Source organism: Rhinoderma darwinii, chromosome 3, assembly GCF_050947455.1.
Source record: "Rhinoderma darwinii isolate aRhiDar2 chromosome 3, aRhiDar2.hap1, whole genome shotgun sequence".
Lineage (NCBI taxonomy): Eukaryota > Metazoa > Chordata > Amphibia > Anura > Rhinodermatidae > Rhinoderma > Rhinoderma darwinii.
This window is the reverse complement of record NC_134689.1, coordinates 303,346,720-303,490,898: the sequence shown is the minus strand read 5'-3', so window position 1 is coordinate 303,490,898 and position 144,179 is coordinate 303,346,720. Positions and strand designations below refer to the sequence as shown.

The 144,179-nt window shown below is 42.6% G+C and overlaps 2 protein-coding genes across 5 annotated transcripts; one reads left to right on the top strand and one right to left on the bottom strand.

Annotated features, from left to right (window-relative positions):
* Positions 1-61,409: 61,409 nt before the first annotated feature.
* On the bottom strand, positions 61,410-82,539 carry PEX11A (peroxisomal biogenesis factor 11 alpha). 2 transcript variants are annotated; one of them, XM_075858168.1, is made up of 4 exons: positions 82,284-82,539; positions 81,206-81,298; positions 80,510-80,625; positions 61,410-63,887 (listed from the first exon to the last, which is right to left on the bottom strand). In XM_075858168.1, the coding sequence occupies exons 2-4, from the start codon at positions 81,262-81,264 to the stop codon at positions 63,325-63,327; spliced, it is 738 nt and encodes a 245-aa protein (XP_075714283.1). In that variant the 5' UTR covers positions 81,265-81,298; positions 82,284-82,539; the 3' UTR covers positions 61,410-63,324. The 2 variants fall into 2 exon arrangements, with proteins under 2 accessions (XP_075714283.1, XP_075714282.1); XM_075858167.1 differs by having other exon boundaries at positions 82,314-82,539.
* On the top strand, positions 82,368-129,979 carry WDR93 (WD repeat domain 93). 3 transcript variants are annotated; one of them, XM_075858165.1, is made up of 17 exons: positions 82,368-82,571; positions 82,669-82,764; positions 84,763-85,091; positions 86,356-86,551; positions 86,663-86,727; positions 86,832-86,910; positions 88,106-88,221; positions 89,440-89,524; positions 89,934-90,117; positions 106,363-106,430; positions 114,067-114,153; positions 119,672-119,806; positions 119,892-120,087; positions 120,461-120,521; positions 124,590-124,746; positions 128,546-128,708; positions 128,799-129,979. In XM_075858165.1, exons 3-17 carry the CDS (start codon positions 84,825-84,827, stop codon positions 128,899-128,901), a joined length of 1,962 nt encoding a protein of 653 aa, XP_075714280.1. In that variant the 5' UTR covers positions 82,368-82,571; positions 82,669-82,764; positions 84,763-84,824; the 3' UTR covers positions 128,902-129,979. The 3 variants fall into 3 exon arrangements, with proteins under 3 accessions (XP_075714280.1, XP_075714279.1, XP_075714281.1); XM_075858164.1 differs by having other exon boundaries at positions 82,669-82,768; XM_075858166.1 differs by having other exon boundaries at positions 82,669-82,827.
* The last annotated feature ends 14,200 nt before the right edge of the window (positions 129,980-144,179 follow it).

Genomic DNA, 144,179 nt, shown 5'->3' with positions numbered 1-144,179 from the left:
AAGGGGTATAGCATTCTAGGAAAACTAACCATCTTGATCAGATGACATCTTCCCAAGAGGGACAACGGCAATTGGCCCCATCTAGTGAGTTCCGCTTGTATTTTTTTAATTAACGGGGGATAATTTAGGCCATACAGAGTGTCTGGTACCCTCCCTATTTTGATACCCAGATAGGTAATGCAGTGTTCCACCGGTGATATCCCGCAACCCAAGGATTGCCAAAAGGTCTTTGGCAATGGCCTGCCCAACTCCAGCAGTTCGCTCTTAGCTATATTGACTTTGTATCCCGAGCACTGCCCAAATTCCTTCAAAAATTGAAAAACCTTCCCTAAATGCTCCTGAGGGTTTGACATAAAAAGTATGACATCATCAGCGAACAGGGCTAATTTCACTGCACAAGATCCCACTTGAATGCCTCTGAACATATCCGATTCCTCCAAGAATCTGGCCATAGGTTCCAGTGCTAGATTGAATAGCAGGGGCGACAAGGGGCAACCCTGCCGTGTTCCTTTATGTAATTGGAAGGGATCTGATAGGAACCCCGAGGAGTGAACACGTGCTTGCGGGCTATTGTAGACTCCCTTCAGGAAGACCCGGAAATCTCCCTGAATGTTCATTTTGTCTAGCACCATCCCCAGCCATTCCCATTGTATGTTATCAAAGGCTTTCTCTGCGTCTAGCGCTAAAAGTGCCGGCCTGGTACCTGGCTGGGGATCGTGCCTGACTGTTTCTAGCACCGTCAATACCTTACGTAAATTTGTCACTGCAGCCCTGCCCTTTACAAAGCCTACCTGAGATTTTCCCACCAGTATGGGTAGATACATAGCCAGTCGATTGGCCAAAATTTTTGTGAGCAATTTCTGATCTTGATCTATCAGCGAGATGGGGCGGTACGACCCCGGGTCAAGAGGATTCTTCCCCTTCTTGGGTAGCACCTTTATATGCGCTACCTTGGCCTCTGCTGGTAGAGCTCCCGTTCCTAGTAAAGTATTATAATATGCCACCAAGGTAGGGCTGATTTCTTCTCTCAGAGATTTGAAAAACTCCCCTGTGAATCCATCCGGACCCGGGGCCTTTCCGTTAGATAATGTTTTAATGGCGCTCCAAACTTCCTCTAGTGTAATCTCCGCGCTCAAATGACCATTCTGCTCCTGGGTAAGCCCTGGCAACTTCACCTTCTCCAAAAATTCCCTCCCTTTTTGGAGATCTATGGGTGTTTCTGAGTAAAGGGCTTGGTAATATTTACTTAATATGGTATTGATTTTTTTTGGGTCCGAGGTAGGAGTTCCGTTTGATTCTTTAAGTGTTGAAATGTGTGACGGTGCATACCTCCCCTTTGCTAACCGCGCTAATAATTTGCCCGCCTTATTGCCGAAACGCATTAAATCAGCATCAAATTGGGACCGGTAAATACTCTCTCTTTTGTCTAACCATTGATCAAACTGTCGCTTGGCTTCCTTCCATTCCTCCCCCAATAGCATTGATGGCGAATGTAGGAATGCTGTGTACGCACGCCGTAATCTGTCGCTCGCTGCCTTGTATCCTTCGGTCGTCCTACGTTTAAGATTAGACATATACTGCATGATTTTCCCTCTTATTACCGCCTTGGCTGTACGCCAATACAATGACGGTTCCGAGCGATGCGCTACATTATCCCCATCGAATTCCATCCACCACCCCTTAAGCTTCTGTGTAAAGCCCTCATCCTTTGCCAGAAAAGCGGGAAACCTCCAGATAAAATCCGTTCCTCTAGCTACTGTGTCGGCCAAGGTAATGGTAACCGGAGCATGGTCCGAAATAACTAAATCTTCAATTGTCGCTTCACGTAAACGTCGCGACATTGCGTCACTAACTAACAAATAATCAATACGCGACCATGACTGATGAACATGAGAGAAATGTGTATATTCCCGCGCATCTGGGTGTAAACTCCTCCACGCATCTATTAGGGCCGTGTGTCTTAAAAAGTCGGGCAAGATCTTATCTCTATTTCTCTGCGAACTAGTCCCTGCGCTCCTATCCTCCTTTGAAGACCTTACAGTGTTAAGGTCTCCCCCTAAAATCAAAAACCTAGTGCGATCCTGCTGGAGTTGGGTTTCCAAGTGACCAAAAAAACCAGTGTTAACCGTATTTGGGCCATACACATTATAAATACTGATGGTTTCCCCTGCATGCTCCATCACTAGATGGATCCAACGGCCCTCGTCATCCCGTTCCTGGGACACCAGCGTAAACGCAAAGTTTTTATGTACCAGAATTATAACTCCCGCCTTACCCTCCCTTGCCGACGAGCCAAAAACCTGACCCACCCAGAACTTTTGCAAATACTTAAACTCCGGCTCGGTTAGGTGAGTTTCCTGCAATAGGGCCACATCAGGATGCAATCGTTTCATGTGCCTTAAAAGTTTGGTCCGTTTCTGTGGGGATCTCAGCCCTTTAACGTTCCAAGAAACTATTTTCATGTTATTGGACCGTGTTTAAGATGAGCTAAAGTGCCTAAAAGTCGTGTGGAGTCCAGGGAGTCAGATCCGTCTTTTCCCAAGAGCCATGTACACACATTAACATTAACATCATAACCAAACCCTGGCTTGTAAGCCAGAACCAACAATGCCAACCATCCCTTACCTAACAAAATCATAAAATCACCTGCGGCAAGGGTTAGCATTCCCTTAATACCCACTGGTGTATGTGACTTCACTTTTTTCTGTTATGCCAGAACGCGCCCCTCCCTCCCCCTCAGCCTGCCTATATGGCTCCTTCCATGAGGAAGTAACACCTGCCCTTGCCCCCTCAGTACCTCTTTGTCACCTGCGCACCCTTATGTACCTTCCCTTATCATTACTTTAACAGCCTAGAGTCCGTTAGGATTGCATCCTCACATTTCCCTATGAACCTTGCTTCGCTTCAAGGTTTCCCTACCTCCGTGCCCCCTATCTCCTACCACAATGTCCCTCAGTCTGTCATTGTAACAGATAACACTAATCCCTTGCGTGGGGGAGGCATTGTATAACTCCCGTTCAATCCCGCCCACCAGGGACAATCTCAGATCCTGATCTAACTCCCTCACAAATATCTTGCATTGAAAAAGCAGGGAAATATCAGAATGCATATACTTCAACCTTGATAACATTGTAACATTGTAACAATAGGTCAACTATTGACCGGTACATAGTGCTGTTTAAGACTGCAAAATATCCCCCTCAATAACTTTCAGATTATCTGTAAACTTATCTGTATCTGGTCGGAATCTGCAATTGGTCTACAGCGTCCACAAAATCACATCAGCTTAAATAAAATGCGCCAAAAAGGACTTCGTCCGTCAATCAGGAGACGTGGATCGGGTGCGGTCCCGTGTTCGCCTCTGCGGCTTCGGAGAGTCCCCTCTATTTCCGGCTCGACCCCCCCTGGATCTTCCAGGTGTGGGCATTAAGGCTTCTGCCCAGGTACGCTCCATATTTAGCCGGTGCCTTTTGTCTTCTCTTGACTTGCGTTGCGGACTATGTACTTGACTGTGACGCTCCTCTTGCTGTGATCTGTTCCCACAAAGCTCCGCAAGTGCGTCCTCCGCTTCCTGTGGAGTGGTGAAAACCTTGTTCCGCCCGTTCTCTTGAAACACCCGCAGGGTGGCTGGGTACTGCAGGCTAAAGCGTATTCTCGCTTGGAACAGCGCGGTGCAGATCTTGCTGAAAGCCCGCCTTCGTTTTGCAACCTCCGCCGAGAAATCCTCAAATAGTAGCACTTTCATGCCCAGTATTTCCAAAGGACGCGATCTGCTGCGGAAAGCTTTCATGAGTGCCACCTTGTCATTGTAATCCAACAGTTTGAAGATCACTTGTCTGGGACGATGTGAATTATGGTCAGCTGTTGCTGGGAGGTTTCTGGGGTCCGGCCCCACTCTATGCGCCCTCTCCACCCGGCAGGGACGGGGGAGACCTAAGGCTTCCGGCAATGTCCTCTCACACACTCGCTGCAAATCAGCAGATATCACCGCTTCTTTCAGCCCCACCAGTCGCAGGTTGCTCCTCCTGGAGCGGTTCTCCAGATCCTCCACCTTGTCTCCCAACTGCGCAGTAACAGACAGCACCCCTTTGAGTTTGGATTGCAGGCGTTCATTTTCATCCTCCAACAGCGTCATACGCTGTTCTAACTCATCAGCTCTGATAGTGACTTGTGCCAGCTCCGCATGCACGCGGTTTAGAGAATCTTGCACCGTTTTTTCCAGCGCCTTTTGCAGGTCTGGCGCTATCTGTTTGGCTACTTCACGGGCCAGGGTTACATAGTCAATGGCTACTGGAAGAGCGGACAGTACATGCTCTGCCGGGCTTGAAAGCTGGGACTGATGGTGCTGCCGCTCATCTTCCTGTGTGTATAGCAGGGTCGCAGTGGCGGGAAGCGCCGCCATCTTACCTCCCTTTACCACGGCCGCGGCTGATTCCTCCATGGCTGGCTTCTGCGCGCTTCTGAGGAGGTACCTGTCCATACAGGCACCACCGATGATGTTGCTGTGTGCAAGGCTGGTGACTTCCCCGCTGATTATCGTCGCCGTAGCGACTATTGCGAGCTTACAGGCTGGAAGGGAGCGGGAGCTCAGTCACTCGCGTCCTGCATCCCCAGCGCCGGAACCGGAAGTCGAAATGCCAGTTTTAATCAATTCCCCCCAATTAATTGAAAGGCTATGTAAACCTTTAAAAGAGATTTTCTTATTTATTTATTTTTAATTAAAAAAAGGTCAATCGGTGTGTTTGGTGCAACTTTATAATTAGCTTTTATTAAAAATAATTTTTACTTTTTGAGAAACAGCTGCTCTTTATTCTGCATACAGAGCAGCTGTATCTTTCACTGAATCCTGTACCCTGTAATCTACAACATCTAAATTCATAATTCATAAGGGCAAACGATACAGCTGCTCTGTATACAGAATACAGAACAGCTGTATCTCAAAAAAAGTAAAAAATATTTTTCATAAAAACGAATTATAAGGTTTCACCAAACCTTTGTTTAAAAAAAATAAAAAAAAATCCCTTTCAAAGCTGTACATAGCCTTTAAACATGGAACTGTCATAAGATGCTACGTTTACCAAAAAATCAGTTAGGGCCTGTTCACATCACCGTTTACTTTCCGTCGGATGAACCCCGCAACGGAAAGTGAAAGTGAAAGCACAGCTTCTGTTTCAGTCACCATTGATCTCAATGGTGACGGAAACATTGCTAATGGTTTCCGTTCGTCTCCATTCCTGCTGTTATGTAAGTGCTATTATTGTGAAGTGGAAGCGTCTAGGAGTAACAACATCTCAGACGCGAATCGGTAGACCACGCAAGCTTACAGAGTAGGACTGTCAAGTGCTGATGCTTGTGGAATGTAAAAATTGCTTGTCCTCTGTTACATCACTCACAGAGTTCCAAACTGCCTCTGGAATCTGGAAGTGACATCAGCGCATGAACTGTCCATCAGGATCTTCAGGAATTAGGTTTCCATGGTTAAACAGCTGCATGCAAGTCTAAGATCACCATGCGCAATGCAAAGCGTTACATGGAATGGTGCAAAGCACACCACCACTGGAGCAGTGGAAATGTGTTACCTGGAGTGATTAATCACATGTCACTGTCGGGCAGTCTGATGGATCTGGGTTTGGCGGATGCCAGTGGAACGCTACCTACTGGAATGCATAATGCAAGATTTGGTGGAAAAGGGATAATAGTCTGGAGCTGTTTGTGACTGTGACCCTGTGTACAAAGCAAGGTCTATAAAGACATGGTGCGAGGAGTTTGGTGTAAAGGAATTTGAGTGGCCCGCACAGAGCCCTGACCTAAACCCCACCCAACACCTTTGGGATGTATTGGAACTCCACTTGTGAGCCAGACCATCTCGTCCAACATGAGTGCCTGTCATCACAAATGCTCTTTTGGTTTAATGAGCACAAATTCCCACAGACACATTCCAAAATCTTGTAAAAAGCATTCCCAGAAGAGTGGCAACTGTTATAGCCACAAAAGGGGGCCCAACTCCATAATAACAATCATGGATTTGGAATAGAATATTCTACAAGCTCACATAGGTGTGATGGTCACATGCTTTTGGCCATGTAGTGTAAATTAATGAGGCCCCTAAATAAATAGGATTTGTACGTAACCATAATATACTACACATTTTTCACGTTGCCCTTGTAACATCCCTGAAACTATAGGATGCATCTCCAAAACTATATCTGTCCGCATTTATATAATACTGCCATAGTGTCCCCAAAAACAATAGTGCCATAGAGATAGGAAAACAGATCCCCCAATAATAATAATGCCACACACACAATGTCCTCCAAAATAGTGTGACACAGATAGTGCCACAAAAATAATAGCTTATAGGGCCCTACTAAAATAGTGTTACACACATGGAGCCACTCGAAAATGGTGCCATACATATAGTGTTCCCAAAAGATAGCGCCACACATATTGTGCCACAACAAAAAGAGATAATTACTTATATGTCTATGTTCCCATGCCTGTGGTGCATGCCACAGGCCTCTTCAGGCCTTTGGTCTGGGCAGTCTGAGGCTTTTTGCAAACAATTGTGATGTGATCATTGCATTGGGCTGGCCTGCGTTGGGTAGCAGGAGGGAGAGAGGGTGCCTCATAGGCTGCAGGTCAACGGTGGCCTTCGCGTGAATGACAGGGCAGGGAGCCGAGGGAGCCAAACTGTCTGAATCATATCCCTGCTTGTGACCACAGTGTTCCCTCCATGTCACAGGCAGGCACAAAAACAGCTAAAGCAGGAATACAGTGTGATTCCTATGACCTGTGAATACGACACAGGGGGAGACGGATTTTTGGGTTAGGTTTAGTCATATTCGAATTAGGGCCTGTTCACATCAGCGTTGGCTTTCCGTTGAGGGGTTCCGTTGGAGGTTTCCGTCGTGGAACCCCGCAACGGAAAGTCATACGGAAACCTTAGCTTCCGTTTGCATCACCATTGATATCAATGGTGGCGGAAACATTGCTAATGGTTTCCCTTTGTCACCGTTCCGGCAGGTTTCCGGTTTTCAGACAGAATCAATAGCACAGTCGACTGCACTATTGATTGCGCTATTGACTCCATCAAGAAAACGAAAACCTGATGGAACGGTGACAAACGGAAACCATTAGCAATGTTTCCGTCACCATTGATATCAATGGTGATGCAAACGGAGGCTAAGTTTTCCGTTTGACTTTCCGTTGCGGGCTTCCATGACGGAAACCTCAGACGGAACCCTTAAACGGAAAGCCAATGCTGATGTGAACAGGCACTTAGAAATGCTTTAATACTGCATGATTTGCAAGTCAGTGCAAAAAGTCATTACCATCATGGGAGCAATTTTGTGATGCTGAAAGGGGTTGTCTTAGTTTCATCCACAGGGGTATATTGGGGAACTGGTGTAAAGTATTTGGTCCCAATTCAAGAACATGAAAATAGCATCTCAGGGTTTTATTTTGTGGAGAACGCACGCACGCACGCACGCACGCACGCACGCACGCACGCACGCACGCACACACACACTTTAAAGTTAAAACAATTGCAAATTGTAATTATTTGAAAATGTGTCTAATGAAAAGTTTACCATTATCACAATAACACACCGATAGAGTGTTTCCTTGGCAATATAGTGCCCCTTCAGTGGTATGCAGTGCTCCAGGCCTCCTGCCGTTTCAGACAGTGTGTGGGGCTGTAGGCGTATTTTACATTGCATATAATGGATATATAAATAGTCTGAAGTGTTTGGGCCATTCTCATAACAAGACTTTGTGGCACATTAAGCTAAGGCAGGTTACAATGCTAGTTGAATTTATTCGAAAGGAGAAATAAAACAAACTGTGTTCATCTGCTGGGAACAACGTTTCATTCCTGCTGTTAGATGTAATGTTTTATACTATAATTGAAACTAAATGGATGTTAAATAGTGTCCCAGTTTAGTTGAACATTCCTATCCCTAGAGATTTACCTGTATGGGATCTGGTATAATGTCATTGGCAGAAAAAATAGGTCCCTCTACCCTCAATTAAAAAATACAGTTATGAACGAGCTAAAGTATTTGCGAAGTGTCCTTCTTCTACAGAGACATGCATGGTGGACACTGCTGGCTCTAGACTTGTCTGGAATTTTACTTTATGAAAACTCCTCAATTTTCACTACGGTTATTCGCTACTAGAATATTTCATTCATTTTGGCTTTACTGCTACCAAGCTGCCCCCTGCTATATGCATGGCACCAATGCAGTTTTGAGCGGAACAGCTTAGTCCCTGACTGGTTGCTAGGGATACATTGCCTAATAGCTACAGCCTTTGAAACAGGGTTGCTAGGCAGCACTCACCTAGAAACTAGTCTGTCTCAGATTACAAATGTCCTATGCTCAGGTTTGCACTTTGTTGAGAAGAAAGAAGGGTCAAGGAGGCTTGTAAGCACGTACACCATGCTGGCATGTTCACTTTTTTTTTATATCTGTTTGCTTCTAAAGATGTAAATGGATTCACAGTTTTTAGTATCTTGTAGCACAAAGGAAAGGATCAATGTAAATGAATAAATGAAAGTGTTGTAGAATACATTATTAATAACAATTGGGTGTACTTGTTTTTAATACCCACAATAAGGCTGTTTTCAGGGCTTTGCCCAGAGGTTGGTGTAAAATAAAATTGGCATGATTAAGTAGTGGTTGTTAGCGGTAACATATAGCTGACTCCGATCCCAGATGTTTAACAAACAGGCTATATAACACACTGCAATACAGAAGCACTGCAGCGTGTTACTGAAGAGATCTGCGGATCGCACATTCAAGTCCCATAGTGGGACTAAAATAAATAAATAAAATAACTAAAGCATATAAATAAAAAAAGTTGAATGTAAAAAACCCCCAAAATTTTTCCTGCTTAATAAAAATGAATAGTGCAAATTTTTTAAAAAGTAATCATATTTGGTATCACCGCATTCATAACGACCTGTATAATGAAGTTAAAATGTTATTTATACTGCGCGGTAAACGGCATAAGAAAAATGGTGTCGGCATGGCTGGTTTTACCCATTCATTTCGCCTAACAAAAATTATAAAAAGTTAATCAATGAGTTCTATGAACCCCAAAATGGTACCATTGAAAAATATATCTCGTCCCATGAAAAACTTCTGCAAAAATAAAAAAAATTTGGCTCTCGAACTCTAACGATGCGAACATTTTCTTTCTATGAAAAATGCTTTTAATGCGCAAAAGTAGTGAAATATAAAAAAAAAAAAAAACTGCATATCCGGTATCGGCGTAAATTACCTGTTGAATAGAGTTAAATTGTCATTTATACTGTACAATAAAAAGTGTGAAATTTGTTCATCACTGAATCATTGAAAATTAAATGTATCATTAAAAAATATAACTCCCCTAATGAAAAAACGAAAAACTAAAAATCCGCTGCATCCCAAAGGTCAAAATTGTCTGTCTTATTTAGGGTATGTTCACACGCAGTAGCAAAATACATCTGAAAATATGGAGCTGTTTTCGTCTAAAAACAGCTCCTGATTTTCAGAAGTTTTTTTAACAACTTGCGTTTTTCGCTGCGTATTTTACGGACGTTATTGGAGCTGTTTTTCAATGGAGTCAATGAAAAACTGCTCCAAAAACGTCCCAAGAAGTGAGTGACATGCACTTCTTTGCTGCGGGCGTCTTTTTACCTGCCATCTTGAAAGCAATGGGCAGATGTTTGTAGGCGTAATGGAGCAGTTTTTTCAGGCATAATTCGAGGCGTAAAACGTGCGTGTGAACATAACCTTAGAGCAAATTTTTTCAAGCACCCAATTAGGTCATTCTGAGTTGATAGATGAAGTCCCTCATTCTAGATCTACATCTACAAAAAATGCCTTTCTTTCTGGAGGACCCGGCCTGTCTGTGCACTACATGGACAAGCTACTGATTTCAATGGGCAACATGCAATGCCCCTGAGTTGGCACTGCAGTGGAATTGAACACTCCCTGCTAGGTTCTGCCACAGATTACTGCTAATTTCTGGGACACCCTCTGATCAGCTTTTTTTTTTTGGAGGATCTTCTTACTAAAAGATATTTCTTAAATCAATCAAGCCCTTTAATAAATATTGAGATAAACGTTGAATAAAAATTGTTGACTTTCGAGAATATCACATACAGAAGCAGGGATACCAGCAATAAACAAAGTTTTAAAGGAAATTCTATGTCACTCCGAGTCACAATTTGAGATTACATCCATCATATTCTTGCCCAGTTCATTTTAATAATACTTTTTATAGCTACTTTAGGCAAAATCGACCAGCCTGCCATTTTATCTTCAACTCTAAGTATATGTTATAATTTTCTTTCAAGCTTGCTCGTCGTTTAAGATTGCCACATAAGAATTAGTGTGTCACGATGGGTGTGTGGACCCACTGGGCCGTACCGCCGTAGCGGGATAGCAGCTGTCCAAACAGGATACCAAGGCAAAGTCAATAGTTCAAATAAGGGTACCTGTGGCAATACAGACAGTAGCGATGGCAGGCACGGATGGGCTCTTGGCAGCAGGGAGACACCAGGAGTGATGAAATACAGCAGGCGTAGCATACGACACAACACGTCTCCAACTCTCAATGGCACAAGAACAAGGTAGCACGGGATACAGGTTACAGGTAGCAGGAACAGGAACACTGGGAACTGGAAAACACTAAGAGACAATTTGCAAAGACTAACATGGGTAACACAACAAAGCTCAGACAATGAAGGAAGGGGCATGGCCCTTCTTATAGTCCAGGGTGATCATGGGAACAATCAGTCAATCTAATAAAACATGTGTGTGCTCTGGCACATTAAGGCCGGGAATGAGCTTGAGCGCACACCCGAGTGGTCACTGCAGGACAGGACGGCCGCATGTGCTGGCATCTTCGGAGAAGGAAGACGTCTGCAGGAGGATAGGAGTCTGAGGTCTGCGACCGCGGACGTTACATAGTGATACATCAGTGACCTATTAGATTCTGTTTGTTACTTTGCCACTTGGTTGTAGTAAAAAAATATTCTATTCCAAGTCCTAAATAAAGCATCTGATATCCATTAAGTAAGTAAAATATTGCCAGCCGCAGAAAATACGGCTGAAATTGAAGATAACTGCATCAGACATTCACCTTTCTTTAATTTTAAAGAATTCCCCTTCTGTTTGTGAAAACAAAATTGTAATAAATCTCCCAGCCTAGGTCTATTAATAAAGGAGCAGATAAAAAATACTGCAGGGTAATAGATTTCAAAAGATGTAAAAATAACTCCAGAAATAAATGGACCCTAAATCATAGACTATTGTGTAGCTATTTATACTGACCCAAAGCAACCTTTCGATAAAATCTCAAGCATAAAAGAAGAATGACGCAGATGGTGAACAGGTTTTTGGTTTTTTTATAGAGAAAAGAAACACACTGAGCAAAGTGGATTTCGAATTAAATTTTCATGTGGGTTGGTAGGTTGATGTAGGCAATTTTCTTCTCTGAATTTGTTATGGACTTATGGCCTCTGCAAAAAAACACCTTGTATTTCTATTTACCAAGGTTTATTCTAAAATTTGTACCATATATGTATTTTCTTTATATGTACAGTATTGAAAAAAACAGATGCATAGAAAACACAGTAGTAGGCTAAAAATTGTATAAGGCCAAAGCTACATGGCTTGGTGACCTAATTCATTTTAGAAAGTTGCTGTGACATAATGACATGCTGCTATTAAAATGTGACTTTTTAGACCATTTGTGGTGAGGATTTGACAGAGTTACTGCAGTTTTCTAGATCCATTTCTTCTTCTTATAAATTACAGCAGACAAGTTAAAAGATTTTATCCAGGTGGTACAGGACACTGGATAGGCTCCATAGATTCTTTCCATCTGTTTCTCCGATGTATTGTAGATTTCATTCTACTATTGGGTCTATGGAGCATATCTGGTGGAGTTTCCCTGGAATAAGCTCTCTTTGGTTAGATGTTTTTGTGCTTTATAACAAGCTCATGTCTGCCAGTGTTGTTGCGTCGCCAGAGAAGGCCCTCCTTTACATATTTCTTGGGTCTCCCAAGCTCTTCAAGAAAGGTATTCTTCGACATTTTGTTATGGCTGTCAGGTTGATAATGCCCAGATTATGGAAGTCACAAACTTCACCAATAAGGTTCAATGGGCTGATACCGTAAACAATATCATAAGAATGGAACTAATGGAAAGTGCTGAGTCAGTCCGTTCCTACCAAGTTGAGTTACAATGGTTGCCATGCTCTAAATTTAGAGATTCTCCTGAATTTAGCTCTTGGCTAGCCTCTTCTTGAGGAGTTAATTCCGAAATAGTTTGATTCCTTTCCGACATCGGTCCTTATATCATAAGGTTAACTTGACAATTGTCAATGGGGGATTTACAAAATTTGTAGCCGGCCATGGACCCCCGATGACAGTCAAGTTGTTTTATGGCATGCCCATTTAGCTTTCTGCTATGGAAAAGATACGACTGCATGACATCCGGATACATTGCATATGGTGGTAGACATGTTATCTCGAGTACTGTACGCAAATGTGGTGTTGTAACTGGTATATTAAAAAGGTTGTCTGGTTTAGTAAAAACATTTTTAAATAGCCTATTAGGGGGTTCCCGTTAAGAAAATGAGCCAGAGCAGAAAGTAGCTTAAAAAAAAAAAAAAAAAAAAAAAAAAAAAAAAAGAAGAGTACTTCTCTCTCTGAAGTACCCAGCACATCTCATTCAATTGTTTTTTTTATATATATAATTGTTTATTTTTGGAAAATATTTTTTACAACATGTAAAACTCAAAAAAGAGAGGTTAAAGCAAAATACATCCATGTTAAAAGAGACAATCAAGGTAAATATTGGTAGGAGTTAGTAACGGACAGCAAAGTCATCTGTAAGAACCAGGTATACTTCCGCTTATAAAGATAACAGAGATGCAGGAACTCTCGATATTTCAAGCATACCAAGTTAGTATATAATTTATCTCCTAGCCTTATGCTTAAATTATATCAAAAGACATATAACATGAAGACATAACAAATAAGACAATATACCAATACAGAAGGGTAGTGGGGGAGGCAAATGCTCTAGTCATGTGTGGGTCAAATAATAGAAGTCTGATGTATATATTTAGTTAACTCCAAGGTGGTTTAGAGTCATACATATCCCATGGTTACGAAACTGAATTGAAGCGACCTATCTGGTTGTTCATAGAGGCTGTTAAATATTCCATTTGTCTGACCTCTCTAATCCTATTATGGAGATCAACCAGCGTGGGGGGATCAGCACATTTCCAATAGGCTGATATGAGACATTTAGCAGCAGTCAGAACATGGAGAAGCATCCGGGCTGGTAATTTCCCTAAACCTCTAGGCGGAACATTAAGCAAAAAAATGTGAGGATAAAACTAGAGGATACAGTGGATATAAGAAGTCTACACATCTCTGTTAAAATGCCATGTTTTTGTCATGTTACAAAATCAGTACAAGATGAATCATTTCAGAAATTTTCCACCTTTAATGTGACCAATAATCTGTTCAATTCCATTGAAAAACAAACAAACTGCAATCATTTATAGGGGAAAAATAAAAATAAAAAACAAAAATAATGTGGATGTATAAATATGCACACCCTAAGGCTATGTTCACACGGGGTCTTTTGCCGAGTTTTTTGACGCGGAAACCGCGTCGCAAAACTCGGCAGAAACGGCCCGAGAACGCCTCCCATTGATTTCAATGGGAGGCGTCGGCGTCTTTTTCCCGCGAGCAGTAAAACTGCCTCGCGGGAAAAAGAAGCGACATGCCCTATCTTCGGGCGCTTCCGCCTCCGACCTCCCATTGACTTCAATGGGAGGCAGGAGAAAGCGTGTTTTCTGCCCGCGGCGCTCAATGGCCGCGGGCGAAAAACGGCGCGATCATTGCTATTCACACGGAGTATTTTGGGGGAGGAATATCTGCCTCAAAATTCCGTTTGGAGCTTTGAGGCAGATATTCCTCCCCCAAAATACTCCGTGTGAACATAGCCTTAAACTAATATTTTGCTGAATTACCCTTTGACTTTATGACAGCATTCAGTCTTTTTGGGTAGAAGTCTATCAGTATGGCACATCTTGACTTGGCAATTGTTGCCCACTCTTCCTTGCAAAAGCACTCCAAATCTGTCAGATTGTGAGGGAATCTCCTGCGTACAGCCCTCTTCAGGTCACCCCACAGATTTTCAATGGGATTCAGGTTTGGGCTCTGGCTGGGTCAATCTAAACCGTTGATGTTCCTCTGGAAAAGCCATTCTTTTGTTGAGCAAAAAAAAGAGACCAAAAAAGAGAGAGAGAGCAAGAAAGAGGGAAATAGCAAGAAAGAGCAAAAAAGAAAGAGCAAGAAAGAGAAATAGAGAGCAAGAAAGCGAGAGAGAGAGAAAAAGAGAGAGAGAGTGAGAGAGAGAGCGAGAGCAAGAAAGCGAGAGAGAGCAAGAAAGCGAGAGCGAGCTCGAGAGAGAGAGAGCGAAAGAGAGAGAGAAAGGAAGGCACTGTAGCCAAAAGACCTCTCAGCGAGTGCAGAGCTTCAAAAGAGGTGACCTCTCCTCTAAGTCAGTACAAAAGATGAGCAAGGAAGCAGCACTCCAAAAATGTAAAAGGATTTCGATTATATATCATAATGATCTATGGTTACTGCCAATGTTTCCACACGATCAGCAGCAGGAGTGCGGCTGTTATACACAGCTGGGGTCTTGCAACAACTGCCGGGATCAGAAATAACTCCAATCCCGGGAGTTTATCCCTGTAGATGCTGCGATCAATAGAGACTGCAGCATCTAAATTGTTTCACAGAAGGAGAGGGCTCCCTCTGTCATCCCATTGGCACCCCACAACACAATCGCGTGGGCGCGGATAGATTACCATAGCAGCTGAGAACCTAACAAAGGCCCCCAGGTCTGCCGTTGGTGAAAGCCAGAGCCACGGCCTAATAGATTGCCTTTAATGTAAGGCAATAATGCTTTGGAATAATTCTAAAGCAAAAGATCTCAGCTTCAAGTCCTCTAGTGGGACAAAAAAAAAGTAAAATTGAGATCAATAAAATAAGTCTATCGTGGTGAGTATATAAAGAGTAGGAGAAGGAGGGGTTTGGGCTGCGTGGATGTAAAGGAGTTTAGAAGAAGAAAAAAAACCTCCCAGTGACCCCCCCCCCCCACTTAATTGGCCCCAAAACTGAGGAACAGAGTTCAGTGGTCACGTGACCGCCACTGAAAACAGTGGAACGGTGCATTTGACCTATGTAGCGTTCATCTATAAGGGTATGTGCACACGTAGTGACCAAAAACGTCTGAAAATCCAGAGCTGTTTTCAAGGGAAAACAGACCCTGCTTTTCAGACGTTTTTTGACCAACTCGCATTTTTCGCGGCGTTTTCGCAGCGTTTTTTACGTCCGTTTTTGGAGCTGTTTTCATTGGAGTCTATGAGAAAACAGCTCCAAAAACATCCAAAGAAGTGTCCTGCACTTCTTTTGATGAGGCTGTATTTTTACGCGTCGTCGTTTGACAGCTGTTAAACGACGACGCGTAAATAACAGGTCGTCTGCACTGTATTGTAGCCCTATTTTCAGACGTAAAACGAGGCATAATACGCCTCGTTTACGTCTGAAAATAGGTCGTGTGAACCCAGCCTCAGAGGTACTCAGTTGTCTTTTAAAGCCGCAAAAAACATTTTTTCCCCAAATAACCTGCAGTAAATGTTTCCCCTTAAACCACTCAAATCCAGTTTAAAATCTCTGGCAGACAAACAGGTTTTCCTCAAGAATGGCCCTGTATTTACTGCCATCCATCTTTGCGTCAATCCTGACCAGTTTTCCGGCCACTGCGGATAAAAAGCATCCCCACGGAATGATGCTGCCACCACCATGCTTCACTGTGGGAATGGTGTTCTTAGGGTGATAGGATGTGTTGGGCTTGTGCCGCACATAGTGTTTCCCATGATGGCCAAATCGTTAAAGTGTAGCTAAACGTTTGATAAACTTCTGACATGTCATAGTGACATGTCAGAAGATTGGATTGGTGGGGGTCCGAGCACTGAGACCCCCACCAATCGCTAGAACGAAGCAGCTGAAGTGCTCGTGTGAGCGCTCAGCCGCTTTGTGTCTGTTCTGCTTTTTCCGGAAAGTCGATGTATCGGAGTACGGGCTCATAGACTTTCTATTGAGTCCGTACACTGATACATTTATTTCCGGAAAAAGCAGAACAGACACGAAGCGGCTGAGCGCTCACATTAGCGCTTCAGCTGCTTTGTTCTAGCGATTGGTGGGGGTTTCAGTGCTCGGTCCCCCACCAATCCAATCTTCTGACATGTCACTATGATATGTCAGAAGTTTGTCATACTTTTAGCTACACTTTAAATTTAGTGTCTGCTGAGAGTAGAACCTTATTCCATGTGTTTGGGGAGTAACCACATGCTATTTGGCGAACTCAAAACGTGTTTTCTTATATTTTTGTGGCAATACAAAATGTTGTTTTTTTTCAGTAAAACATGTTTTTATTCCACAAGAGCAGTAAAATTGTTTAAAAAACCTATACATATTTGGTATTGGCATAATTGTAGCGATCCATAGTAAAAAAGATTAACATTTATACCGCATGGCGTAAAAACCCCCCACAAAAAACAATGGTGGAATTGCTGTTTTATTCCTTCCTCCCCAAATAAATATGTGATATATTTATTCCAAAATGGCGCCACTAAAAACTACAACCTGTCCTGCAAAACAAACAAACAAACAAACAAACAAACAAGCATCATACAGCTTTGTCGTCTGAAAAATAAAATGTTATAGCTATTGAAAAGCGCAGATGATCAACATCACTGCAGCCTAAAGGCCCAAAAAAAGTCTGTTCTTAAAGGAAGGGTGTTGCGAAAAAAAATTTTTTTAGATCAATTTGCTTTTAGTGTTTTATTAAAGAAAAATTTATTTATTCTAACTTTTTCTTGACTATGGGGGCTGCCATTTTTTTTTTCATCAGTGTATGTGTCGATTAACGACACATACAGAGATGGAATACGGCACATACATCCCCATAGAGAATGCGAACGGGAGCTGTTCGCATTCACTATGGTGTACGCCGTCTGTGTGGGAACCGTGCATGCGCCGCTTCCACACAGTCCAAATGGAAGGTCTTCGGCCGAGCGACATCCGGCACCATTTTCTTGTGGACCGGAAAGCCGCGGCCGGACCGTAAGAGGACTACTTCCTGTCGCGGCTTCTTGACATGTGTTCTGAAGCAAGAGGAGGGAGCAGAGGGAGCGGACGGACCGGAGGCGGCAGGAGCAGGTAAGTTATGTTTGTGTATGTTTGTGTCTTAGTGTGTGATTACCACTGTATGTAAGCCTACTACACTGTGTATTCGCTCAAAAAATGGCGGCACACAGTGTAGGAGGCTTGAACATTCAATCCCCTCCTTTCTCCCGGCACTTGCCAGGATAAGGGAGGGGGGATTCTGTGAGTTGTTTACACCAAATTTGCAGCATAAAGCAATGTGGTTGCTTTACCACATGCCAATGCTGCAATTTTGGGAATTGCTCCCTCTAGTGACCAGCACAGGGAAATGTTATAAATTAGAATCTAATTTATAATATTTCCTGACTTGTGAAAAAATGAAAAAAATTATAACAATGTCTAATCATGTATACACTAACTGTTTAACTAAAAAAAAATTCTAGCGACACATTCCCTTTAATTGGGTTATGGCTGCATAGCGAGTAGGATGGAACGTGACCGTCCACGATTTTCTGATGGAGATTCATACAAAAAAATACAAAAAACAACTACACGGTTTTATGTATGAATTCCACCTTCTACTACAACTTCGCTTTAATTGTTTCTGTTGTTTACCTTCTACTGACAACTGATGAAGAACCAGATGTGAGTTGATTCAGCGGATTTAATTTTTTTTTCTACCTTGTTTTTTTGTTTTGTTTTTTTACACACAGTAGTACAAAAAAACAAAATAAACTGAAAACAATGGACTTTTTTTTTTTTTTGGACTGGAACCCATCATAGAAACATACCAAAAAATAGATTGATGTGCCAGAGTCCACGTTATTTTATTATGTATCATTTGAATTTTCCGCACAAGTTCATCACAAATGGTGATATTGGTTGATTTCTTAACCCTCTTTTTACAGTATGTCTCGGCATTACCATGCTAATGTAATACCCCAAAACCATGATACAGTTATGATTAGAAGTTCAAACTAGTAGTAAGACTCAATGAGGGACAATTATTTCCATGTTATGATTCAACAAACCATAATGATATTTTTTATGGACAATCAATTTTCAGCAACTATTATTTCAGCAAATAAAGCTTATTCAGTATATAAAAAAAAAAAGTTATGCAACTTTATAGTATCCTTTGTGTATCAATATAACTCAATAGGAGCCTTGATTATGTATTTCCAGGGGTTGCAAATATGTCCTGGTCGTGTGATGATCACACAGGGTCAGGGCTGATTACAAGAGAACTACGATACTTGCACTGTAAGGCTTGATTCACACGAGCATGTTCGGTCCGTAAAGGACGGAACGTATTTCGGCCGCAAGTCCCGAACCGAACACACTGCAGGGAGCCGGCTCCTAGCATCATACTTATGTACGATGCTAGGAGTCCCTGCCTCTCCGTGGAACTACTGTCCCGTACTGAAAACATGATTACAGTACGGGACAGTTGTCCCGCAGCGAGGTAGGGACTCCTAGCGTCGTACATAATTATGATGCTGGGAGCCCGGCACCCTGCAGTGTGTTCGGTCCGGGACTTGCGGCCGAAATACGTTCTGTCCTTTACGGACCGAACATGCTCGTGTGAATCCAGCCCAACTGAAACAAGCCATGCACCTGTGTAATCATTACAAGTAGTAAACAATGAAGGTTCCCCTTTAATGACTGCAAGCAGAGATCTTAAAAGTCATAACAAATTCATACACAACGTATATATGAAAATTTTATAACTTTGCATTGCATAACAAAAACACTTTATTTGTAGAAACTGGAAAAAAACAAGACATTGTCAAAGACAGCAGACCTCAACCAAGTATTTACAAATAATATCCCGAGCATATCCATATATTTAATGGAATAAATATAACTTTATCTTTTCACACTATTAACATTTTACCATTGACCAGTCTATGGTCAGACAGGCTTCTGTATGGCCTAATTCACACAGAATTTTTGGTGCTAATTTTGATGTGGAAACCGCATCGGAATCAGCGCCAAGAACATCCCAAATCTGCCTCCCTTGATTTCAATGGAAGGTAGAGGCGGTTTTTTCCCCGAGCGGTTTTTGACATCTTGTGGAAAAAAAGTTTCATGTCCTATCTTGGAGTGGTTTCCGCCTCTAAACCTACATTGAAATCAATGCGAGGCAGAAAAAAACAAAAACACTCCCTTCGTTTAGAGTGTTTTTTGACGCTTTTTTTGCATTTAAAAAATGCCTCAAAAAACGCCTCAAAAAGAGGGAAAAAACGCTTGAATTTCAAAATCTGCCTCAAAAATCCTGAAGGAATTTTGCGGCAGATTTTTTTGTGTCTGACAAAAACCTCAGTGTGAACTAGGCCTTATTATGATACAATACGGATATTGACATGATTGCATTAGACTTTCAGACAAAATCTCAACAAAGCATTGCGAGATGCACAACCATGGGAAATCAATAATATTTGTACTCACTTGTATTGCACCACCCTTGCCACCATGTGTATAGGGGTAGCTTCGGGGAAAGGGGGCATGGTCACCGTGGTCCCACAAGTATATTATAATTTATGTCAGAAAACTGACGTTAATTATAATGGAAATCTACGTTTGCTACTAGCTAGCGCAGATTTCACTCTGTGGGGCATAACAAGGTAGAGGCCCGCATCGGAACTTGTACCGGGCCTTGTACCATGCCCTCCCCCATTGGATAGTTAAATAAAAAATACAGATAAAATAAACAAATTCCTCACAGCACCTCTTCTCACCGGGTGCCCTCATTACGACGTTGAAGTGCTGTGTCACATACAATGCATTCGGAAAGTCTTCAGATCCTTTCAATTTTTTCACATTTTGTTATATTGAGGCCTTGTGCTAAAATAAAAAAACAACTCAAGTTTTTCCCCATCACTCTGCACTCAATACCCCATAATGACAAAGTGACAACAGAATGTTAGTAATCTTTGCTAATTTATTACATAGTTACATAGTTAGTACGGTTGAAAAAAGACACATGTCCATCAAGTTCAACCAAGAGATGGGAAAAGGGAAGGGAAACATTTCTACACATAGGAGCGAATATTTTTTTGTTCTAGGAAATTATCTAAGTCTTTTTTAAAGCCATCTACTGTCCCTGCTGTGACCAGCTCCTGCGGTGACTATTCCATAGATTCACCGTTCTCACAGTAAAGAAGTATGTCGCCTCTGCAGGTTGAACCTTTCTTTCTCCAGACGGAGGGAGTGCCCCCTTGTTTTTTGAGGGGGTTTTACATGGAACAGGATTTCACCATATTTTTTGTATGTGCCATTAATATATTTATATAAGTTAATTATGTTCCCCCTTAGTCGTCTCTTTTCAAGGCTAAATAGGTTTAATTCTTTTAATCTTTCCTCATAACTTAGATTCTCCATGCCCCTTATTCGCTTCGTTGCTCTTCCTTGTATTTTTTCTAACTCCAGGGCATCCTTTCTATGAACTGGAGCCCAGAACTGAACTGCATATTCTAGATGAGGCCTCACTAATGCTTTGTAAAGTGGTAATATTACATCCCTGACCCGCGAGTCCATGCCTCTTTTAATACACGATAATATCTTGCTGGTCTTTGAAGCAGCTGACTGACATTGCATGCTGTTATTTAGTTTATGATCTACAAGTACACCCAGATCCTTCTGAACAAGTGACTCCTCCAGTGTAGCTCTCCCTAGGACATATGATGCATGCAGATTGTTGGTACCCAGATGCATAACTTTACATTTATCTACATTAAAACTTAATTTGCCAAGTGGATGCCCAAACACTTAGTGTGTTCAAATCAGCTTCAAATTCACGAACATCTTCCATAGACTGAACTATATTACATAGCTTGCGGTCATCTGCAAAAATAGTGCTATTAATCCCGTCCTCTAAATCATTAATAAATAAGTTGAATAATAGTGGACCCAGCATGGAACCCTGGGGTACACCACTTATAACTGGGGACCATTCAGAGTAGGAATCATTGACCACAACTCTGGATACGGTCCTTGAGCCAATTCTCAATCCAATTACAAACTATACTTTCTAAACCTATAGTCCTTAATTTACCCATTAGACGTCTATGAGGGACAGTGTCAAAAGCCTTTGCAAAGTCCAAAAACACTATATCCACAGCAGCCCCTCTGTCTAGGCTTCTGCTCACCTCTTTATAAAAACAAAATCAAGTTGGTTTGATTACTTCTGTCCTTAGTAAGGCCTTATTCCCACGAACGTGTCCGTTTTGCGCGTGCAAAAGTTTCATGTGCCATGAGTATTTGGTGCGTGCCTGCGTGATTTCCGCGCATATGGCAGCGTGATGACACTGTTGTTATGTTTACAAACATAAAAGCAGGAGGTGCTTTTCTTTTTTCATTCATTCATTCTACTACTGTAGCGTGAATCACTCGCGGCACACAGAAGTGCTTCCGTGTGCGATTTTCACTCACCCATTGACTTCAATGGATGCGTGATACGCGAAAAACAGCCAAGTATAGTACATGTCGTGAGTTTGAGGCAGCGCACATACGCTGCGTGAAAATCACTGACTGTCTGAACGGCCCCATTGACTAACATAGGTCCGTGAGACACGCGTGATTTTCACAAGCGTATCACGGACGAAATACACGTTCGTGTGAATAAGGCCTAAAACCGTGCTGGCTGTCACTTATAATACTATTTTTTGTCACACCTTTACCAAACGATGGATGTTAAGCTTACTGGTCTATAATTACACGGGGAAGACCTAGAGCCCTTTTTGAAAATAGGCACCACATTTTCCCTGCGCCAGCCCCTTGGCACTATATCAGTCACTAGAGAATCTCTAAATATTATGAAGAGGGGGACAGAAATTACTAAACTAAGCTCTTTAAGAACTCTAGGGTGTAACACATCTGGTCCCGGGGACTTGTGTACATTTATTTTATTTAATTTAGCTTGCACCATATCTACATTCAGCCAATTCAGTAGATCAACTGACATATTAACAGCACTGGCACCGGCTACATCAGCTGCTCTTTCTTCTATTGTATATACAGAGCTGAAGAACCCATTTAGTAACTCTGCCTTCTCTTGATCCCCTGTGACCAACTCCCCATTACCACTATCTAGGGGTCCTACATGTTCAGACCTTGGCTTTTTTGCATTTACATACACTACCGTTCAAAAGTTTGGGGTCACCCAGACAATTTTGTGTTTTCCATGAAAACTCACACTTATATTTATCAAATGAGTTGCAAAAGGACTAGAAAATATAGTCAAGACATTGACAAGGTTAGAAATAATGATTTTTATTTGAAATAATTTTCTCCTTCAAACTTTGCTTTCGTCAAAGAATGCTCCATTTGCAGCAATTACAGAATTGCAGACCTTTGGCATTCTAGCTGTTAATTTGCTGAGGTAATCGGGAGAAATTTCACCCCATGCTTCCAGAAGCCCCTCCCACAAGTTAGATTGGCTTGATGGGCACTTCTTGCGTACCATACGGTCAAGCTGCTCCCACAACAGCTATATGGGGTAGAGATCTGGTGACTGCGCTGGCCACTCCATTACAGATAGAATACCAGCTGCCTGCTTCTTCCCTAAATAGTTCTTGCAGAATTTGGAGGTGTGCTTTGGGTCATTGTCCTGTTGTAGGATGAAATTGGCTCCAATCAAGCGCTGTCCACAGAGTATGGCATGGCGTTGCAAAATGGAGTGATAGCCTTCCTTATTCAAAATCCCTTTTACCTTGTACAAATCTCCCACTTTACCAGCACCAAAGCAACCCCAGACCATCACATTACCTCCACCATGCTTGACAGATGGCGTCAGGCACTCTTCCAGCATCTTTTCAGTTGTTCTGCGTCTCACAAATGTTCTTCTGTGTGATCCAAACACCTCAAACTTTGATTCGTCTGTCCATAACACTTTATTCCAATCTTCCTCTGTCCAATGTCTGTGTGCTTTTGCCCATATTAATCTTTTCCTTTTATTAGCCAGTCTCAGATATGGCTTTTTCTTTACCACTCTGCCCTGAAGGCCAGCATTCCTGAGTCGCCTCTTCACTGTAGGCGTTGACACTGGCGTTTTGCGGGTACTATTTAATGAAGCTGCCAGTTGAGGACCTGTGAGGCATCTATTTCTCAAACTAGAGACTCTAATGTACTTGTCTTGTTGCTCAGTTGTGCAGCGGGGCCTCCCACTTCTCTTTCTACTCTGGTTAGAGCCTGTTTGTGCTGTCCTCTGAAGGGACACACCGTTGTAGGCAATCTTCCGTTTCTTGGCAATTTCTCGCATGGAATAGCCTTCATTTCTAAGAACAAGAATAGACTGTCGAGTTTCACATGAAAACGCTCTTTTTATAGCCATTTTGAGAGTTTAATCGAACCCACAAATGTAATGCTCCAGATTCTCAACTAGCTCAAAGGAAGGTCAGTTTTATAGCTCCTCTAAACAGCAAAACTGTTTACAGCGGTGCTAACATAATTCCACAAGGGTTTTCAAGTGTTTTCTAATCATCCATTAGCCTTCTAACACAGTTAGAAAACACAATGTACCATTAGAACACTGGAGTGATGGTTGCTGGAAATGGGCTTCTATACACCTATGTATATATTGCACTAAAAACCAGACGTTTGCAGCTAGAATAGTCATTTAGCACATTAACAATGTATAGAGTGTATTTCTGATTAATTTAATGTTATGTTCATTGAAAAAAACTTTGCTTTTCTTTCAAAAATAAGGACATTTCTAAGTGACCCTAAACTTTTGAACGGTAGCGTACTTGAAGAATTTTTAGGGATTTGTTTTACTATCTTTGGCCACCTGCCTTTCATTTTGTATTTTTGCTGATTTTATTAGCTTTTTACAGATTTTATTAAGCTCTTTATAATTTACAAAGGCTACAGCTGTACCCTCAGATTTGTATTTATCAAATGCCCTTTTTTTGTCATGTACTGCCCCTTTCACAGAAGGTGTAAGCCATGTGGGGTTTAATTTTAGTCGTTTATACTTGTTACCTATAGGAATAAATTTTGCACTATAATTACCCAAAGTAGATTTGAAAATCTCCCATTTATCACGTGTACCATTATTTGACACTAGTTCTTCCCAGTCTATGTCCTGAATTGAAGCCCTCAACCTGGGGAAATTGGGCCTTCTTAAAATAAGGTGTTTTTGCCCTCCCAGCCTGCGTTTGTTTTTTACAGTATAGGTAAAATGTAACTATATTATGATCACTGTTACCGAGGTTTTCACGAACATTTACATTCCCAACAAGCTCTGCATTATTAGAAATTACCAGATCCAACAGAGCTTCACCTCTACTCGGGTCTTCTACAAACTGGCCCAAAATTTTTTCCTGCGACAGGTTGAGGAAATGTTTCCCTTTTGCAGTTGAAGCTGAACCATGACACCAATTAATATCCCGGTAATTAAAATCTCCCATTATCGCTATCGTACTCACCTGTGCAGCCCGCTCCATTTGTTTATATAGCTGACCTTCCATCTCCTCATTTATATTGGGGAGACTATAGATTACACCAAAAGTAATTTTTTCAGTGTTTACCTCCCTTTGTAATTCCACCCACAAGGTTTCAACCTCCTCACAATCTTCACCCTCTAATGTCTCATTCACACTCGCCTTTATATCACTTCTCAGATACAGACATACACCACCGCCTTTCCTATTTGTCCTGTCTTTCCGAAACAGTGTAAAACCCTGTAGATTTACAGCCCAGTCGTGTGAAGAGTTTAGCCATGTCTCAGCAACACCAACTATATCTATATTTTCCTCCAGTATCAAGGCCTCCAGCTCCCTCATTTTGCCTGCTAGACTTCTGGCATTTGTGAACATACACTTTAACTTGCCTTGCAATTTTTCACTTTCAGTATCAGAATTGTGATTATTTGGTCATTTTTGTTTTCATTGCCGTTTTGTAATAAAACGATGTCCTTATCATTTTGTGTAGTCCTCTCTCCACAGTCTATTTCTCCCCCCACCAATTTAGTCTAACCCTTAACTAACCTGACTACCCCTTTATTTTCTACATTGACCTCCCTCCTAGAATTCTCTCCCCCAGCACAGTGGACCCCCTTACATTTAGGTGCAAATCATCTGCAGAATACAGGTTGCACCCCAATGAAAAGTCAGCCCTGTGCTCTAGGAACCCAAAGCCTTCACCTCTACACCAAGACTAAAGCCATGCATTTAACTCCCTGAGCTCCCACTGTCTTTCCTGTGATGCGCATGGCTTGATAGATGGAAACCGCATCTATCTGACATTTATGACATATCCTGTGGATAGGTCAGAAATGTCCCTCGTGGGAAAACCCCTTTAGGACACAGCCTGTTTTGGCCTTGTGGCACAGCCGAATTTTTCAAATCTGTCATGTGTCACTTTATTTGGTAATAACTTGGGAATGCTTTTACATATCCAAGCGATTCTGAGAATGTTTTCTCATGACATATTGTACTTTAAATTAGTGGAAAATTTGGTTGAGAAATTCAATAATTAGTGAAAAACACCAAAGTTTAGAGAAAATTTGCAAAAATTTACATTTTTCTAAATGTAAATGGATCTGCTTGTAAAACAGATAGTAATACCACACAAAATACTCACTAGTTACCATTTCCCATATGTCTACTCTATGTTTGCATCGTTTTTTTTTAAATCTCTCTTATTTTTCTAGGATGTTACAAGGCTTAGAACTTTAGCAGCAATTTCTCACATTTTCAAGAAAATTTCAAAAGGCTATTTTTACAGGTACGAGTTTTGTTCTGAAGTGGTTTTGAGGGCCTTATATACTAGAATTCTCCAATAAATCACCCCATTTAAAAAACTGCACCCCTCAAAGTAGAAAGTTTCTTAACCCTTTAGGCGTTTCACAGGAAATAAAGCAAAGTAGAGGGGAAATTTCCAAATTGAAGTTTTTTTTTTGCCGAAATTGTAATAAATTTTTTTCTGTAACACAGAAGGTTTTACAAGAGAAACACAATCAATATTTATTGCCCAGTTAATGGAGTTTTTATAAATATCCCACATGTGGGCCTAGTGCCCTAATGGACCGAAACACCAGCCTCAGAAGCAAAAGAGCACCTAGTGGATTTTGGGGCCTGCTTTTTTTTTGATTATTTTTTAGGCACCATGTCGGGTTTGAAGAGGTCTTGTGGTGCCAAAACAGTGGAAACTTCCAAAAGTGACCCCATTTTGGAAACTACACCCCTCAAGGATTTATCTAGGGGTATAGTTAGAATTTTGACTCCACAGGTATTTTGCTATATTTATTTTCCAGTTAGTCTGTGAAAATGAAAATCTACTTTTTTTCTGAAAAAAACATAGAAATTTGTAATCTTTACAAGGAATAAAGAAGAAAATGCACCAACATTTGTAAAGAATCTTCTTCCATATGTGGTAATAAAGTGATGTTTGGACCCACAGCAGGGCTCTGAAGGGAAGGAGCGCCATTTGAAATTTGGAGCGCAGATTTTGCTGTATTGGTTTTCAGTTCCATGTCGCGATTGCAATGCACTGGAGGGACCAAAACAGTGGAAACCCCCCAAAAGTGACCCCATTTGGGAAACTACACCCTCATGGAATTTTTCTCAAGTTGTATAGTTAGCATTTTGACCCCACAGGTTTTTTGCAGAATTTAGTGGAATTAGGCTGTGAAAATGAATATCAACATTTTTGTCCAATAAAATGTTGAATTTTTTCATTTTCACAAGGGATAAAGGCGAAAAAGCTGCCCAAAAATGTAACGCAATCTCTCCCGAGAATGACCATACGCCACATGTGGTAATAATTATTTTTTTTATTAGAAATTAATTAACCTTTGCAGGTCTGATCCTTTTTTGGTTTTCCATTTTAGATTTTCACTCCCCGCCTTCCAAACGCCATAACTTTTTTATTTTTCCGTCAATAGAGTGGTGTGAGGGAAAAGTTGTAATTTCTATTGACACCATTTAAAGAACCATATAATGTACTGGGAAACCAAAAATAAAATTCTTTGCGGGGTGAAATTGGAAAAAACTGCGATTCCTCCATTGTTTTTCTGGTTCGTTGTTACTGCTTTCACCGTGCGGTAAAAACGACACCTTAACTTTATTCTGTGTGTCAATATGATTACGGTGATACCAAATGTATATATTTTACTACTTTTACAAAGAAAAAACAATTTGTTAAAAAATGTTTTGTATCAACACATTCTGAGAGCCCTAACTTTTTTATTTTTTAGGTTGGTTGAGCGGCGTGAGGGTTTATTTTTGGCGGGACGAGCTTTAGTTTTTATGGGTATAATTTTCTGGTGTATACAACTTTTTGATCACTTTTTATTACATTTTATTTAGAGCTAAGGTGACCAAACAGTGATTTTGGCATTTTAATTCCTTTATTTCCTACGGTGTTCAATATGCGCAATAAATGACAATTTTACTTTATTCTGCGTGTCGATATGATTACGGCGATACCATATGTATATCTTTTTTTATGTTTTGCAGTGTTTGCACAATAAAATCACTTGTTTATAAAATTATTTATTTTTTGTGGTACCATATTCTGAGCCATAACTGTTTTATTTTTCAGTCAAAAAAGTGGTGTAAGGGTTTGTTTTTTGCGGGACGGGTTGTACTTTTTATTGGTACTATTCTGGGGTACATGAGACTTTTTGATAACTTTTTATTCTATACTTCGGGAGGGGTGGTGACCAAAAAAATAGTTATTCTGGCATTGCTTTTTGTTTATTTTTTTTCGGTGTTCACCGTGCGGGAAAAATAACATCATAGTTTTATAGTTTGGGTTGTTACGAACGCGGTGATACCAAATATGTGTGCTGTTTTTTAAAGATTTACATTTTTTCCTATATTAAAATACTTATAGGAAAAAAACAACTTATTTTTACACTTTCTTTTTTTTACCTGCAGCACTGATTGCTGCTAGAATACATTACACTACATAGTAGTGTAATGTATTCCAACTGTCAGTCTGACGTCACAGTCACTCTGACAGTAAGTCTACGAGGACCAGCCAGAGGCTGGTCCTCATAGGATTCCATACATGGCAGACCCAGAGGCCGTTGTCTGGCCTTTGGATGCCATCACAGGCATCAGCAACCCCCACAATTGCATGGGGGCTGCCGACGTGATACAAACCCCCTAAATGCGGCGATCGCAGTCAATCGCTGCATTTAAGGGGTTAATTGCCAAAATCAGCCGCTGATCGGCAACAGGGGAATGTCAGATGTCGTGGACAGCTGACCTCCCGGTTCCCGATGCACACTGTTGCCGACACTGTCACCGACAGTGTGCATTGGGAATGACACAGTGACTTAATGTCACTCTGACAGGAAGCCTATCAGGAGGCTGGTCCTGATAGGCTTCCATACATAGCAGACACGGAGGCCATTGGTTGGCCCCCGGACGCCATGCTAGCCATCTGCAAACCTCGCGATTTCATTGTGAGGTCTGCCGATGTGCTAGAAAAACCTAAAACGCGGCGATTGCAATCGATTTCCGCATTTAAGGGGTTAATTGCTGAAATCAACGGAAATGAGCCGCAGATTGGCAACAGTGGAGTGTCAGCTGTCGGGGACAACTGGCCTCCCGGTTCCCGATGCATGTCGCCGACAGTGTGCATCGGGAACCACGCAGTAATTGTACGTCCTTGTGCGCTAAGACACTGGCCACCAGGATGTACAGTTGCGTCGTGGTGTACCCAGGGGTTCAGTATTTTTCTTCAGCATTTTTTCGTGTAGTCAAAAACTGCGGCAAAATCCACTCCAAACAATCGCCGTGTGTTTTTTCTGTCTCCCATGCATTTGAATTGTAGGATTGGAGGTCAGAGGCAGAAACCACTAAAAGGAAGAGCATGCCATTTTTTTCCCCACAAGCAGCCAAAAGCCACCCAGGAAAAAAACAACTCAGCCTCCCATTGTAATTAATGGGGGGTGATTTGGGGTGTTTGTTGGCGCTTATCCCAGAACTGTGTCAAAATCAACGCCAAAAAACGCTGTGTCAACTATAGTTACAGCCTCCCACCAGCTTTCTCTACATGAGTTTCAGGACAGACCTCGTCAAAGTGAACCTCAACCCCTGTCATTGACTGTATAAAAATAACTGCAGGGCCCAGCTACAGTACGTTTCCAGGACTTTCTCTGACCCTATCATTCTGTGTAGAGGTAATCATAGATGACAATGCTCTTGATGCCATGCTACCACTGCAGGGGAACAGTAGACTTTGTGACTTTTCCTCTATTTTTAACATACTGCAATTTCATCTTGAAAGGCCTATTTATAGGAAATCTATAGCCAAACTTTATAAAATGCCACGTGTAACAAAACCATCTGATTTACCTTCCTGAATTAAATCAATATGTGCTGTCTTACATGACGTGTACTTGTTTTCCAAATGAACCAACACTGGCAAGAGTTTTTTGCACTGACAGCTAAAGTAAATTAGTTTTGGTGACAACATAATAACATTGATGTGTAAACATAGCAACATAACTCCAGATCTCTAGTCTTTATTTAGCATATGCTACGTCTTCTGGGGAAACACAAAGTGCTTTTTTTTTTGTTTCTCATGTGTAGTTTAGGCTTTTGATTTATGACATTTACATCAGGATAGCTAACTTTTACCATCAGGCGCATCCCAGAGAAGACGCTTGTTTTGTTCAAAATAAAACAATAGAAGAGAGAAATAATGTGAATTACTATGAATTCTGATGATTATAGTGTGTATGGAGACCTATGACCCGTAGAAAAGGGCAAGTGAATGAAGGCTCTTTGGGCTCCTAATCTCATGTGTGGAGCAATTGTAATAAAAGAATATATATTGCATAGAGTATCCTATCCTCCTAGTAAAACTCAATCCAGGTCATAAAAATCTCCCAAATGACCCTTGCTTTTTATTTTTATTGTAATATATACTGTATAGAATACACTATTCTCCTAGATAAACTCAAACCAAGTAATAAAAATCTCTCAAATGGCCTTTGCTATCTATTTTTATTGCAACAGACCTTGAAGTTGGGAACAAACTCTTGAAATTTACACTGCGTTCCAAATTATTATGCAAATTTTATCTTTCGCTGATTTTCCTAAATAGTCGATGCAAATGACAGTCAGTATAATCTTCAAGCCATCAACTGCTGTATAATGCGAATTTTATTGAACAAATCTCCTAATAACAGATTTTTTTTTTTAGAAGTAAAAAACTCAAAATGAACTGTTTCAAATTATTATGCACAACAGAGATCAAAACATTTTAAAGGTTGTAAAGAAGTAAAATGGTAATTTGTTGAATTTGCAGCATCAGGAGGTCATATTTACAGAAATCAAAAGCTCTTTCAATCAAAAAAAAACTGAACAGGCCAAGTTACATGTTAACATAGGACCCCTTCTTTGATATCACCTTCACAATTCTTGCATCCATTGAATTTGTGAGTATTTGGACAGTTTCGGTTTGAATATCTTTGCAGGATGTCAGAATAGCCTCCTAGAGCTTCTGTTTTGATGTGAACTGCCTCCCACCCTCATAGAGATTTTGCTTGAGGATGCTCCAAAGGTTCTCAATAGGGTTGAGGTCAGGGGAACATGAAGGCCACATCATGAGTTTCTCTCCTTTTATGCCCATAGCAGCCAATGACACAGAGGTATTCTTTGCAGCATGAGATGGTGCATTGTCATGCATGAAGATCATTTTTCTACGGAAGGAACGGTTCTTCTTTTTTTACCACGGAAGAAAGTGGTCAGTCATAAACTCTACGTACTTTGCAGAGGTCATGTTCACACCGTCAGGGACCCCAAAGGGGCCTACCAGCTCTCTCCCCATGATTCCAGCCCAAAACATGACTCCGCCACCTCCTTGCTGACGTGACAGCCTTGTTGGGACATGGTGGCCATTCAGCAACCATCCACTACTCCATCCATCTGGACCATCCAGGGTTGCACGGCACTCATCTGTAAACAACATGGTTTGAAAATTAGTCTTCATGTATTTCTGAGCCCAGTGCAACCGTTTCTGCTTGTGAGCATTGTTTAGGGGTGGCCGAATAATAGCTTTATGCACACTTGCAAACCTCTGGAGGATCCTACACCTTGAGGTTCGCGGGACTCCAGAGGCACCAGCGGCTTCAAATACCTGTTTGCTGCTTTGCAATGGTATTTTAGCAGCTGCTCTCCTAATCCTATTAATTTGTCTGGCAGAAACCTTCCTCATTATGCCTTTATCTGAACGAACCCGTCTGTGCTCTGAATCAGCCACAAATCTTTTCACAGTACGATGATCACGCTTACGTTTTCTTCAAATATCCAATGTTTTTATACCTTGTCCAAGGTATTGCACTATTTCACGCTTTTCGGCAGCAGAGAGATCCTTTTTCTTGCCCATATTGCTTGAAACCTGTGGCCTGCTTAATAATGTGGAACATCCTTCTTAAGTAGTTTTCCTTTGATTGGGCACACCTGGAAAACTAATTATCACAGGTGTCTGACATTGATTACAATGATCCAAAGAGCCCTAAGACATAATACCATCCATCAGTTTAATTGAAAAACTAATAATTAAATGTTTATGACACTTAAATCCAATGTGCATAATAATTTGGAACACGATGTATACTGCCTGTGGGAACATACCCTTAGGCCTTATTCACACGAACGTGTTAAACATCCGTGTGACGGCCGTTGAAACAAACGAACGTGAAAAACAAACGGACGTTTTTCGCATCCGAGATGCGCAACGCACGTGTGAATCGAGCCCTAAGACACAATACCATCCATGAGTTTAATTGCAAAACTAATAATTAAATATTTATGACACTTAAATCCAATGTGCATAATAATTTGGAACACGGTGTATAAATGATGAGGGTACTCCAATTCCATAGGATCCCAAAATTTGACTGACTTAATACCAGTCACACTTATGCACAACTGAAAATCTGCTCCTTGTTTGGAGAAGAATGAATCGTAGGGTCCCTAGGAGGAGGACAAACCTCTATGTGTCCGTTTTCCATATAACTATAGAATTAATGGATCAATCAGTATTAGATGTTTTACAATATATGAAATCCTGGAGAGTCTCTGATCATTATTGCAGAAAAAACAGGCCACAAAGCAATTTTTTTTTCTAGATAAGAATTGCCACAGTGCTGCTTTATTACTTTTTGCTTAGTATTGCACGTCATGAATTTCAAAATCTGATTTATGTCATACATTTAAGAAACGTATAAATAAAAACCAACAAAAATTGGCCACATATTTAACTGCATATCTATGCAGAGGATTTGAAGCTCTGTATCGGAAAAACAGAACTCTGATCGTTTTAAAGATTTATTAAAAAATTAATAGTCATAGAATTTGGGATTGAAAAACGACACTTTAAGCCATCTTCAATTCATCTCTTCCATTGGCATCATCGTGTTCCAGCTAAGATTATCATCAATTATTGAGACCCTTTTAATATTACAAACACAGTACCAAAAAGAAAGTTCCACAGGATATGCCATCCATAAATGCCTAGTAGGTGCTGGGACCCTCACCAATCAGAACAGGGTCCCTTGACCCCCATTTGCCGATTCTTGCCAGCCACCGTCCTCATAGAAGTGAATTCAGCAGTAATGCACGGGGCCTTTTCCATTAAATTCTATGGGAGTTAAGGAAAGAGCTAAGTGATTCTGTCTATATGCCATAAATGTTGAAGATGGGAATACCCCTTTAAACACAATTCCATTTAATATTTATATTAAGCAACTAAAAGTGGGAAAGTAAAAATAAAGTTAGAACTACTTTCATAAAGTGAAATATTTATATACAGTAACATGGCATAAATTATAACACTACAGGCTGAAAAGAGCTAAAAAAAAAATCCATTTGCTTTAGACAAACAGTGGGATTTCAGGAGTTTTGTGCCATGTTCAATTTTCCTGTCCATCAAGCAAACAAAACATATTTAGTGCCGGAGATATTTTACAGAACACTTCATACTGAACAGCCTGCGTTGGACTACTAAGGTTTTTAAGATCTGTACATTTATTTTTCGCAATTACTCTAAAATCTGCTTAAAATCCTATACTGTGCCTTGTATACACTTTCTTTCAGTTAGGTATTTCCTCTGGATATTTTTCTTTCTGCCCGTGGTACTTTTTTCCGAATCCTACATTCCTCCGCAAATATTTTTTTATTTCATCCCATTAATCACAGTTTAAATTTAGATACAGATAAAAATGAGATGCCTTCGTGGAACAACTTCACTTTTGTTGTCTTTAGTTACGATCTTTCCAGGAGATTGTAAAGAGGTTTAGTTACAGACCTCGAGGAGGAGGAGGTAGAGTGAAGGCCTCTGATGAAGTCGTGTTCCAAAGACCAGTCTCATTTAAGTTATTTTAAACAACAATCTTTTTCAATGTCAAGTTACAAAACAGCTTAAAGGAAGTGAGGACATGTCTTCCAAACTGGCTTCAGGAGGCCCATGTGTAGCAGACAGACTTTAATCTATGTTTAAAGAGGCTCTGTCACCAGATTTTGCAGCCCCTATCTGCTATTGCAGCAGATAGGTGCTGCAATGTAGATTACAGTAACGTTTTTATTTTTAAAAAACGAGCATTTTTGGCCAAGTTATGACCATTTTTGTAGTTATGCAAATGAGGCTTGCAAAAGTCCAAGTGGGTGTGTTTAAAAGTAAAAGTCCAAGTGGGCGTGTATTATGTGCGTACATCGGGGCGTTTTTAATACTTTTACTAGCTGGCCGTTCTGATGAGAAGTATCATCCACTTCTCTTCAGAACGCCCAGCTTCTGGCAGTGCAGACACAGCCGTGTTCTCCAGAGATCACGCTGTGTCGTCACTCACAGGTCCTGCATCGTGTCAGACGAGCGGGGACACGTCGGGACCAGAGGCTACAGATGATTCTGCAGCAGAATCGGCGTTTGCAGGTAAGTAGCTACATCGACTTACCTGCTAACGCCGATGCTGCTGCAGAATCAACTGAAGCCTCTGGTCCCGACGTGTCCCCGGTCGTCTGACACGATGCAGGACCTGTGAGTGACGACACAGCGTGATCTCTGGAGAACACGGCTGTGTCTGCACTGCCAGAAGCTGGGCGTTCTGAAGAGAAGTGGATGATGCTTCTATACACAACGCCCAGCTAGTAAAAGTATTAAAAACGCCCCGATGTACGCACATAATACACGCCCACTTGGACTTTTACTTTTAAAAACACCCACTTGGACTTTTGCAAGCCTCATTTGCATAACTACAAAAATGGTCATAACTTGGCCAAAAATGCTCGTTTTTTAAAAATAAAAACGTTACTGTAATCTACATTGCAGCGCCTATCTGCTGCAATAGCAGATAGGGGCTGCAAAATCTGGTGACAGAGCCTCTTTAAGTATTCCTTCAAATAAAGCCTTAAAAAAAAGTTTGTCCGACCAAAATAAAAACTATTATTTTTCTTTTCTGATATGAATAAACTTTGGAATATACTTCCTTTTCCAAACCTGCACGAATCGCAGGTTCTCAGTCTGCGCAGTTCGGAGCAGCTGTGACAGATCAGGGGCCTGGCTTAGCTGATGAATTGAGCCAGGAGGGGGAGCCCGTGTTGGCGAGTCACCACAAGAACGGCCACTCCGAACTTCTGGGTCCAGGCAACAGGGACTGAAAACCTACAATCAGGTTTGGAAACGAAAGTATATTACAAAGTTTATTCAATTCATAAAAGAAAAATGATAATAGTTTTTATTTTTTTCCGACAACCCCTTTAAAGCTGCCCATACACATAAATGTTAGGTACAGCATGACCTTAAAGAGGCTCTGTCACCAGATTCTCAAATCCCTACCTCCTATTGCATGTGATCGGCGCTGCAATGTAGAGAATAGTAACGTTTGTTTTTTTTTAAAAAAAAAAACGTTCATTTTTGGCCAAGTTATGAGCTATTTTATATATATATATGCAAATGACCAGGGGCGTAGCTAGGGGGGGGGCAAGCGGGGCATGTGCCCCGGGCGCAGTTCAGAGGGGGGCGCCAGCGCCCCCTCCTCCTGCACTATAATTGCACCTGTGTCGCAAGGACACAGGTACAATTAGAAGCAATGAATGACCAGGCACGTTCCGTGCCCGGCCATTCAGCGCCTTTCCACGAATGAAGCGACTGGTACCTTTTGTACCAGTGACGCTTCCGTCGATGAAAGGCGCTGACTGACTGACAGGGAAAGTCATCCTGCCCAGCCAATCAGCGCCTTTCATAGACGCCGCGTTCAACCCCCTGGAGACCTGCGCAGGAGAGAGCAGGTCTCCATGGCTGCCGGACGGCGTGTGAGCGGGAATAAGGTGAGTTTGAATACTTTTTTTTTTTTTTTTAATTGTAATAGAAGTGTGGCTGTATCTACGGGGGGGGGGGGGGGGGGTGTCTATCTACAGGGGGACTATATCTACAGGGCTGGGCTATATACAGGGGGACTATATCTACAGGGCTGGGCTATATACAGGGGGACCTATATCTGCTGGGCTATATACAGGGGGACTATATCTACAGGGGGGCTATATACAGGGGGACTATATCTACAGGGCTGGGCTATATACAGGGGGACTATATCTACAGGGCTGGGCTATATACAGGGGGACCTATATCTGCTGGGCTATATACAGGGGGACTATATCTACAGGGGGGCTATATACAGGGGGACTATATCTACAGGGCTGGGCTATATACAGGGGGACTATATCTACACGGCTGGGCTATATACAGGGGGACTATATCTACAGGGCTGGGCTATATACAGGGGGACTATATCTACAGGGCTGGGCTATATACAGGGGGACTATATCTACAGGGCTGGGCTATATACAGGGGGACTATCTGCTGGGCTATCTACAGGGGGACTATATCTACAGGGGGACTATATACTGGAGTGGGCTGTCTATAGAGCACCATATACAGGGGTGGGCTATATAGTATATAGCCCCCTGTAGATATAGCCCACCCCTGTATATGGTGCTCCATAGATAGCCCCCCCCTGTAGATATAGTCGCCCTGTATATAGCCCAGCCCTGTAGATATAGCCCCCTGTAGATATATTCCCCCTGTATATAGCCCCCCTATGTATAGCCCACCCCTGTAGATATAGCCCCCCTGTGTATAGCCCACCACTGTATATAGCCCCCTCTGTAGATATAGCCCCCCTGTGTATAGCCCACCCCTGTAGATATAGCCCCCCTGTGTATAGCCCACCCCTGTAGATATAGCCCCCCTGTGTATATCCCAGCCCTGTGTATAGCCCAGCCCTGTAGATATAGTCCCCCTGTAGATATAGTCCCCCTGTAGATATAGCCCACCCATATATATAGTCCCCCTGTAGATATAGCCCACCCCTGTATATAGTATCCCGCAAATAGCTCCCCCTATAGTGCTCCACAGAAAGCCCACCCCTGTATATAGCCCCCTTGTACATATATTCCACCCCTGTATATAGTGCTCCACAGATAGCCCACCCTTGTATATAGTATATACAGGGGTGGGCTATCTGTGGAGCACTATATACAGGGGTGGACTATCTAGTGGAGCACTATATACAGGGGTGGACTATATGTACAAGAGAGGGCTATATACAGGGGTGGGCTATCTGTGAAACACTATATACAGGGGTGGATTATATGTGGAGCACTATATACAGGGGTGGGCTATATCTACAGGGGGCTATATACAGGGGTGGGCTATCTGTAGAGCACTATAGGGGGAGTTATTTGTGGGACACTATATACAGGGGTGGTCTATATGGGGGCACTATCTACAGGGGCTCTATGGCAGGCACTATCTACAGGGGGTTCTATGGCAGGCACTATCTACAGGGGGCTCTATGGCAGACACTATCTAGAGGGGGCATGGTGTGTGTGTGTGTGTGTGTGTGAGACACGGTGTATGGTGCTATTATAATTGGAGGTGCAGTGTTTGGCGCTATTATATTTAGGGGCGTAGTGTGTGGTATAATGATAAATAAAGATAAAGTTATAGGTGCAGAAATGTTGGAAAAGTGAGAAGCTGAAGACATGTGAGCGGCAAAGTGCAGAAATGGACCGGGAGAAGTCATCATAGAGGTCTGGACCAAATGGAGAAAAAGAACTAGAATCTGAGACGTCACCGGTGAGTCACTTAATGTAAATGTTTATTCTGCCTCTAATCAGCACTGTAGTCACTGTATGATCTGCAGCGAGATGATTATGATATGATTTATTTTTTGTGAAACGGCATCTCCCAGCATATCCTTATCATAGTTTGGGCCATGCTGGGAGCTGTAGTTTTACGCCGTACACACCTATACGGCAGGGGTTGCACTAAATTGAGCTGTATTTGTTCTGGGGCTGTATATATGTACTGAGCTTGGTTCTGGTGTTGTGTATAGAACCATATTGCTTGTGAAATGTACAAATAATTTTATGCTCGCGTTACATAAAAAGAAATGACACGTCGATTGGTAGAGAAAACAAACACGGCGAGGGGGAAGGAGATGTCGGGAAAGAGGTTGGGGGGGGGGGGGCGGGGGCGCCAAACTGAATCTTTGACCCGGGTGCTGGAGAACCTAGCTACACCTCTGAAATGACGCTGACCAATCAGTGACCAGTCAGCATCACACACTCATCTCCATTGATTTACACAGCAGCGATGTGCAGCCACATAAACAGAGATTAACGTTAATCAAGTGTCCTGATAATGAATACACATGATCATCCAGCCTGGACGTCATGTGTATTCAGAATCCTGACACTTCTGAATCTTTTCTGTGAGATTTCTAGCAAGGGAAACGAAATCTCGCGAGATTACAGAGGTAAATTACAGAGGTAAATTCTCATTCATTGCCATTTGCCAAGCCAGTGTCAGTGTGTGAATACGCTTTTAGAAGGGGCTCATCCCCGGCCGTTAACATAACAAACAAATAACAATCCAACTTGCAATACAGGCAGCCTTTGTAGTAGACGTAGTACTACAACGCCCAGCATTCCCTGAGTGCATTGCGGCGTGGCTGATAGAAATTCTCATTCATTGCCATTTGCCAAGCCAGTGTCAGTGTGTGAATACGCTCTTAGAAGGGGCTCATCCCCCGGGTTTTGATTCAACTTGCTGCACTCCAGCAGTGAAATGTCTGGTAAAAAAAAGGTTGTGAAAGGACGGGGTAGAGGAAAAAACACCCATGCTGTGTCCTCTTCCAGTCCAAATGTTGGATCTGTTGGTGCCAGACCCAGTACCAGCATTTGTGGCACAAGACATGTGCCCAGTTCCACTAGTAGCAGCAGCCATGTGCCTGCTGGTAGTAGTAGCAGTATCAGCAAGCCAGACTTGTCCATCTCCTCCGGTGGGCGGGTTACTTTAAACAATACGGCCATTGTGGACTGGTTGGCTGGCTCGCGGTCATCTCAGCAGGAAGACTGACGATCTGGCTTCAAGCCAGGTTTCGTTGGATTCCAGATCCTCTACAGTTCCTTGGCACAGTGACAGTAGTAATATGGGTATTTCTAGCGTTTCCATTCCATCATCTATGTCTTCACTCCCCCTTCCTAGCGGGAAGACATCTTTCCTGAGAGTCCTAAGAGACATCTCCTCGGGTGCGAAGGAAGATACTGAACAACATAGTGATGATGATTTGTTTTCCGCGAGTCAGCAAACGGAGTGTGTTGCGGCGGTGGTGGAGGTGGAAGCGGTGTCCGAGATGCATAGCTGTGGTAGTGGGGGTGTTGGTGGTGGTAGCCGTGGTGGCAGACGCAGTTTAGAGGGGGGCATGGAGGCCGCCATGATGTCACATCACATTCACAACACAGTGACAGAAGTGGCGGGGATGATGAGGAGGGCTATGATGATGATGTTGTTTTAGACAGGACGTGGGAACCAGGTGACGAGGTGATGACGGCGTCAGAGGAGGAGGGTAGTAGTGGCGCCACTGGCAGTGATAAACAGCCAAGCCGAGGTAGGGGCAGAAGTCAATCTGCAAAACGTTGCAGCGGTAGGGTCAGCTCAGGAGCCGGTGACGGCGACACTGATGCTGGTGTAGGCTCCCGAAAAAAGCCTGCCAGACAAGGGGCAAGCTCGGGTGGTGGTGGTGGACGTGGTACTACCTCTTTACGGTACTCTGCCGTGTGGCAATTTTTCTGTACCTTCCCGGAGGACGAAAACATGGCACAGTGCCGTATCTGCAAGCAGAAATTAAGGCGTGGGCAGGGCAGCAATGTAGGAACTACCGCTCTACGTAAACACATGGAGCGGCATCACAAGGCCATGTGGGACAATCCACATGCCCCACCATCATCATGTACATCTAATGAAGACCCCCCTTCCGCTGCTGCTGCTGCTCCGAGTCCCTGTCATCTAAGTAGTAGCCAGGCCTTATCCACCATGTCGTTGTCCTCATCATCATCACTGTCATCTAGTGCTCCTCCTACGTCCCGTCAGTTATCCATTACGGAATCGTTGTCCAATAAGCAACAATATATACCCAGTCATCTACTTGTCGTGCGGCTTAATTCACACCTGGCTAAGTTGTTGGTGGTGCAGTCGCTGCCGTACCACCTGGTCGACTCCGCCGGCTTCAAGCAATTGATGGCGTGCGCTCAGCCTAGGTGGCGAATACCTAGCCGACATTACTTCTCCAAAACAGCTGTCCCTGCCTTGCACAAGCATGTGGAGGAAAAGGTGTGCCAGTCCTTGCAATTATCCGTGTGCAGCAGGGTACATGCCACCGTCGACACGTGGAGCAGCAACTATGGGCAGGGACAGTACATGTCTTTCACAGCCCACTGGGTCAATATTTTGCAGTCCGATGAACCACCGCAGCAATGCCAGGCATTACCACCTCCACGCTTGTATCTTTCTGGTTCAACTCCGGACACCAGGCGCCTACCATCCTCCTCCATTGAGGAGGGCATGGAGGAGGAGTAGGAGGAGGTCTTCCCGTCCCCGACAGGACACAGCGTATCTTCCACTCCTCCTCCCTCCTCTTTTCATAGGTGCAAGGTGAAGCGCCACAACGCTGTCTTACACCTGCTGAGCCTGGGCGAGAAAAGCCACACAGGGCAGGAGCTGCTGCTGTGCATCAAGAAGGAAATCGCACGCTGGCTGTCTCCTCTGAAACTCACACTGGGCAATGTTGTCTCTGATAACAGGAAGAACGTTGTGGCTGCACTGCATCTAGGTCACCTGACACACGCTCCTTGCATGGCACATGTGATCAATCTGGTCATAACACATTTCTTAAAGTCATATGTTGGTTTGAAGGGTGTGCTGGCCATGTCCAGGAGGGTTTGCGTTCGCTTTAGACGTTCGTATGCATTTAAGCACGCCCTCCTGGACTTGCAGCGTCAAAACAATCTCCCAGAACACAGCCTGATTTGCGACGTTCCAACACGCTGGAATTCCACCCTGCACATGTTGGACCGTCTGTACGAACAGCGGAAAGCCGTGAAAGATTTCCTGATGCAGCAGACGGGCAGCATTTGGAGCCAGTGTAATTTCGAGCTCAGGCACTGGCAGCTGGTTAGAGACGCATGTCGCGTTTTGAGGCCCTTTGAAGAGGCCACACGATTTGTGAGCTGTGATGCTAGCGGAATGAACGATGTTATGCCGCTGATATTCATTATGGAGCAAACGCTCACAGCGATGATTCAGCAAAGGATGGAGGAAGGATCACATCTGGCTATGGATGTTGAGGAGGAGGTGGATGAGGATGAGGAAACAGGACCTGAAGAGGGGATTGGATTTGGAGATGGAATCACAGGAAGGGATAGGGGACGACGCAGCTGCACAACATGACAGTGATGGTGGTGATGACGAGTCTGACGACGACCTTGATGATGGACAACCATGGCAGTATGGGGCGGAGATGGAACCAACCGGGCCCTCTGAAACGCTGGCCAGCATTGCGAGCTGTATGCTTCGTTACTTGCGCGCTTGACTGACGTATTGTTAGCATGAAGCACTGGATAGCCACACTTTTAGACCCTCGGTATAAAGCCAGAATGGGGGAGTTTTTTGCGCCTTCCGAGAGGGAGGCAAAATTGGCTTATTATCGAGAGAAGCTATGCAGCCAGCTTGTCACGGCTTTCAAACGGCAAACACCTGCTGCAAGCATGTCTGACCGGGGGGCCACTCTCCGCTCCCCACTGTCTCATCGTTCCACCGCCTCTGGCAGAGCTACCTCTGCAATAAGCGGCAGCAGCGGCAGCAGCAGCAGCCAATTCAGTTTGGAAAATATGATGACAACATTTTTACATCCAATACCCCAACCTGACACACATCGTAGTCACCAAAGGGATGTTTACCATCACCAGGTGCAGCACCTACACAACCAGGTTCACTCGTACCTGGACTGTGCCCTTTCGCCGTCAGAAATGCTGATCCCAGACCCCATGGACTTCTGGGTCAGCAGATTGGATCATTGGCAAGAACTGGCCCAGTTTGCCATGGGTGTACTGTCTTGTCCACCCTCCAGTGTAGCGTCAGAGAGGGTATTCAGCGCGGCAGGGGGCTTCATCACCCCTAAGCGAACAAGATTGTCCGCCAACAGCTTGGACAATCTCACGTTTCTGAAAATGAATCAAGCGTGGATCGGTGAGGATTTTAAAACCCCTGTGCCTGATGCCACTGATTAGATCTGGCATAGCTGCTGCTGCTGCCGCCTGCTACTGCCGCCTACTACTACGGGATTCTGTCCTGTCCACTCTTTTTTTAATGTGCCGCTGTTGGTGCTGCTACTACTTCTACCACCAATCCACCCCCCAGTGCCGTCTGCTACAAGCAGGCCTGCCCCACCACAGGGCTTTGTCCTGTGACTGTCCAGTCTCTTTTAATGCGCTGCTACTACTACTACTACCACCACCCTTGCTGTCTGTTGGCTACCTCTACTACCACCAATACACCTCCACTGCCGTCTGCTACAAGCAGGCCTGAGGCCTGCCCCACCACAGGGCTTTGTCCTGTGACTGTCCAGTGTCTTTTTTTTAATGTGCTGCTACTACTACTACTACCACCCTTGCTGTCTGTTGGCTACCTCTACTACCACCAATACACCTCCACTGCCGTCTGCTACAAGCAGGCCTGAGGCCTGCCCCACCACAGGGCTTTGTCCTGTGACTGTCCAGTGTCTTTTTTTTAATGTGCTGCTACTACTACTACCACCCTTGCTGTCCATTGGCTACCTCTACTACCACCAATACACCTCCACTGCCGGCCGCTACAAGCAGGCCTGGAGGGCTTGTGAAAAGCCATTGCTTGTTGCTTTTACATCCATGTATGGATGAACCCCGGCAGGCATCTGCCAATAAAAAGGGTAAATTTTTGGAGGGCTTGCACTCAAAAGCCATTGCTTGTTGCTTTTACATTACATCCATGTATGGATGAACCCCGGCAGGCATCTGCCAATAAAAAGGGTAAATTTTTGGAGGGCTTGTGAAAAGCCATTGCTTGTTGCTTTTACATCCATGTATGGATGAACCCCGGAAGGCATCTGCCAATAAAAAGGGTACATTTTTGGAGGGCTTGTGAAAAGCCATTGCTTGTTGCTTTTACATTACATCCATGTATGGATGAACCCCGGCAGGCATCTGCCAATAAAAAGGGTATATTTTTGGAGGGCTTGTGAAAAGCCATTGCTTGTTGCTTTTACATCCATGTATGGATGAACCCCGGCAGGCATCTGCAAATAAAAAGGGTACATTTTTGGAGGGCTTGTCAAAAGCCATTGCTTGTTGCTTTTACATCCATGTATGGATGAACCCAGGCAGGCATCTGCCACCATAAAGGGTAAATGTTTTGAGGGCTTGTCAAAAGCCATTGCTTCTTCTTTTACCACCTTATATGTATGAACCCTGGCAGGCATCTGCCGCCAAAAATGGTTAATTTTTGTACCTTTTTTAACAATGCATTAAGCATACAACATGCACAAGTGCAGTGGTTTCTGTTAGTTATCACCGTGTCCCATCCGTTTTCCTATAACCATACATGTTGGCGTAACTTTGACACTAACTTTGCCTTAAAGACAGCTCAAAAGTACTTGGATACACTCATGGGTGACCTTAGGGTATGTTCACACGGCCAAATTTCAGACGTATACGAGGCGTATTATGCCTCGTTTTACGTCTGAAAATACGGCTCCAATACGTCGGCAAACATCTGCCCATTCATTTGAATGGGTTTGCCGACGTACTGTGCAGACGACCTGTTATTTACGCGTCGTCGTTTGACAGCTGTCAAACGACGACGCGTAAAAATACAGCCTCGTCAAAAGAAGTGCAGGACACTTCTTTGGACGTTTTTGGAGCTGTTTTCTCATAGACTCCAATGAAAACAGCTCCAAAAACGGACGTAAAAAACGCCGCGAAAAATGCGAGTTGGTAAAAAAACATCTGAAAAGCAGGGTCTGTTTTCCCTTGAAAACAGCTCTGGATTTTCAGACGTTTTTGTTGACTACGTGTGAACATACCCTAAGAGTGTTATACAGGGCTTCTAGGGCTTTTAAACAGTGTTATACACGATTTTTAGGGGCTTTCTTGTATTACAGGTTCGGTCAGAACTAGTTCGGTCCGAATCGAACTTTTTCATGAAATTCGGCGAACCAGCCGAACCGAACTTTTCATAAGTTCGCTCATCTCTACTCAAGAGGCAAAGAAAAGCATAATAAACAATTCAAAGAACAACTTGCAAATAAAGAAGTTCAAAAACCACATTGTGTTACATGCACAGTGCCTGCATAATAGAGAAAGTAATGAGCCAAACAGAGTATATAGAGAGCAGAGCCCACCCACACTGGTATATGTGTGAGTGTAAGGATATAGTGACCAGGGGGTAACCGCAAATCAAATCTGCATAATCAGCCTAAAAGTGGACACCACGGTACATGCAGTATACCGGTTGGTATAGGTCCTGGGACCGGATTTGATTTGCGGTTACCCCCTGGTCACTATATCTTTACACTCACACATATACCAGTGTGGGTGGGCTCTGCTCGCTATATACTCTGTTTGGCTCATTACTTTCTCTATTATGCAGGCACTGTGCATGTACCACATTGTGGTTTTTGAACTTCTTTATTTGCAAGTTGTTCTTTGAATTGTTTATTATGCTTTTCTTTGCCTTGAGTATTATTTACTTGTTACAGCTCTTGTGTTCTCCACATCCATGCATTTTAATTGTATGTCTTATTTTAGGTCCTGATGGCCAACATGTTTTTATGTATATTTAATAAAGTATTACCATTATTACAAGTCATACTTGTGTACTTGGTGTTTGATTTTGTCCCTTTTTGGGATGTGTGATATGTCCACACATACAGTCATGGGTATTCATTCTGTGTTTTTATTTTGATATGTGTGTACGTTTATCGTGAACGTTTATCGTTTGGTCTGTTACTACATAGGTATTCATTACGGTATTGATTCTGTCAAAACGACAGAAACCCTTGCACAACTGAGACAAACAGAAACCATTGGCACTGGATACGTCACCATTGAAATCAATGGTGATGCAAATGGAAACCTATGGTTTCGGTTTGTTTTAGTCAGGGTCCCATCGTGACGGGACCCTGACGCAGATGTGAACGATGTGGTTTAAGCGTCCCATTGACATCAATGGTATAGAACGCCGTTAATGCATACGACACGTTTTGTTTAAAAATGTGACACGTGAAAATAGTAGTGTCAGGTCAATTCTTTGGCACATAAAATGCGCCAAAAATGCGCCAAAATCACACCTAATTTCTTTAGTCAACGAGAGTTCTGATTGAGCGGAAAAAACGCAATGAATACGCGTCAAAAGTGACCTGTAGTTTAAATAGAACTTTACAAAAACACTAGTGTTTTTAACCCCTTAGTGACCAGCCCATTTTAGGCCCTAATGACCAAGCTATTTTATTCGTTTTTCTATAGTCGCATTCAAAGAGCTATAACCTTTTTATTTTTTCATCTACATAGCTGTATGAGGACTTGTTTTTTGCGGGATTAGTTGTGCTTTTTAATTTTTGGGTACATATAATTTTTATATTAACTTTTATTAACATTTTTGGGGGGGGATTATAAAAAAAACCTGAAATTCCGCCATTGTTCTATGCGTTTTTAAATTGACGCCGTTCACTGTGCGACGTAAATAACATGTTACCTTTATTCTATAGGTCGGTACGATTACGGCGATACCACATATGTAGAGGTTTTTTTATGTTTTACGACTTTTTCACAATAAAAACACTTTTGAACTAAAATTATTTGTTTTTGCATCATCGCTTTCCAAGAGCTGTAATTTTTTTATTTTTCCATCAATGTAGTGATTTTTTGGGCTTGTTTTCTGCGGGACAAGACGTAGTTTTGAATGGTACTGTTTTGGGGTGCATGGGACTTATTGATTCATTTTTATTATGACTTTTTTGGGGGGCAATGGAAAAAAATTGCAATTTCGCCATGGTTTTTTGCGTTTTTTTTTACGGTGTTCACTTCGCGGTTGAAATTACATATTAACTTTATTAATGGAGTCATTACGGTCGCGGCGATACCACATATGTGTACTTTTTATTTTTTTTACACTTTTACTAAATAAAACCACTTTTTATGGAAAAAAATCGATTTATTTTTTTACTGTACTTTTTATTAATAATCTTTATTTCACTTTGATGACTTATTTTATTAGTCCCACTAGGGGACTTTACTGTGCGATATTCCGATCACTGCTATAATGCTTTGGTATACTTCGTATACCAGAGCACTATTGCCTGTCAGTGTAAATCTGACAGGCAATCTGTTAGGACGTGCCTCCGGCGCGTCCTAACAGGCATATGTCCAGGGCAGACCTGGAGGCTTTCATCAAGCCCCGGGCTGCCATGACACCACATCGGAGATCCGCGATTGCATTCGCGGGCCGCCGATGGGTGACAGAGGGAGCTCACTCCCTTTGTAAACAAAGTTAAATGCCGCGGTCGCTATTGACGGCGGCATTTAACGGGTTAAACGGCCGCGATCTAAGTAAACTTCGATCGCGTGCGTTGGAGCAGGAGCTCAGCTGTCATCAGACAGCAGAGCCCCGGCTCCAGCCTGCACGGGAGACCCGTGCAGGACTTAGACTAGGCTGACGTGAAAAGGCGTCAGCCTAGCCTAAAGCCCATTAGTGACCGACGTAAAAAGGCGTATTAGTGGTCACTAAGGGGTTAAGGGTATGTGCACACACAAAATAAAAAACGTCTTAATATACGGAGCCGTTTTCAAGGGAAAACAGCTCATGATTTTCAGCCGTTTTTTATTCAAAGTCGCATTTTTCGCTGCGTTTTTAACAGCCATTTTTGGAGCTGTCTTTCTATAGAGTCTATGAAAAATGGCCCCAAAAATGGCTGAACAAGTGACATGCACTTCTTTTTCATGGCCGTATTTTTCCGCGGGCATTTTTTATAACGGCTGCGTAAAAAACGCCCTGTCGGAACAGAATTCCGTTTTCCAGATGTTTGGAGGCGTTCTGCTTCCGATTTTTCTGCCGTTTTTAGCAAGACCTATGTTTTGGTAAGGCTGTTTTCACATTATGTTCTGCCTGTCGATTTATCATATGCGGCGGAAAAGCTCCTGGCGCATACATTATATGGACACAAAAAAACATACAGTATAATTTTTTTTTACTGAACGCCACTGCATAAAATAGCGCAGTCCCACCCGAACTGAGGCTTTTTTAACCTCCATCAGGTGTATGGGAGTGTTTACCATACGTTCTGGGAGCTTTCCCGGCGCATACATTACACGGATGGGAAGGATGGAATGTGAAATTACCTTTAGGCTGAGTTCACACGGGGCGGATACGCTGCATAAAAGAACGCAGCGTATCCACCCGGTGCGTCGCAGGGAATTTGGGGCGAAAAACCGCACCAAACTGTGGGGCAGTTTCTCGCCTGGAATGTCACTTAGCCAGCCTGCAGCGGCGGTCACATGGGATGAAGCGTCATCCCAGGAGGCCGGCCCTCTGACATCATCCAGGCCGACCTCCTGGGATGACGTTTCATCCATGTGACCGCCGTTACAGCCTGTGATTGGCTGCAGCGGAGGTCACATGAAATGAAGCGTCATCCCAGGAGGATAATACACAGATACCTAGGTAAGTATAATATATTGTTTGTTTTCTGAGTGGCGTTTTTTGCAGCAGGATCGCTGTGAACCCGCCGCAAAACTGTTATTTGTTGCGGAATTTACCTCCCCATTAAATACAATGGCGAAAACCCGCAACAAATAAGGTGCGTTTACACAAATACAATTGACATGTTGCAGAATAAAACTCTGCACCGCAGGTCCATTTTTTATGCTCAGTATTTACGCAGCGTGTGGAGGAGATTTGTTTTATCTCATCCACTTTGCTGTTACTGCATTTGCATTTGCTGCGGAAAATCCACAGTATTTACGCAACGTGAGAACTGGCCCTTACTCCGTTTACTCAAAGGCTATCTTTTGTATAACAGGTCAAAAATATTAAAACTGCTGTCCACGTGGGCAATGTTGGTACTTTTTATTACTTGTTATTTAAAGAGGCTCTGTCACCACATTATAAGTGCCCTATCTCCTAGATAAGGAGATCGGCGCTATAATGTAGGTGACAGCAGTGCTTTTTATTTAAAAAAACTATATATTTTTACCGCTTTATTAGCGTTTTTAGATTTATGCTAATGAGTTGCTTAATGCCCAAGTGGGCGTATTTTCACTTTAGACCTAGTGGGCGTTGTACAGGGGAGTGTATGACGCTGACCAATCAGCATCATGCACTCCTCTCCATTCATTTACACAGCGCATAGGGATCTTGTTAGATCGCTATGTTCTGTCTTAGGCTGGGTTCACACGAGCATGTTACGTCCGTAATGGACAGAACTTATTTCGGCCGCAAGTCCCGGACCGAACACACGGCAGGGAGCCGGGCTCCTAGCATCATAGTTATGTACGATGCTAGGAGTTCCTGCCTCGCTGCCAGACAACTGTCCCGTACTGTAATCATGTTTTCAGTACGGGACAGTAGTTCCACGGAGAGGCAGGGACTCCTAGCATCGTACATAACTATGATGCTAGGAGCCTGGCTCCCTGCAGTGTGTTCGGTTCGGGACTTGCGGCCGAAATACGTTCCGTCCATTACGGACGTAACATGCTCGTGTGAACCCAGCCTTATACTTCACATTAACAATACTGAAGTGTTTAGACAGTGAATAGACAGTCCACGGAATGTCTATTCACAATCTCTGCACTTCGTTACTCTGTCTGTGGTAGTTACAGCAAAGGATGATTACAGCAGGGTAGCCCGCTCTATGTATTATCAAGGCGTCACAAATAGGCTTCTACCTGGCTATACACGCTGCACCTCATGACTTACACACTATCCCTCCATGTTTCACACACTTGCACCCCATTATTCATTTATTTTTATTTAGGCACTTTACTCATTACTGCCCCCTATATTTCACTTACATTATTATCACTTGCACACACACTATTCATTTATTATTTTTTACTACACATCCCATGCACTACACGCCACTCCCCTCAAGACTAGTGGGAGTGGCTATTATTATTTAATGCACCTGTTAACTCTCCTTTAATCAGCGTTTCTGACCTGTGTCAATTTGTAAGTATGGCCTTTTTCTGTGTTTTTGTGTATATATGTCCCCTTGTTTTTATCGGTTTAGCTGCCCTGTATACAAACAGTGAACAGAGGTGACGGGAGCCCTCAGCGCAGGAAGGTTTGGGAGGAAAGGTAAGTACACCGTGTTCCAAATTATTATGCACATTGGATTTAAGTGTCAAACATTTAATTATTAGTTTTTCAGTTAAACTCATGGATGGTATTGTGTCTTAGGGCTCTTTGCATCATTGTAATCAATCTCAGACACCTGTGATAATTAGTTTCCCAGGTGTGCCCAATCAAAGGAAAACTACTTAAGAAGGACGTTCCACATTATTAAGCAGGCCACGGGTTTCAAGCAATATGGGAAAGAAAAAGGATCTCTCTGCTGCCGAAAAGCGTGAAATAGTGCAATACCTTGGACAAGGTATGAAAACATTGGATATTTCAAGAAAACTTAGGCGTGATCATCGTACTGTGAAAAGATTTGTTGCTGATTCAGAGCACAGACGGGTTCGTTCAGATAAAGGCATAATGAGGAAGGTTTCTGCCAGACAAATTAATAGGATTAGGAGAGCAGCTGCTAAAATGCCATTGCAAAGCAGCAAACAGGTATTTGAAGCCGCTGGTGCCTCTGGAGTCCCGCAAACCTCAAGGTGTAGGATCCTCCAGAGCTTTGCAAGTGTGCATAAAGCTATTATTCGGCCACCCCTAAACAATGCTCACAAGCAGAAACGGTTGCAGTGGGCTCAGAAATACATGAAGACTAATTTTCAAACGGTGTTGTTTACAGATGAGTGCCGTGCAACCCTGGATGGTCCAGATGGATGGAGTAGTGGATGGTTGGTGAATGGCCACCATGTCCCAACAAGGCTGCGACGTCAGCAAGGAGGTAGCGGAGTCATGTTTTGGGCTGGAATCATGGGGAGAGAGCTGGTAGGCCCCTTTAGGGTCCCTGACGGTGTGAAAATGACCTCTGCAAAGTACGTAGAGTTTATGACTGACCACTTTCTTCCGTGGTCCAAAAAGAAGAACCGTGCCTTCTGTAGCAAAATTATCTTCATGCATGACAATGCACCATCTCATGATGCAAAGAATACCCCTGTGTCATTGGCTGCTATGGGCATAAAAGGAAAGAAACTCATGGTGTGGCCTTCATGTTCCCCTGACATCAACCCTATTAAGAACCTTTGGAGCATCCTCAAGCAAAATATCTATGAGGGTGGGAGGCAGTTCACACCAAAACAGAAGCTCTGGAAGGCTATTCTGACATCCTGCAAAGATATTCAAGCAGAAACTGTCCAAATACTCACAAATTCAATGGATGCAAGAATTGTGAAGGTGATATCAAAGAAGGGGTCCTATGTTAACATGTAACTTGGCCTGCTAAGTTTTTTTTTGATTGAAAGAGCTTTTGATTTCTGTAAATATGACCTCCTGATGCTGCAACTTCAACAAATGACCATTTTAGTTCTCTTTACAACCTTTAAAATGTTTTGATCTCTGTTGTGCATAATAATTTGAAACAGTGCATTTTGAGTTTTTTTACTTCTAAAAGAACATCTGTTATCATTAGGAGATTTGTTCAATAAAATTTGCATTATACTCCAACGGTTGATGGCTTGAAGATTATACTGGCTGTCATTTGCATCGACTATTTAGGAAAATCAGCGAAAAATAACAGTTGCATAATAATTTGGAACGCGGTGTATAAGTTCATCTTTAGGGTATGATCAAACGCAGTAGCAAAATACGCCTGAAATTACGGAGCTGTTTTCAGGTGAAAACAGCTCCTGAATTTCAGACGTTTTTGCAAGTAATCACGTTTTTCGTGGCGTCTTTTACAAACGTTATTGGAGCGGTTTTTCAATGTAGTCAATGAAAAACGGCTCCAAAAACGTCCCAAGAAGGGACATGCACTTCTTTGACGTGGGCCGTCTTTTGACAGCGAAGCGTAAAATTACACCTCGTCTGAACAGAACATCGTAAAACGCCTGAATTACGTCTAAAAATAGGCCGTGTGAACATACCCTTATTTTAACTTCTCCTCTACTGCGTCAACAGAATTTCTTTTTAACCCCTTTAACGTAATGTGCACAGGGTCTAAAACGGCAACAAATGGCAAATGTGCACTATAGAGCAACTGAACAATGTTCCCATCTGCCATTTATTAACATTCGTTCAGTGCCCCCTTGATGCATATTTGCCATTTACTGCCCCTTTAGCACCCTGTGTTACAGAAGAACAATAAATGGGCAATAAATGGCAAATGGGCATCGAAGGGGCACTGAACAGGACACTAAAGGGCCAATAAGTGGCAAATGGGCACCAAGGTGGCACTAAATCCTCTGCCCATTTGCCATTTTTAGACCCTCATCAGTGCCCCCATACAACCAAAGCCCCACAGTCTGACTGACCTGCTGGGCTTCTTCGTGCACTGCGTCCGCTGATGCTGCTGGAACGGAGCCCAGGGGAAATAGCCAGCGCAGGACCGCATGGTAAGATAGTCTCCTCCCTGTCTTGCGTCCTGAGTGATGTCATCACGCCTGATCATCACTCAGGATGTAAGACGAGGAGGGGGAGAGGGTGAATGGGGGAGCGATAGTTGCGGCAGCCGGTAATGAGATCAGTGAGTGACACCTGACCCGCTGGCGCCGCGAGCAGTAGCCGCAGAGCAGGAAAAATTCACCCGCTGGCGCCCCCCTTACAGCATGGCGCCCGGCGCCCTGTGCGACCGCACGTAGCTAAGGCCGGCCATGAGGATGACTATTGGGTTTTGGCCACCTCTCTTACCAAGGCCTTTCTGCCCGATTGGTTGTTCCACACTTCTTCCATTTATGAATTATAGAGGCCACTTTGCTCTTGGGAACTTTCAGTGCAGCAAAAAAAATTTATGTATCCTTCTCCAGATCTGTGCCTTTACACAATCCTGTCTCTGAGCTCTATAGGCCGTTCTTTCCTCCTCATGGCTTGGTGTTTGCTCTGATATGCATTTCTTTCCAAATCACAACCAATCAAATGAATTTACCACAGTTGGACTCCAATCAAGGTGTAGAAACATTTCTAAGATAATCTAGAGAAATGAGACCCCAAGAGCAAGATTTCAAGTGTCATAGCAAAGGTTCTGAATACTTATGTCCATGTAAATTTTTAATACATTTGCAAAAACGTCTAACATTCTGCTTTGTCATTATGGGGTATTGAGTGCCGAATGATGGGGAAAAACTTGCATGTTTTTTTTATTTTAACACAAGGCCCCAACATCACAAACTGTGAAAAAAGTGAAAAGGTCTGAAGACTTTCCGAATGCACTGCATATGATCTCATACTATCTGTAACTCAGTACAAAATCTCGAAAATCTCCTATGGAGACCGTTAAACAAATCCCTCTCAAAAGGTCCCCGAAAATTATATTAAATACTAATATCTACATCCTCGAAAGAAATGTAGTATATAACCAACTTTTTACATGGTCTATAATTTTTACATAACCCCAGATGCAAACCTGTGAATGTGATTCTCCTGTAAGGAAAATGCCTAGTCTAGTGATTCCGTGATTTTAAAATTGAAAGTATTTAAAGAAACACTCCAGGTAAGACGCATACACTGTGTTATGCCTAGAACAGGGCCTGAGGGGTAGTGCATGACAGATAGTGAAGAGAGAATTCCTATAAGCAGAATTCTGTTATTTTGGTACCTGTATTTAGTTTGGTGAACATTGCCCTCTTGTGCAAAAATTTTACTATGGCTGAAATTTGAATAATCATTACAAACCTCCAGTTTCATTAACCTGTACCTCTAGTTGTAGATAAAATTTACAAGTAGGCAAAGCTTACAGCCATAGGGCAAGTACACACGTAGCGTAAATACTGCGGATTTTCCGCAACGAATTTTATTGCAGAAAATCCACAGGGTAATACAGCAGCAGAGTGGATGAGATTTGAACAAATCTTATCCACATGCTGCGTAAAAAAACAGCCAAATAAAACGTTCATAAATTGACTTGCGCTGCGTTTTTTTAATCTGCTGGATGACAATTTATGTTGCGGAATCGCTGTATATATGTAGCAGGTTTTCCCCACTGAATTCAATGGGGGAAGTAAAACCTGCAACAAACAGCAGATGTTGCAGAAAAAAAAAAAAAGAAAGTTATACTTACCCAGATCTCTCCTTCTGCACAGTGTGTCCGCCCTGTGTGAACAGAGCTATATAGTTCATTACCCATCTGTACCTTGCTGTTTGTTCCTATAGTGTGAGCTCTCCTTACAACACAAACTATTAAGAATCAGTAGGTGCTGTAAATCTACGAGTGCTCTTGGTGAACATGGAATCCAAAGAGGCAGAGCAACAGACGACTGGAAGAAATAGCCAGCTCCATGCACACAACCGTATTTTCATCTATCAGTAAATACTGTCCGTAAATGCGCATCCGTAGTTCAACTGTATTTACTGAAGGGTGTCCGTATATACGGATCCGTAAAAAAGAGGGATGTTGCAAATTATGTCATCAACATGTTGCCTTGCAACGCTTCTGTAAATACGGATGGTTTACGGAGTCTGTGCCGTAATTACTGACAAGAATAGGACAGGTTGTATAATTTTTTCAAACACTGAAAGGTGTCCGTGACCAATAGAAATGAATGGGTCCGTAATTACGGACCGTAATTACAGATTAAAAATACTGTCGTATTCATGGAGCCTAACAGGTGGTCAAAAACAAAAAGGTTAATTAGATGGGTATTCCACCAACTTTGTGTATTAATTCCTCACATTTTCAAGACCTGTGTTTGCAGTGATTCAATTGAAACATTACATTTTTTACTTCCAGGGGTTACAAAATGTGTCCATGGTCATGTGATGGACATCCAGGTGCTCAATACAAGACACAGCTCTGATACACATACTGTAATGTAACTATTATTATTCCTGCACCTGTGTGTCCATCAAATGACCAGGACAGATTTTTATCCCCTGGATGTAAACGATAAAAGTTCCTATTGTATGATAGCAATCAGAGATCTTGAAAACCATAAGGAATGTCATTATACAATAAAAATAAGAATTAGCCTTAACGATAATTCAGTTTCCATTAGTCCACCATGATGGCGCACTAGGAGGATGATCCCTTGACCTCTGTAGGGACAGGAATGGAGAGAGGTTAAAAGGCCCCACCCTCAGCCTCCCACCAACGTGTACCATATCACTACACCGGAAGGAACTAAATTACTTATATTTGTATGTTAACGTCACATACCACAGAGAAGGAAGGGTGGGTAAATGTATGCCGTCATGGTGGACTCATGGAAACCGAATTACAGGTAAGACTAATTCTTATTTTCCACTTCATCCACCATGGACGGCACACACTAGGAGAATACCAAATGAGATAGTTTAGCATGGGACTACCGCTTGGAGTACTTTACGGCCAAAGGCCAAGTCTCTACTGGATGAAAGATCCAGCCTATAATGTTTAGCTAGTCCAAGTAGCTGCCGTACAAATCTGGTTGAAGGAGGGCCCGCCCTTTCTGCCATGATGAAGCTGTGGATCTGGTAGAGAGGGCTTTGTAATTTATTGGTACTAATTTTCCCTCAAGAGTATAACAGTTTTTAATTGTTGTTTTAATCCATCTAGCTATGGTAGCTTTTGAGGTTTTCTGGCCTTTATTTTTTTCCCCCAAATTCGACTAGTAGGTTGGAATCTTTACGCCAATCTGCAGTAACCTCTAAATATTGTAAGACTGCTCTTCTAACATCAAGACAATTAAATTATTTTTCTTTTTGTGTCTTTGGATTCTGACAAAACGATGGAAGAACAATTTCCTGAATTCTATAAAAGTCAGACAACTTTCAGGAGAAAATTAGGATCTAGTTTTAATACGATTCTATCATCTGTTCTCCTCAGATATGGTTCGTTTTTGGATACTGCTTGTATTTCACAGGGCCTCCTTGCTGTGGTTATCGTTATTAAAAAGGCTACCTTAAAGGGTAAGTGTGTGAGGTCTATGATATCTATTGGTTCGAAGGGAGGTCTGGTTATAGCCCTGAGGACAATGGCAATGTCACGACGCGGGGTGTGGACCCACTGGGCCGTACCGCGTAGCGGGGTAGCAGCTGGCCAACAAGGTACAAAACAATGTCTATAGTTCAGAACGGGTACCTGAGGCAATGTAGACAGTAGCGGAAGCAGGACTTGACTTCCACAGCAGGTGGCAACGTGGGTGCAACGGAAGGCACGACTTGGCTTTCTCAGCAGGTAGCACCGTGGATTCAGGAGAAGACTCTACTTGACTTTCACTGTAGATACGATAGCACGGGATACAGGGTACAGGCAGCAGGAACGGGTAACACTGGGAACTGGAAAACACTGGGAGACCATTTGCAAGACAAACTTAGGTATACAACAATGCTCAGGCAAGGAACCAGTGGGCAGAGCCCCTTTTTATAGTCCAGCAGCCATTTGGGCTAATAATTGATGGGTGACAGCTGGACACGTAATGGCCCTTTAAGGCCGTGCTCACCGCCTGCGGGAATCAGTCCGAGGGCCCGGAAGTGAGTGCCGGCGTCTCCCTGGAGGGAGCGGATGCCATGAAGAGAGATGTCCATGGCCGGGGCAGTCAAGGGGTAAGCCTGAACGACGACCCCCGGCCATAGACGTTACAGCCAAGCTCCCACTGTGGAGAGGTTGGTCCAATAGTTGGTCTCAGTCCTGAGTCTGCAGTCATGAATCTTTTCACCCACCTGTGTTCTGCAAGTTGGCTGTCAAACAATGTACTCGTGGCTGAGATTTGAACTCTGAGGGTACTAGGTCTAAGACCTAGATCCCGTCCCTGTTGTAAAAAGTACAGAATCTGTTGTATGACAGGATGTATTTGGTCTGGAGGTTGGTCTCCACACCAAGAAGAAAATCTCTTCCAAATTTTTAGGTAAATTGCTGATGTAACTGGTTTACGGCTGGATTTGAGGGTTGTTATTACTTTATGAGGTAAGCCTTTGGCCCTAATTAGTGTCCCTTCAGGATCCATGCAGATAATTGAAGGTTCTGGTGTCATAGCAGTCCCTGTAATAGACGATCTTGTCTTAAAGGAAGTTTCATAGGTTCTTCCAGTGCAAATTCTTTTAGAATCGAGAACCAAGCCTTTTTTGGCCAGAACGGGATGATTAGAATTAGTTTCAGGTTTTCCCTGTAGACTTTTTGAAGAACTCTGGATATCAACGGGAACGGTGGAAAGGCATAAGCTAGATCCACGTCTCCCAAGGTTGGGAGAGAGCATCTATGCCTATAGGACCATTCTAGAGGCTTTAGGGAGAACAAAAAAAAAAAAAAAAAAAAAAAAAAAAAAAAATCGGTTTTGGAATTTAGTCTGCTCGCGAAATGGTCTACCTGAGGATATCCCCATTGGTGTGTGATCTGGAAAAAGACCTCTTGGTTTAGAGATCATTCGCCCGGATAAAGGGTTTTTCCTGCTGAGAAAATCTGCTTCCATGTTTTCTAAACCCTTCTGGTGAATGGCTGAAAGAGAAAGAAGATTCCATTCTGCCCAAGAAAATATTCTTTGTGATAGTGCGAGCAGGGTGGTAGGCCTGGTACCCCCTGGTGCTGAAGAAAGTACACTGTCGTTATGTTGTCTGACAGTATCTTGATACGGTTGTTTTGAAGAGAAAGAGACACAGTTTTTAGTGTCTCCCAGACTGCTCTGAGCTCTCAGTAATTTGAAGATTGAGCACTGATGGAAGATGGCCAAGTCCCCTGAATATATTTGTCTGGGATAAATATTGTAAGGATGCACTCCTAGTTTCTCGTGCTATTCAGGTTCGGGTTGGAGTACCCACACTATATATACACAAAACCTAAATCAAAAGCACTTCCAGAACACTTGATTGGTTTGGTTTTCAAGAAATTATTATTTTATTTATTATTTCCAAAATGAATGACATAGAATATATTTTTGAAGCAAGCGATGTATAATTTTAACGTTTCGGCCCAGCCTAGGCCTGTCTCACAATCACTGCATATAATTCGGACAGATGTAATACTGGCGCCTTCCAGAGTAATCTCATTAGTTGACGGGAATGGTTCTGGCACCAGGCAACTGAATGAATGCAAGCCGTCATCTGGCCCAGCATACTCATGTCCACTCTTATTTTGTATGAAGTGGCTTTTTTACATTTTTTGATAATGGAAATTAGTCTTACTCTTTTTTCCCCTGGGAGTAAGGATAATGGGATGTCGAGTCCAGTAGAACACCCAGAAATTTTGTTAGAGTGTGTGGAATCGGCTGATATTTGTAAATTTATAAACCAGCCCAGATCTGCTATCTGGCGTGTTACCAATTCCACTTCTGAGTGGAAAGGATTTCTTGCTGTGATCAGGAAGTCGTCCTTATAAGGGATTATATCTATTCCCCATCTCCGGAATGATGCTATTACCTCTATCCTTATCTTTATAAATACCCTTGGGGCTGATGATATTTGAAAAGGAAGAGCTGTAAACTGATAGTGGAGTATTTCACCTGACGAGACCTCTATTGCAAATCTTAGGAATTTTTGTGAGGAGGAGTGAATAGGGACATGGTAGTAAGCATTCTTAAAATCTAGGGTGCACATGTAAGCCCCTGTTTATTAGGAGAGTCCTAGATACTACCGATTCCATTTTGAACCTCCTGTAAGGTATCCATCTGTTGAGAGATTGCAGGTTTATTTTTAGTCTGTTAGAGTTGTTTTGCTTTTTTACCAGGAACAGAGAGGAGTAGTGACCCTCTCCCCACTGTGCCTGAGGTACTGGAGATATTACCCCAATTGATGTATGTGTCGGATGTTGTCAAACATCTTATTAAAAAAAGTTGAGGGCTGTGTGGTCAAAATAAATTTCTTTGGAGGAAGAGTTGAAAATTCTATTCTGTAAATGTTCTTTATTATGTCTAGAACCCATTTGTTTTGGGTGATGTCGTTCTAAGAACAGTAGAATTTTAACAACCTTCCTCCGACCCTGGCATCAGGATTTGTTCTCTGGTTTGTTGTAATTATTTGGGGTTGAATAAGAAACCTCTACCTCCTTTAGGGTAACTCCAACAACCTTTTCCCCTATAGCTTTCTCTCAGAGGTCTTTGAGAACGAAAGGGATATTTTATTTTAGACGGTTGGTCTCCTGGAAATCCTTTTTTCCTATCTGATGCTTTTTCTAGAATTTTATCTTGGTCTGGGCCAAAAACATATTCCTCCTAGAACGGAATGTTACAAAGCCTATACTTTGAACGACTGTCCCCCTTCTGCATGTACCTTAACCAGAGGTACCTTCTTGCGGCATTGGTAAGAGCCACTTTCTTGGACACAAATCTGATACATCCCGCCGAGGTGTCTGCTAGAAAACCAGTCGCTGCTTTTAGGAGAGGAATAGATTCAACTAACCGGTCCCTGGGTGTTTTTGCTTTAAAAAGGTGGTTCCCTAGCTCACCTAACCAGATAAAGTGTGTTCTGGCTAATGAACATAGATGCTTCCCAGGCCTTCTTTAAAAGGCAATCAGATTTCCGATCCATGGGGTCAGTTAGTTAGGCTGAATCTTCAAAAGGCAATGATGTTTGCTTAACTACCTTTGCCATTTGAATATCCATCTTTGGGAAATCATCCCAAATACTAGTGTCCTCTTCGTTAAATAGGAGACGATTTTTAAATTCGCGGGAGACCCCTAATCTTTTTTTCTGGGTCCTTCTATTAGTCATTTAATTAATTCAATTACATTTTCATTAATTGAAAAAACAAGTGTTTTGCTTTGATGTTAGACCACCAAACTCCCACACTTCCCTCGAACCGGAAAACCCCAATCATGACCACCATTGTTAAGGCCTGTGTAAAAAAAAGTTTTTCCTTCAACCCCCCCCCCCCCCCCAGGGTGAGAGAGGATCCTCCTCTCCACCCGGACCCTGTATGGAAAGGACATACACTGGTGGGAGGCTGAGGGTGGGGCTTTTTAACATCTCTCAGTACCTGTCCCTATAGAGGTCAGGGCATCATTGTCCTAGTGTGCCGTCATGGTGGATGAAGTGGAAATAACATGTATTTACTAATCCCAGAATATTATTTATAGTATAACAGATTTACTGTTGGAATTTTCCTCAAGCTATTATTCAACCACATTTTTACTCCTCATCTTTCACATGTAACGCTCTGTGTAAATCAGGTTTTTGGCCTACGTTTCTCATATATGCCAGGAAACGCTTCCGACGTATAGGTTGAACGTAGGCTGTGACGGATGCTTTAACAGTGGTATCCGTCACCATAGAGTAATTGTGTACGTTAAATGTATACGTTATTAACACTCATGACCCTGTTCATACCATATACGTTAAACGAATACCATTATAGTCTATGGTTGAATGATGCCACTGTTAGGCAACCTTCACCTATAGGCTATAATGGGATCTGTTTAACCTATACGTCATAAAAAGACTATTAAACCCATGACATATACGTTAAACGTATACATGTGACGTATGCCATACAGGGACATACGTCACCTATAGACTCCCATGTTAAAAAAACAAACAGCATATATACGTTTTTTTGCGAGATCCCTTTGGGATGGAAAAGTGCAGTCTATTGTCCTATTCCATCCACCCAAAAAAAAGAAAAAAAAAAAAAAAGGTATACTACTGTACACCAGCTTGACCATGGCCAAAAGGACCCTCTTTTGGCCTCCGTAGGACTTATCGAGCCCAATGAACATGTTTAACGTGTACGTCAGGAGCAAAACGTATTTCAAATAAAAAATAAAAAGACAATTAAAAGTCTTAAATATATTTTATTGCTTTATGTACAAGTCATCCCTACAATTTCAGTGTATTAGGTGCTGTGCATAAAAATACAGTAGCATTAAAGTAATTAGTTTCAACATATTTAAAGACACTACCCATTTAACTATTTCGTTTCCAAAAATATTAGAAAATGTCAAAAAACAAAAATCACACCCATTAAAATCTGTATATAGCAGTGCATCTATAAAAAGAGCACCCACGTGATCATTTGATATAGCAGTATCTCTATATGGCAGGTCCACGGTAATAGGACTCTTAGCCAACCTAGGATATAGTAAATCAGTGCATATCAGTTCCTGTAGAGTTTGTAAAGTAAGGCTATAACTATTGCACTAGAAATTGCTAATACTGTACAGTGTCCATTGGAGCAATATGAAGGAGCAGAAAGTTCTAGTGAACATAGGAACTCAATGTCTCTATGTAAACAGGAAAACGAACACAGCACCAGACTCTGGCTAAGGCTCTGTTCACACTTATTTGTGAAAAATATGTTTACTTGAGTGACAAATGAGTAAAAACTAAAATTCGACTCATGACAAAATTGGCATGCCTTCATCATCATCATCATCATCATCATCCGTTTCCCCATCCATTGACTTCAGTTAAAAAAGTTACAAGTGGAAAAAGGTTTTTGGTGTTTTTCCCATTCGTTATTTGTTGAATTGAAGTCAGTGGAACAATGGATGGAAACATTTTCCATTGACTTCCACTCTGTCATTTAAACTGAAATTAAAGACTACAAAAAAACCAAACAGATGACAGTTAATGTCGTCATCTGCAATATCAGTTATCGTCCCATTGACTATGGATGTGGTTTGCACCAGAGAGGAAATTGTTGCCTGTCCATTGTAGGAGATGTTTGTCCCCATGACAAACCACGTCGAATGCATTTGGAGGATATTTTTGGCATAAAACGGATTCAAACTAAAATCAACGGGATCAGGTTTGATTTCCAAACTTCTTTTGCTTATAAACGACAATGGAAAAAGACAAAAAACAGACAAGCGTGAACAGATCCTAAAACTGCAGGTGCTTTCTGGATTCAATTGAACTTAATAGGTACAGGAGGATTCCATTTTTTTTAAATCCTATTTGCGGAAGTATCAAAAGATGTTTTTTATTTTTGACGGAGTTATGACCTATTTTACCTTTATGCTAATGAGTTTCTTAATGGACAACTGGGCGTGTTTTACTTTTTGACCATGTGGGCATTGTGTAGAGGAGTGTATGACACTGACCATTCAGTGACCAATCAGCGTCATACAGTTCTCCCCATTCATTTACACAGCATATAGTGATCTAATAAGATCACTATATGCTATGTGCAGACACACACACACACACACACACACACACACACACACACACTAACGCTACTCAAGTGTCCTGACAGTGAATACACATTAGCTCCAGCCAGGACGGGATGTCTATTCACAATCCTGACACTTCTGTAACGTTTGTGTGAGATTTACAGCACAGCAAGCGTAATCTTGTTTTAAATGACAGGTTACATCGTAATCTTGCGACATTACGTTTGCCTTGCTGTAAATCTCACACAAACGTTAGTGAAGTGTCAGGATTCTGACTAGATATCACGTCCTGGCTGGAGGTAATGTATATTCACTGTCAGGACACTTGAGTAACGTTAATGTGTGTGTATGTGGCTGCACATAGTGATGTAATAAGATCACTATATGCTGTGTAAATGAATGGAGAGAAGTGTATGACGCTGATTGGTCAGCGTCATTCACTCCTCTGTACAACGCCCACTTGGCCAAAAAGTAAAACACGCCCAGTTGTCCATTCAGAAACTCATTAGCATAAAGCTAATATAGTTCATAACTCCGTAAAAAATGATTGTTTTTCAAAATAAAAAACACTGCTGTAATCTACATTACAGCGCTGATCACATCATGTACAAGATAGGCCACTTATAATGTGGTGACAGAGCCACTTTAAGCTTGACGTTAATGCAAATTTTGGCGCAAAGCTACACCTGCTCATAGCAGGTGTAGATTTGATTTTCTGACTTTAACATAGTCCAAAAAGCGTCATTTATTAAAAGGCGTGCACATTTTAATAAATTTGACGCAATTCACTCCTTTAGTTAAACAGGAGTAACAAGTGGCAATTTTAGTAAATGTGGGTCGTAGTGTTACTGTAATTGCTTTCAGCTGGAGCCTCGCATTATTTAGGCATGTTCAGACGTGGTGGAAATTTTCCGCTGTGGATTTCTGCTACAAATTTGCGGCAAGTACGCAGCCATCTACTGCAAAATTAGCATATTTGAGGGTTTGTCCAGATGTAGTGGATTTTGCAGTGAAATGCTGCAGTAAAAAATCTGCTGCTTCTCCACAACCGCAGAATGTAAATTCCGAACCACAAGCTAGATTCGTACTCTTGTTTACCGCGATGTCTGCACTAACTAAAAAGCCATAGAAAAAAAACAAAAGAAAAAAACCAAATACTGCAGATTTCCACAGCAAATTCGCCACGTCTGAACGTGCCCACAGGCGTCCTGCACACAACCATAAAAATTGTCCGGAATTGCGGACCTATTCACTTCTATTGTCCACGGACACCTTCCTGTTTATTTACGGGAAGGTGTCCAGGCCGTAGAAGCGTACCGCAAAAGATACGACATGTCCTACCGTTTGCTTTTTACGGACTGTGCTCCCATACTCTGTATGGGAGCACGGGCCCAAAATGCGAGCTGCTGTATGCAGTAGTCGGCGGCCGTGTGCATGAGGCCTCAGAGTGTATTAACATGTGCCAGTTTTGTGTAGTTTTTTTGCTGCAAAAGAAACATTAGATTGCAAAAACAAAAATCAACCGTTTTTGCCGTGATATTGCAAAACCTCTACATTTTCTTCCCACAATTTGGCAATAATTTTGACGCAGAGTTTTTTACTCCGAGTTTGAGGCGAAAACATTGTCGGAATTGGTGGCAAAAAACAGCCGAAACAGCCTCCCATTCATTTCAAATGGCAGGTGGAGGCAGTTTTTAGCCGCTCGTGGTAAAAAAAAGTGGCATGCTCTTTCTTGCCACGGTTCCACCTCTGATTCCTTTTTCTGAAGGAATTTTGAGGCAGATTTTTCTGCCTGCAAAAAAAAACAAAACTGTTTGGAGAGGGTCTTACACATACAGGTCACTGGGAATTTTCATGATATGTCTGTGGATACGGTGACTAGAATTATGATGGGTCATCCTCTCCATCACTCTACGAATTAATCCCCTCAACACAATTAGGTAACCCTGGCCTAAGTCTTGCCATACACATGAGATTATTTATTTTCATTTTCTTATTTAACATTGATCTCCGTGAACTTGAATGGGATAAGCTGCAGTACCGGGAAGAGACGCCTGTGTAAACACTGAAAAGGGACACTGCCTGAAGGTAGGCCATCAAGGTTTGATTTGCCGGGGTCTGACCAACGGGACATTATGGCCATGGTCCATATGTTTCATTGCCAGATGTTTGTTTTTAAAGGGCCATTTTGTAGTTTAATGCTTCCCCTGGTTGTGCCGAATAATATAAGAAAAGCTATTATTACGACTGCTTGTAGTGAATAAGAAATCATTAGATCTATGGCTAGCATTACTACAATAAAACCAGCATTATTTAGTGTATCATTTCTTCTAGATAACTAGAAGCGTCATTTGTATCAACTAGCAGCACGAGAAATCTCAAATTGCAATGATCTCCAATCAGTTTTGTAATTTTAATTGCGGATTTGCTACAGTAATAATGCCCAGAATAGAAGATACCAGGCCACAAATCCCAATGAATCCAGGGTTGGTTTTGTAAAATCCTAAGCGATCAAGAGGACTAAAAAGATCGCACACATTCTTTATTGTGTCCAATAAGATGGGAGGATGGTTCTTTAAACTCAAGCAGAGAATATCTAAGAAGTTCTCAAGACTCTTCAGCAGTGTATTGCTTGAATTCAGAGTAGGACCATTCTCACAATCTGACCCATTTTGCTTGAGTTTCCTCTCTTTCTCCATGCAGTTTATTATCACATACATATCCCTGGCTAGATGAAAGAGGAGGGAGTAGAAATAACATTGGCTAGCCCGATGTTGCCACTTCTCCTTGTTGATGTCAGAAGCTAGATCCACACTTCTCACCCACAGGACAGTGTCACAAGTGAAATAAAAGACCCGATTTAAATTGGCAGCAGTTAAGAAGTAGCACAGAACGGGATCGGACAGCTGGATAGAGGCTTTCGAAGCTTCAATTGCATGCACCATGTTTCCCAGCTGGAACACTGAAAGACAATAAATACTGTTAATAATTTATCTGTCAGATCACCACTGTGACAAATGTCAAATGATCACTAAGCACGCTCCCATCTAATAATCATTGCAACGTTCAGGAGTACTTAAAACGTAACTTTTACTTCATAAAATGCTTAAAAATCACATTTCATGATGTAAATATTTCCCAAATCATTAAATTAATAACACGCTCCAATGTTTTATACCCGAGAGGGTATTTAAACTTCCTACCATGGTTCAGATGTTTTTTCTTTTGTTTTCAAGGGACTTGTCACCAGTAGGGAAAAAGAGAAAAGCAATCCTATTTTCAAGCTAGTTCTGCCCTTACTGATAAGGCCAATCACCCGAAAAGGGGCCACTCTATGCGGGAACCTGTCCCTTATTTACCCCTATTATACCCTGTCCTCCCTACCCATTTCTTTCTTGAGTTTTCCAGAATTCCTAAGGGGAGAAAGTCTTATTGGAGCCTGGGTAAGGAATCCAAAAATGGGAGTGTGAACTTTCTTTTTTTAAATTAATGATAACATTTATTGACCCCTTGATGCACCATGCCCGTAAGTCCTGGTGTGGGGGTTGAAGTATGGAGCGGGCTCATGCGCTGAGCCCGCTCCATACATTGCGGGTGTCAGCTGTGTATTAAATCTGAAATCTCACACGAACGGCCAGTCACAGAGAGTGCTCTGATACTGGCCATTTAACCATGTAGATACTGCTCTCAATTGCGACCACGGTATCTAAGCCGTTAGAAAGAAGGGGCGGCCCCTCTGCGAGGTGAATGCGGGGTGCTGATGGTGGTCATGGCCGCCCGGGGGCTTAATAAATTAATTTCTGCTCCTGTTAAGCCCTCCCTACGGTAGCCTGTATAAATTGCAATATACTGCTATACATTAGTCCCCTAGGGGGGGGGAGTAATAATTATTATTTTTTGAAATCATTAAATGAAGTTTTCAGTAGTTAAAGTTTAAAAAAAAAAATCCTTTTCCCATTTTTCCTCTAAAGTAATGTCTAAAATATATAAGAAACAAATAGAATTAGTACTTACAAGTAATTCGGTTTCTGTTAAACCCTCCATGACAGCACATCATGTTTTTCCTGTCCCTGTTAGGGGTGGAGATTCATCCTCCGATATGACAGCACACCACATCAGCCAATGAATCTCCACCCCTAACAGGGACAGGAACACACAAAGGGTTAAATAGCCATTCCCCACCTCAGTGTATTTCAAATAACCAAATGGCATATTATCCAGCATATCTATTACCCCATAAACATATTGGTGAAGTACATATACACATTGGGAGGTCAATAACAGTGCTGTCATGGAGGGTTTAATAGAAACGGAATTACCAGTAAGTAATAATTCTATTTTCTCAAATACACCCTCCATGGCAGCACATCGGAGAGTTCCAAATAAATATTACCTGGGAGGGATTACAGTTCTCAGAACTTTCCAACTGAAAAGATCACTGCTGTGAGAAAGATCTAAACTATAATGTCTCACAGGTCTATGGATGGAGGACCAAGTGGCCGCTTTGCAAATCTGTTCTATTGAGGTGTTAAATTTTTCAGCCCAAGATGCTGACATGGCTCTAGTTGAATGAGCTTTCAATTTATCTGGAGGGGATACATTTTGATTTAGGTAAGCCTCACAGATGGCTTTCTTTATCCAATTGGAAAGAGTCCTTTTTGAGGCCTTCTCCCCTTTATTTGCTCCAAAAGGCTGGATAAATAAGTTATGATCAATCCTCCAGTCTTTTGTAGCTGCTAAGTAGGTAAGTATGGCTCTCCTAACATCCAGTGTATGGAAACTCTCTTCCTCTTTGTTCCTGGGTTCTTGGAATAAAAGAGAGGAGTATAATATCTTGTAACACATGAAAATGGGAAACTACCTTCGGTAAAAAGGTAGGATCAGGGCATAGGATGATTCTATCCTCTAAAATCTGAAGATATGGTTGACGTGTTGAGAGAGCCTGAATTTCCACTACCCTTTTAGCCGTGGTAATACCAACCAGAACGGCCGCTTTCCAGGAAAGATTTTTAATTCCGATATTTGCTATGGGCTCAAAGGGAGAGGATGTTAGACCTTTTAAAACAATATTTAGATCCCAAGGGGGAAGGGAAGACTGTTTATTAAGGGATAATCTATTAACCCCAGAAAATAATCTTTTAATCCAACAATGATTTGCTAAATCTTGGTCAAAATATGAACTAAGTGCAGAAATCTGGACTTTTAATGTATGGTCTTGGCTCTTTTTCTAGACCGGTCTGTAAAAATTCTAAGATCTGAGCTATATCTGGGTGGCATAAGTCAGGGATATCATCCTTGCACCAGGACAGGAATTTTTTCCATACCTTACTATATATAGCATTAGTGACATAGTTTCTGCCTGTCAGAAGAGCTTTAACCACTCCTTCAGATAGACGTCTAGCTCTTAAGACTGCGCTCTCAGAAGCCAGGCTGCTAGCTGGAATTTGAGAGTTCTCGTGATAGATAGGTCCTTGGTACAGAAGGCCCGGAATGATGGCAGGATAAAGGGTTCTGCTATCTTTATGCTGTGGAGCAGACCATACTAAGCCCATAGAGGAGCTAATAGGATTACTGTGAGTTTTTCTCTGAGGATCTTCTGAAGGACTCTTGGAAGAAGAGCTATGGGGGAAAGGCATAGGCTAGGGAGAAATCTCAGTAGTAAACCAGGGCGTCTACTCCTAAACTGGAATCTCTTGGATTTAGTGGAAAAAAAAAAAATCCCCGCTTTGGTTTTTTGTTGATTTGCAAATAGATCTACTTCTGGGCTGCCCCACAACTGCGTTATCTGATAGAATATTTCTTTGCTTAGGCACCATACTTGTGGGCTGAGATCCTTCCGACTCAGAAAGTCTGCCTATATTTTTAGAGACCCTTTTATGTGGAGGGCAGAGATGGATCGGACATGTTGTTCTGCCCAGTTGAAGATATGGGTTGACAGCATCTGGAGGTTTTTCCTCCTTGTTGATTAAAGTAAGCAACTGTAGTTCTGTTGTCGGAATACATTTTTATATTCGAGCCGCTTGTAAGATGTTCTGATGCCTTCAATACTTCCAGGACTGCTTGGAGTTCCAGAAAGCTGGATGAGTGAGGTCTCAGGTTTTGAGGCCAGACTCCCTGAAATGAGTGGGAGACCACTGCTCCCCAGCCTCTCTTGCTGGCATCTGTGGTGATGGCAGTCACAGGGAAAGGATGCCAGGCTACCCCCTGATTTAAATTTTTCCAGAGTCTCCACCAACTTAGTGAATGTTTCACTTTGATGGGCAAATTTATTTTTTTGTCTAAAGATAAGGGGGATTTGTCCCATTCTGAAAGGACTAACGCTTGCAAAGTCCTTGAACGAGCTTGCGTCCATGGGATTGCCTGAATGCATTAAGTAATGGACCCCAGTATAGACATTGCTTGTCTTATAGATATCCTTGATTTTTTCTGAAATAAGGATAACTTTGTGATCAGCAAAGATTTCTTCTCTGGAGGGAGAAATGACATCAGCTGATGTGAATCCAGGAGAAAACTTAGAAATAGTCTTCGGTGAGAAGGAGACAGATTGGATTTCTTGAGGCTTATAATCCATCCTAAATTCAAGAGAGTCTGAGAAGTTTAATGAAGTTGTATGGAAAGTAGTGATGATGTTGGAGCAATTACTAACAGGTCGTCTAGATAAGGTATTATATTCATACCCTGTTTCCTGAGGAACGCTACTACCGCCATCTTCGTGAACATACAGGGTGCAGAAGATATTCCAAATGGAAGGGCATTGAACTGAATATGTAGTATCTTTTGATTTTGTAGAATGGAAAATCTGATGAATTTTTGATATTGTGAATGTACTGGGATATGGTAATAGGCGTCCTGTAGATCGATGGTTGCCATGGAGTTGTTGTGACCTATTAGTGGGATGGATGATCTGATTGATTCCATCTTGAAACGATGATATACTACAAAGTGATTTAGTTGCTTTAGATTATAATTCGATAATCCCCACTGTTTTTTTGTTTTTTTTTTACCAGAAATAGTCTGGAATAGTGACCCTCCCCTATTTCCTTTATTGGAACTGGAGAAACGACTTCCATCTCTTGTAACTTCTGGATTCCCTTTATCAGGGCTTGTTGCAAAGTGCTGAAGGGGAGAGAAATGATCAACAATTTGTTTTGGGGGGGGGGGGGGGATAGGCAGAAAACTCGATCCTGTAACCTTCTGAAATAGTGTTCAGGATCCATTGGTTCGTGGTGATAGGTTTCCATCGGGGAAGGAATCCTGACAGCCTGCCCCCCACTCTTTTGGCGTCATTGCCTATCCTGCTGTCTATTTTGGTTGAAGAAAATATTTCTTCCTCCACCCCATCGTCCGGTCTTTCCCTTCCCTCTATAGTCCCAACTGTAGTACGAAAAGGATGAAAATTAGTTTTTGTCTTTGTTATTTTTTGGCTCAAAAAAGTAAAGTGCCCCAGGGTTTGTGCAGCTCTGCCCATTACATTCTGCACATGTATGGGCAGCTGAAATGTTCTCTTTAAAATAAGGTACCCCCCTCATAGCCTCACTTCCAACTCCGACAGAAAGATACAGGATTCTTAGCAGATGCATCAGCAGAATAAGTCAAAGTGGCAGCCATTGGCACTCTATCCAATACCACCAGACGCTCTCTGTGGCTTAAGATGTGGACTGGAGATCCACTCTCAAAGCAAAGTTATGTGATTTAATCTTCCAGGGAGAATATGTCTTTGGTCCTGTCCTGGACACTATATTAGAAAAGGCTGGACACAGCACTCACTTAAAAAGGGGTACGCTTCTGACTTCTCTCACTATTTCTCAAACTCTTATGGTATTAAGCTCAGCGGGGTCAGGCGGATCCTTCATACATGCTCTAGGACCACTCACTGCAATTACTGACAATCTAGACTTTTCCTCTGGCCGAGCCCACCGCTTATTCCTAAGCAGATCCAACATCCTCTTCATTTTACACATGTCCTCTCTGACTCCTCTTTACTCCTGCTAACAACCATATTAATCCGACACCACAGCCTCCACTCACCGACTGTATGAATACAACCAGTTGAAACATGCTAACCTCCACCGCTCACTCACTGACTTGAGCGACTTTGCACATCCCCAACTACCCCCACACATACTATCTCCACACTCTACCATTTGCTTCTCACCCAATGGTCACAACAGCCTCCCTCATACTGCAAAGCCTGGGAACGTGAATTAAGTGAACAATTCAATGATGCACCGTGGAATAGATGCTTCTATTTCTCCCATAAGACTTCTGTAGCCACTCGTGCTCAAGAAACCAACTTGAAAATTTTTTCTAGATGCTACAGTGTCCCAACTGTACTCCATAAACGGTACCCCTCAGTCCCTGATTGCTGCTGGCAATGTGGCGCAACTGACAGCTCTATGACACATTTGGTGGGGTTGCCCCTTACGGAGGTCTTTTTGGAAGGCTGTGATAAGAGTCATCCATGAAACCACTGGAGTCTTGGTCCCTAACTCCCCTGAGGCGACACATTTATGTTCCCCATGCCCATGTACACATATAACGATCCCTCACCAGACACTTATTACAAGCAGCGAAATCTATTATCCCATGCAAGTGGAAATCCATGGAGTCTCCCACCCTGGATGAATGGTTCCAGGAGGTTGCGTTGGTGCGGAGGATGGAGGAACTTATTGCCCAAACCCCAGAGGCAACCACCTGCTACATAAACACTTGGCTCCAGTGGGACACTTTCCTTTCGTCTTCCACATACCACACATTAGTAAGCTGATGTGGTCTATGCCGAGCTACATTTTCTCGTGGGGAGTGATTTGCCCCTAGACCCGTTCTCCCTTAAAGTACTCGGCCCCTGGCAGTTGTACTCTTCTCTTCTGTTTGATCCGCAGCTACGAGATGACAGTCTGCCTTTCATCTCTGCATTTTCGTTGCACATCAGAGTCCAGGTTCGCCATGCCCTTCCTCTTCTTTCCCTACTGTCTCTTGCATCGTCTTTTCACTCTTTCCATACAGGAAATGTTCATTCCCTCCACCAGCGGCTGCTTGCACCAGCATTTACCTGTATGACGAGCATTTGCTCAACAGCGATAGCTTTGGCATGTTCATATATCTACTTCCTACTCCGTGTTTTTCCACTACTCCTGATTGATATGTTGGACTGTCTCTATATTGGAATTACCATGGAACCCTACCTGTTCTTTAGGTCTCTTATTTTATTGTAGGATTTTGACTTTTTCACATCTGTATTTTGTTTACAACTTGTTTAACTGGTTGCCGACACAGGACGAGAATGCTCGTCCTGAGCGGCGGGAACTTTGCTTATTAGGGCGAGCATTCTCGTCCTGTGTGACAGCCGTCTCCGTGCGCAATCGAGAGCGTGGCAGAGGCTGTAATACACAGACTCGGCCCCGTTCTAACGGTGGAGAGAAGAGAAACATATTTTCTCCGGCATTGACCCCTTGAATGCTGCGATAAAAGCTGATTGCGGCATTCAAGGAGGGGGGACTGCCCTTTGATCGCGTCACAGAAAATCCCTGTGACGCGATCAAAGCCCATAACTTGTATGGTCAGACAGCCCAGGGTCCATTGAAGGACCCCAGGGCTGTCTGAACATATTTCCTGTTAGGGCATACTGAGGTATGCCCTAAAAAATGCCTGTGAACAATCAGTACACAGGCTAATGTACTGGCATATGGATATATGCCAGTACATTACAGTTAAAAAATCAAAACAAAAAATCCCTTTATGGGATTAAAAAAAAGAAAAAAAGTTACATTAAATTAATGTAAAAAAAAATTAAACAGAAATACACATTTTTTTACAATAAACTTTTTAAAATATATGTCCCAAAACATGAAATAATAGACATATTTGGTATCGCCACGACTGTACAACCTAAATAACAAATGTATAACATTTATGATGATCGGTGGGGTATGGTGCAAAAAAATATTAAAACTGCAGCGAAACTGCTTTTTTTTCTGCATTTTCGCCAAAATAAAAATGTGTATAAATTAAACGATAATGTATTTGTACCCAAAAATTGTACCTACATAAAGTACTACTCGTCCCGCAAAAAATAAAGACTCATACAACTACGTCGTACAAAAAAAAAAAAAAAAGTTATGAGCGTCGGGATGCAAAGACGGAGATATAAAAAAATTGTTCTGTCCTCAAGGCCAAAATTGGCGGTTTCCTTAAAGAGGCTCTGTCCCCACATTATAAGTGGCCTATCTCCTATATAAGAAGATCGGCGCTATAATGTAGGTGACAGTAATGCTTTTTATTTAGAAAAACAATCTATTTTAAACCACTTTATGAGCGATTTTTAGCTTTATGCTAATGAGTTTCTTAATGGCCAAGTGGGCGTGTTTTTACTTTAGACCAAGTCGGCGTTGTACAGAGGAGTGTATGACCAATCAGCGTCATACACTTCTCTCTATTCATTTACACTGCACTAGCGATATAGTTATATCGCTATGTGCAGCCACATCCTTCTCTGGAATGACAGGTCACATCGTAATCTCGCGAGATTACGCTTGCCTTGCTGGAATCTCACAGAAAAGATTCAGAAGTGTCAGGATTCTGAATAAACATCACGTCCAGGCTGGTAGTGATGTATATTCATTATCAGGACACTGCAGTAATGTTAGTGTTTGTGTATGTGGCTGCACATATAGTTATATCGCTATCGGTAGTGCAGTGTAAATGAATGGAGAGAAGTGTATGACGCTGATTGGTCAGCGTCATACCCTCCTCTGTATAATGCCCACTTGGGCATTAAGAAACTCATTAGCATAAAGCTACTTATAATGAGCCTCTTTAAGGGGTTAATACAAAATAAACATTTTGGAAAAAAAAAATCACCCCCCCCTTTCCCTAGATCACATATAAAAATAAACAAACACATTAGGTGGATATGTCCGAAAATGCCTGAACTATAAAAATATTTATCCAATACGGTGAATGCCGTAGCGGGAAAAATCAAAATGGCTGAATCCGTTTTTTTGCCACTTCATGCAAACCGGTATCAATAAAAATTATATCTTTCCCCGTATTAAAAAAAAAAACGCCTTACACAGCTCTATACACAGAAATATAAAAAAGTTACGGGAGTCACAATATGGCGATGCAAAAACTTGGGTGTGCCTGTACGTCCAAATTCTAAGCGAGTTCCCGCAGACGGGCGTACAGTCATGCCCTGCAGATAAAGCGAGCACAGGAGCTGTGCGCGCTTTATCTTCAGTGGCTGTCAGCTGTTATACACAGATGACATGCCGCTGCAAAGGCTGTTACCGCCGATCGCAGCCATTTAACCCCTTCAATGCGGCTGTCAATGACGTCCGCCGCATTGAAGTGGTTGACAGAGGGAGGGAGCTCCCTCTGTAACCCCCGGGCTCCCACGCGATGGATCGCAGGTGGCGATTGTTAATATGGCAACCAGGAAGCCGTTATTAGGCTTCCTGGTTGCCCAGGTACGGTAGCCTATTAGGCCCTGCCCGAGGCAGGACCTAATACGCTAACTGTCAAATGAAGAATGACAGTTACGATAGATTGCACTACATAAGTAGTGCAGTGCATCGTACCGGGGATCAGAAGACCAGATCTTCAAGGCCCCAGGTCAGTGTAATAAAAAAAGTGAAAAAAAGTAAAGAAAAATAAATAAATAAAAGTTAATAAATAATAAATAAATAATAAAAAAACAACACTTGCCCTGTTTCCCTGATCAACTCCTTTATTATTAGAAAAAAAATGAAAATATGAAGAAAAAAAAAAACTATACACAATAGGTATCGCCGCGTTCGGAATGACCTGATCTATAAAAATATCACATTATTTTTACCGCACGGTGAACACAATAAAAAAATTTAATAAAAAACAATGATAGCATTTTATTTTTTGGTCATTTTGTCAAAAAAAATGAAATAAAAAGTGATCAAAAAGTTGCAAGTAACGCAAAATGGTACCACTAGAAACTACAGTTCGTCACGCATAAAACAGGCCCTCCCGCAGCGATATCAACTGAAAAATAAAAAAGTTATGGCTGTCAGAAAATGGCGACACTAAAACATGATTTTTTTTAGAAAAGAGTATTTTTATTGTGGGAACGTAGTGAAACGTAAAAAAAAACGATATAAATTTGGTGTCGCTGTAATCGTATCGACCCGCAGAATAAAGTTAACATGTTGTTTATACTGCACGGTGAACACTGTAAAAAAAAAAAAAAAAAGAAACGTGCTGGAATGGCTGTTTTTTGGTTTCCTCATCTCCCAAAAAATGGAATAAATAGTGATAAAAAAAAAAAAAAAAAAAAAAAAAAAAATCGCACGTACCCCAAAATGGAACCAAGAAAAATTACAGCTCGTTCCACAAAAAACGCGCCCTCACACAGCTCAGTCAATGGAAAAATAACACGTTATGACTCTCAAAACGCAATGATGCAAAATGATGCTAAATGACGGCCCAGACTCATTTTTAGGTCCAGTAGAATTTCACTCAATACCCCACATCGTCATTTGCTGGGCCCCACTGGTGGACCCCATAGATGCAGCAGAGATGAGGAAACTTTAGGGCCTTGTGCGGCTTATAGGTCTAGTGAAGAAGTCAAAGATTAGGCAATACTGGAGCACAGATATTTTGTATAATACCCAATAAACCCGGCCTGTGCATAAAGGATTGGTTCAAAGCGTACCACCCCAATCCATGGATTATTAATTTACCCCATTATTACATCATCCTATTATGACCTGATGTACTCCGCCCAGCTTACATATCACATGATGTACTCCACCCAGCTTACATATACCATTGATGTACTCCGCCCAGTTTACATATACCCTGATGTACTCCGCCCAGCTTACATATACCCTGATGTACTCCGCCCAGGTTACATATACCCTGATGTACTCCGCCCAGGTTACATATACCCTGATGTACTCCGCCCAGGTTACATATACCCTGATGTACTCCGCCCAGTTTACATATACCCTGATGTACTACGCCCAGCTTACATATAGCCTGCAAAATCTGCGCTTCAAAAGCCAAATGGTGGTCCAACTGAGCCTGGCAGTGTACCCAAACGACAATTTATGACCAAATATGGAGTATTACTGTTTTCTGGAGAACCCACTTAACAATTTATGGGATGTGTGTCTACGGTGGTACAAGCTGGGCACAACACATTGGGCACTGAAATGGCATATCTGTGGAAAACAGCAATTTTCAATCTGCAACATCTATTGTTTACTCATTTTTGCAAAACACTTGTGCGGTCAAAATGCTCACTACACCCCTAGATCAATTATTTGAGGGATCTAGTTTCCAAAATGAGGTAATTTTTCTGGGGTACCACTGTACTGGTACTATAGCTCAATGCAACATGGTGTAAAAAAATGAAGCTTGTAAAACTTCCACTCCAAATACTAAATGGCGCTCCTTCCCTTTAGAGCCTTGCTGTGTGTCCAAATAGCAGTTTATGACCACATGTGGGGTATTTCCGTACTCCGGAGAACGTGCTTTACAAATGTTGGGGTGCTTTTTCTCTTTTATTTGTTGAGAAAATGAAAAATTTTGAACTAATGCTACGTGTTATTGGAAAATAATGTCATTTTTCATTTTCACCGCCCATTTGTAATAAAATCTATGAGACACCTGTAGGGTCAAAATGCTCACTACCCCCCTAGATGAATTCCTCAATGGGTGTAGTTTGCCAAATGGAGTCACTTTTGGGTAGTTTCCACTGTACTGCTACCCAAGGGATTTGCAAAAGCGACATGGTGCAGAAAAACCAATCCAGCAAAATCTGCTCGCCAAATGGCGCTCCTTCCCTTCTGAGCCCTGATGTGTATTCATACAGTGATTTATTACCACATATGGGGTATTTCCGTACTCTGGAGAAGTTGCTTTACAAATGTTGGGGTGCTTTTCCGCATTTATTTGTTGAAAAAAATAACAATTCTGAGGTAAAGCTACATCTTATTGAAAAATAATGTCATTTTTCATTTTCACTGCCCAATTCTAATGAAATACCTGTGTGGTCAAAATGATCACTACACCCCTAGATGAATTCCTCTAGGGGTGTAGTTTCCCAAATGGAGTCACTTTTGGGGGGTTTCCTTGGTTTTTGCACCACAAGACCTCTTCTAACCTGACATGGTGACTGAAATATAATTTAAGAAAAGGAAGGCCGAAAAATCCACTAGGTGCTCCTTTGCTTCTGGGGCCTTTGTTTCAGTCCAGTAGCGCACTAGGGCCACATGTGGGATATTTCTAAAAACTTAAGAATCAGGGCAATAAATATTCAGTTGTGTTTCTATTGTAAAAACCTTCGGTATTACAGGAAAAATAGATTAAAATGGAATTTCTGCAAAAAAAATGAAATTTGCAAATTTCCCTTCCAATTTGCTTTAATTCCTGTGACACGCATAAGGGGTTAAGAAAGTTTCTAAATGCTGTTTTGAATACTTTAAGGGGTGCCGTTTTTAAAATGGGGTGATTTGTGGGGGTTCCTAATATACAAGGCCCTCAAAGCTACTTTAGATCTGAACTGTTCCCTAAAAAAATAGCCTTTTCAAATTTTATTAAAAATATGAGAAATTGCTGCTAAACTTATAAGCCTTGTAACGTCCTAGAAAAATAAAAGGATGTTCAAAAAAATGATGCCTTCATAAAGTAGACATATGGGAAATGTTAACTAGTCACTATTTTGTGTGGTATTACTATCTGTCTTACAAGCAGATACATTTGAATTGAACAAAATGCTAATTTTTGCTAATTTTCTCAAAATTTTGATGTTTTTCACAAATAAATATTGAAGTTATCGACCAAATTTTTTCACTAACATAAAGTACAATATGTCACGAGAAAACAATCTCAGAATCGCTTGGATAGGTAAAAGCATTTCGGAGTTATTACCACATAAAGTGACACGTCAGATTTAAAAAATGAGGCTGTGTCATATGGTCCAAAAGTGGCTGCGTCCTTAAGGGGTTAAGGGTGCTAAAACATAACAAAAACTATATACATTTGTTATCACTGTGATCGTACTGACCCATAGAATAAAGGTTACATGTAATTTTTACCGTAATAGTACCAATAGAAACTACAAATCCTTCTGCAAAAAAAAAATAAAAAATTAGCCTTCACACCACTCTATTGACCGCGAAAAAAAAAAGTTATGGCTCTTGGAAAGCAGGGAGGGAAAAACAAAAACGAAAAATGACTGACTACAAGGGGTTTCAATCAGAATAAAAGAAGTCTTGTCATTTTGTCAAAAGAGGAAAGAAAATTAAAAACATAGCATAGGCATTAGTATGCAAAATACAAACAGAATGAAAACATAATTCTGCAGTATGTACGTAAAGCAAACAAAGGATGTCAGTCACATGAAGGACACAGATTGACATAACGCAATACAAATCACAGAAATATATGTCTCCGTCAACTAGGTGCAAGGCACACATTACAAAAATAATAAAAGTCATAAAACTAACAACAGTTGTTGTGTAGTGCAGAGAGTTAAGAAGTCGTGCATTCCACCATAAAGTTAAAGTGAACCCTATGTAAGGGAACTAACCATCTACAGAGAAGGATGCTCCAAAGGCGAAACTAGCATCACTTACATCACTAAAGGACCACAAAGTCAAGAGGACACAAGAGCCCAGAACTGAACTGCATATTCTAGATGAGGCCTCAATAATGCTTTGTAAAGTGGTAATATTATATCCCTGTCCCGCGAGTCTATGCCTCTTTTAATACACGACACTATCTTGCCGGCCTTTGAAGCAGCTGATTGACATTGCATGCTGTTATTTAGTTTATAATTTACAAGTACACCCAGATCCTTCTCAACAAGTGACTCCCCCAGTGTAGCTCCCCCTAGGACATATTATGCATGCAGGTTATTGGTACCCAGATGCATAACTTTACATTTATCTACATTAAACCTCATTTGCCAAGTGGATGCTCAAAAACCTAGTGTGTCCAAATCAGCTTGTAATTTACGAACATCTTCCATAGACTGAACATTACTACATAGCTTGGTGTCATCTGCAAAAATAGAAATAGTGCTATTAATCCCATCCTCTATATCATTAATAAATAAGTTGAATAATAGTGGTCCCAGCATGGAACCCTGGGGTACACCACTTATTACCGGGGACCATTCAGAGTAGGAATCATTCAGCACAACTCTCTGGATACGGTCCTTGAGCCAATTCTCAATCCAATTACAAACTATACTTTCTAATCCTATAGTCCTTAATTTACCCATTAGACGTCTATGGGGGACAGTGTCAAATGCCTTTGCAAAGTCCAAAAACACTATATCCACAGCGGCCCCTCTGTCTAGGCTTCTGCTCACCTCTTCATAAAAACAAATCAGGTTGGCTTGACAACTTCTGTCCTTAGTAAAACCGTGCTGGCTGTCACTTATAATACTGTTTTTTGTCACATAGTTTGCTGTAGTTCAAGCCTTGTTGGCTAACTACAGCAAATTAGCATAGAGGGAGCCAACACAGTGGGCCCTATCTGTGGAACAGTGGGGAGGGGTGTCCAGGAAAAGCCTATATGACCTAGTGACAGGTCCTCTAACGTCTTTATTTCTGTGTTTAAACATTAATTTTTTCAAAGGCAAAGTATCATTAACGCAGGGTATCCAGTCACTGCCATTAACGCGAGACATCTAAAATTGAACAGTTGTTTTAGAGCACGATATAGCATCTGGGAGAGAAAAGTCCAGTCAGCCATAGCCGGAAACTATTTTGAATCTATAAAAAACAAAAGACAAACCTTGGGGTCATCCAGGACTGTGACACCCATCGCGTCATGGAGAAACTTGCAGATTAGCTTACAGCACCCTCTGCGAACAGGACAGGACTACAATAAGAGAAAGAAGGAGCCAGAGGTCTCCCTACACTTTGGGCAAAGGTCAGAGAAACCTGGCCTAAATTTACAGAGCCTGCTAGTCGTCATATCGGCCCTCTGCAAAATATATATCTGCGACATGCTCTTGCTTCTATGGGGAGCATGTCTGTCTCATTCTGCTCCTGCTCCCTCCTCCTTCTCCCCCTCCTCTCTCCAAAGACTTCTAAGGAATAGACACTACTCCACTTTTTGCAGTCCAATTCCTCTGCTGTAACTAGGGAGAGATTGTGCTTGACAACAGGGGGTGGACAGCAGATTATAGGAAGGACACCTAGTGGCAGTAAGTTCACACAGAATTTGCATGGATAAAACAAAATTTTAATCGTAAGTTAATTACAAAGTTGATCTAGAAGAGGTATACTATTAGATTAGCATAAGTTATTTGAAAAGTTAGTACCTATTTCAGTTTTAAGTACTCTACACTTTCCAGTAATTATTATGTTTACATACAGTATAGCAAAGCTTTGTGCCACTTGTTTGGACAGGTGAATCCAGATTGCTCACTATTGATTTTGCATTCCAATCTAAATCATTTAGAGATTATCCCGATAGTATACTCTGCATTTCAATGTCCATTTCCCATACAGAAAAAAACAAGAACTGTTAAAGGGATTCTTCTGCTTTGACAGTCGGGAGTGGTGAAGGCCCCAGGAACGGGGAAAAAAAATAATCTATGAAAATGGTAAAAGAATACAGATAAACATCATATGGAGATCAAAGAGGAGGGTCCTGACTTTGCTCCCACTCTGGCCTGTCCATGTATTACATGGCAGGTCATTCATTTGAATAGCTAACATATAAACATGAAATTTTCCCTGCAGCGGCCATTGCAGGGGAAATGTATGGCCAGCTGAAGGCTTCAGGAGCCAGACCCCTGGCAAACTGCTGATCACCAGGCTGGCTATATTTAGAGAAGTTACACTTGGAAAAGGCTGAAAAGTAGAAAGGGCTGGACAAATCTAAGAAACAATGACACTAATAAGGACAGAAATTTGCTGCCGATTTCTAGCTTTTTGGGTTCCTTACTATTGATATTTATAAAAGCTTTTACTGCCCAACTACAAAAAAAAAAATAATCCTGCCCCCTGGAGCGGTCTGGCTGACTCCTGATGAAATCAGTAATTTGTCCAGCCCTGGTTTAGTGGATTATGGGAAAGAGGCATTCACGGTGGTAATCTGCTGAACTGGGTTAAATTTGATTAAAAGAGTACCTACAATTTTATTACATATTAAAAGAAATGAGTGGATGTAGGATTATGATAACCTTCTCAATATATTTAATTAGGTTATGGGGTTTTGTTACTTTACTACAGACCACCGATCCTATCCCCCCAGACAATTGTCAAAATCTGAGCTTCTGCTTCCTTGACTATCAATTTGACTTGTATGTAGGTGTATAAAGCATCTGCGTTCTTGAATAGAAACTGCAGATTAGACACCCTAATGAAGGAAGTGGCCGCCAGGGTATTAACCTGGAAGTAGGGGAATGGGGGCAGGGGATTTCGAATTGGTGCTCTATAGTAAAACGAAACCCTGTAACCAAATTAAGTTAAATGTGAAAATCCTTGTGGCCACGTCCTCTACTAGGCGGTCTTATTCAGGTCAACCAGAGCTCTAAACTCTCTGGTAGAAAAAGCAGATGGCAGGATTTTGGCAGGGGTTCGGTGTTCTGGGATAACAAACGAAACACCATTGCCTAATTAAAAGGGGTTGTCTCACCAAGGCAACCCCTGTCCTGCACTTGTGATTCCCTCTATGAGCCAGAGTGGAGAGTGGCTAGCAATCAGTGGCTCTTGCTCTGAATTAAATGGCCAGCATGTAATGCTAAATTTCCAAAATGTATGGCTGGGTGTCAACTTCCCCCTGTGATAACAGCTGAAGGTTGCTAAAACCAGACCAAAGGTGGTCAGCTGATCGCCAGGCCAGTTTTATTTTAAAAATGGGTTGTCCAGATGGGACAACCCCATTAAAGGAACACTAAACATAGAAAATCATGAGCATAGAAAATTCACAAAAAAAACCCAAAACAAAACAAGCAATTTCTCCCTTAATCTTTTTTGCTTGGCTCCTATTTTGTATCACATTTCAATGAATACTGAGAAATATAAAAATAAATCTTTTATTAGTGTTCCAGGAGATGAGCTATTCCCACTTTCTTCTCCTCACTGTCCGGTGTCTGGCTGTAAGACAACTGGCTGCAGAAGGAGCCTCCCCCCGAAGCCGTGAATGCAGTAGTACACACAGATCGTTCAGGCCTGCCCCTTTTCTAAACCATGGCTAAACCTATTCACCAACAGGAAATGAAACCCTGTGTTCACTGCAGGATTTCTAGACTACTGTTTATTTTAGGAACCTACAGAAGAAGATCCTGCAGAATGACAGAGTAGGAGTAAGTTTAATTCCTGCTTACTTTTATGATTTATTTCTAGGTTCAGTGTTCTTTTAAAAACAATGAGCAAATGCTGATATTTGTTGACAAAATGATGACTATGTCCTGCTTATTTCTGTAGACAATTTTATGAAGCTTAGCAGATGAATCTATAAATATGAAGATTAGGATAAAGCGGGTAGGTAGATCAGGTATAAATAGTATTAAAAGAAAAGAATTAGTAGATTAGGAAAAAAACGCAACTAAGGAAGATCATCACAGCTAGGTCTAGTACTTACATTTACGGCCGGAACTCATGTGAGATTCCACTCGTCTAAGCTTCATTACCACTTTCTCTCTGCCAGCCTTATTTTCTAAAATATAACTAAGCAACATGCATGCATACTGAGTGGCTCTGAAATGGAAAAAAATGAGTTTGATGATGGTTTAAGGGAAAAATAGAATGGGGATTCCTGGTTCTTCTCTTTTATTGTTAAAGAGTAACTCAACTTTTAAAAAACTTGACATGTCATAGTGACATGTCAGAAGCTTTGATCGGTGGGGGCCCGAGCACTGAGACCCCCAACGAACGCTGAAATGAAGCGGTAGAAGTGCTTAGGTGAGCGCTGTGCCTCTTAGTTTCTGATAGTCTTTCTTCGGAAAGCTGAGCGATCGGTGTACGGGCTCAATAGACAATCTGTTGGGTCCGTACACCGCTCTATGGGCTTTCGGTGTACAGCCGATCAGAACCGAAGCAATGCAGCGCTCAAAGTGCTTCTGCCGCTCCGTTTCAGGAATCGGTGGCGGTCTCAGTGCTCGGACTCCCACCGATTAAAACTTCTGACATGTCACTATGACATGTCAAAAGTTTTTTAAATCTACGGTTACCCTTTATTATGGAATCAAAAGGACACTCATTTAAGAGTTGAATTATAGAGACCAAAACTAAATTGATCATAAAAGTCAGATACAAGTTACTACAGGTGAAACTGTACCTGAAAAGCCGATCTCTTCCCTGACTCTGGTTAGTGAATTTCACAAATGAATCCATCATTAGTACTATCTCCCACAATGCAATGCAGTCTCACCTGTAGCATGAGAAAATAAGACATTAGATAGTTGGCATATTAATAATAAAACCTGACCTTACAAAAGAATATATGATTAAATTATCCCATATTAAGGGCTATGTCCACCTTTGTAACAAATGTTTTTATTGTCCTAATGCATTTAACCCTTTTATGACCAAGGGTGTATTGGGCCTTGATGTCCAGAGCAAAATGTCACAGTTCCAAATCGCCAGCAAAAGAATGGACGTAAATAGAAGTCGGTTCTGCAAAATGGCAAGCAAATGTGGACGTATATATTTACAGTGGTTGGTCATGAATGAAAATTAAAACAACTTTATAAATAGTCTTGATTAAAAAGATCCTATGTAGCCCTAGGCATCTTTTTATTTGCATCTGTGTATGTCACATTTAAAGACAATTTGTCTTGCTCATATATATATATATATATATATATATATATATACACACACACATACATACATACACGCGTACACACAGTCACTTGCGTTGTCCACCTCTGTCATGTTCTAATTACCTGTTTCCCCACTAGGTCTATTTCTGGAAACCATTACAGCACCCACAAGTGTTGCCATCCAGATTACCCAAAGTCCTAAACCAATAGACAATTACGGAATCTAAGGACACAGGGTGCAAACACTTGTGGACGCTGTAATGCCATATTGGTTGTCACCCAGCTGTCTCTGAAACAGATCACGAAGTATAAACTCAACAGAATCTTTTACAATGTGATAGACTAGAAAACTCAAGGACTTCCATTTAATGCATTTTAAAGGGAGTGCTCTTCAAGCAAAATAAAAAGTTTATATATATATATATATATATACCTATATATATACATATGAGAAAGTCTTTATTTCGGAGTATGACATATTTCCAAAATATGTTACAAATAAGAAAGCTGGATAAATCTCCTCCATAAAACTAGTATGAAAAAAGAACATTATTATTACGATCTGACATGACAGGTGTGTGAGGCGCTCACCTGCTGATAGAAGAGACATATTACACCCACCTCATGAGACTGGAGCTGGGTGTTAGCCGGGTACCTGATCACTGCCGATCACAGTAGTCGCCGGCCCCTGTCCATAGCAGCATGGCGATCTACCCAGCGAGTGACTGACAGGCACATGGTCACGTGACCGTACGACTCCTACACGCCTCGCGGAAACGAAAAGTCTTTAGAAAGGTTCCGTAGGCTCACAACCTGAACCCCTAACGCGTCAATCCAATAAATACAAGCCAGCCGCATGCCCCAAAATGTCTCCTTTATGTGAGTTACGCTAGCGGTAAAAAAAAATAATAGATAGAATAAAAATAACAACATCATAAAACAGAGTGTTTTCCAACTTCCGAGTTTGTTTCCCCAGGCTCTTCCTGTTTCTGGTTACTATGGTGACGAGTAGAAACGAAGCAAAGTGCAGGCTGGTGCTGGTGAACCCTGGCTTGTAGTGTCCTGGAGTGCAGTAGGTGAAGATGGCTAATAGATTTATGTAGGGGAAAAGTTCCGGGTAGAGTGCACTGGAGAGGTATACAGCTCCCTGCTGCCTGCACCTCGGGCTAAGACATTGAATGACACTACAGTCATTCTCTCCCCAGCATGATATGGCTGATAACAGGGAGCAGTAAATAGGCCTTATATTTGGTGTTCCTTTTAGACCTTGTTAAAGGCCCTACTAGGAGTAATGCTAAAGGATTTGTGAACAAAGCATAAATGGTTCTAATGAGCAATAATATTAATAACTATGATTTTGCTGTTAACATTTTGCTTCACAGAGCGGTTTTCGTTACTGCAGAGGAATCCGTAAGCCTGTAATGCTGCATCATGTCAGGTGTTATTCACACTAGCATCAAAGCTTCTATTCCTAACGCAGCCATGACCTCTGTGTCGACTCCCGACGTACCCTATTGACTGCAGAGTGTGCTATTGTTGCCGTCAATAGTACCAGAACACCGTGAGGACACCGGATACAGCTACTCAGGCCCCATGCACACGACCGTAAAAAAAACACCTTTTCGTACCGCTTCGGATAGGTGTCTGTGCCGTAGAACCGCGCCGGGAATTATGGAGCATGTCCTACTTTTCGATTTTTACGGGCTGTGCTCCCATACTTTGCACGGCCATTTGCATGAGGCCTCACATTGCTTTGCTAATCCCTATCCTGCACAGCGCTGTACATTTACGGAACTGGCGGGATGTACTACCCGCACAGCACTGTTAGGCCCCATTCACACGACCGTATTTTTCATCAGTAATTACGGACCCATTCATTTCTATTGGCCACGGACACCTTTCAGTATTTTTACTGTTGGGTGTCCGTGCTGAAAAAATGATAGAACATGTCTTATTCTTGTCAGTAATTATGGCACGGACTCTCCCATAGAAGTCTATAGAAGCTTCCGTAAATACGGACGGCTACTGATGTGCATCTGTAAACCGTCCGTATTTATGATAGCATTACTAGGCAACATGCTGATGACTTCATTTGCATCCTCTTTTTTTTTTTACGGATGGAATAAGAATGCAATATGGATCGTATTTACGAACAGTATTTCGGAATAGATAAAAATACAGTCGTGTGCGTGGGGCCTAAATGAATGGCTCAGGAGCTGTGCCCTTACCATCAGCAGTGGGTGTCAGCTGTAACATACAGGTGCAATGGCTGGGGTTAGAGATCACACTGATCCTGGCATTTTAACCCCTTAGATGCCACAGTCAACAGCAACCGCAGCTTCTAAGTGGTTTTACAGTATAACACTGACAGACAGAATACTATGCACTGTATTATGTAAGTGATCAAAGGATCTCACGTTTAAGTTCCATAGTGGGACTAAAGATCAATGCCAGACTTGCTATTTTTTGTTCATCCACGTCCCAAAAAAATAAATAAATAAAAAGCCCCCCCAAAAACGTAGTCAACGGGAACATAAAAATTGTGTGACTCTTGAAATGTAGCGACAAAAAACGATTTTTTTTTTATGGTAGACGCCATACAAATTAATCCCAAATATCAATAGCAAAATTGCTTTTTCTCTCCACCCACCCACCCATAAAATATAATGAAAGTCATTCCATACAATATACGTAGCCCGAAATACTGCCATTAAAAATACAACTCATCCCGCAAAAAATACTGCTATGTTTACGGAAATATAAAAAAATGATGGTGGCATTTGGAATGTGGTTATAAAAAAAAGCTGTGTCGATAAAGGGCCTTTGTCTATATGCCCTGTTGGCATATTGACGTCATGGAGGGGATTATTGTTACTATGCGTTAGCTGTTATTTTAGGTCGTCTCACTTTGTTGTCCTGTTTTCAGGTGGTTGGAATTCATATAAGGAATAAATAATATAAACAATATTTCACTACTTGTCTAAATTAGACCCTTAAATGATAATATCTGAACACATTCTAATACTAATAGTTATATTCACACCATTTTCTTATACATTTTGTTCCTTAGGCCTTCTGTCAACCTTTGTGAGGGCAATAGATTTTGGAGCCATCATCCGAATATCTTGCACCATGCCGGTGTATATAAGGAAAGGACCTTTAGAAATTCCTCCAGGATCTGAGAAAGACTGGGCCAATGAAGAACAAGAGGAAGATTCTTTTCTGAGAGATCCAGACCAGTCACAAGACTGTCTACCACAACCATACAGGATGATTGTGAAAGTAGTGGAGCTTCTTATTGACCAGGCTATTCAAATCATCAACATAAGGCAGCAAGATCGAGAAGTGGAGAAACTCAAGGCAAAAATTCATGTTCTTCATCCAACTGCTGAAATTCATGTAAGGACTGTCTACTCTACATTGGGGCACAGTGTTGATGGACAGCTGTTCCAGGATGGTCCAGGTTCTCTATCATATGTATCATTTTCTTCTTAGTGCTACATGTGCCAATATGGAAAGGGTTTTTGATGTGCCTGAGCAAGCAAGTTGTATGTTCTGCGCCTTATTGAGGAAATGTACTGTACACATTCACAGAAAAATGTACTGGAGATGCAATGAAAATAATAGCCATAAGCCAGTCAGTCACGCAAGATAGCGACTGGTATGGGGTATGAGGGTATGTGCACACGTAGTGACCAAAAACGTCTGAAAATCCAGAGCTGTTTTCAAGGGAAAACAGACCCTGCTTTTCAGACGTTTTTTGACCAACTCGCATTTTTCGCGCCGTTTTCGCGGCGTTTTTTACGTCCGTTTTTGGAGCTGTTTTCATTGGAGTCTATGAGAAAACAGCTCCAAAAACGTCCAAAGAAGTGTCCTGCACTTCTTTTGACGAGGCTGTATTTTTACGCGTCGTCGTTTGACAGCTGTCAAACGATGACGCGTAAATAACAGGTCGTCTGCACAGTATGTTGGCAAACCCATTCAAATGAATGGGCAGATGTTTGCCGACGTATTGTAGCCATATTTTCAGACGTAAAACGAGGCATAATACGCCTCGTTTACGTCTGAAAATAGGTCGTGTGAACCCAGCCTGAGGGTTAACTGCAGTCATACCTGAATTTTCAGGTTTTTATGGGGAGTAAGGGTATGTTCACACTGAGTGTTTTGAGACGTTTTTCGGGCCGTAAACGTCACGAAAAACGGCTGAAAAATCGGAAGCAGAATGCCTCCAAAAATCTGCCCCTTGATTTCAATGGGAAAACGGCGTTCTGTTCCGACTGGGCGTTTTTTACGCGGCAGTTTTTCAATCCATGAAAAAGAAGTGCATGTCACTTAATCAGCCGTTTTTTGAGCCGTTTTTCATAGACTCTATAGAAAAACAGCTCCAAAAGCGCCACGAAAAACACGACTTTGAATAAAAAACGTCTGAAAATAAGGAGCTATTTTCCCTTGAATACAGCTCTGTATTTTCAGGCGTTTTTGATTTTGTGTGTGCACATGCCCTTAGACTTTAGCTATTAGCTGAAAATAGTCCGTACTGTTCTTTTTCATGTGACAAGAACTAAAGTAAATATGTCTTCATGAGAAATATTATATAATATGCATTGGAATGTCTTTTTCATCATTAACCAGTTAATCTTGTTTTATTTTTGTGCATTATTAGGTGTCTAAAAGAGTTAATTGTATCGCTGTTGGAGGATCCTATTTATTTGTTGGTCTTTCCGAGGGACTGGCAGTGTACAGCTTAACTGACCGTGACTGGATTTGTGGTTGGGAAGCCAATAAAGTAGAAGTGTGTACCCTCACTGTGTGCCATGTGCAAAATCAAGTCTACTTCCTTAGCACAGTGGATGACATGGGTAAAGCATTTAAATCCTCAGTAACATTAGGAATAGAGCTTCTTTATACATGCAGATAAATGGCGCGTGCGCACAGTACTTCTCGTGATGTGCTGTTCTCTCTTTTTCCAGGTATCGCGCGCCTCTTTTATTTTTCTGATGAAAACCTCAGTTTTCTGAAAACCTTCAATGAGCCGGTAAGAGCTGTTTTCTCTCTATGTGAAGAAGCTACGCAGGCTGCATGTAATGGCGGGAATCATTTTCCACAATTGTGTGTAAAAGTGTAATACTTTCTTTACAGGAAGATATAAGTAAGAGAACCAACTGCACAATGTTTCAGCTGTCTCAAGGAGGGGAATATGCTGGCATTCTTTTAGAAGGTGGGTACAGTTTAAACTATTAATCTGTATTATTTAAACCCCCTGTCCCACATTTTGACATATTATTCACACTGAATATAAAGTTGTTAAATTATTTCTGCATTTATTTAATATTCACTATTGAGAGTTCAGTTCAGGGGTTTGACAAGGCCAATTCCGATACATTTATGGTGTGTCTATAGGATATGCCATAAATGTCTGAACGATAGTGGTCCGCCATTACAAGAATACGTTTTCTCTGGGGGTGATGGAACTTCCAGGTGCTATGGATATTTGTATCCACTTTTTAAATCTCCCGTGACTTAGGCCCCATGCACACGACTGTGCCCCTAATTACAGGCACGGCTGGCCACGGACGCATTTACGGGCCGTGCTCCCATTATAAAGTATGAGAGCACGGTCCGTAAAATAAAAAAATAGGACATGTCCTATATTGTACGGAAGGTTTCTACGGCTCGGACACTTCCCGTTAATATACGGGAAGATGTCCATCGGCCATAGAAATGAATTGATCCGTAATTACGGTAGAAATCTACGGTCGTGTGTATGGGGCCGTAGGCTATTAAAAAGAGTGCCACGCTTATGTGCCTCCACTCACCAAGCTTCCCCTCCACTATTCATTTCCGGAATGGTGGGGGTCCCTGTGGTGTATATATGCCCTAAATCTCATTCATTAGATAACCGCTTTTATTGAATGATTTTTTGATATTTCAAGCATACATGTGAGATGATCACATTAGTGGAGTCTGGGATCTTACTCTGCTGATGATTTCCAGAATGTAAGGACGCTACGAAAGGGCATTTAAACCCCTTTGGCACTGCTCATAGATTTCCCTTACCACTGGGAGCCTCACCAATCACAAGACCTGTGTATGGAGCACCAGAGCACCTTTGACTTTTACCAGACACAGCGCCAACTTCGTCTGTCTGGTATTCCTCCTCCGTTGCAACACCACCCCATTCACTTAAGGCTGAGCTGCAATATCACACTAGACTCGGATCTAGATGGCTCTGTGTTTGGTAAAAGAAAAAGTATCAGAGGTAGCCCACTGTTCAGCAGAAAGAATATACCATATTGCCATGCTGCTTGCTGGAGTGTCATGGCTTATGAGCATTCGATCCCCCCATTATATTGAAGACCTTCTTTGTATACTAATGCTGCAGTAAAATATCAGTTTGTTAACGTTTACCTCAGGTGGGGGAGATAGTTGTCTGGAGGTATATAAGCTGCCCAAGGAAATTTGGTTTAAGGAGTTGGAATCTTCCCAGGGTGCTCTACTTGCACTAAATACATCACCATCAGACACCCAGGTGAGTGCATTTACAGTATATAAGAATACGGCTGTTACACTTTTCAGAATGAGACATCTAGGTAATTGTTAGACATGTTAATAAATGCTCTAAATTTTTTTAATCTTATAAAGAAAAGCCTGAATGTGATTCTCATCTATGGAAAATCCAGTGATATCACTTGAGTTTCTGTAGGAAGGGGGAAGATACATTTCCTTCCCCCACATACTTTTAGTGACCTTTCTGTGTGACACCTTTTACAGACTATGCAGCAAATCTCCTGCATATCCGCAGCGAATCCATATTACATGCGGATTTCGCAGCAGATTTTCTGCAGAAATTCACCTATTTGCATTGCAAAGGGGGAAATCTCCTGCGGTATATCAGCAACATAATAGGTATGCTATGGTTATCAGATTCTACAGCCAGGTGGAAAACCCCATTCCATGTTTAGTACTGTACTTTACTGATGATTTTTGTATCCACAACAAATCCAAATGTCTAAATTTGACCTTAGACTGGGTTAACATGTGGTGGTAGTAGCAGTGTAGTGGTGTTTTACCAGTCAGAGTTTTGCCTCATTCTTTATTTGTATTGAAGTCAGTTGGAGGGAGATGCCACATAAAAACAAAGGAAATGGCATGTAAGAAAGAAACACAGCAATCGCTTAAACTGTGTAGTCCTAAACTGCACTGTAGTACAGGCACTGTGGCTGGCTAGATAGTGGGGGCACTGTTATGGCACTGTGGCTGGCTAGATAGTGGGGGCACTGTTATGGCACTGTGGCTGGCTAAATTGTGGGGGCACTGTTATGGCACTGTGGCTGGCTAGATAGTAGGGGCACTGTTTTGGCACTGTGACTGGCTAGATAGTGGGGGCACTGTTATGGCAGTGTGTCTGGCTCTGTATAAAAGGAGCATAATATAGCGCTTCTTACATATAAAAGGGCAATCAAGTATCTCTTTTGACTTACTTAAAGGGGTTTTCCAGGACACTTGTCAAATATCTTATTCACTAAGCATTATTGACTTTCAGACTTTGAAAACTACAGCCAAAGGAGCTCTCCAAACTGCTAAATTGACCACTGTAATGGATTACAAGCCTGCAATGCTCTAGTCTAGTATATTTGTTGCTTAGAATCGGCTTTATTTTGTATGACTCAGTTGCTGTATTGTGTATCAATGCTGCTTGTATTCACCCTGACAACTAACATTTATTTCTGTATGTTCTGTATTACAGTCTGCTAGTATACCCGTTACGACTGACCCAAAGATAACACAACCAGCACTTTTAATGAAGATTAGGCCACCTAAACCACTTACAGGTAATATTTTATGATCTCTGTTGGACATACAGTAATCTGACAGCCACATATACACTGAGGATTCCTCCTTTAAATGTTAGTGCTCCATTTATTTACTTTTGTCTGGGATACCTGCAGTGTTACAATTAAAGAAAAACTACCACTGTCATGTGGTCGTGCAGTCTCCACTCCGATGAAACACTGCATACTGTCATCATATGAAAAAAGTGGTGGGCTACGCTCTGCAAGGACTCCACAAAGCATCATGTGCATGTATTAACATTTGTTCATGCCACCATCCTGACATCCTTGGCATATAGTGGCAAAGGGTATGATCTTTAGGCATCTAAACCAGCTGTTTAAATCTCTAAAGTGTTGTTTGGGACAGATCTCTTCATGGAATACATTTTCATCACCTTTTGTCACTTAGGAAGTATCTTCAAAAGTGTGCAGGAGGCTGTGCAGAAGAACGAAGACAGCAGTGTGTTTGGAACTGGACAGAATCACTTGATCAGTTCTCATCAGTGGGATCAGCAAGATTCAATGTTCATGGGAATGTTTGAAAAGTGTCTGAGGTTAGACTTGCCAAGCACACCAGATAAAGGGACGTCAAGGTAAATGAGATGACCAATAGATATCTGCATACCTTTATGTTAGTGTTCTGAAACTAGTGGCTTTAGAGGCACATGTGGCCCCCCTTCATGTGACTCCCCTGCTGCCAATACTTTTGTGCTTCAAAGGTACCATGGATGTCACAGCACTGTTAAATGTTGCCATCAGGGTAAGAAATGTAGTGGCAGTTCATACCAAGCTAAGAATCCTACCACTAATACTCCTGCTCTTGGGTCAGAATCATATAATAAGCACTGGGCAGTGCATCCACTGTGTAGACCACTGCAATATCTTTGACACTTTCTATTTGTTTGTTTTATTTTATTTTATTAGTAAGTTGCTAAAGGGATATTCCCATCACAAAAAGTGATGGCATGTTGCCAAGATTTGCCATTACTTTGCGATCGGCGGGGGTTCCGACTTCCGGATGCCCCACCGATCGTGAGAATGAAGGAGCCGCAGGCCAGATTTAGCACTTCTAGAATACACTCAACAAGCAAGAAAAGAAAAATGGGGGTGTCAAGAAAAGTTCTGCTGATATCCAGAGGGTTGAAGATGAGGTATTTATTATTAATTGAATAAATAAATAAATAAAAGCCATAAATGATGTGGCTACGCATTTCTGGTGACTTCATCAGACCGGTGTTGAAATGAGTAGCCACATCATTTATGGATTTTATTTATTTATTCATTCAATTAATAATAAATAACTTTTATCCTCAACCCTCTGGATATCAGCAGCGCTTTTCTGGAAATCCCCATTTTTCTTTGCTTCCTTGTTGGAATGTATTCTTGATATTAAGCGGAGGTGATCCATCACCCACTGGCCGGGGATAGCAGCTGCTGACAACTTACTGTCTGAACGCACACACTAGTGTTGTACCTAGCATGTACAACCAGACAAGGTGAGCGCTTATAATCTTTAGACGCTCACGTATAAAACTGTTGGATTTATTTTGTGATGTGGCGCCCTATGTGCCTCTGTTTTTCTCCTTTAGATACTAGATTTAGCACTGCATCCCCGTTACTGTTTTTCCCTGCACAGCGGCATTGGGGATAGGTTTGAGTCCTGGCTGTCGAACATCCACCAATCGCAAAGTGATAGCAATATGCAGGGGCGTAGTTAAAGGCTCATGGTCCCCGATTCAAAAGTATAAAAATGAGAAAGCCCCACATCGTACTTTCCAATTTTTTATTTTTTATTTTTTTTTAATTGACGTGGGGTCCCGTCCATTTTTCATAACTAGCCAGATACAACACAGCAGGCTTGCATTACCAGGGTGGGAAGGGCCACTGTGTTTGACCTTTCCCAGCCTAATAGTACCAGCCTGCGGCCGCCCCAGAGCCCGACCATCACTACAGACGGTCGGGTACTGGGGTCGGTTAATAATGGGGGTTAGTATTAGCCTCTGCATCGGCTAACACTAAGCCCCACCTTAGTAATGGACGCTGTGAATCAGTCAGCGGCCATTACTAAGGCGATAGTAATAAAGTTTTAAAAAAAATACAAAGACAGAAAAAACAGGTTTATTGAAATAAAAAACCCCCACACAAACCTCATTAACCATTTTATTGATAATAAACGAAAGCCGTCATCAAAGTAGTCCTCGAATCCGACGTAGTTCAACGACCGAACCTTTAAAAAACACAAACACAAAAAAAAAACATTAATAAGGGCCTATTCACATCACCGCTGCCCTTCCTTCGGAGGTTTCCATTGGGTAACCCCTCAATGGAAAGGCAAACTGAAACCTCAGCTTCCGTTTCCCTCGCCATTGATCTCCATGGTGAAGGAAACATTGCTAAAAGTTTAGATATAGGCTTAGATACAGGGCCCATGTGCATGTGTGATACTGTTTGTTGGACCCTGTATCTAAGCCTAAGGCCTAAGGTAGGCTTAGATACAGGGTCCAGCAGACAGTAAGCTTATACAGTATAAGATTACTGTCTGCTGGGACCCTGTATCTAAGCCTATCACATGGTAGGCTTAAAAGGGGTTGTCCAGTCCCTAAACATTGATGGCCTATCCTCAGGATAGGCCATCAATAGCTGATGGGTCAGGCTCCGACTCCCAGGACCCGCCAATCAGCTGTTTTGAATAGGGTGCAGCGCTCGTACAAGCGCTGCTTCCCCTTCATTGTCCTTACTAGCTCACACTGTGAATCGCTGACACTTCCGTGTCGGCCATTCAGTGTGAGAAAGTGACCGGAATGAAGGGGAAATAGCGCTCATACAAGCACTGCACCCCCTTCAAAACAGCTGATTGTCGGACCCTGACCCATCAGCTCCAGCAGACAGTGGTATTAAACTTACCCTCCTCTTCGGCCGCAGCGGAGGTCCTGAGTCCATCCAGAGTCGGGATGTTGTGCACAGCGCATAGTGCTGTGACCTCAGGACCGCCGCTGCACTCCAGAAGGAGGAATGTAAGTACTGTCAGTTACTATAGTAACGCGGGCCCGTGTAGTTTATTACATAGGCCCCAGTTACTATAGTAACTTTTCATTGATGTGGTGCGGGGGGCCGCGGCTTTGGGGCTGCGACCCCTATAGTTACACCACTGGCAATGTGCCATCACTTTGCGTGATGGGAATAACCCTTTATAAGTAAATATTTAATAAAATAATTAATAAAGTTTTTTGAGTTTGGTCACATTTTTCTTTATAGCTTAACACCACCTGTTATCTTTGAATGAGGCTCTTGAGCTAACAAAGGTTTGGGATCTCTGCTCTACCTTCTAGATTACAGAGAAAACTGTTCTTTACTACTCTCTGTCTTTTGACTCAGTGATGTCTATAGAGCAGCTTTGTCTTATGTTTCAGATAGGCCATTTTAGGCGACAGAAGGATGCAATAAAGTAAAGCACGGCTTTTGTAGAAGTTTATATATGAAGAGTCCCTGAATGATTACATCAGGGGCCTAACTAGGAAAGACTGAGCCCCATAGCAAACTCTTGACCTGGCCACCCCCTGTGCCACACGCAGCCCCCCTTATAGATAGTGCCCCCTGTAGATTGTGCCATACAGCCCAGGCTGTAGACCGTGTCACACCCCACTTGTAGATAGCGCCCCACCTCCACCTTGTAGATAGTGCCATACAGCTGCCTGTAGTTAGCACCATAAAGCCCTCCTGTATATAGCGCCACACAGCCCCCCTCCCTTGTATATAGTGCCACACAGCCCCCCCTTAGTAGAAGGTGCCACACAGCCCCCCTTAGTAGATAGTGCCACACACAGACCCCTGTAGATTGCGCCACACACAGCCCCCTGTACAGGGGCGTAACTAGGAAAGACTGGGCCCCATAGCAAACTTTTGACTGGGGCCCCCCTCCCCTGGGTGTCACACAACCCCCCCCCCTTGTAGATAGTGCCTTTTTTACAACCCCCCCCCCCTTTTGATAACGCCATACAGCCCCCCTGTAGATAACGCCATACAGCCCCCTTTGTAGATATCTACAGAGGGGGCTGTATGGCGCTATCTACAGAGGGGGCTGTATGGCGCTATCTACAGAGGGGGCTGTATGGCGTTATCTACGGGGGGGCTGTATGGCGTTATCTACGGGGGGACTGTATGGCGTTCCCTACAGGGGGGACTGTATGGCGTTCCCTACAGGGGGGACTGTATGGCGTTCCCTACAGGGGGGGACTATATGGCGTTCCCTACAGGGGGGGACTGTATGGCGTTCCCTACAGGGGGGGACTGTATGGCGTTCCCTACAGGGGGGGACTGTATGGCGTTCCCTACAGGGGGGACTGTATGGCGTTCCCTACAGGGGGGACTGTATGGCGTTAAAAGTGAAAAAGATTGTATCTCAAGTTTTGCTCACCTCATAACCAAGTTGCGTTTTTCCAATGCGTTTTTTCAATGCGTTTTGTGTAAAGCTTGATTGATACCTAAATAAGCATAAAAATCCAAGAAGCTGTGTGTGCTCGTAGATCCTCCTGAGCTTAATCCTGTGTCGACAGCAGGTTGTGGTAACAAAAATAGTGTGTAGGAAAGGCAGATCCAGCACTCAAATGATAAAAAATTCAATTTTATTAGGTCATGTTAAAAAGGGATAAAACAACAATCCCGGGACCACGCTTACGCGTTTCAGACCGCTAGGGTCCTTAATCATAGCTTGATTAAGGACCCTAGCGGTCTGAAACGCGTAAGCGTGGTCCCGGGATTGTTGTTTTATCCCTTTTTAACATGACCTAATAAAATTGAATTTTTTATCATTTGAGTGCTGGATCTGCCTTTCCTACACACTGTATGGCGTTCCCTACAGTGGGGGACTGTATGGCGTTCCCTACAGGGGGGACTGTATGGCGTTCCCTACAGGGGGGACTGTATGGCGTTCCCTACAGGGGGGGACTGTATGGCGCTATCTACAGGGGGGGGCTGTATGGCGCTATCTACAGGCGGGCTGTATGGCGTTATCTACAGGGGGGCTGTATGGCGTTATCTACAGGGGGGCTGTATGGCGCTATCTACAGGGGGGGCTGTATGGCGCTATCTACAGGGGGACTGTATGGCGCTATCTACAGTGGGGACTGTATGGCGCTATCTACAGGGGGGACTGTATGGCGTTCCCTACAGGGGGGACTGTATGGCGTTCCCTACAGGGGGGGACTGTATGGCGTTCCCTACAGGGGGGGACTGTATGGCGTTCCCTACAGGGGGGACTGTATGGCGTTCCCTACAGGGGGGGACTGTATGGCGTTCCCTACAGGGGGGACTGTATGGCGTTCCCTACAGGGGGGGACTGTATGGCGTTCCCTACAGGGGGGACTGTATGGCGTTCCCTACAGGGGGGGACTGTATGGCGCTATCTACAGGGGGGGGCTGTATGGCGCTATCTACAGGGGGGCTGTATGGCGCTATCTACAGGGGGGCTGTATGGCGTTATCTACAGGGGGGCTGTATGGCGTTATCTACAGGGGGGCTGTATGGTGCTATCTACAGGGGGGGCTGTATGGCGCTATCTACAGGGGGGGCTGTATGGCGCTATCTACAGTGGGGACTGTATGGCGCTATCTACAGTGGGGACTGTATGGCGCTATCTACAGAGGGGGCTGTATGGCGTTATCTAGAGGGGGGACTGTATGGCGTTCCCTACAGGGGGGGTCTGTATGGCGTTCCCTACAGCGTCCCCCCCTGTAGGGAACGCCATACAGCGTCCCCCCCCCCTGTAGGGAACGCCATACAGCGTCCCCCCCCCTGTAGGGAACGCCATACAGCATCCCCCCACTGTAGGGAACGCCATACAGCCCCCCCCCCTGTAGGGAACGCCATACAGCGTCCCCCCTCCTAAAAAAAATGCGACCTACAGTGTGTCCTAATAAAAGACATGTATCCCCTATCCACAGGACAGGGGATACATGTGTGATCGCTGGCAGCGATAGGGAGAACGGGGGACTGAAAGTCCCCTGAAGTTCTCCATGACTAACCTCTGACTTCCGGGGTCTGTGTCGGCAGCTCAATAAAAATGAAAGGAGCGCTGGTCACGCATGCGCACAAGCGGGACCGGCGCTCCATTCATTTCTCCGGAGCTGCCGACACAGACCCCGGAAGTCCGAGGTTTGTGATGGAGAACTTCAGGGGACTTTCAGTCCCCCGTTCTCCCTATCGTTGCCAGTGATCACACATGTATCCCCTGTCCTGTGGATAGGGGATACATGTCTTTTGTTTACTGGCAGAGCGGGGAGATACCTCCGTGCTCTGCCGTACTGTTCAGTGGCGTCCCGCTGTAGCAGCCATAGCGGCTGCTAGCGGAGCCTCCGGCCATGGTGGGGGCCCGTGCCGGCGGGCGACACGGGCCCCCTCATGCCGCGGGCCCCGTAGCAGCCGCTACTGCTGCTACGGCGGTAGTTACGCCACTGCCCCTGTAGATAGAGCCACAGCCCTCCCTCTTGTAAAAAGTGCCATACAGCACCCCTAGTAGATAGTGCCACACAGGCCCCCATTAGTAGTGCCACATAGCCCATTGTATATAGTGCCACACAGCTCCCCCATGTGTATAGTGCCACACAGCTCCCCCTTGTGTATAGTGTCACACAGCCCCCCAAGTAGAACAAGGCAATGGCGCATCCGAGAAAATTGTATCAGCCAGGAGGATGTCAATCACACATGGAAAGGTGGGTTTGAAGGCAGGACTATGGGACTCTTCAGGATAGCGGCACCACCCCATGACCCTTTAATGAATAATTAGCATGTGCGCCATTTTAAAAGTTGATTTTATAGATTTTGCTGCATCTGAAAAAAACATACATTTGGAAATATTGACAGGTCATGTATTACCGCTTGGTGGCGGTTCAAGGGGTTAAAACTACCAGACAGCTTCCCATTAAATATACAAAGAAATGATAGGAGGGGGCGTGGCCTGGACATGGCGCTGGTGAGACGCGTGGTGTGAGAGCTCCGGCGTCCTGACTGACTTCCAGCCCGATTAACAGCGTCTAATAGCACTTTACATCGCACTAATGCGAAGGGGAACATGCGGTAAAGCTACCACACCGGCAAGAAGCGATCAAGGGAGAACTAGAAGCGGCATTCACCACTACTTTACGGACCCTGGGTCACCTGCTTCCTCGCCTCAGCAAACCAATATGGCGGTCCGGGTTGCGGCCGCATCTGCAGCGCCTTCAGGAGCGAGGTCGTCCTCTGAGCTGACACAGGACTTTTCATCTCTCCTGGTCCGGGGTGAGTCTCCCATGGTCCCATCACAGGGCACTGAGCGGGGTCCCGATATGCTGGCACTCACGTCACAGATGGCGGCCATTCCCACTAAAACAGACATGGAGGGATATATTTCCCGCCTTGAAGCGGTGTGCAAAACAGAGATACGTTCTCTGAAAGAGGACATTTATCATATTAATACTGCTGTGGCGGCCATTGAAGTAACCACGCAGACACTTCAAAAACAGCAGGTTTCCCAACAAAGTTTATTAGATCAGCATTCTGCTCACATTCAATTATTGTTTAATATGGCTGATGACGCTGAAAATCGCAATAGAAGGAATAACATCAGAGTTAGAGGTATCCCTGAAGCTACAGGACCCCAAGATCTCATTCCTACATTGATCGGGATTTTTAACACGTTATTGGAAAAACCGGTTGACTCCCGGTTGGAAATCGATAGAGCGCATCGTACCCTGGGTCCGAAAAGCACAGATCTGGCGAGACCACGTGATGTAGTGTGCAGGATACATTTCTTTCAAATTAAAGAGTCCATTATGCGTCAAGCGCGTAACAAGGGTGTATTGGACTTTGACGGTGCTTCGGTGCAATTGCTGCCAGATCTTTCCCGCTCTACACTGGCAAAGCGGAGAGCCTTGAGGCCGCTACTAATGGTACTTCGGGAGAAAGATATTCCGTATTCGTGGGGATACCCGTTTCAATTGCAAGTTCGACGAGGATCGGCTACCTATTCGTGGACTCCCCAGACGACATCCCTGAGTTCCTAGCTGCTCTGGACTTGCCTCCTATTGTTATTCCTGATTGGCCGCTCTTTCCGCAATTGCCACAGCGCCCGCCACGGCGTAACTCCAGGGTGGAAAATTACTCGGCTCCTGCTCGCCGCAGACGACTTCAGGCTCCGATGGTCCCGGAATCAACTCGGTTGGAACCATGATGCGAAATCAGCTTCTCTCATGGCCTCTTAGGACTTCCTTGATCGTGATGCTGTTTTTTGAGGCTAGGGGTAATGTGTTGAAATGGTCCCTTCCTAAGCATGGGATTTATTATGTTGCTGCTTCCTTATTTTTCTCCAGATTTTGAGCTACATAAATATTACTTGTCATGTTACAGTATGGTTTTACAGGCCCTGAGAGGGAGCAGGAAGTTACAGTTTGGGCGCGAGCATGACTTGCTCTTATTGGCTGCCATGCTCTAAGATGAAACAGTAGGTGGGGGGAGCCCGAGATGTAATGGCTCATCGCCTCGAATTTACTAATCCCTCTGACATCCTACGCCCATAGCCCGGTCTTGATGGTCCCTTTGAATGGTTTGGGAGATAGCATACGCCATAGTTAAGACCCCCTCCCCATCTTGATAGATATATGGATTTCTCAAGGAAGGGTCCCCGGAGTTGGCAGGGGACAGATGGAGAGAGGGTTCTTCATCCTTAAATACTTACCCCCTAGACCTCTTTGATAAATGGAGTACAGAAGGGGGATTTGGCCAGGGCGGGGTGTTTCTCTTGTGCTCTCTGTGGGGTGTCTATTCATTGCTACTCCCTCCACCTTTCTGACAGGGCTCGATATATTGCATTATGTTCTGGTTCCTTCTCTTGAACGTGATAATGTCATGTATTGGTGTTGTTCTTTTACAGGTGCCCTTTAAAGGCTAAACATATCGTTGTCCCGCCGTAGTTTCTCTGTTTTCTTTTTAATATGGTGGATGTTTATATCAATGTTCTCGGGCTTAAGGAAGTTGGTTGGGATCATCCTTCTTCCATAGTTCAGTCAACTCCGTACGTAGGTGGTGTTCTGCTACGCATTGAACACTTTACAAATACTTCTTTCCCCTCAACTTAGTAGTTTTGGGGCTGGAACACCGTCTGTGGTGATTTCCATAGTGTCATAAGTGTTTTCTGTCTCTCTTTGTTTTTTGTTTGCTCTTCTTCTCTCCGTCCCCGCCCCACTCCATTCCCGACTTGCTGCCGTCCTCTTTCCTGATGGAGTCCCTAAATTGCTGCTCGTTAAATGTGCGTGGATTCAACACGCCGCAAAAACGCTCTCAGATTTTGTATCATATGCACAAGCAGCGTGTCCAGATTTTGTTTCTACAGGAGACGCATTTCAGGAGTGACCATGTGCCTACTTTGATTCATAGGTTCTATATACAGTGGTTCCATAGTACCAACCCGGAAGCTAAGTCAAGAGGAGTGAGTATTGCGATACATAGATCTCTTCCGGTATCTATTGTAGAGACCCGATCTTATGCTCAAGGGCGCTTTTTGTTTGTGAAACTTCAGGTCTGTGGGAAACTGTTCACAGTGGCTAATCTATACCTCCCTAATCATGATCTGGTGCGCATTTGCAGGAGCTACTTGACAGAGCTCGCTAACTTTACAGAGGGCCTCTTGATCACTGCTGGCAACTTTAACTTTGTCTTAGACCGAGTTATGGACTCGTCTTCGGGCAGGTCCTCGGTAGCAGCTACACAGCTATCTGCTCTTAAGGCTAAACTTTTTGCAATGCAGCTGGTGGATGTTTGGAGGATACTTAACCCTCAAACAAAGGACTATACCTTCTATTCTCCGGTCCATGACATGTACAGCAGGATAGACATGTTCTTTTGTGAGTCATCACTTATTGTCCTGGGCCCCGATGTCTCGGATTGGTTCTATGATCTGGGCAGATCATGCGCCAGTTCTCCTCTCACTGCAGTTCCCGGGTGGGGGGGCGAAGGAATGGCATTGGAAGCTAAATCCTCTTCTTTTAAAGGATTCGGTGTGTCGAACGGCTGTCACCCGTTCGATCTCCGAGTTCCTAGTTCATCACGCCCTAGATTCCACCCCCCTACCGACACAGTGGGAAGCACTGAAGAGTGTTCTGAGAGGCATCTTTATCCAACAAGGCTCCAGGCTAAAAAAAGAGAGAACTTTTAAAATGAAGAAGTTGCTGTCTCGTACATAAACAGTCTCGACAGCCTCACACGTTAGCGGAATTATCAGAGGCCAGGAATTCCTTGAGAGGGTTGTTAGATCAGGCTCAGGCCTCTTTCAGAGATCGTGCTAGGGGTTTCTTTTATCAACACTCTAATAAGCGTGGCAGAGCACTAGCCAGAGCGCTTAAGCCACGGGTCCCCACCTCTTATATTCCAACGATTAAGTCGTGCTCGGGTTACATTAAACATAAGCCAGAAGAGATAGTGCAAACCTTTCGGGAGTATTACCACTCCTTGTATAATCTCAGGGGCCCGTTACAAGATATGTCTTCTGCTGCTCTGCAAGGGAAAATTGACCAGTATGTGGCTAAAACGGCTCTGCCAGAACTGGAAAGGGCTGAGACCGAGGAGTTGAGCGCGGATTTTTCCGACACGGAAATCCAGGGCGTAATCAAGTCCGCTCCGTCGGGTAAAAGTCCGGGCCCGGATGGTTTCCCGACGTCCTTTTACAAGGCTTTTCTTCCACAGCTCCTTCCCTTTATGACTAGGGTATTCAACTAGGTCACGTCGTCGATGCCCTTCACGCCGCAAACGTTAGAAGCTACCATCACGGTTATTCCTAAACCAGGGAAGGACCATTCTATCTGTGCCAATTAGCGCCCGATTTCTCTAATAAATGTTGATGTTAAGCATTATTCTAAGGCAATTGCAAATAGATTGGCACCTCTGCTTCCGAGAATCATTCATACCGATCAAGCGGGGTTTGTCCTCTGGAGAGAAGCGAGGGACAATACCAATAAAACTCTTCTCTTGATGTCCCACGCGAAGAAAATGTCCATACCCACTTATCTGATCTCGGTAGATGCAGAGAAAGCTTTCGACCGAGTCCACTGGGTATTCTTGAGATCGGCCTTACAACAAATGGGAATTGGCCCGTAATGATAGAGAGGATCCTTTCTCTATATCAGAATCCCACGGCTAGAGTCAGGGCCAATGACATCTTCTCCGCGTCTCTACAGATTGCTAACGGAAGCAGACAGGGGTGCCCACTGTCCCCATTACTATATGTTATCACAATGGAACATCTGGCAGTGGCTATCCGTAAATCCCCAGATATTTCTGGTATTCGGGTGGGTCGCGAACATCATAAGCTGGCGTTATATGCAGACGACCTCTTATTATTCATTACTAATCCTGTAATTTCCTTCCCGGTGCTCATTCGGGAATTGGAGGAGTTCAGAAGGGTCAGTAATTTCAAGGTCAATTACACAAAGACGGAAGCGCTAAATGTATCTCTTCCACAGGAGTCGGTCGATCTTCTAAGATCATCCTTTTCTTTCAAATGGCAAGCGACATCTATCAAATACTTGGGGGTTCAGATTCCTGGCACTCTGGCGGATCTGTACTCCCTTAATTACCCTCCCTTAATGCAACGCACGCTGAAAAATCTACAATCCTATGACAGAGCACAATTGTCATGGTTTGGACGTATCAATGGCATCAAAATGGATATCCTCCCTCGGTTCTTGTATCTATTTCAGGCAATCCCTGTTCTGGTTACTAGGGCATATTTTAAGACGTTGGAGGCAGCATTTCGTAAGTTCGTCTGGGGCACTCTGAGGCCTCGCAGCAGTATGAGCTCACTGTCTCGCCCTAAACTGAAAGGTGGAGCGGGACTCCCGTATTTGGGGCTGTATCACCAAGCTGTTGTTCTTTCTAGAGTGATAGATTGGTTTCATAATGGCACCAATAAACAATGGGTGGGGATTGAGAGGTCCTTCGTGGCGCTCTCTCTGAGATCACTGCCGTGGATCCTGCCAGACCATCGACCGGCCCTCTCGACCCTTCCTATGGTTACCCATCACTTTCTCACTCTGGGACAGATCGATGGTTCGAAAGGGGCTTTCCCATAGACCGGGACTCCTTAGCCCTATGTTTGATAACTCAGAGTTTCCACCGGCTGTTAACAAATCTACCTTTTTGAGCTGGACCGCTTCGGAGGATACTAGGCTGTGTCAGGTGATGTCGGATGGGGGTCGCCTCCCTCCGTTACATATGTTGAGAGAGACCTGCCCGGAGAGGACTCTTTCATGGTTGGAATATGCACAATTGTCTACCTTTCTACACTCGACCTTGCCAGATGGTATGTGCATCTCCACGACCACATCCTTTGAGTCGTTGTTGCTTTTACAAGAGTCACCTACTCGTGTGATTTCCAAGATGTATGCCATCCTATTGGAGACTTCTGTCAATCAGCCACCTGCATATGTTAGCGCATGGGAAGAAGACCTAGGTTTCTCCATATCTTTGCTTGATTGGGACAGGGTTTTCCTCCTGACCCATAAAATTCCAATGGCTTGCCACGCTCAGGAGAAAAATTTTAAAATATTGACCAGGTGGTACCGTTGCCCACAGATTTAGCATAAAATGTACCCAGAAGTGTCAGATGTCTGTTGGCGGTGTGGCAACGAGACTGGCACGATGCTGCACATTTGGTGGTCATGCCCAGTGTTGCAGACTTTTTGGAAAGCGGTATTTGACATCTATGCATTGATGGAGAGTGCTCCTATCATACCCACTCCTCAGATGGCTCTTTTATCGTTGATTCCGGGTCCTCTGCCAGGCATAAAAAAGGGCCTACTCAGGCATTTTCTGACAGCAGCACGGACAGTTATTCCTAGATATTGGAAGACTTCTGCTGTGCCTACGATTGGTGAATGGGTTGCGGAAATGGACCTACTGTGTAGAATGGAGTCTCTTCTTGCAGATGACAGGGGCTGCTATGACACGGTTCTTTCTCTGTGGAACACCTGGTCATCCTTCAAATCTGGTCCTCATTTCGCAGACTGGTTGAGCTAGAGAATCCCACATGGTGGTCTGTATAGCCAGGTCCTGATTGGGCTTTCATCAGAAATAGAGGCGGTTCAATATTCCTCTTGTGGTAATGTCTCTGCTCCTAGCACTCATTAAAATTCCTCATCTTCCTTCCCCCGCTCTTCTTTTGTCCGTCTTGTCCGTCCTTTCTTTTTGTCTTCTTTTGGTTTGTCTCAATCTTTCCTCTTTTTACCTGTTAAGGGAGGGGTTGGTCACTTTCCACAATGTGTTTCCAGTCAGAAATTATGTGCCTTGCAAATATAGAGGGGCATTCTCTACCTCATATGCCATGTGCCCGACTGTATATTTTTCTAAATGTAGGTGACAACCGCCCCGGAGTAACAAGGATATTGATGTACATAAGCGTTCGCTTCTATCTATATGATATGATATGTTATGATATGATATGTTATGATCGATTACGAAAGTATTCATGCACTTTGTTCTTGTTCTTGTGTGTTTGTAAACTTTGCAATAAAAATCTAAATTATGAAAAAAATATATACAAAGAAATGAAAACAATTCCATCTGCCCTACAATTTTGTTATTATAAATATATCATATATAATTACAGCTTCAGAACCAAGCTCATACATATATATAGTACCACAACCAATCTCAGTACATAAATACAGCACAGGAACCAAGATCTTACGTATATACGGCACAAGAACCAAGCTCAATACATATATACAGCACCAGAACAAACCTCAGTACATAAATACAAGACTAGAATCAAGCTCAGTACATATATACAATACCAGAACCAAGATCAGTACATAAATACAGCCCAAAAACCAAGCTCAGTACATATATACAGCCCCAGAACCAAGCTCATAAATGTATACAGCACCAGAACAAAGCTTAATACTTAAATACAGCATCAGAACCAAGATCAGCACATATATACAGCACCAGAACAAAGCTCAGTACATATATACAACCCTGGAACAAAGCTCCGTACATAAATACAACACCAGAACAAATACAGATCAATTTAGTGCAACCCCTGCCGTATAGGTTTGTACAGAGTAAAACTACAGCTCTCAGCATGGCCCAAACAATGATAAGGATATGCTGGGAGATGCTGTTTCACAAAAAAAATCATCCCACCCATCATCTCGCTGCAGATCATACAGTGACTACATTACTGATTAGAGGCAAAATAAACATTTACATTAAGTGACTCACCGGTGACGTATCCGATTCTAGTTCTTTTTCTCTTTTCATCTCCCTCCGGTCCAGACCTCTATGATGAATTTCTCCCGGCCACAGCCCATTTCTGTAGTTTTACGCTCCGATGTCTTCAGCTTCTCACTTTTAAAACATTTCTGCTCCTATAAACGAAGATAAAATTCTCAACACCTCTAAATATAGCGCCATACACTGCACATCTAACAATAATAGCGCGATACACTGTGTCCCTGATTATAATAGCACCATACACTGTGTCCCTGATTAAAAAAGTACAATACACTATGTCCCACACACACACACACACACACACACACACACACACACACACACACACACACACACACACACACACACATACACACACTGTGCCCCCTGTAGATAGTGCTCCCATAGCCCCCTGTAGATAGTTACCCCATAGAGCCTCAGTGCACCACATAGAAGCCTCTGTAGATAGTGCCCCACATACAGCCCTGTGTAGATAGTGCCCACATATGGACTCCAGAGCTGCAAGGCAATAGTGCTAACACTGAGCCACCGTGATGCTCTACATATAGCTTCCCCTATAAATAGTGCTCCACATATAGCCCACCTCTGTGGAACGTGCCCTACATATAGCCCCCCCCCCAGTAGACAGTGCCCCACAGGTAACCCACCCCTGTATATAGTGTCCCACATATAGCCCACCCCTGTAGATAGTGCCCTACAAATAGCTCTCCCTATAGATAGTTCTCCACATATAGCCCACCTCTGTAGATAGTGCCTCACATATAGCTCCCCCTGTATTTAGTGCCCCACAGGTAACCCACCCCTATAAATAGTATCCCACATATAGCCCACCCCTGTAGACAGTGCCCTACATATAGCCCCCCTGTAGATAGTGCCCCATTGGTAACCCACCCCTGTATATAGTGTCCCACATACAGCCCACCCCTGTAGATTGTGCCCTACATATAGCTCCCCCTGTACATAGTGCTCCACTTCCCCACATATAGACCCTCCCCCTATGGATAGAGCCCCCACTGTAGATAATGCCACTCAGTTTTTAGTAGAGAAAACCAAAAAACTTTACGTACTCACCCTGATCCCGTTCCCGCGCCATTTGGTGGCAATGCAGATCTGCTCTCTTCTGAGCAGGTCTGCTGGAGCTGAACAACGCAAGCGGCACATCGTTGAAAGGCACTGATTGGCAGGGCAGAATGACTTGCCCCGTCAATCAGCGCCTTTCAACCACGGAAGTGGCGCTATCGTCATTGAAAGGCGCTGATTGGCGGGGCAAGTCATTTTGCCCCGCCAATCAACGTCATTGTTAGGCGCTGAATGTTCGGGCATGGAACGTGCCCTACCATTCAGCACTAATGCATGTATTTGTACCTGCGTGCTATAGACGCAGGTACAATTACTGCAAGAGGGGGTGGCTGTCGCTAGCACCGGGGCCCCCTCAGGTGCTAGCGACGCCAGCGGGCATGAGAGGGCCTGTGCCGCACGGCCCATAAATGTTGGAGGCTAGGCGGCGCAGGCCCCGTACTAGCATCGCTACCACTGTAGCACCACTGGGCATATGGGGGGAGTTGTGTCGGCTGGCGGCACGGGCCCCCTCATGCCGCGAGCCCCGTAGCAGCCGCTACGACTGCTACAGCGGTAGTTACGCCACTGGATTACATAGTTAGTGCGGTCAAAAAAATACATATGTCCATTAAGTTCAACCAAAGGATGGGAGAAAGGGAAGGGATGGTAGAAATTATAGAACTTTGTTTTACCCCTATTGATCCACAGGAAGGTTTAATCAGACTGGATCAACATTCAAACTAGAATTCTACACATTAACATAGGAGCTCATATTTTTTTGTTCTAGGAAATGATCTAAGCCTTTTTTAAAGCCATCTACTGTCCCTGCTGTGACAGCTCCTGCGGTGACTATTCCATAGATTCACAGTTCTCACAGTAAAGAAGGCTTGTCGCCTCTGCAGGTTGAACCTTTTTTTCTCCAGACGGAGGGAGTGCCCCTTGTCTTTTGATGGGGTTTTACGTGGAACAGGTTCTCATTATATTTCTTGTACGGGGCATTCATATATTTATATTAGACTTTTTTTTTTTTGAACAATTTTTTTCCTTGTCCAACACTTTTTGGTGTTGGGGTGTGGGATTCAGAGTACTTTCCTTATTCCGCATGTAAAAATAGCCTTTCCCATTTTAGTACACGGACATTAGCTGTAGGCGACATCATACCTGTGCAATGCACAGACAATGCAGCCTCATAGAGTTAGGGGATGTTAACACGTGGCAGATTCATTGCAAACATTTCTGCGACTGAGAAATCCATTTTTAAACATCTGAGGTTATTTCTGCATGTGCTTGGATTTCTGCAAACCTCATTCAGATGAAATTTCTGCAACAAATCTGCCATGTGTGAATTCATCCTTGGATGGCAAATTCAGCCCTTCTGATACTGTATATAAAAATGTCTCTATATTTTGTTTATGTATTTGTTTATTGCAGCTGATATCAAATGTTTTGATTGTAGAATTCTGCACATACTACATGTGACTAGAGAAGGAATTGATAAAATTCTGTTTCTGTTTTATTAGGAACGCCATGTTTCATTTTCTTCAGCATAATAAAATGATGCACAGTGATTCAGATCAGATGAATGCAGGTAGGCATGCAATATTATGTGTATAATTCCATAGGGTACATGGGAAGAAGCTGAGAACATTTTTAAATACCTCCTTGACTCCCCAAAAAAAAATTTATAACTAAAAGTAAACAACTAATGGGTTACATGAAAGGCCTTTTAGTGTAAATGAAAAATGTGAGTTTTTTACAAAACGGGCCTATGAAACCTGTGTAAAGTGAAACTGTCTTTGTTGCCCATAGCAACCAATCACAGCGCAGCAGTGGCGTAACTACCGCTATAGCAGCCGTAGTGGCTGCTACGAGGCCCGCAGCATGAGGGGGCCCGTGCCGCCCGCCGGCACGGCCCCCCCTTCCCATGGCCGGAGGCTCCGCTAGCAGCCGCTATGTCTGCTACAGCGCGACGCCACTGAAGGGGTTGTTCCTACATAAGACATGCATCCCCTCTCCACAGGATACTTGTGTGATCGCTGGGATGCCCAGCGATAAGGAGAACGAAGTTCTCTATAACAAACCTCGGAATTCCGGGGTCTGTCTACAGCTCCATAGAAATGACTTGCCCACCGGTCACGCTTGTGTGCATGCGTGACCAGCGCTCCTTTCATTTTTATTGAACTGCGCAGACGCCGGAAGTCCGAGGTTAGTCATGGAGAACTTCGGGGTACTTTCGGTCCCCCGTTCTCTTTATCGCTGCAAGCAATCACACATGTATCCCCTATCCTGTGGATAGGGGGATAGGGGATGCATGTCCTTTTGTAGGACAAACTATAGGCCGTTTTTTTGGGGGAGGGGGGGGGGGCTATATGGCGTTATCTACAGGGGGGTCTGTATGGCGTTATCTACAGGGGTGGTCTGTATGGCGTTATCTACAGGGGGGGTCTGTATGGCGTTATCTACAGGGGGGCTGTATGGCGTTATCTACAGGGGGGCTGTATGGCGTGATCTACAGGGCGGATTTGGGCCTGTAAGACGTTATCTACAGGGGGGGTCTGTATGGCGTTATCTACAGGGGGCTGTATGGCATTATCTATAGGGGGGATTTGGGGCTGTAAGACGCTATCTACAGGGGACTGTGTATGGCGCTATCTACAGGGGGCTGTGTATGGTGCTATCTATAGGGGGGCGCCGTGTGGTGGAATCTATAGGGAGGCACTATCTACAAGGAGGGGGGTTGTGTGATACCCAGCGGAGGGGGGGCCCCAGTCAAAAGTTTGCTATGGAGCCAAGCCTTTCCTAGTTGCGCCCCTGCAGCGCAGCATTAATTTTCCAAGAGTAGAGTATGGAATGAAAGCTGTGATTGGTTGCTTTGGGCAGCAAAGACAGATTTTGTTTTACACAGGTTTCTAAATCCCCACTGGACACAGTGAAAGAACTCCGCTGTTCGCCTTGTATTGTGTGTGATACTGTGTAAACTTGTAGAGTGGTCTCGCAAATGGCTCCCAGGAAGCAGTTATCAATTGAAAAGTGATCTGCCATATTCTCTTAGAGAAATACAGGGCATTGTCTGCGGGATATTGCTTGCCTGGAGACAGTTTCTCTTGGTGGCGTGCAATGTATCCACAAGAGATACACTCTTGTTTACGGCGTATGTGATCGACCACGACCTGCACTACCCCGAGTGACCACAAAACAGAAGGACAAATTTATCAGACTATGTTCGAAAAGGGACAGATTGAAAACCGCTTGTTAGATCCGGGCTGCTCTGATGTAAACGTGGAAGAAAAGCGTGTCTATCGCAGCTGTCAAACGCGGCCTTGTATCTAGTAGCTTTAAGGGATGTGTTGCAGCCCGAAAATGGTTGCTCAGGCCCATTAATAAAAAGAAGCTATTGTAGGCTAAAAAGCACAGGAGCTGGAGCACTAGTTGGTGGAAGAAAGTTCTTTTCACAGACTAATCGATGTTTGAGGTTTTTGGGTCCAAGAGGCAAAAGTTTGTTTATCGTGTAACAGGTGAGCGCATGCGTCCTGCTTGCATTCAGTCCACAGTCAAGCATGTAGGAGGCTCCATAATGGTCTGGAGATGTTTCGGAGGTGGTGCAGTTTGTGCTTACTAAAAGTCGACGGAATCGTGGACTCCAAGAGCTACCACAATAGCCTGGTGCACAAAGCCATCCATTCCAGGACCCCTCTTATTAGTTATGGCTTCAAACTACAGCAAGATAATGACCCAAAACATACCTCCTGTCTTTACAAAAAGTATATTCAGTCAAAAGAGCGACAACAGGTGCTAAAGAACATGGTTTGGCCACCCCAGAGTCCCAATTCCAATCGAACACCTTTGGGATCATCTAGACAGGTGTGTTCGAGATGAGCAAGATACGAGACAAAATCACCTTTGGGAGTTGCTTCAAGAGAAGTGGGCTGCAGTCAGAGCTGGAACTTTAGACAAGTTGACCAACAGAATGCCCCGCGGTTGCACTGCTGCTATGGGTGGATACTTGAATGAGAGAAACATTTAACCCCTTCCCGCCGGATCACGTACAGTAACGTCAAGAAAACTGGTGTCTTACCGCATTTTCACGTTACTGTACGTCATGGAGATGAAGCTGGCTCAGGAGCTGAGCCAGCGACATCACCGCTGGGTGACAGCTGTATGTTACAGCTGGCACCCTGAGGTAGCGGACAGGACTGGAGCTAGCCTCCGATCCGACCGATTAACCCCTCACATGCTGCGTTCAATAGAGATCGCAGCATGTGAAGAGTTTATAGCCACCGGCACCCCAGCAACGTGATCGCTGGGTTGCCGGTGGCTGCAAAGGCGATCGGAGGGCTAATGCTTACCTCCCGATCAGCCTGTAACGGAATCCTCCTATGCCCCGTCGTCGGCGGGGCCCAGGAGGCTTCCGGTACCATCGGCAAGATGGCGCCGGCGTCATCAGCAGTGGGTGTCCAATGTGTGTTACAGCGGACACCCCGATCTATCGCCAGGAACCGGAGCCATCTCCGATTCCTGGCATTAACCCCTTCGATGCAGCGATCCATTGTGATCGCTTCATCCTAGAGGTTTGTAGAAAATCGGCAGCCTTGCCATGCGATGGCAAGGCTGGCGACTGTTACTATGGCAACAGGAGCCCTAACAATGGACTCCTGTCTGCCATTACGTAAGCTGATTAGGCCCCGCCCAGAGGCGGAACCTGATCGGCTTGCTGTCAGTGAACAACTGACAGTTCCAATACATTGCACTACATAGGTAGTGCAATGTATTAGAACATCAAACAAACAGTTGGACATTCAAGTCCCCTAGTGGGACTAAAAAACAGTGTAAAAAAAGTAAAAATAAAAGTTGTAAAACATACAATGAAAGTTTCAAATAATAACACAAAACACAATCGCCCTTTTTCCCTTATCAAGTCATTTATTATAGAAAAAAATAATAAAGCCATACATATTTGGTATCGCAGCGACTGTAACGACCTGAACTATAAAAATATTATGTTATTTATCCAGCGCAGTGAACGGCGTAAAAAAAAATCCTCAAAAACACTGCCATAATTACTGTTTTTTTGGTCACTGTCTTCCAAAAATTGAAATAAAAAGTGATCAAAAAGTCGCATGTATCCAAAAATGGTACCTAAAAAATCTATACCTCGTCTCGCAAAAAACAAGCCCTCACACAGCTCCATCGACGAAAAAATGTAAAAGTTATGGCTCTCACAACTTGGCGACAGAAAAAATACATTCTCTTTCCAAAAGTTATTTTATTGTGCAAAAAGTTATAAAAAAGTTCTATAAATTTGGTATCGCCGGAATCGTACTGACCCGCAGAATAAAGGTAACATGTAGTTTATAACGTACGGTGAACGCTGTATATAAAAAAAAAGTGGCACAAGCTGGGCACGACATATTTGACACTGAATTGGCATATCTAGGGAAAAATTTAAATTTGTACCTTCCGCAGCGCAATCATTTATGGAAAAGACACGTGGGGTGAAAATGCTCACTACACCTCTTAATAAATGCCTTGAGGGGTGCAGTTTCCAAAATGGGGTCACTTCTCAGAGGTTTCTTTTATTATTTCACATCAAAGCCTCTGCAATTGTGAACCAATACTTTATATGTCGCCAAATTAGGCCTCAATTTTACACGGTACTCTTTCACTCCTGAGCCCTGTCGAATGTCCAGGCAAAAGATTAGGGCCACATGTAGGGTGATTCTAAAACAGGGAAACACCGCATAATAATTGAGAGCTGTCTTGTTATGGTGGAACAAGCCGGGCACCACATATTGGCGTATCTAAGGAAAAATTCCCATTTTCATTCTCCCACATCGTGTGCACACGAATTTCTGCAAAACACCTGTAAAGTTAACATGCTCACTACACCCCTAGGTGAATACCTTGAGGGTGTTGTTTCCAAAATGGGGTCACTTCTGGGTGGGATCCACTGTTTTGGTCCCACAGGGACTTTGCAAATGCAACATAGCGACCAGAAACCAAATGCAGCAAAATCTGTACACCAAAAGCAAATGGCGCTCCTTCCCTTCTGAGCCCTGCCGAGTGCCCAAACAGCATTTTATGACCCTCGTGTGGGGTATTTCCGTACTCCAGAGAAGTTGCTTTACAAATGTTGGGGTTCTTTTTTTCCTTTATTTGTTGAGAAAATTAAAAATTTGGAGCTAAAGCTACGTCTTATTGAAGAAAAAGGATTTTTTTTATTTTCACTGCCCAATTCTAATAAAATCTATGAAACACCTGTGGAGGCAAAATGCTCACTACACCCCTAGATGGATTCCTCAAGGGGTGTAGTTTTCTCAATGGAGTCACTTTTTTGGCGTTTTCACTGTTTTGGTCCCTCAGGGGCTTTGCAAATGCGACATGGCCTGCGCAAACCATTCCTGCTAAATTTGAGCTCCAAAAGCCAAATAGCGCTCTTTCCCTTCTAAGCTCCGCGGTGTGTCCAAACATCCGTTTATAACCACATGTGGGGTATTGTTTTACTCGGGAGAAATTGCTTTACAAATGTTGTGGGCTTTTTCTCCTTTAGTCCTCGTGGAAATTAGAAAAAATTAGCTAAACCTACATTATCTTTGAAAGAATGACGATTTTCATGTTCTTGGCCTATTTCCAATAATTTCTGCAAAAAAACCTGCGGGGTCAAAATGCTCACTTTACCCCTAGATAATTTCCTCAAGGGGTGTAGTTCCCCAAATGGGGTCACTTTTGGTGGATTTCCACTGTTTTGGCACCGGAAGAGCCCTTGAAACCTGACATGGTGCCTAAAATATTTTGTAATAAAAAGGAGGCCCAAAATCCACTAGGTGCACCTTTGCTTCCGAGGCCGATGCTTCAGTCCATTACCGCACTAGGGCCACATGTGGGATATTTATAAAAACTGCAGAATCTGGGCAATAAATATTGAGTTGCGTTTCTCTGGTAAAAACTTCTGTGTTACAAAAAAAATAGATTAAAAATGAATTTCTGCAAAAAAAATGAAATTTGAAAATTTCACCTCTACGTTGCTTTAATTCCTGTGAAACGTTTAAAGGGTTAAGAAACTTTCTAAATGCTGTTTTGAATACTTTGAGGGGTGAAGTTTTTAAAATGGGGTGACTTTTTGGGGGTTTCTAATATATAAGGCCCTAAAAGCCGCTTCACAACTGAACTGCCCCTGTAAAAATAGCCTTTTTAAAAAATTTAAAAAATTGAGAAATTGCTGCTAAAGTTCTAAGCCTTGTGACGTCATAGAAAAATAAAAGGACGTTCAAAAAACGATGGCAATCTAAAGTAGACATATGGGGGATGTTAATTAGCAACAATTTTGAGTGGTATAACTGCCTGTCTTGCAAGCAGATACATTTACATTTAAGAAAAATGCTAATTTTTGCAATTTTTCACAAAATTTTCGTGTTTTTCACTGATAAATATTGAATTTATCGACCACATTTTTCCACTATCATAAAGTCCAATGTGTCACGAGAAAACAATCTCAGAATCGCTTTGATAGGTAAAAGCATTCCGGAGTTATTACCACATAAAGTGAAATATGTCAGATTTGAAAAAATGGGTCTGGTCCTGAAGGCCAAAATGAGCTTGGTCCTGAAGGGGTTAAGGAAATCAAGATTTCATTCATTTGTAAACAATGTTCAAGAGTACAAAACATGGATATTTACCTAAAGACAGTAAATCTATATTCATCACAAACTAGATTTTATTTCTAAAAAAAATCAATGATTTAGGTGGTACATTGAAATAAATGAGCAGTGCTGTATTTGTTTGCTTAATTGAAAGTGCTTGAAGTTAAAGGCCTGAAGTCCTCAGCTGTTTTACGTCTATGTCCACATGACAACACTTCCTGTCTGTGTCTTGTCTTCATAGCCTTGCTATAGAGATATTATTGTGGATCCAGATCACCATTCACATCAATGATCGCACAAACTGTATACACCCATAACAACGGCTATTTAAGTTTGTTTACATTGTACAGAGCACAAGGAGAAAGTATTATCATGAGAATTTAGATGTAAGGGTGCAGTTGGCTTCATTACTGTAACTTCAAGCATTGATAAGAAGTAAGCTATTCACATGTTAATAGGAAGATCTTGCACTAATAAGGTGTAACCGAGGATGTCTAAAACGATGTCTGTTGGGGTCCAGTTCAGTTTTCAGAAAAAGAAAATTCAGGAAAATATTGAGTGGAGATACTCATAGGGATGAAATCTTAAACTGGCCATACACATTAGATGTATGTCGGCCGAACCTGCCGATCTCGGCAGGACCGGCCTACTATCTGATGTCGGGGGAGAGAAGGGTCGGACATGTTAAATTTGAACATACCCAATCCTTTTGTTCGTTATTAGATAACGAACAAGAGTCTGGAAGTGGCTCTCTCCCAGAGAATACATGCAAGGCTCTGCCAAGACAAGCGTGCATCTATATTGGAGAGTAGGGAAGAATAACTGTTGGGCGAACGCTCTTATCTAAAATGTATGGCCAGCCTTAGCGCTACAATAACCTGCTGTCTGACATCTATTGTGAAGCTAAAACCGCCACAGTATATTTTTTGCTGACCCGATGCTGTCTTCGGTATCAGGGGATTTTCTGCGTCGCATGGATGACAGAAATCAGCTAAGTGACCTTTGGGGTGAGGTTTAATTGAAGGTATTACTAGCAAAATTTTATTTCATTTCATTTTTGGACAAAGTATACAGAAGGGTCAGAGTAATAATAGAACAGAGTTAAAATGTTAAATCAGAATATTAAACTCTAGCTAATGTGCCATGTTTTGCTGTAATAATTCTATGTACCGTGACATTCTGTTAATCTGGCATCCGATCATCTAGAAATTCTGACAATGCAATATTTGCTTCTAGTCAGATATCCAAGGTATTTTTGAATTTCACAAGACCAAAACCATTACACCAATGACAAGATTCCTCTACAAATCTGTGATTGTGTCATATTTCTTACTAGTGGTTTATTTTGGGCTGTCTTCCTTGAAGCTCACTGCTCTTACAAGTTAATTTTCTATTCTTTTCTATGACTGTCCAATAATTAAGAATATATCATTATTTGCTGCTCGTCCGGTCCGAAGAGTTTGGTTTTTGTATGTATATACCATTAATGTCCACTAGATGGTGGCACCACCTAAACCTAATATTCAATCAATGTAATGATTTGAAGATACTGGTGATCCATTCCTAATTGTTGTTCCTTTTTTCTAGCAAAACCTAATGCCATAATTGTGCACTGGGAGGGATACCAGAATCATCTCATTTACCTACTGGGCAAGCAGACAAAGGATAAAACAGGTACGCAAATATGTGCTCAATAAGGGTTTCTGTATATGTAATAAGTACAATTGAAAGTAAAATTCCAATAATCTGCCATAATAAATTAAAGGGGTTTTCCAGAGAGAGAAAATTGATGGCCTGTCCTCAGGACAGGGAGAACACAGACCCATGAACCTCACAACTAAATCCCACGTATCAATTCAAACTGCTGTAACCAGTATTTGTACACATGCCAGGCCGTCAGTACTTTTAGACTATCAAGTACTGGATATAAGGTATTCTACCTAATACACAAAAGTATTTATTTTTTTCAATTAATTTATGAAATGTGCCCATACATATTGGGTATCCCCATACTCGTAATTACCTGTTCATTGAAGTTATATTGTCAGTTATGGTAAACTGCATACACATAAAATAATGGCAGAATTGAATTTTTTATGCATGTCACCATTCTAGAAAATTCATAAAAATTAAACGTTCATTTATATGTACTCCAAAATAGTTTCTAAAAAATCAGCAACTCGTCCCGCAAAAAACAAGGCCTCAAACAGCTACTTAAACCTAAAAGTATAATGTCAGAGTGCGGTGAGGCAAAAACAGAAAACTTCCTGTGATTTTCTAGGCCATAATTGGCTCGTTTATAGGGGTGATCTAGGCTTAAAACTTTTTTTTTTAACAGAAACATGCTGGAGATTTAAAATGATCTCACTCACCAATGCAATTCTAGGGTTAAAGAACTTGCATTAATTCACTTGCTGTACCTTCCATCCCTGCTGACTGAGGGTGATCCATACCTGGCAAGGCCTGTAAATTGTACAGAGCAATCTACCACATTCTCCAATGGAGCTGCCGCTGCACTCCTACTGCACATGATGTATCAGGCCGAGCAATAATAGATCAAGGTCACGTGACCACTGTGCTGAATGCTTTGTACTGAGCATGACCCGGGTCATGTACTGTCTGACCCTTGGCCACTATGTTTACATAGTCCATAGCTTTTGCATAGATGGCTTGGCCAATTTTTTATTTTATTTTTTCAGTGAGTAGCTTAGAAGACACTGTTGCCACATTTTATTTTCAAGGGAAGGAATATGACTGACAAGTAAAATCTATGTTGGATTTATGTTTTCCCCAACCACTGCCCTCGGAAAGGGTCTTCCAGGCTCCATAGACATCGGATTGGACCCAGCAAAAATTGATGAGATCCATTGACAAAGATGCATTGGAGAAAAACAAAATGAAAGGCTACGTACACCTTTGTAAAATGTTTTTTTTTTAATTAGATATAGCTTTTATGTATCCTGTATACATAGAAGCTGTATCGTTTTGTATCAGCCCATTCCGTCAGTTCAGCCGAACTAATGGCTCGGCTAAGAGCTGGGCCTGCTTGTCTCTGACATGATCGATATTAGAAGGACCCTGTGTTTCAGAGATATGCAAAACCAGCTCTTAGCCTAGTCGTCAGTGCAGAAGAACTGATGGTGTAAAGGATCTGCCAGACACAGCTTCTGTGTCGACGCCCGTGGTTAATCAGTCTGCATCTGCTCCTAGGTCTGATAGAGTGACTCGATCTGCTACCACTCAGGCTGGTAGGCTGAGGAGTGGGAGAACCTATCACAGCCTGGCCAGACGGTTCTAGCTCCCGCCCTCGGTCTATGTATACCTTAATTTGCTTCTTGTCTTTGCCTGTGATTCTCTCTTGTTTCCTGGCGCTGCTGTTCCAGCTATTACTATTGACCTCTGCTTCATATTGACCCTGGCTTTACTGACTACGCTGCTGCTCTGCGTTTGGTACCTCGTACACTCCTGGTTTGACTCGGCTCGTTCACTACTCTTGTTGCTCATGGTGTTGCCGTGGTCAACTGCCCCTTTTCCCTTAGCTTCTGTGTTCCCTTGTCTGTTGTCTGTCGGGCACATATTGAGCATAGGGACCGTCGCCCAGTTGTACACCGTCGCCTAGGACGGGTCGTGCAAGTAGGCAGGGACTGAGTGGCGGGTAGATTAGGGCTCACCTGTCTGTCTCCCTACCCCGTCATTACATAATCACAGGCCGATATACCTTTTCTACCCTGGTTTCTACTACTATGGACCCCCTTGAGACCCTGGCTCAGCAAATGTAGGGTCTCTCCCTACAGGTCAAAGCCCTGGCTCAGAGGTACGAGCAGCGTGATGCTAACCAGCTAGTGCCCTCCACCTCACCTCTTGAACCCCATCTCAAGTTGCCTGACCGGTTCTCAGGGGACTGGAAGACTTTTTTCTCCTTTCGAGAGAGTTGTAGGCTCTATTTCCGTCTAAGGCCCCACTCCTCAGGTTCTGAGAGCCAGCGAGTGGGTATAATTGTCTCCCAGCTCCAGGACCGGCCCCAAGAATGGGCCTTCTCCTTGGCTCCTGACGCCCCTGAACTTTCCTCTGTTGACCTTTTTTTTTTCCGCTCTCGGGCTCATCTATGACGAGACTGACAAGGCTGCCTTTGCCGAGAGTCAGCTGGTGACCTTACGTAAGAGACCCGTTGAAGAGTACTGTTCTGACTTTAGGAAGTGGTGTGTAGCTTCTCGCTGGAATGACCCTGCCTTGAGGTGCCAGTTTAGATTGGGTCTGTCGAATGCCCTGAAAGACCTGTTAGTTAGCTATCCCTCTTCTGACTCTCTAGATCAGGTTATAGCTTTAGCGGTACATCTTGACCGACGTCTCAGGGAACGACGACTTGAACGTTTTTGTGCCTTCTCCTCTGGCTCCCCCATGATAGCTCCCGAGGTTCTTCGTTCTTCCACGGAAAACTCGGTGAACCAATGCAACTCGGGGCCTCCGTGTCTCCCCAACAACATAGAGAGCTCCGCAGGAAGAATGGTCTCTGCTTCTACTGTGGGGATGACAAGCATCAAGTGAACAACTGTCCCAGGCATAAGAATAAGCAGCCGGAAAACTTCTGCGCCTAAGTGACCATCGGGGAGGTCGCTTGGGCGCACAGGTATTTCCCGTAAATATGAAACCTAATAAGATCTTGCTTCCCTTTCAGGTCTCTTTTGAGGGTAGGTCTGCCACGTGCAGTGCCTTTGTGGATTCAGGGTCTTCTGCTAATATTATGTCTGTGGAATCTGCTATGTCTCTAGCTATGCCATTAATTGAATTGCCTAAACCTGTCCCGGTAGTGGATATCGACTCTACTCCTCTCGCTAATGGTTATTTTAAACAGCATACCCCTGTTTTTGAACTCATTGTTGGCTCCATTCATTTGGAGCAGTGTTCTGTACCGGTGATGCAGGGATTATCGTCCGATTTGGTTTTAGGCCTTCCCTGGTTGCAGATGCATAATCCCATGTTTAACTGGAGTACTGGGGATCTTACTAAATGGGGTAATGAATGCATGACGTCCTGTTTTTCTGTTAATTTTATTCCTCTCCCTGAGGAGGTGAACACTCTACCTGAGTTTATTCAGGACTTCGCTGATGTTTTTTCTAAAAAGGCCTCCGAAGTGTTACCTCCTCATAGAGAATACGATTGCTCAATCAATTTGTGCCAGGTCCAAGACTCCCAGGTCCCGACCAGTGGGCTTACTATGTTCTTTGCCCATTCCCCAGAGACCTTGGACCCATATCTCCATGGATTTTATCACCGATCTGCCTCCAACTCAAGGCAAGTCGGTGGTGTGGGTTGTAGTAGACCACTTTAGTAAGATGTGCCACTTTGTGCCCCTCAAGAAACTACCCAATGCCAAGACGTTAGCTACCTTCTTTGTCAAACACATCCTGCGTCTCCATGGGGTTCCTGTCAATATTGTTTCTGACAGAGGGGTACAATTTGTTTCATTGTTTTGGAGAGCTTTCTGTAAAAAGTTGGAGATTGATCTGTCCTTCTCCTCGGCCTTCCATCCTGAAACTAATGGCCAAACTGAGAGGACTAATCAGTCTCTAGAACAATATTTAAGGTGTTTTATCTCTGACTTTCAATATGGTTGGGTCTCCTTCATTCCTCTCTCTGAATTTTCCTTTAATAACCGGGTCAGTAACTCGTCAGGGGTCTCCCCCTTTTTCTGTAATTTTCGGTTTAATCCACGGTTCTCCTCCGTTTCACCTGGTGGTTCCAACAATCCCGAGGTAGATGTCGTTCATCGGGAACTGTCTGCTAACCCCTTGTTTGTGGTCGTGGATCTGGTGTGGCTGTCTTCAAAAAATTTGCGCCTTAAGGTTCCGTTTAAAAAATTTGCTCCCCGGTTTATAGGGCCGTACAAGGTCATTGAGGTCCTTAACCCTGTGTCCTTCTGGCTGGAGTTACCCTCGTCTTTTCAAACACACAACGTGTTTCATGCCTCCCTCCTGAAATGCTGCTCCCCGTCCTTGGTTACCTCGAGGAAACCTCCGGTCCCTGTTCTCACCCCTGAAGGGGTAGAATTCGAGGTGGCTAAGATTGTGGACAGCAGGATGGTCCAAGGTTCCCTCCAGTACTTGGTCCATTGGAGAGGATACGGGCTTGAGGAGAGGACTTGGGTACCCGTCCGGGATGTTCACGCTGGGGTATTGCTCAGGAGGTTCCATCTTCGGTTCCCCAATAAGCCAGGTCCACCTAGGAAGGGTCCAGTGGCCCCTCATAAAAGGGGGGTACTGTAAAGGATCTGCCAGACACAGCTTCTATGTCGACGCCCGTGGTTAATCAGTCTGCATCTGCTCCTAGGTTTGATAGAGTGACTCGATCTGCTACCACTCAGGCTGGTAGACTGAGGAGTGGGTGAACCTATCACAACCTGGCCAGACGGTTCTAGCTCCCGCCCTCGGTCTATGTATACCTTCATTTGTTTCTTGTCTTTGCCTGTGATTCTCTCTTGTTTCCTGGCTCTGCTGTTCCAGCTATTACTATTGACCTCAGCTTCATATTGACCCTGGCTTTACTGACTATGCTCCTGCTCTGCGTTTGGTACCTCATACACTCCTGGTTTGACTCGGCTCGTTCACTAATCTTGTTGCTCACGGTGTTGTCGTGGGCAACTGCCCCTTTTCCATTAGCTTCTGTGTTCCCTTGTCTGTCGGGCACATATTGAGCGTAGGGACCGTCGCCCAGTTGTACGCCGTCGCCTAGGATGGGTCGTGCAAGTAGGCAGGGACTGAGTGGCGGGTAGATTAGGGCTCACCTGTCTGTCTCCCTACCCCGTCATTACAGATGGAATGGGCTGAGACAAAATGATACAGCTTCTATGTGCACAGGGTACATAAAAGTTGTATCTGGAAAAGTAAAAAAAAAAAGATTTACGAAAAGTGTTTTTTGAAAGTCGCTTAAAACCACTAAATACATTTTTTTTTAAATGCTTATAAAGGTGTACATAGCCTTTTACATATAAATCGTCAGCACTTATAGATGCTGGACTGAACAATTTTATCATTTTAAACCATTATTACAATGATATGCAAGTTACAAGATCAGAACAGAGAAATGACGTGAAGATACCTTCAACCTAATGTAAAAAGATGGCATGAAATGTACCTCCATATCACATTAAGTTCCTTATCCTGTGTGCTATGAATTGTATATTTTTGTTTTTTAGATGGTGACATAAAACCTGATGTGGTGTGGCCATGTGCAGCTCCTATAAAATTCTCTGCAGTCAGCTCTTGCTCCTCATATTTTGCATTTGGCCTTGAAGACGAGACTCTTACAGTTTTGGACCTGAAGTATTCTGGTGGGTTGCTATGTTTGCCTGTAGGACATTTTTTTCACCCATATTGTTGTACTTAATTGTTGAGACAATCTTTCTTCTTTCTCAGGATTCCCATTAGGTGTTGTTGTCCTACCAGAAGGAAAATCCATAGGTAGTCTTTATTTCTTGGAGCACATAACATCTAATGGAGGTCCACTAGCTGTACCAAGAGCCCAGGTGGTGGTGTGGTGTACCGATAAGTCTCTCTACCTTGTGACTGCAGCTGGGGGGAAGGAGTCCAGCCTTGTTCTTCTCCATGACAGGTGAGCCCTCTCCACCTGGATTACTGGGTTGGTCTATAAATGCAGTAAAAAATTCATTTGTGAAAAACTATTCTATTTTATTGTTTGTGTAAATGATTTATCAAAATAGTTGGCTCTCACTGGACATGGATTTTCCAAATGACAGAATTTGTCTTACCTTTTACTGTTTTATCCATTCTCATGTCTACTGGTTGTTAAGAACTGGATTACTCTGTAAGCAATAACTTCTGATTGTATGCATGACATTGCACATTACATGAATAGGGATCACACATATATACATATATATATATATATATATATATATATATATATATCTCAAAATATATGTTCAATACAGGAAATTACAATCTGTTTTTATTTATGTTTATAGCGCTGGCTCTTCGGATGAACTGATAAGTGCTGTGGCCCCAGTCCCCTCGTTTCCTACTCATGTGAGTTGTAGTTTATTACCTCTAATCTTTTGATTATGATATCACATTTTTTTTACCATGTATACTTTTTACTGCCCCTTCCAACCCACCCTTATCAGTGTTATCTTAATATTCTTCCCAGGCTTGTATTCTGGTGTTCTTCCTATGTTCACCTATGAATCATATAGCCCCCTTATTTCAATAAATAATGGTATTTACCTTTCTACTTCTTAAACCTGAATGTCATATCCTTATGGTCTTTGATTGTATCTGTTTCATGTCCCGTCTTCAATCGATTTCTGAATGTCATGTCCCTATGCTTCTCCCACGTTTAGCTGTATACCATGACATGCATGTCTTCTTTCTTTTTATTTGAATGTGTATATTGGGTTAAATGCTTAAGCTAGTAGATAGAAATGGGGCAGTATAGAACTATATCTGATTTTCAGTATGAAAAAGGGGAACTGATTGGTTGCTATGGGCAATTGCCCCACTCTTTTTTTTTTTTCTTACCTGTTTTTTATATAAATAAGGCCAAGTTTTGATAGCCTGCATCGGTGGCAACCATCTTATCTGATAATTGTTGGGGATTTCAACACCATATCGGATTCAGTCCTGGATGGGTCCACCCCTCTTCTATCCACACAACAACCATCAGAGTTCATTGCTTTGTTTATTGAAAAACTTGACTTTATTGATTCATGGTGCTTCTGTCATCCCACTGATACAAACCTACCTTTTTGTTCTAGAGTACATAATATCCTTCCTCGCCTTGATTATTGGTCCATACATAGTTCGGATATGTTACCTTATCCCATATCAAACCATGCCCCGATTCTTCTTAAATTAGACTTGACCTGTGGCGGGTCGATTTCCTCCAGATGGCGTTTCCCGGCATGCTTCTATAAGTACCTTAAAGTGCATTGGGAGAACTATCAGATGACCATATTGAACATCTGGGGAATATTAATCTGTTTGGGGTCATAGGTATAGACTTGGTCCCATAGCAGTGGGCCACAGACCAATGCCGGGTCATGGATCATTTGGTACCAGGCTGCGGGCGGATACGCTGCGTAAAGTTACACTGCATATTTGCCCTGGTGGCCGCAGGGAATTCCGGACGAAAAACCACACCAAACTGAATGTCCGCTGTGGAAAACTTTAGCATTTAGCGGGACTTCTAGCAGGCCGGCCTCCTGGGATGAAACGTTATCCCAGGAGGCCAGCCTGCTAGCAGGCCAGCTAAATGCTGAAGTTTTTCGCAGTGGACATTCAGTTTGGTGCGGTTTTTCGGCCCGTGATTGGCTGCAGCGGTGGTCACATGGGATGAAACGTCATCCCAGGAGGCCTGCCCTCTGATGTCATCTAGGCCGGCCTCCTGGGATGACGTTTCTTCCCATGTGACCGCTGCTACAGCTTGTGATTGGCTGCAGCGGTCAAATGTTATGACATGTCATCCCAGGAGGCCGGCCTGGAGGAAGAAACACAGACTTCTGGGTAAGTCTAAGATGTCGCCGCAATAAACGAAACAATGGCTATTTGTTGTGGGTATTACCTCCCATTGAGTTGAATGGGGAATACCAGCAACAAATAGGCAGCATTTACACAAATACAATGGACATGCTACAGAATAAACACTGCATGTCAATTTCTTCCTCTCACCATTATGCTGCATGTGGATGAGATTTGTTCCATCTCATCCACTTTGCTAATACTGTATTATACTGTGGATTTTCCGCAAAGAATTCCGTTGCGGAAAATACACTGTGTGAACTGAGCCTGAAAATGCTTTCATTTTTACTTTATTTCCATTTAATTGCAGTCTGCAGGGTGTTTTGTAGTGCGTGTGATTCAACCCCCCCCCCCCACACACACACACACACGCCGGTCTGTGGAAATATTGTCTTGCATGAAACTGGTCCTTGGTGCAAAAAAGGTTGGGGACCGCTGCTTTAGAGGACATATTTTAGTTTTTGTTTCTAGGAAAAAGAAGAAACTCCTAGCTACCATTAAGCCCCTACTATCAAATGCTACTTCCACATATAAACATCTAAAAGTAAGGGGTTTACCTTTGGCTAAAGATGCCTACTTGGAGGCCAAACAAACTTTATGAACAGGCCTCAACACAAATTCTTCATTAAAAAAAATATATATTTTCGCTGTGGTTATTGACCTGGCCTCTTATTGACCTGGCCTCTTATTGGCCTGCCTATCTAAGCCTTTCTGCTCTGACGCTAAAATAACCCTAATACACTCATCTAACAGGATCTTGGCTCGAAGCCCCTTCAAAATTCAGAAATAAAGCTATCCATCAAAGATAACCCCTTTCATTTGGACAATACAAAGCTGGTGAATAATTAGGAATGTTGTCCATTTAAATCCCCATTCTTCTTTTCCTTCCCTTTTTAGGTAATCCAGCCTTTCTAGAAGGAAAGCCACCAACAATTAACAGACAATTAGCTGCACAAAAATATGTCTACCTTGTAGACTTCCTTTCCGATTCAGGAAATTCATTGACATATGAAGAGGCTACCTTTAAATTCCCGGCCTTAACTTTTCCAAGGTCTACCTATTTGCAAATGTGGAGCTTTACCTCCCACACTTTAAATTCTCTTCCACCGGATTCTGGGCACCGCCCATAGGATCTCTTATCTCATAAAACTAGAACAGAATCATTCTTTATCAGCTTTATATACAAACTCATAAAGCCCACAATAAATTGGAATAACTCTTCCACTCGTTTGAGTAAATGGATTGCCCAGCTGCCAAATCTGGAAATTAAGGATATCTTGGTTGATACTTAACAAATTAATATAATACTTCCTAATGATTCTTACCAAACTATGTATCTAATGTTGTTACACAAAGCTTATATTTCGCCAATCATTCAAATTAAGATGTTAACTTCAGTTTCTTATTCATGTCCCCACTGTCATGTTCCTAAAGTGGATATATTCCACTGTTTGTGGGACTGCTTCCTTAGTAAAAGGTCTGGGAAGACCTGATAGAATTTTTCAAAGATTTGTTTGGGATGATAGTCCAAATAATTTCAGCATGGGCATTGTATAATATTCTGGATGACCATTCTTCAGAAGTTTCTACTACCACTGAGAAAATAATACTTTTTATTTGGGCTTCAGCCCAAGTATTCTTTACAGTTGGGCACAATCTGTCTCTTCCACTATTGACCTAATAATCGATAAAGTTGAATTTCTGTTCCGGATGGATTGGGTGTAAACAACTACAAATAAGGAAAAATCGACGCAAAAATTATTTTTAACATGAAATAAATTTATTGAAACAAGCCCAGCCTCTGCAAAACAAGCGTTGAGTGCTTTGAACTCACCTCTTGGTGTATGAAAGGACAAGTGCGTGGAAATGTCAAGGTATTTTTTCTTACACTTGGTGAATTTAGTGGTTAACCTTTTCATTTAATGGTGCACCACATGGGATGGAGGGGGGTAGGCTGAAGTGATTTCTTGGGGACTTTCCCTCGTTAAAATGAAAAAAAAAGAAACCGTTTTTCATGGTCAAGTTTTTTCTTGTATTTTTGGTGACCTAACAAAAATAATTTAGAATAAAAAAAGATCTAGTGTGTAAATGGATTGTGTATGTGTATGGATAGGCAGCATGGTGGCTCAGTCGTCAGCACTGTTGCCTTGCAGTACTGGATACGAGTTCGACCAAATGTAACGTCTGCATGGAGTTTGTATGTTCTCCCCGTTTTTGCGAGGGTTTCCCCCAGGTTCTCCGGATTCCTTCCACACGCCAATACATACTGATGAGTCAATTCCCTTCCGATAATATTGGCCCTGGAGCGTGGGTGTCTGATATAGGGAAATTAGGTTTTGAATCCTATTGGAGAGAGGGACTGATTTAAATTGACAATTTCTGTACGGCGCTGTGGAATATATATATATATATATATATATATATATATATATATATATATATACATAAGAAACCGAAATAAATAAATAAATTAAAATAAAGTTGAATAATATATGGCACCAGTATTCTATATATGTTACATGCAATTTATTCCAACAGATCATTTGATAAGTTACTACTTCTTTTTCTCCTTTCTAGTTGCTTCTATTCTACCGCAGTGGTATAGTAAAGCTTCTGGATGTTTCTGAACGACAACCAGTTTGCCAGTTTGGTCTCCCTTCGCCCTATAAAGTAGCATTTCCCTGGCAACCAGTGTATGTTCTTGATGCAATGAACCACTGTCTTTTTCTTAAAGGTGGGTAATAATATCTGCATTGCTCATGTCTCTAATACTACGGTTTTATTACGCTAGGACTGTCTTGTATTTTTCCCATTATTCCTAATACACTTGGATATGTGAATATATCTTTAGCTATAGATCTGGCACTAAGTATATTATATTGTTATTACGTGATTTAAAAACTATTTCGAGTCATCTTATTACTATAGAGCATGTTATAGCGTATATTTATTAACCTAAAAAATTTAGTGTCAGGTTCAAAATGACTTCTTATTTTACTCTGTATAATGCAACATGTTTAGCATTTTTTTTTTCTTCTCTGAAATGAAACCTATTCTCAGAATATCCTTAAGAGACTCATCCTTGATCTCTCTCACCGTCTATACAATCATTCTGCATAATCACAGCCCCATATTATTTTATGTACAAAGCAATTTACTCTAGACGGATTAAGTAGGGAAGAGAATGCAAAGATATAATTTTATACAATTTTCATGTCACTAAAATGGATGTTTATGTAGATGTATGTAACACAATGGCTGCTGATATACAGGTTCGCTTTATAAGTAACGTGCAGAGAAATAGGGCTAACCAATGTCATTACGTCAGTAGTCATAAGGAAGTATGATATGTTAATTACCAACAATACCTCAGATTTACTCAGAAAATATATATTTAGTTTTGCTTTATCGGCTTTGAATGACATATAAAATATATTGGAAAAGAAAAAACATATTTACTACGGCTGGCAGGGATATGGATTTATTGAGTAGTTCATGGTTTTCACAACTCCCCAGAGGTGCCCAATCAAAATGGTTGACTGGTTTTCACCGGCATCCCACCGAGAACAAATGGTCTTAGCCGTGTGCTACCTGTATGTTATGGTCCTCTGATTCATATCATGAAAGAATCTGCTGCCATGTTTATGCTACCCTAAATGAGGGCAGCATATGTGGTTGTAAACTGCTATTTGGACTCACTGCAAGGCTCTAAAGGGAAAGAGCGCAATTTAGTTTTTGAAGTGAATATTTTACAAAACTTTTTGGACACCAGGTTGCATTGAGGTGAGGTACCAGTACAGTGAAAACCCCCGGGAAGTGGCCTCATTTGGGAAACTAAACCCCTATAAATGGGTTTTCCCATGATGGACATTTATGACATATCCACAGGATATGTCATAAATGTCAGATAGATGTGGGGCCCTCCTCTGGGACCCGCACCTATCTCTAAAACGGGGCCCCCTAAACCTCGTTCTACCTCTTTGTGTTCCAGCCGATTTCCGACCATGAAGGGGAAAACAGCTAAGCCCAATAGAACGGAATAGTAGTTACGGAAACAGCGTAGCTCGCATGCTACATTGCTTCCGTAACTACTTTTCACCACTATGGGATTTACGGAAACTGCGTAGCTCAGCGAGTTACGCTGTTTCCGTAACTCCCGACCATGTAATCAGTATGTGGCCGGGAGGCAGCGTGAGCACAAAAAGCTAGAACGGGGTTTAGGGGGCCCCGTTCTAGCGATATGTGCGGGTCCCAGAGGTGGGACCCGCATCTATCTTACATTTATGACATAACCTGTGGATCTTACATAAATGTCCCTTGTGAGAAAACGCCTTTAAGGAATCTATCATGAGGTGTAGTGAGCATTTTGATCCCAGATTTTGCAGATTAGTACACAACGGATATTGCAGATTGAAAATTGCCATTTTTCCACGGATATTCTATTTCCGTGCCGAATATGTTGTGCCCAGCTTTTACCACTGGAGACACACACCCGATAAATTATTAAGCGGAGTACAGTAATATGCCATATGTGGTGATAAACTGCTGTTTGGGCACATTGCCAGGCTTGGAAGGACTGCCATTTGGTTTTTGGAGAGGGGATTTTACTTGGTAGTAGTTTTGTTTAGGGTTTTACTGGTATTTCAGTTTATAATGTGGGAGCATAGGTAAGTATAGTGGAGTATATCAGCACATAATAAAAAAAATGTCAAAGGTAGGAGCAGCACTGTGATTCTTTGCCTGTTAAGGACGGTGCTAAGCTTCCAAACAAGGAGTGACTCCTCCTTGTGTAACGTACATCCAAGAAATAGAGAATGAAGCAGCACTCAAAAAAAACTTGAGTTTATTCATCCAACATCCACTACAACGTTTCACCCTCTCTATGAGGGCTTTTTCAAGTCTTGGAGGACTTGGAGTACTTGAAAAAGCCCTCATAGAGAGGGTGAAACGTTGTAGTGGATGTTGGATGAATAAACTCAAGTTTTTTTTGAGTGCTGCTTCATTCTCTATTTCTTCAGCACATAATAAGGTGTATAATAATGGGGTAAATAAATAATAAAATTAATTATCCATGGCTAGTGACGTACGCTTTGAACCAAACTTTTATGCACAGGCAAAGTTTTTTGGGGCAGGTGTCGCACTTTTAAAGGGTGTCCGTGGTAATGTACAAAATATCCGCACTTCAGTATTTCCTAACCTTCACTAGCCCCATATGCAGCACAAGACCCTAAAATGCCATTGTCTCTGCTGCATCTACGGGGTCCACCTGTGGGGCCTAGGAAATGATGACTTGGGGTTTTAGGTGAAGAACTGCTGGACTTATAAATTAGTCTGGGCCGTCGTTTTGCATCAAGTCATAACTTTTTATTTTTCCGTTGATAGAGCTGTTAGAGGGCTTGATGAGCTGTAGTTTTTATCGGTATCATTTTGGGGTACATGCGATTTATTTATTTTTTGGATCAGTATTTATTACATTTTTTGGGAGGTGAGGAGACCAAAAAAAACGCAATTCTGAAAATTACGCTGTTCAGCATGCAGTATAAACAACATGTTTACTTTATTCTGCGGTTCGATACGATTACGGCGATACCAAATTGATATAGTTTTAAATGTTTTACTACTTTTACACAATAAAAACACTTTTTTTTTTTTAAATAATATAGTGTTTTGGGGACACCATATTCTGAGAGCCAGAACTTTTTTATTTATTTTTTGTCGACGGAGCAGTGTGAGGGCTTGTTTTTTTGCGTGACAAACTGTAGTTTTTATTGGTACCATTTGGGGGGTACTTGCGACTTTTTTTTATCATGATTTATTCCATTTTTTTTGGAGACAAGCTGACCAAAAAAGGAAATTCTGCCATTGTTTTTATTTTAGTTTTTTTTACGGTGTTCACTGTGTGGGATAAATAATTTTTATAGTTCAGGCCGATACAAACGTGACAATATCTACTATGTATAATTTTTTCATTATTTCTTTTTTTTTTCTAATTATAAACCATTTGATTGGGGAAACGGCGATTCTTGTTTTTTACTACTTAAAGCTTTTATTTATCTATTTTTCGAGAACATTTTTTTTTTTACTTTTTTTTACGCTTACTTGGGGACTTGAAGGCCTGACCTTCTGATTTATGACTTCTGTAGTGCAGTGTATTGTAACTGTCATTTTTCAACTGACAGTCGACTGCGCTATTGATTCCGTCAAAAAACCGGAACCCTTTCACAACGGTGGCAAACAGAAACCATTAGAAAAGTATCCGTCACCATTGAGATCAACGGTGATGCAAACGGAAGCTATGGCTTCTGTTTGCCTTTCCATTGAGGCGTTCCCCCGACGGAAAGCTCAGATGGAACCCCTCAATGGAAACCAACACTTATGTGAACACAGCCTTAGACAATTCCAAATGCACTAGATGTATTTAGAGGCATTCGCAATTCTTGCCAACTTTATTAGTGCACAATATGCCATTATTCATTAATGTGGCCCCAGTGTATTTACAGTACTATGTACCATTATCTTTCTGTATCTTGCAGCAAATGAGAACAGGGTTTCTCGAGAGATTTTGATCCCAGAAAATTCTACTTCCTCTCTATTTGCGTTCAGTTTTGAATCTATGGTAAAGACTCAGCAGGCAGCTGTGCTCCCTGCACAAAGTTTACACTGGGAAGAAAATTGCAAGTTATTATTTCAGATGAGGTGGGTTCATTTACTATGTTACATACAATTAATGAGTTTATGAAAAGTAAACAGCAATCATATCTTTGTGTGCCATTTTGTTCTCATTAGGTTGCAAACGTTTTCAGAAAGGAGAGCGCAGATAGCAGCATCATGGTCGCTTCTCAGAAAGCAAGCCTCAGATTTTACACGGCGCAACACCCTGAGCAGATAATCGAAGAACAAAAACTTGCAGATGTATTGAGATTCATGCTTTCCAAAAAGTTCCACCTTTGATTCGTCAGTCCACAGAATATTATCCCAAAAGTCTTGGGGGACATCTAGATGTTTTTTGGCAAATGCGTGACGAGTCTTTGTGTTCGTTTTGGAAATCTCCCATGGAAGCCATTTTTGCCCAGTGACTTTCTTATTGTGGAATCCTGTACATTGACCTTAACTGAGGCAAGTGAGACCTGCAGTTCTTTAGATGTTCGTCCGGGCTCGTTTATAACCTCCTGAATGAGTAGTCGATGCGCTCTTTTGGTAGGCTGGCCATTCCTGAGAGGGTTCACCACTGTTCCAATTTTTTGCCATTTGTGGATAATGGCACTCACTGTTGTTCGTTGGTGTCCCAGAGCCTTAGCAATGGTTTTGTAACCATTTCCAGACCGGTAGATTTCAATGCCTTTCTTTGGCATCTGTATTTAATTATCTTTAGAACGTGGCATGTGCTGATTTTTGAGACCTTCTAGTCTCTTCTTCACATTGCCAGACATGTTCGCTTTAAGTGATGTTTAGATTCAACAGGTCTGGCAGTAATCATACCTGGGTGTGGCTAGTGAAATTGAACCCAATTTTCAAAAGAATTTGGTAAATGGGTTTTCTAGTCCTAAGAAATTGATGGCCTATTGAAAGGCCATCAATACCTGATCTGTGGGGATCCGACTCCAGGGAAAGCTGTTCACTTGAAAGGGAGAAGGCTGTAATACTGTGAACCGCCTCTACAAGTGTGTCGGCAATTCACAGTACGAGCAGGTTGAATTGAAGGTGAAGCAGAGCCAGGATCGGACCCCCACTGATCAGGTATGATGGCCTATCCTGAGGTTAGGCTGTAAATTTCTTAGGACTGGAATACCCCATTTACTGGTTGATTTAGTAGCTAAGAGGCAATTACTTTTTCGCATAGGGCCAGCATTTTCCTTCAATAAATGTAATCATCATTTTAAAAACAGCATTTTGTATTTACTTGGGTTAAATTTGTCTAATGTTAAATCTGAAATATTCAAATGTGACAAATATGCAAAAATAGAAGAAATTGGCAATAGGGTAAAAACTTTTTCACAATACTGTTTTTTTTATTCAATTAAAAAGTAAAGATTAAAATCTTGCAGGAAGTAAACCCTAGATAATTACACATAACATAATACAACGTGGGATTAAAATGGTGTTTTGGCCTTTTACAGGCTATTTTGGAATACTTTTATTAGATATGTTGCTGTTTGGAGTTTTTGCACTCAGTACAGTATATCCATGATTTGTAGCTACAATACTGATTTTTAATTGTCAGTAAAGGTACTTTGAACCTTAGAGGTTTAAGGGCAGATTCAGACGAACGTTGCGTTTTTGCGCGCGCAAAAAACGCGGCGTTTTGCGCGCGCAAAAACCACTTGACAGCTGCGTGTGTCATCCGTGTATGATGCGCGGCTGCGTGATTTTCGCGCAGCCGCCATCATAGAGATGAGGCTAGTCGACGCCCGTCACTGTCCAAGGTGCTGAAAGAGCTAACTGATCGGCAGTAACTCTTTCAGCACCCTCGACAGTGAATGGCGAACACAATATCGAGAAACCTGTTAAAAAAAAAGAAAAAGTTCGTACTTACCGAGAACTTCCCTCCCGGCCGTTGCCTTGGTGACGCGTCCTTGGTGACGCGCCTCTCTTGACATCGGGCCCCACCTCCCTGGATGACGCGCAGTCCATGTGACCGCTGCAGCCTGTGCTTGGCCTGTGATTGGCTGGAGCTGTCACTTGGACTGCATTGTCATCCCGGGAGGTCAGACTGGAGGAAGAAGCCGGGAGTTATCGGTAAGTCAGAACTTCGTTTTTTTTTAAAGGTTCATGTATATTGGGATCGGAAGTCACTGTCCATGGTGCTGAAACAGTTTAACTCTTTCAGCACCCTGGACAGTGACTTTCTCCTGACGTCGCGTACCGGAAATTTTTTTGCCGGGTTCGGCCAAAACGAGTTCGGCCGAACCCGGTGAAGTTCGATTCGGTTGTCCGGGTTCGCTCATCTCAAAGACACTCCGTTTGGATGTTTGGAAACAGAAAAGCACGTGGTGCTTTTCTGTTTACATTTATCCTTTTGACAGCTGGTGCGCTGTTTCAGTCGGTTCGCACGGAAGTGCTTCCGTGCGACCTGCGTGGTTTCACGCACCCATTGACTTCAATGGGTGCGTGGTTTCACGCACCCATTGACTTCAATGGGTGCGTGATGCGCGAAATACGCGGAGATATTGAGCATGTCGCGCTTTTTGCGCAGCTGAAAAACGCTGCGCAAAAAGCACGGACTGTCTGTACTGCCCCATAGACTTGTATTGGTCTGTGAGTGGCGCCTGAAAACCACGCGGCCCGCACGGACCCAATACACGCTCGTGTGAATCCCCCCCTTATAATAATAAACATTTATGACAAATCAGCTTCATATAACATAAATATCTTAACGGAGGGTGTTCGATAACCGGAATGGAGTTGATTGGTACCCTGTTTTTGGCGGAGATTTGGCCTCGTATACGTGATTATTGTCCATTTAAGTGTATTGGACATAGATAAATAGCCACGTCCACACATTTGTCATAATTACATCTTCTGTTACTCTTTAGAAATTGTTAATCATGATGATTATTGCAGGAAAAAGAGAGAACTTTGATCCAGCGCCGGTGGTATGTAAAAGGAATCGGACTTCCAATTTTATTGGTATACAACTTTAAAATGATCAAAGTGCAAAAAAAGGGTGAATCGCATTGATCAATCGCCTACGAGTTTCAAACACGTCCTGTGTCCTTACTTATGAGGACACAGGATGTGTTGAAACGCGTAGACGAATGATCAATGCGATTCACCCTTTTTTTGTACTTTGATCATTTTAAAGTTGTATACCAATAAAATTGGAAGTCCGATTCCTTTTACATACCACCAGCGCTGGATCAAAGTTCTCTCTTTTTCCTGCAATCGTTGTCGCTAGCAGTATGAGGATCCGAGCGCAGTCTGAACAAGACACAACAAGTGGTGAGCTGGAGGATCCCTCCCTTTTCTTAATGATGATTATTATTATTATTATTGTTGTTGTTGAGAGCTTGTTTTAACCCCTTTACGACGAAAGACGGATGTATCTGTCCTATGCAGGGGCTAGTTCCCGCATAAGGACGGATATATCTGTTCTCTGATCGGGTGGGTACTGCCACTGTACCCACATGATCAGCGACAGTAGCACGGCTATTATACACAGCCTGGCTCCTGCCCCAACTGCCGGAATCGAATCGCTCTCCGATTCCGTCAATTTAACCCATTAGATGCCACTGTCAATAGCGGCAGCGGCAACTAATTTGTTTGACAGAGGGAGGGAGCTCCCTCTGTCACCCCACGGTCGCCCTCGCAAAGAAACCGCGGGGCGCCGTTGAGTTTCCATGGCAGCCGAGGGCCTAACAAAGGCCCCCGGGTCTGCCTTCAGCAACTGCCTATTAGGCTATGCCAGAGGCATGGTCTAATAGATTGCCTGTCAGTTTTACACTGAAAAAAATAAATAAAAGATTACAGTAAAAATAAAATAGAAACACTTTTTTCCCCCAAAAAGTGGTTTTATTTAGTAAAAGTGTCAAAACAAATAATACATACACATATATGATATCCCCGCAATCATAACGACTCGAACAGTAAAATTAAAGGCGGCTGAATGGCGTCCAAAAAAAACACAAAAACAACGGCAAAATTTTCTCCTATTCCCCCCATAAAAAATAAAAGTTAATCAATAAGTCTCATGTACCCCAAAATAGTATTAATGAAAACGACACCTTGCCCCGCAAAAATCAAGCCAACATACGGCCACACATTGACAGAAAATTAAAAAAGTTACGGCTCTTGGAATGCGGCGATGCAAAAACAAGTAAATTTTTTCTAAAAGGGTTTTTATTGTGCAAATCTTTTATATAACTGGTATCCCTGTAATCGCGCCGACCCATAGAATAAAGGTAACATGTTATTTAGGCCTCATGCACATAAACTTATTTTTTTCCTCCCGTAAATACTGGCGTAAATTCGGGTACTTGGTCACACATATTTGACCCGTATTCCACCAGTATTTACGGACCTGTGCCCGTAAATACGGACCCGTTTTCTCTGCACTAGTCGGCAGCACCTTCTCTCTATTAGTTCTGAATAGAGAGAAGGGGCAGCCCTTTCGGGCAGAGTTTCTGCATCGATTGAAGGTAAAATAAGTAAAGTAAAAGAAGTTCATATGTACCCCGGCCGTTGTCTTGGTGACGCGTCCCTCTTTTGACATCCAGTCTGACCTCCCTGGATGACGCAGCAGTCCATGTGACCGCTGCAGCCTGTGATTGGCTGCAGCGGTCACATAGGATGAAACGTCATCCCAGGAGGCCAGACTGGAGGAAGAAGCAGGTAAGTTAACTTTTAATACTATTAACACTAGCGGTAGTCACTGTCCCGGGTGCTGAAAGAGTTACTGACGATCAGTTAACCCTGGACAGTGACTATCCCCTGACGTCGCCTAGCAACGCTCCCGTAATTACGGGTGCACACACGTAGCCACCCGTAATTACGGGAGCTCCATAGACTTCTATGGGCCTGCCCGTGCCGTAATTACGGCCTGAAATAGGACATGTACTATATTTTTCAACGGCACGGGCACCTTCCCGTAAGCATACGGGGAGGTACCCGTGGCCAATAGAAGTCTATGGGCCCGTAATTACGGCCCATGAGTACGGGCGTTTTTATGTTCGTGTGCATGAGGCCTTACGCTGCATAGTAAACGGCGTAAATTTATAACCTGAAAACCAATGCTGGAATAGCTGCTTACTTTCAATTCACTCCTAAAATAAAGTTAATAAAAGTTAATCGATATATTATATTCAACCAAAAATGGTGCAATCAAAAAACACAACTCGTCCCGCAGAAAACAAGCCCTTATACGGCTATGTCGACGGAATAAAAATAAAGTTACGACTCTTGGAATGCGAAAGAAATCAAAATCCATGAGAAATAAAAAAAATAATCCTTGGTCATTAACGCGCAAAATGGTTTTGTCATAAAGGGGTTCATCCAATATGCAGCTTTTCTGAAAGTTTGAAACTTTCAGCAGGTGAACTGCAATATAATGCCGTAAAAATATTACTACAGAAGTGTGAACTGCGCCTAAAAAATAATAAGCAACTTTAGTCAAAATCTGAACCAAAATAAATTAAGCAAAAGGAGAAGAAACCCTAAATAATAATCTTAAATTCATAACATGTATAATATAATGTGGATTTCACTATAAATAAGAACAATGCATTGTATATCATCATGTAACTTCTGACCAGCAGAATTATAGGTGACAAAAAATAGTATAAGTGACAGCCAGCACGGTTTTACTAAGGACAGAAGTTGTCAAACCAACCTGATTTGTTTTTATGAAGAGGTGAGCAGAAGCCTAGACAGAGGGGCTGCTGTGGATATAGTGTTTTTGGACTTTCCAAAGGCATTTGACACTGTCCCCCATAGACGTCTAATGGGTAAATTAAGGACTATAGGTTTAGATAGTATAGTTTGTAATTGGATTGAGAATTGGCTCAAGGACCGTATCCAGAGAGTTGTGGTCAATGATTCCTACTCTGAATGGTCCCCGGTTATAAGTGGTGTACCCCAGGGTTCAGTGCTGGGACCACTATTATTCAACTTATTTATTAATGATATAGAGGATGGGATTATTAGCACTATTTCTATTTTTGCAGATGACACCAAGGTATGTAGTAATGTTCAGTCTATGGAAGTTCGTGAATTGCAAGCGGATTTAAACAAACTAAGTGTTTGGGCGTCCAGTTGGCAAATGAAGTTTAATGTAGATAAATGTAAAGTTATTCATCTGGGTACCAACAACCTGCATGCATCATATGTCCTAGGGGGAGCTACACTGGGGGAGTCACTTGTTGAGAAGGACCTTGGTGTACTTGTAAATCATAAACGAAATAACAGCATGCAATGTCAATCAGCTGCTTCAAAGGCCAGCAAGATATTGTCACGTATTAAAAGAGGCATGGACTCGCGGGACAGGGATGTAATATTACCACTTTACAAAGCATTAGTGAGGCCTCATCTAGAATATGCAGTCCAGTTCTGGGCTCCAGTTCATAGAAAGGATGCCCTGGAGTATGTTTCACCACTTTTAAAAAAAATAAAACAATTTGCTAAAAAAAAAAAATGTTTTGTATCGCCATATTCTGAGAGCCATAACTTTTTTATTTTTCCATCAATTTAGAGGTGGGAGGGCTTAAATTTTGCGGGGCGAGCTGTCGTTTCCACCGATACCATTTTGGGATAAATGCGACTTATTGATCACTTTTTATTCCTTTTTTTTTTTAGAGCTAAGGTGACCAAAAAACAGCAATTTGCATGTTTTATATATATATATATATATATATATATATATATATATATATATATATATATATATATATATATATATATTTAGTTTTTTTACGACGTTCACCGAGCAGGTTAAATATCGCTATATTGTGATAGTTCGGACTTTTACAGACGTGGCGATACCAATTATGTTGACTTTTATTTTTATTTTTTACATTGCTTTAGGGAAAAATTGGGAAAAGGTTTTTTTTTTGAACTTTTAATATTTTTTTGGGAACATTATAAAAATCTTTATTTAACTGTTTTTGACTTTTTTTTTATTACTTGAAGCAGTGATCGTTGGATCGCTTGCATGATATACTGCAATACTAATGTATTGCAGTATATCGTGATTCTGACAGTCTCCTTTGAAGCTCTGCCGGAGGCAGGGCTTCAAAGGAGTACAAAGATGGCAGACATGGGTCCTTTGTTAGGCCCCCAGGCTGCCATAACAACCACTGTAAACGATGGGGGGCGCGATAGCGTGTTCGAGGGGGTGCCCCCCTGATTCTAACAATTTAAATGCCGCGGTCACGATTGACCGCGGCATTTAAGGTGTTAAACGGGCGGAATCAAAGTGAACTTTGATTCCGCCAGTTGCAGTGAGGTTTCGGCTGTGTAACACCGCCGTCACCCACTGTGTTGTATGGAGCGAACTCAGCCTGTGAACCTGCTCCATACTTCCCCTTAACGGCTGCCACGTACCAGTACGTGACATGTCGTTAAGGGGTTATGGGTAGTTCTTCTGAAGCGCCGCCTTTTCATGTCGGCGCTTCAGAAGAACTTTTCCAGCATCGGGACAGGATCTCCTGAAGCCCGGGCTGTTGCTAACAGCCTCGGGCTTCAGGGTAATGACCGGAGACCACTAGCGATCATGTTTAACCCCTCAGATGAGGCGCTCATAAGCGAGAGCGTCGCATCTGAGTGGTTTTAGAGGGAGGGGGTTCCCTCTCTCAACCCACTGGCGTCCCGCGAAGAAATCGTGGGGTGCAGATGGTTTCTATGACAGCCTGGGGGCCTAACTAAGGCCCACAGGTATGTCTTTAGTAAATGCATGTTAGGCCAGAGGCAAGGCCTAACTAATGCCTGCCAGTTTTACACTGCCAGTCATAATACACTGCAATACAGAAGTATTGCAGTGTATTATAAAAGCAATCAAAAGATCGCACAGTAAAGTCCCCTAGTGAGACTAAAAGAAAGTTTAAAAAAAGTTTAATAAAGTTTGTAATAAATGAATTTAAGTCCCAAGTAAAAAACTATTTAAAACCCACTTTTTCCTCAAGGTTACATTTATTTTGGGCCTTGAGGACGCAGCGATTTTTTTTTTTTTATTCCACTTTACTGTGTTCCGAGGGCCATAAGTTTTAAATTTTTTTGTCAATGTAGCTGTATGAGGGCTTGTTTTTTGCAGGACAAGTTGTATTTTTTTTAATGGTACCATTTTGGGTTACATATAATGCATTAAATAACTTTTTATTAGCTTTTTTTGTGCGGGTAATGGGAAAAAAAAAACAATTCTGCCGTTGTTTTTTGGGTTTGGTTTCTCCGCCGTTCACCGTGTGGTAAAAATGACATATTAACTTTCTTCTGTGGGTTGTTATGATTTCAGCGATACCAAATTCATATTGTTTTTTTGTTTTGTTTTTTACTACTTTTGCACATTAGAAACAGAATTTTTATTTTGAAATTCATTTGTTTTTGTGTCACCACAGTTTAAGAACCATAATGTTTTTTTATTACTGTCAACGGAGCTGTATGAGGACTTGTTTTTTGAAGGATGAGTTGTATTTTTAAATGCCATTATTTTGGGGTCTATATAACTTATTGATTAACTTTTATTAACTTTTTTTAAGGGGGGAATTTAAAAAAAACAAACTGCAATTTCACCTTAGTTTTTTGGGGCTTCAATTTACGCTGTTGACTGTGCGGCATAAATGACATGTTATCTTTATTCTATAGGTCGGTACAATTACAGCAATACCAAATATGTATTGTTTTTTTTAATGTTTTACCACTTTTGCACAATAATAGGTTATTTTGAGCATTCCAAGAGCAAAAACGTTTTTCCCATTAACCCCTTAGTGACCAGCCTATTTTTGGCCCTAATGACCAAGCTATTTTATTCATTTTTTTTTGGTCGAGTTCAAAGAGCTATAACTTTTTTTTTTTTTTCAGTCGACATATCTGTATGAGGATTTGTTTTTTGCGGGATTAGTTGTATTTTTTAATAGCACCATTTTAGGGTACATATAATTTTTTTATTAACTTTTTTTGGGGGGGGGGATTATAAAAAAAAAACCTGAAATTCCACCATTGTTCTATGCGTTTTTAAATTGACGCCGTTCACTGTGCGACGTAAATAACATGTTACCTTTATTCTATGGGTCGGTAAAATTACGGCGATACCACATATGTAGAGGTTTTTTATATTTTACGACTTTTTCACAATAAAAACACTTTTGAACAAAAATTATTTGTTTTTGCATCGTCGCTTTCCAAGAGCCGTAATTTTTGTATTTTTCCATCAATGTCGTGATTTTTTTGGGCTTGGTTTTTGCGGGACGAGACGTAGTTTTAATAGGTACTGTTTTGGGGTGCATGGGACTTATTGATTCATTTTTATTATTACTTTTTTGGGGGGCAATGGAAAAAAATAGCAATTTCGCAATTGTTTTTTGTGTTTTTTTTTACGGTGTTCACCTTGCGGTTTAAATTACATATTAACTTTATTAATTGAGTCATTACGGTCGTGGTGATACCATATATGTGTATTTTTATTTATTTTTTACACTTTTACTAAATAAAACCACTTTTTATGGAAAAAATGATTCTATTTATTTTTTTTACTGTAATTTTTATTAATAATCTTTATTTCACACTAATTACTTATTTTATTAGTCCCACTAGGGGACTTTACTATGCGATCTACAGATCGCTGCTATAATTCTTTGGTATACTTAGTATACCAGAGCATTATTGCCTGTCAGTGTAAATCTGATATATTAGGATGTGCCTCCGGTGCGTCCTAACAGGCATATGTCCAGGGCAGACCTGGGTGCTTTTATCAGGCCCCTGGCTGCCATGACACCCCATTGGAGACCCGCGATTGCATTTGCGGGCCGCCAATGGGTGACAGAGGGAGCTCACTCCCTCTGTAAACAAGTTAAATACCGTGGTCGCTATTGACAGCGGCATTTAACGGGTTAAACGGCCGCGATCAAAGTAAACTTCGATCGCGGGTGTTGGAGCAGGAGCCCGGCTGTCATCAGACACCCGAGCCCCGGCTCCAGCCTGCACGGGACACCCCTGCAGGACTTAAACTGGGCCACCGTGAAAAGGCGGCGGCCTAGCCTAAGGCCCCTCAGTGACCGCCATGAAAAGGCATATTGGTGGTCACTAAGGGGTTAATGTGGCTTGATGAGGGCTTGATTTTTGCAGGACAAGTCATTTTTAATTAAATCGTTTTGGGGTAAATATAATTTATTAAACATTTAGCAATTATTTTGGGGGAGAATGGAAAAAAACAAAACAATTCCGCCATTGTTTTTTTGCGTATTTATTGCATCGTTCATCATGTGGTTTAACCCCTTAGTGACCAGCCCATTTTAGGCCTTAATGACCAAGCTATTTTATTCGTTTTTCTATAGTCGCATTCAAAGAGCTATAACTTTTTTATTTTTTCGTCTACATAGCTGTATGAGGACTTGTTTTTTGCGGGATTAGTTGTGCTTTTTAATAGCACCATTTTTGGGTACATATATTTTTTATATTAACTTTTATTAACCTTTTTGGGGGGGATTATAAAAAAAACCTGAAATTCCGCCATTGTTCTATGCGTTTTTAAATTGACGCCGTTCACTGTGCGACGTAAATAACATGTTACCTTTATTCTATGGGTTGGTACGATTACGGCGATACCACATATGTAGAGGTTTTTTTATGTTTTACGACTTTTGCACAATAAAAACACTTTTGAACTAAAATTATTTGTTTTTGCATCGTCGCATTCCAAGAGCTATAATTTTTTTATTTTTCCATCAATGTAGTGATTTTTTGGGCTTGTTTTCTGCGGGACAAGACGTAGTTTTGAATGGTACTGTTTTGGGGTGCATGGGATTCATTTTTATTATGACTTTTTTGGGGGGCAATGGAAAAAAATTGCAATTTCGCCATGTTTTTTTGCGTTTTTTTTTTACGGTGTTCACTTTGCGGTTTAAATTACATATTAACTTTATTAATGGAGTCATTACGGTCGCGGCGATACCACATATGTGTACTTTTTTTTTTTTTTTTCAAATATATTTTTTTATTCAAAACCAGAACAGTTACAAGTATGCAATGTGTATCACACATACACTAATATATACACCAAATAACAATGTGTTCCAGCTTCAAAATTATTTTTCATTTTACTTGTCATCATTAAGTTGCAAGGTATGCAGTAAAACAAAACACAACCAACAATTCCCTTCCCTCCCCCCAACTCTCCCCCATCTCGGTGAACATTTTCTTAACTGGCCACCAGCATGCCTAGCGTGCCCTGGATACTCTGTGAACTATACCATGATGTGTGTCGAAATGTGCGCATGAACATCCCTATCTCTGCTGTGGGATAATGTTGCTCTATGAATTTACGCCAAGTTTTAAAAAATTGTTCTGTAGACCTTTCTTTGTGTTTTTCTAGGTCCGTCTTATCATACCCCAATAAAGTCTTGAGAGTAATCACGACCTCCGCAATTTCCGGGACCGATGCCTGTAACCAGTGACGCAAGATGCACTTTTTGATAGCCAATAAAGCCATATGCACTCCTTTCCGGGCCACTAGAGGTGGTCCCTCCCCCCCTGGATCCAGAGGAATATAGTGAAACAATACTGCCTGTGGGCTTGCGTGCACCTCCTCACCCCAGGTATCTTTAATAAATTGTAAAGCCCGATCCCAAAACGTGCAAATTTGTGGGCACAACCACATCCCATGAAGTAAATTGGCTTTATGTAAGTCGCATTTTGGACAATTACGCAGATAGTGTGCTGGAGCGTCCCTGTAGGATAAATTAAAGGCGTATGTCGCTCTGTGCATTAGCCTGAAGTGCATCTCACGCCACTGTTCATTCACCATGACCTTCCTCACCCTCTCCCATCCATCTCGTATCTTGCTGGAGATGTCTGGATCCTCCAGCTCCAACTCCCACGTTCTAAAGCAGGAAGTACTAAAGGAATCAAGATGAGCATTCCGAAGTTTACCATATAAACTTGCAAGACTTCTCCCCGCACCACCCTGCGGCACCATCCCATCAAATGCTCCCCGTATCTCTACTCCATCAATATTGCGGACTTTGTTTTTACATAACCCTGTTATTTGAGCATATTGCAAATATTGATTTTCCCTCAAATTGTATTTGCTAGAGACCTCCTGCCACGTAAGCCATCTCCCCTCCTCAACATTCATGAGTTGGCCCAGGACCTTGATCCCTTCATCTTTCCACTGCGAAAACAATTTATTCTGACTCCCCTGTGGAAACATAGGGTTATCCCACAACGGCCAGAATTTAGAAAGACCATACGGAAGACCAAAAAGCTTCCGCACCGCCTTCCATGCGCCGATTGTATCTTTCAGCAACAGACTTGCCTTAACGTTATTAGGCAGTTGAGCATATGACATGTGTAGCAGGGCCTGCAGCGGAACCGATCCCGCCAATTCCTGCTCCAGCTGAACATTGGAGTACATATTGGTGTTATGTATCCAATCCCCTATATGTCTGCAGATGGCTGCTAAGTTGTAGTATCGTATAAGTGGCAACTGAATACCTCCATCCACTTTGGGCAGTGCCAATTTTTTATATGCAATCCTAGGTCTCTTCCTTTGCCACAAGAATTGTAAAAATGCTGTCTGTAATTTCTGGTTATCTAGGTGCTTGATCAATATGGGTATGGTCTGCATTGGATATAACAGTCGAGCAAAGCTTATCATTTTTAAAAGAGCAGCCCTCCCAAACAACGACAATGGCAATGACGCCCATCGATTTAGTTCCTTATGGATTTTTTCAAACAAGGGTGAATAATTTAGTTTATAGAGAGAAGAGGGAAATTTGCCTATTTTAATCCCCAGGTATGTAATATATGATCTAGCTATTTCCACCGTGCCCTGCAAGGGTGGTCTTACCCCTGATTCCTTCAAGTAAAGTAATTGACTCTTTTGTGCATTGACTTTATATCCTGAGAAGGACCCAAAGTATTTTAGCTTCTCCAGCACCCCCCCCCCAAATGATCCCCAGGCGATTTCATAAATAACAAAAGATCATCAGCAAAACATGTTAGCTTGACCTCCTGGCTGCCAACCTTAATCCCTTCAAAATCTCTGGATGACAAAAGATGTCTCGCTAGCGGTTCCAAAGCCAAGTCGAACAGCAACGGAGACAGGGGGCATCCCTGCCTTGTTCCCTTCTGTAAATGTATCGGTGCTGACAAAAAACCTGCAGTGAACACCCTAGCTAGAGGTTCTGAATATAATGCTTCCAGGTAATTCCTGAACAATCCTTGTATCCCAAATCTATCTAGAACTATCCTCAACCAATCCCAGTGTACATTATCGAAGGCCTTTTCGGCATCTAACGTTAAAAGTGCTGGCGAATCATGTCCCTCCATATTAGAATTCCTCATTGCGTCTTGAACCGCCAAAACCGTGCGTATGTTTTTGACCGCCGACCTCCCCTTGACAAAACCCACCTGGTGTGGCCCGATCAAATTAGGGAGAAACATAGCCAACCTATCTGCCAGTATCTTTGACAATATTTTAACATCCTGATTTATCAAAGAGATTGGTCGATAGGACCCCGGGTTAGCCGGGTCTTTCCCATCCTTGTACAATACTTTAATATAAGCTACATTGCCCGACTTCAAAAATTCCTTATTTAACAGCATACGATTAAACACCGGCAATAAAATGGGCGTGACTTCCTCCCTCATAAGTTTGTAAAAATCACTAGAAAATCCATCTGGCCCTGGCGCTTTGTTATTCGTCAATGATTTAATGGTCGACATTATCTCTTGTTCCGTGATCAATGCGTTTAATGCTTCTCTATCAGAGTCCGAGAGAGATGGTAACGCTACGGAGTCCAGAAACTCCCTCCCCTCATTCCTCTCCGAAATGTCCTGTGCATACAGCGCAGTGTAATAATCTCCCAGTATATCATTGACGACTTTTGGATCTTTCTGTACTTCCCCATTCCCATCTCTCAACCCCCCTATGTGAGTCGGGCGAAATTGTCCTTTCGCCATTTTAGCCAGCAGGGAACCTGATTTGTTCCCATATCTGAAAAAATGCGCAGTTGTTTGCTCTCTCTGGAACCTTTCTTTTTTATCCAGCCACCTTTCAAACTCTGCCTTTGCCGTGAGCCAGTCCCCCCTAAGCGCTAATGTCGAGTTTGCCAAGTACGCTGTGTATTTCATGCGAAGGTTTCTGCTAGACTCGTTATAACGTTTGTTGGTTTTCCGTTTAAGCGAAGCAACATAGGAAATGATCCTCCCCCTCAACACTGCCTTGGCTGTGTCCCAAAACAAGTGGCTGTTTTCTCTATGAGCTTGATTTTCCTGACTATATTCCCCTAACCAGCCCTTCAAGCAGGATTGAAAGGATTCATCAGTTGCCAGAAATGACGGAAATTTCCACAATATATCCGACCCCCTTTTAAACGTATCTGCCAAGATCAAAGAAACCGGTGAATGGTCTGATATCACCAAGTCCTCTATTCGAGCACTGAGGATCCTAGAGAGGAGCACCGGAGAAGCCATAAAATAGTCAATACGCGACCATGCGGTATGCGCATGAGAAAAATGAGTGAATTCTCTACCTAATGGAAATTGTGTTCTCCATACATCTACCATGCCCGTGGAAGACATTAATGGGGCCAAGACTTTATCATGTGTTCTTTCAACCAACATCCTACCATCCCCCCTTCTCCTGTCCTCTGTTGTACATAAGACCGAATTAAGATCCCCTCCCAGCAGAATCTGAGGTTCTTTATCCGCTAAAAGTTTTCCTTCCAGAAATTTAAAAAAGACCCGATTGTTGTCATTTGGTGCATATATACAGTACAGACTCACTCTCCCCATGGCACCCTCCAAGATCACATGCAAATATCTACCCCCCTCATCCCGCTCAAAAGTAACCACCGAACATTCAATTCTTTTGTGTATGAGAAGTAAGACGCCCGCCTTGCCATTAACTGCTGGAGAACCCATTACTTTTTTTTACACTTTTACAAAATAAAACCACTTTTTATGGAAAAAAAATGGTTTTATTTATTTTTTTACTGTACTTTTTATTAATAATATTTATTTCACTTTGATGACTTATTTTATTAGTCCCACTAGGGGACTTTACTGTGCGATCTTCCGATCGCTGCTATAATGCTCTGGTATACTTCGTATACCAGAGCATTATTGCCTGTCAGTGTAAATCTGACAGGCAATCTGTTAGGACGTGCCTCCGGCGCGTCCTAACAGGCATATGTCCAGGGCAGACCTGGGGGCTTTTATCAGGCCCCCAGCTGCCATGACACCCCATCGGAGACCCGCGATTGCATTCGCGGGCCGCCGATGGGTGACAGAGGGAGCTCACTCCCTCTGTAAACAAAGTTAAATGCCGCGGTCGCTATTGACGGCGGCATTTAACGGGTTAAACGGCCGCGATCTAAGTAAACTTCGATCGCTGGCGTTGGAGCAGGAGCTCAGCTGTCATCAGACAGCAGAGCCCAGGCTCCTGCCTGCACGGGAGACCCGTGCAGGACTTAGACTAGGCTGACGTGAAAAGGCGTCAGCCTAGCCTAAAGCCCATTAGTG

Excerpts from the sequence above, each read along its gene's own strand:
- PEX11A (XM_075858168.1), bottom strand. The coding sequence starts at position 81,264 with ATGATGGATTCATTTGTGAAATTCACTAACCAGAGTCAGGGAAGAGAT. Across the intron at positions 80,626-81,205 it reads GGAAGAGATCGGCTTTTCAG|AGCCACTCAGTATGCATGCA; the intron begins GTACAGTTTCAC and ends TTTCCATTTCAG. Across the intron at positions 63,888-80,509 it reads CATGAGTTCCGGCCGTAAAT|TGTTCCAGCTGGGAAACATG; the intron begins GTAAGTACTAGA and ends ATTGTCTTTCAG.
- WDR93 (XM_075858165.1), top strand. The coding sequence starts at position 84,825 with ATGCCGGTGTATATAAGGAAAGGACCTTTAGAAATTCCTCCAGGATCT. Across the intron at positions 86,911-88,105 it reads TGCTGGCATTCTTTTAGAAG|GTGGGGGAGATAGTTGTCTG; the intron begins GTGGGTACAGTT and ends CGTTTACCTCAG. Across the intron at positions 119,807-119,891 it reads TTTGGACCTGAAGTATTCTG|GATTCCCATTAGGTGTTGTT; the intron begins GTGGGTTGCTAT and ends CTTCTTTCTCAG.